This window comes from Falco biarmicus, chromosome 3, assembly GCF_023638135.1.
Source record: "Falco biarmicus isolate bFalBia1 chromosome 3, bFalBia1.pri, whole genome shotgun sequence".
NCBI classification, from domain to species: Eukaryota; Metazoa; Chordata; class Aves; order Falconiformes; family Falconidae; genus Falco; species Falco biarmicus.
The window spans coordinates 101,361,819-101,483,714 of record NC_079290.1 but is presented as its reverse complement, the minus strand read 5'-3'; the positions used below and the strand labels follow the sequence as shown (position 1 = coordinate 101,483,714).

The window sequence follows — 121,896 nt, the reverse complement described above, 5'->3', positions numbered from 1 at the left end:
TCGCTCCCTCGCTTAGGTGCGGTTCCCGCTGCCCCCGTGTGCACGACGCCTCCCCGTGCTCCCTCCCGCAGCCACCGCCCGGTGACTCGGCCGCCTCCGTGCCGGCCCCGCGCACCCTGCCCCTGGCCGGCGGCCCCGGCTCTGGCAGGCCCCCGCCTGGCTGGACACACGCCATGCGGGCCGCTTCCCTGCTGGGTCAGACCTACGTCCATGCAAATTCCCCCCCCGCCCCGGGTTAATGTAATCCGCGTTAACGTCCCAGGCGCCAGGGAGCCGCAGGAGCCGGTTGCCTAGGCGGAGCTGCCAGGGAAGGGCTGCGCGGAGCCGCAAGCCCGGGGGAGGCTGCAGTCCCTCCCCGCGGCGCCGGGCTCCCTCCTCTGCCGGCCGGGAGGTGGGCCCTGCTGCCCGGGCCCCGGCGGGGCCGTGGGTGGGCGCCTCAGCCCCGGCAGGCTGTTGTCAGAGGCTCCTGAGGCAGGAATCCTCCCCGAGCCAAGGTGTGGGCAGCCCAAGCCCAGGAGCCCCGAAGCCCCCCAGCATGACTAACCCCGGCGTGAAGGGGTCGTGGCTCTCGCAGCCGATCGTGAAGAGTGTGCTGGTGTACCGCAACGGGGACCCTTTCTTCCCAGGGCGCCGTATTGTCATCAACGAGAAGAAAGTGTCCAACTTCGAAGTATTCCTGAAAGAGGTGACAGGTGGGGTGAAGGCCCCCTTTGGAGCTGTGCGGAACATCTACACCCCCCGGGGTGGGCATCGTGTCCGGCAGCTGGAGGAGCTTCAGAGCGGAGAGCAGTATGTGGCTGGTGGCAGGGAAGCCTTCAAGAAACTCAAGTGAGTGGCTAAAAAGTGATATAGGTTTTATGTGCAATATCAACATCTGGGGTTCGGCACTGTGGCAATACATCAGAGGACACCCCTCATCCCCTTTTATTAGGTGCTGCAGAAAGAGGACTTAAAGGCTGTGACCTAAGGCAAAGAGAACGGTACTTGTAACAATTAAAACTGCAGAAGAGCTTTAGAGGTGAGCTGTAGAAAGGCTGCTGTTACCATTGGTCACGTAGTGCCATCTCCTTGAGGTGATGGTAGAAAAGGAGAGACGGCCCTTTAGCCCGACATGTGGCAATGGCACGTTGCTGTGATGTGTGTTCCTAACTGAGGGGCAAGTGTCAGTATTCGTGCCCAGTGGTAACAGAGAGAAAGCTGTGGAAAGGTGGAGTGTTGACAGTCCTGCTGTGAAGTTGATGAGCCTGGGAATTTAATTCCCCACACTTTCTTTCTTGGCTATTTTTAAAATATGTTCTATTCAGCTATCCAACTCTCTATCCCTTCTGTTTATTTTGGGTAGCTATATAGCCTTTTTATGACCAGAATAGCTGGGTCCCTCCTGTTTTTTAGAAGATGACTATTTGCTTTCTTTTCCCTGCCTGGACACCAAGAATCAAGCTGACAGTTTCTCTGTAAGTGACTGGGAGAATATTGTGGAGGAGATCGGGGCTTTTAGGTGTGTTTCCTGAGTGGCTCTGCACACGATCAATAACGGTTCTTGATTCTGGCAGTGAATTTCATGGTCTCAATTTACTAATTAAGCGTTTTGTTCAGTCTTTGTGGGCATTTTTCCTACAGCTGAGTTAAAAAAAAATAATTTCAAAATTAACAATCCCTTTCTTGAGGTGGTTGGGAATTTTTGTGATAAACTACCAGCTTTACAGGACCTTGCTCATCTTGGTTTCATAGATTGGAGGACACCACATTTTTCAGGAGAGCTCATTATGTTTCAGGATGAAACTTTGTGCAACTAACAGGATCTGTATCAGCATTCTGTACAATTTTTGTCACTGGCTGCTTCTGAAGACTTATTGAAGCTTCTTGTGCTTCAGTGGCAAAGCTAGAGAGAAAGATGTATGACAGGCTAAATATAAGCCCCTTTCCCTCTGTACTCTCTTCCATGTGAAATACAGTGCTCGGCTCTCAAGAAAGATCCACTGTATCTTTTTGGTATTAAATTATTAATTAACAGTATTAAGTCCTGTGATTCTGTGGATGGTTTAAAGCTGTTGGTTGTCAGCACATCATGTTTCACCTCCCTAAAGGTGTTTTATGTTCAACAGACATGCTAAAATTGTTTAGCATTAGCATGCACTGTGTAGAGAACTGGGCACTCTGGATTCATTTTGGATGGGAAAAAGCATTTATTTTTGTCATTTTGTGTTCTATGGTCAGAATTTTATGGTGTAACTTTTCAGGCTTTTATGGTTGCCACATGTAACAAGATAGGAAGAGAATACTTTAAGAAAAGCTAACCTAAAGGATTTGGTAAAAGTAGGCTGTGTTATATATGCCTTGATAGTATGCCATAGTCCTGTGCCCCTAGGATAAATGGGATGACTTGATATCTTTTCCATTTCTGCATTCGGAGTTGGGAGTTCTTCACTGTTAGTATTTATTGATACAGTGCTGTAAGTGTTGGCAGTGCCTTTACAAGCATTAAGACAGGCTGAAGGGCTAATGTTGGTTTTATCTCTTAACTGTGTTGTAGACATAATGATAATTAGGGAGACACCTTAGCTAGAAAAGTCATAGAGGCAGGGTTAATTGAAAGGGACAGTTTTCTGTTTTGTAGGAATTAAAGAAAAGAGCATATGTTTGTGTATATGTCACAGGCAAAGATAAAGCAGTTGCAAGTTTCTCACTTGTTTTGTCATATACAGGTGTGCTAAGTGAGTACAGGCTTTTTGGTGTATATGCAGTGAGGTGTGCTGGTGTATGGCAGTTGTTGCAGTGGTGAGTAAGAATGCACATTCAGGCCTGCACCCCAGTGGAGTTCTTCCCTGACTCTCAGCTTCCTGAAAGAAAACTGCCTACACTGGAGCAGGTTTAGATTTTTAGCTTTTTTTCCCCCCAGCATGCTGCTCTACCCTCCTCCTTCCTTTGCCCATTTACTTGTATTTGTGCTCATTAATTAATGGTAGATTGTCCTCTCTCTGGCGGTGTCTCTTTAAACAACACTGTAGTTTCATCACTGGCTTGGATAGTCATTGAGTATTTCTGCTTTCTTCGCAAGTGGAAATACTTTTGTATTTTGGTCTGGGACTCTTTTGAGTGCTGTTATTCTAAGAAAAGCCTTTGGTCCTTGTTTAGACTTCTTCAGATTTGTAGACCCCTGAAATTTGACAACTGAATGCCCAGACCTCTGCATAGTGAATTTAAGCCTTTGACTATATTTTGCCTTTCTTAGTTCTCCTCAAAGTAATTCACAGATGCCCAGAAAACAAGAACCACATTCAACAGATGTTTTATAGGCTGGTGGAACTATTTTACTGAGACATTGATTTCTTCTCAGTCTTGCAGGCTTTAAGACTTCTTTTTTTTTGGTCTGAAGAGCACTCCTTCCTGTTTACATAGAGAAGCTTGAAACAGTTGGTTTTGTTTGTTTTTAAACAGGAGGCTTAGATACTTTGTTTTTAAATGTTGCACTACATTGCTACATTTACCTTTTCCAAAGTATTGGCAGGACTTCAAAGGGTTGCCTGGAGGCCTTGCTGTGTCTTACTGTCCCCGCACACTGAAGCCTTGAAATCCTTGTGGTCATTCTGTGGTACATCGATAAGCAATTGGCATTCCTTCATGGAATGAACAATGCTTTTTCTTTGTCTCTCTCTCTGGTTGTGTTTTTTTTGTTTTGTTTTGTGTGTGGTTTTTTTGTTTGTTTTTTTTTTTTTTTTTTTTTCTCCTCCCCCTTCCTTGCTTCTATGCCTACATTCATGTCCCATGAATTCTTAACTTTGGCCAGGCAGGAAAGTTTCCTCTGGCAAACTGTAGTGGGTTTGCATGGCAAGGTTTTGATAATGGGGGGGGATACAGGGGTGGCTTCTGTGCGACGCTGCCAGAAGCTTGCCCCATGTCTGATGAAGCCCATGCCAGCTGGGTCCAAGATGGACCTGCTGCTGGCCAAGGCCCAGCTAATCAGCAATGGTGCTAGCACCTCTGTGATAGCATATTAAGAAGGAAAAAAAATAATATCTCTGCCAGCGAGAGGGGAGTGAGAGTATGTAAGAGCAATAACTCTGCAGACACCCAGGTCAGTGCAGGAGGAGGGCAGGAGGTGCTACAGGTGCCGGAACAGAGATTCCCTAGCAGTCATGGTGAAGACCATGGTGAGGCAGGCTGTCTCTCTCATCTGTGGAGGTCCATGGTAGAGCAGATCTCTACCTGCTGCCTGGGGAGGACCGCACGCTGGAGCAGGTGGATCCCCAAAGGAGGCTGTAATCTGAGGGAAGCCTGCACTGGAGCAGGTGTGCTGGCAGGGCTTGTGACCCTGCAGAGGAGCCAGGCTGGAGCAATCTCTTCCTGAAGGACTGCACCCCGTGGAAGGAACCATGCTGGAGCAGTGTGTGAAGAACTGTCGCCTGTGGGAAGGACTCACATTGGAGAAATTCATGGAGAACTGTCTCCTATGGGAGGGATCAGTCACTGGAGCAGGGGAGGAGTGTGAGGAGGAAGGAGTGGCAGAAGCAAAGTGGAATGAACTGATCATAACCCCCATTCCCCTGTGCTGCTTGGTGGGAGGATGTAGAAAAATTGGGAATTAAGTTAAGCATGGGAAGAAGGGAGGGAAGGGGGAAGGTGTTTTTCTGATCTGAATAAATAATAAACTAATTTTCCCTGAGTCAAGTCTGTTTTGCCTGTGACAGTAACTGCTGAGTGATTTCCCTGTCCTTATCTTGACCCAGGAGCCTTTTGTTATATTTTCTTTCCCCTGTCCACTTGAGCAGGGGAGTGATAGAGCTGTTCTGGTGGGCACCTAGCATTCAGCCATGGTCAAACCACCACGCAAACGAATCTATTTATTTTTTGTCATTAACTAGGGAGCATGACATTACTGGAGGACTGCAGTTGCATTGTGAGCTCTGAGGTCTTTTGGTGACCCTGCACTGGTGCTTGCCATCAGGTATACCTGACATTCTCAGATAGGGTCTTCTAGTCTTAAAAGCCTGGCAAAGCATTTGTGGTTTCCCACTGAAAGTGGGAATAGGGAGAACCTGTAACAAATGCCCATTACCTAATGTTGGGTTAGATGTTCCTGGTGTGAAGTAGATGCCCCAGACATTTTTAGCTCTTGGCAGCAGGTGCTGAAAGGTGCTACTCTACTGAATTATAACTGCCCATGAAGGTATGTCTTCCTATGGTGCTGAGAACCAGAAACACCTTGCAGTACTGGCAGCTGCCGAGAGCTGCGTTCATGAGAAGAACCACTCTCATGGCTCTCAGAGTGCTGACAAGGGAAAGAAGTTAGCATAGCCTGGGTACCTGGACAGTTGCCTGTTTGCCAGTGTATGGGTTACTTATGCTTGAAGGCTTATTTACATCCTTTGCTTTGGAAAGGCAACATACAGCTAATCCATCACTGTGTGTTGTAACTAACACTTCTGTGTTAATGCAATGTTTTTGTGGGAATATGTACTCTGATGGAGAACAGTATTGTTCAAATAGATGTATTGTGTTCTCTTGTTCAGTTAAGGTTGTATTTTGTTTATTCAAAAAACAATTGTGAAGATGCTATTGTTTTGTCATAACCACAAGAAACCAGGATATACAGTGTTCAGATGTGTCCATGCCCTGTTGAAACACAAGTAGATCCTTTTAAACTTTAGCTGATATGCTGGGTTAAACTTGGGTATGGAGAAAAGCTTTAAATCTGTCAGAGACTTGCTGTGAGAAATTAAGAAGCAAGATAATGACTTTGAAAACTCTGGTAAGTTGATATTGTGCTGAGATTTATTGATCCACCTCACAGTAGCATGTGAGCTTCTTCCTGAGAAGGCAGTTGTTGATGGTCTGTTCTAATCACCTTGAAGGTAGGTGGTTGGTTCTCCCCTGTCTTTTGTATTAGCTCAGATGGCTAGCCTGCAGGTTTATATTAACAGTCCTTCATTAAAATCTTGAAGTAGTTATGTTTTATGTTACTTTGAGGCATGATAAATTGTAAAAGCTTCATGTGTGAAAAAACTGTAGAAATATTTATATGGTGTAAGTTAGATGTTTCTGTAAATAATCAAAACTGTTTTCCTTCTGCAGCTATTTGGACATTGGAGAAACAAAGAAAAAACCTGCTGAAGTCAATAATGAGGTAGGATGTCTGAAGTATTTAAGAAATAAACCTGTATTTAATGTTAGTGATGTGCCCGCATTATGCCTTATTTTTTAATATATGTTTGTTATATTTAATAGTAACACAAATATCTACCATTCTGATTTCAGTGATTATTTCAGTAATTATTACTCTGATTGCTCTGAGCATGATGCACTGATTGTCTTCTACTCAGCTTTCTGAAGAGCCACATCCAGTCAAAAACCTTCAATAAAGAAAATCTGTTGTCTTCATTGGATCCGGTCATAAACCTAAGAAACCCTTTTTTCACGCAGAAAAAGATGATGGGAATGACAATTTTGGAAGTCTTAGACCAGCAAATTTTCTTCAAAACTCAGTATTTTCTCTGGAGAAGGGACGTTTTTATATGAAAAGATCACACTTGGTTGAAATGCTTTTCCCAGTCACTGCTGGTATCAGTTGTAAACTTCTGACTAGTTCTAGTCCATAATTCTCCAAGCTGTTGAACAGTTGTTTCTTTCAAACGGTGTTAGGCTATAGCCTGAGGAGATAACTGCAGGCTTCAGAAAACACTGTATGTGGATTTTTGTGAGATGCATGACTCTGCATTATTTTTACTGTTTTAATCTGTATGGAGATAGCAGTGATTCCCAACAAATGCTTGAATTACAGCTTCTGCCTGACAAAAAGCATCAGCTCATTTGTTTTTCAATTTCTTTTGCGTTGTGCTCTCATGCCTCGTTCCCAGGAATTTAGTGGTTTGTGTGGCAGATGTCCTCAGATAGTAGGACACCTTGTACTAGAAGACCCTCAAAACTGAGGCCTTAGTGCCCTACATTTACTGGCATCACAGAATCACAGACTAGTTGGCATTGGAAGGGACCTCTGGAGATCATCCAGTCCAACCCCCTGGTCAAGCAGGGTCACTGGAACAGGTTGCACAGTCACGTCCAGGAGGGTTTGAATGTCTCCAGAGAAGGAGCCTCCACAGCCTCTCTGGGCAGCCTGTCCCAGTGCTCTGGCACCCTCAGGGTAAAGAAGTTCTTCCTCATCTTCAGGTGGAACTTCTTGTTTGTGCCCATTGCCCCTTGTCCTGTCACTGGGCACCACTGGAAAGAGCCCGGCCCCGTCCTCCTGGCACTCGCCCTGAAGATATTTGTAGGCACTGACAGGGTCCCCTCTCAGCCTCCTCTTCTCCAGGCTGAACAGCCCCAGCTCTCCCAGCCTTTCCTCCTCAGGGAGATGCTCCAGCCCCTCATCACCTTCACAACCTCCGCTGGACCCTCCCCAGTAGCTCCCTGTCTCCTGAACTGGGGCGCCCAGCACTGGACCCAGCACTCCAGATGTGCCTCACCAGGGCAGAGCAGAGGGGCAGCATCCCCTCCCTCGACCTGCTGGCCATGCTCCTCCTTACACCCCGCAGGGTCCCACTGGCCCCTTGGCCACCGGGTCATGCTGCTGGCCCAGGGGCAACGTGCTGCCCCCCAGCACTGCCAGGCCCTTCCCTGCAGAGCTGCCCCCCAGCAGGCCAGCCCAGCCCGTGCTGGTGCGTGGGGCTGTCCCTGCCCAGGGGCAGGACCCGACACTGGCCGTGGTTGGACTCCATGGGGCTCCTCTGCCGACCCCCCAGCCTGCCCGGCTCTGGCTGAGCAGCAGCGCAGCCGCTGGGCCACCAGCCGCTCCTTGGTTTGGTACCACCAGCAAACTCTCTGAGGGCACACTGTCCCTTCATCTGCTTCATTGATTCTTGCATACTTCTTATTCAGAGGCGATGAAATACAACACCTGCATTTTATAATTGATCATAACTTTTTTTTTGTTTCAAATGGGCACAATCAACAGGAAGGTCAAGTAGAAGTCACAGATTTGATATGCTACTACAAGTACCATATAAAATTACTCCAAGTTGTATTTTCCTCCCCCCCCCCCCATTTATATATTTATGCAATTGACTCAAACATTGTAGAGATAGTTTTTTGTTTTTGTGTAGCCATTCATTTCTCCCAGTTGTTTGGGTCTTTTTTACAAAGGAAAGAGAACAATTTTTAAAAATAGGAAAAGTTAGTTAAACACTGATGACGCAGTAAGGTTATACTCTGTTACTGATGTGTATATAAAACTGAGCAACACACCTTCATATCTGCACTACCTAAGCTTTCCCATGTCTTTTATTCATAAATTCACTTTTTGACCTCCAGCATTTTCTTATTCCAGTCCTGAGTCTCCTTTGATCAAGTTTTGTAAATCTTGCTGAAACTAGTTACTTGTAGAGAATCAAGTAATTCGTCTCACTTTTAATTGTGATCTAAGTAAGAGATTATAATTTTGTGGGGGGAGGTAAAATTTTGATACAGTAGCAGTATTGCATATCCCTGAACACATAAAACATAGTTCTGAACCAAAAAGCTTTCATTAGCTCCATCTCCTTTTCTTTCCTTCTTTCCTTGCTTCCTTTCTTCCTTCCCTCCCTTCCTTTCCTTCTTCTCTTCCCCCAAACCCCCACATGGTTTTAGAACATGATATAATTCGTCAGGGCTCCCACATTCATGCGCTGGACACCAGCCCATTCTCATGACCTCAGTAGTGCTGTTGTTCTTCAAGCCTGGAGACGGCAAAGACTGTTCTTCAAGCATGCTCCTGGGGATGGCCTCCCACCTTCCTCACCAGGCAGCTGGCCTGGCTCTGAGCTCTGACCTCTGCCCTCAAGGGTGAGCAATCACAGCGATATATGGCCTTGTGCCCAGTACTCCTGAGGGCTGGTGGCGCATTCAGAATTGGTGCAGGATTTTTTGTTGCCCAGTGAAGGAGATGGTCTTGGAGCTCTTAGAGCTGGCCTGTCCTAGACTGAGTTTTGGAAGCACATTGAGACTGGCTTGGTGGTGGTGACAGTTTTTTGGTACCTGCATAGTGCTACTATTATTATCAAGGATAATAGAAAAGTAGCACAGAAATGGAGAAATTTGTGTTCAGTGATTAAGGATGATATCATTATGCTTAGGTACAAGGTTATCAATTCTGGTTGTATGAAGCACATATAATTTGGCATTTCCTACCTGATAAGTGTTTTTCAGTGCAGTTTTTCTCCAATAAAACAATTACAACTATCTATTTCCAATTCTGGTTAGTGAGGAAGGAGGCAAAAGGAAGAAAACTTTATGCATCAGCTGTATGTTGTGTATTTGTATGCAGCTGTAGTGTTTCTTTTGTGTTAGTTAAACTGCTAAATGTTTGACATCTGCTTTTGGGAGTTCTTTAATGTTGTTCTTCAAAGGCAGCATCTCAATTACTTTAAATTTGCATATAACTAGAAAATGTGTGCCAAACCAGAATTAAACAATAAAATTTGTGTTCAAGATATGGTGTAAGTACAGTGATCTGCATTCAGAAAGAACAATAGATGGGAACTATAAAGCACTGATTTCTTACTAAAATCTCTTTTCACTTTTCTCGTGGACTGACAAGACAGAATAAGTAGTCCATCAGAAACAGATTTATCTTCTCTAGTGAAATCTGTGAATCTGATTTTGTAAGGAAGGGGCTTTTCTTTGAGAAAATTAATAATTGTTTTAAAAATAGTTGAAGTATGACAGTAATAATAACGCTTTTAAAATTTTGCAAAATAATTGTAGTCTTGGTCTGTGAGGCCTAACCATCAATCAGAGTTGGGTCTTTTAAAAAATATTATTTAAAAAGCTCTTAGTCATTCTACTACTGATACAAATCAGGTTTGAAGGTGGTCTTCAATGAAATAATCTCATTATCTATAATTTCTTGTATCGATGATAGATTTCTTTAATCCAGTGCCTAGTTTCTTAAAATCTGGCTGTTTACCAGTCTAAGGCCTCCAAACAACTGAAATAAATGGGCCAAATGCTCAGCTGTTGGAAAATAGCTATTTTTTTTCACAAACCTACCCCAGATATGGCCTTGAACTTATAGCCCTGTTCTGGGTGAAGTATGATGTATAGACCAGTGTCAGTATAGGATGATGAATGAGGGAGGGCCTCTCTGACATCTCATTGCAGGAGAATAGAATTTATGATAGAAGAGCATGAAAATTATACTGAATACTCATTAAATGTTTCTAAGCAGCAGGAGTTCCAGTAGTGTCCGTTCATGCGCTGTCTGTATTTGGTGGTCAGTGACTCTGGCAGACTTTCAGCCATGCCCAGGGCCAGGAGGGAGATGGGATCTGCTGGTTAGGCACAAGTACCAGTGGCAGTTGTGATGCTTGTAACAGTCAATGGATTCAAGGATAGTTAGATGCCTCAATACCATTTTTACTTTTGGAAATCTTCCTCAGACTGTTGTACTTCTGCATGCGGTGAAGGGAATAGTTCAAGAGAAGGTTGGTAACTGTGCAGAAGGAAGGAAGTAGGTTATAATGGGAAAGGTCTGCAAGGTCCATTTCACTTCAGAACGTCAATCTGCAATTTGTTTAGTTTCACGTTAACATCCAGTTTCAGTTGGCTGGTTTCTGAGACAATCTTGATGCAGTAGCATTTGAGCAATTATCAAGCACATCCTCACAAAGTTATCCCCAGCTGCATGCTGCTAGAGCTGGTGGGATTTTAAAGCCACATCTCTGTCTTCCCACTTCGCCTGTGCAGTGTATTAAGTGTATTGGGCACTTCCTTGCCTGTTTGTGTTTTGCTGCCCTTAGCAACAGCAGCAGTGCAGTTTAGGAAAAGCTCCTTAGTTCTCACGCTGCTGTAACACCAGGTCCGTGTGCCACTCAGCTGATTTTCACGGTGCTGCAAATTCAACTGACTAGGAGTGTGCATGATGGTCAGAAGGGTGAGCTGTGGGTTATGAAGAGGGAGAAAGAAAGAAAGAAAGAAAAATCAGACCTAAATGCAGTGAGCAACTGTGGCGAAGAGAGAGACTGATTGTATGAGCAAGTTTGTATCTGGCTTAAGCATTTTACTGTCATGGCAATACTCCTTCCCTTCTGTTTTGCTGTTTATCCCAGCAGATAAGAGATGATACATCTCTTGCGCTGCAGCATTGTGGTAGTTGTTTTGCATGGAATGCTAGAGCAAGTTTCCTAGGAAAAGTCTGATTTTTCAATTCCCATTTGACAGCCTTTGCAACAAGCTAATCCCCTAGAATTACCGTATCCCATTTTAGTTTAGACCTTTTGGGGAGAGAGTAGGGGTAAAGAGTAAGTTCAGATTTCTGCCTTCTCCCTCTTTCAACCAGGCACAGCAGTAAGGGGGAAAGAGGACACTTGTTGCAGAAGCACAGGGCAATTGAGTGTCAGTCTCAGCAGATGGCAGCCAGGCTCTTGGCTGTTTTAAATCCTCCGGCAAAGCCCTCATGCTGTAATAATGTGTCTCAAAACTTTTTGCTGTTATGTTACTGGTAGGGAAAGTAGCAAAAAGATTTAATCCTGACCCAAGCTAAAGCTTTGGTACAAATGATTCCTCAGGTGTTTCCACCCACCACTTGCTCTGGCAACTGAACTTCTTGTTTTGCAAGAGAGATCCCTTCTGTACTGAAGGTGATTTGCAAGTACAAATACATTTTAAATGATGTGCTTGAGGAATCTAAAATTAATCTCTTGAGGAAGTATGGGACAACAGAGTTAATATTTGTTTACTGTAAGCTTAATTGTTTGTAAAAGGTACCGAATGTTATTTTCACATTAGAATGTGTTAAGTATGGACATTTATGTTTCTGTAGGCACTAGGTCGTCTCTCCCTGTGCACTCAAAAAGAAGAATTTTACTTGTCATTGGGGCTGGGTAAGCTGCTGAGGAATTAACTGGGCTTTTGTATTTGCAAATCCTATAAGCAACTATTTGTTTTAAATTGTCTTTGCTTCACAAAAATGTGTTCAACCGAAACTTCTTTTCTTCTTTGACTTCTTATGACCAACACTTTTTTGAACAAGCTGAAGTAAATGGGCTTTGCAATGTGTTTTTGTAAAAGCAAAGAACTGCAGGCACCTGAGAAAAGCAGATGTATTTTGGTGTTGCAGAACCATTTTCTTGCAACTGAAAGAAAAAAGGAAGGCCATAGTGTCTCTATGAAACAGCATCTATTACCTTAAAAGTTTATAGGGGGCCCACATTAAGCTGCTTTACTGACCATATAGATAGATTTGCCCTTGGTCAATATCAGACATTTTCTTAGGTAGTAAAAACACTGAGTTTTTTTGTCTACACTTCACTTATTCTCCTGGGCTTCTAGAACAAGGTGATTGTGTGGCAAGGTCTGACATAAGTATTTTTTGTGCTGCCCAAGATTCATTGTTGTTCGTGTTACACTTGGGTTTTTTTTACTGACTTACATTCTAGAAAAGCAGTTTTAAATTAAGAAAACTCTGCTTATATGTCTTACACTACATAAGGCACATCAAAAGTTAACTCTACACTATAAGGAGATAAAGATGATGTAGACTCCTTTCCTTAGGTTTACCACTGTTTTCTATGATGTTTAAGCAATGAAAACACCCTTCTCCACAATTTTATAACATTTGCCTACTTATGGTGTGTTTATAACATTACTACCAGTCGACTGGGAACTGCTGTAAGTATGAAAACAGGCGTAAGAGCTGGCTGGTTGTAGGCCAGGTGTGTGGCCGATTGAGGAAGGGTTGCCTTACCCAGTTCTTTGAGTGGTGGCTTCATTCCGGAGTGCTGCCATTTAGCATTACAAGTGGCTGTGTATGTCCCTTGGACTGTCAGATTCAATGATGCATGTCAGGGGCCCTGGTGCGAGGGATACACTAGGGACTCTGCCTGTCACCCACCAGCTCTTGTCCTACCTTTCCAGCTCGAGGTGCTTCCCACGTTCACCTGGGTACTCTGCAGCAGTTCTGTTGCCTGATGTGTAGTAGTTGTGTTCTGGTCACATTTCTCCAGTGATTCATCACTTTTTTTCCCCCACATAAATGTACTTTATTGTTCCATAACTCTATTTCATTTGCAGCTTTTTCTCCTATCAGGTGGTTTAGGTGTGGTGATATTTGAAGGAGTATTTGCAGAATGGAATAATCAATATTTTTACTTATGATTCTTCAGAGGACTAGTAAAGATTCCTCAAAGCTTTCATATATATATATGACCTGAATATTTGTATTTGCATGCAACTCCAGAACATCTCTAGTGAAAACAGTTGATAATTACAAGGATCTGAATGAGCATTTGAACATTTTGAAACTTTCAAATTTCTTTTTCCAACCCAGAGCTTGTCAGTCCTCACATAGGTCACACACTGGATGGCACAGACATGTGCTAGGACACAGAGTAGAGCACAATCGCTAGCTAGGGGACTTCATAGAGTTTGTCTGTTCCTGTGATGAAACATGAATGCAGAATGAAACTGTGACTGGCAGAACGTGCCTTCTACTGGTGGTCTCCAGCTGCGGCACATCAGTACATGTTAGTACCGCTCCTGCTGTGGGGTCTTGCTGGCCAGGCATAGTTAATGGGCAGGTCACAGCCTAGGTCATTTAGTCACTGTGTTCCTGGTGAGATCCTGGGCCAGGAAAGGTTCCCTAGCTGTCCAGTGCTGGCAGAAGAAGTGGGCACCATGACCTGGGGAGCTAAGGTGGAAAACAGGATGTTTGAGACTTGGAAGATCTGGACCTACCATCAGAATTTTCCAAAAAAGCATCTGAAATGTTGCTATAAAAGTATTTTGAGGAGCTGCCAATTCTGCATTTCCCTCTGTTTCTCTGTATTTTAAACTTAAATTATTTTAGTATCATTTATGGCAATTTTTTCTTCTGCCTCCTTGAAGTGCATCTTTGTTGCTAGACAATGGAGTCACCACTCTTCTGTCAGCAGTGATATGACTGGATTAATCTGTAGAAACTTAATTTTGGAAGTTTATAATGCCTTGATTTCATGAATGATTTTGGTATGTTTATGCTAGGTATACCTTGTCCCTAACATACTTGCATTTTTTCCCCAAGGACATTCTCACGAAGAATCATAGTATTTATAATTATTGTTTATTTTGAACCTAGCATTTATCATATCTGATAAATAATGTACATGTCTAATCATAAGAAAAAACCTAATTTTTCAATGAGTGGACTCTTGGTTCACTTTAACTTTTGTCAATTAGAAATGGTTCATTGATATTTTCTCTGTACAGGAGATAGTTTTGCGAGGGTAAGAAAGTGCGTGAATATATATTAGAAATTATCCCAACATGTGCAAATTACAGCCATTTATGTCAAGTCAGTCTATCCTGACAGGATATTCTTTCCTAATTCTTTGCTAAGAATTAGAAAGAAACAAGCATGGTTTGTGGTACCCAAAATTACTGTGCACAAAATACTTGTATATCTGAAAACGAATTGCCTATAAAGGTCCATTTCATACTCCTGTGCCAATATGCAAAACTAAACCCTCTTGCTTCTCTGTATCTGACCGGTTTGATTTCTTCTGTGCTGGTGTCACAGACTGCGTAAGGAGTTCCTCATTTTCTGATGCTGAATCATAATTAGGAATTCTAGTGTAGGTATAGTTTAGGGAATAAGTCTATCAAAATGCAAAGATTAAAAAACCCCATGATATACATCATTAGTCATCTGAGCAACATCTTTACTAGTTAAATCGTATATGTCATTGTTTGGTATTTAGTATCCTGGTAACATAATTAGCACAAGACATACAAAACAGATACTCTTCCTGACTGTTCATAATCTAATACCAGGCAGAATCAGAGAAGAACTGACCAGACATCCAGTGCAAACTTAAGCTATGTCCTTTTTTCTAATTGGGCCTATGAATTCATAAAACTTATCTTTATATATTTCTGTATACCTGAATTGTGCGATTTGGAGTATTTTAATTAACAGCTTGCTTGCAGATGGATTTAGTGGATTTTGGAGCAACAGAAAGACTTGTAGAGGCTTGGTTCATACCACTGGAGAATTTAATGGTCTGTATTGAATTTGATATGAAACCTGGAAGCTGGCTCTTCTTTGATTAACATCTGCCTTGTTCTGCAGAGTTACTGCTTTTTCTGCTCTGTGAGGAGGCTGGCAAAGGAACACATGCCAGTACTGAAGCTTTTAATGAGACATGTTAGTCTTGTTACAAACTTGTTGATGCATATTAAATTGACTTACTGGAAACATGAAAACCTTTTACTTTTGATTAAAAATGATGAAAAAAAAAAAGATATTTTGGGGGTTGCTTTTTGGTCTTCAGCTGTCACTGTTCACAGGTTCAGGCCCTTCTGATCAGCCGCAAAGGCCAAAGACTTCCTTTTGGTTTAAATGACTCTAAAGAATTTGGGGAAAATACACAAACTGTGAGAGGCACAAATGGTCAGGATTGACAGTATTATGTCTGTCACTGAGTATATGAATCTATTTTGCCTGAATAAATTCTACGTTACTGATGCCATCATTGTGTGTGTTGTAAGCCATGTAGGGTATAGCGTCATGCAACTCCAGAAAGAGACAGGGGCTATTCTTGGGCTTCCAAAGCAACACAGGTATGATCTGTTTTGCAGCACTGCACAAACTAAGTGCCTGGGTACATAAGGCCATACCACTGTTTGGTTTATCCCAGCTGAATCTGGCCCCTAGTCCAATGCCCCAAAACTATGGCAGATCCCAAGTGAAACATTTTTGTTTCCAGGGCTTAGCTAGGTGAGGTGTGACTTACCCCCAGATGCCCAGGGGATGTGAACTCCATTTCACTGGATGGCTGAAAAGGAGGGTGATTTACCTTGGAGGTGAACAGAGTGATTAAACATTTTGGGAATTTTGTAGGAGCTTTGTGGTCTAGAATGATCCCTGACCATTCCTTTGCTCTGGCATAGTTTGTTTCTGGCTCATCTATGCTTTACATGGGTTGAGAAGTTTGTGTACTGCTGTGGCGTTGTGACCTATTTCTGTAAGCCTGGAAATATGCTCGGTTAATAGCACTTTGAGTGGTACTTTGTATCCACACCAGTAGAAAGGCTAGTAGTCTCTTGCTCAAGGCTGTTTTATATTATCCAGTGTACCATCTAGCAAAGCAAAGGAGCCAGGGAAATGCGGATTATCCAGCTTAATTACTGTGTAGGATAACAGAAATGGTTTTGTTCTGACCAAATATCTCCAAGAGTTTAACTCTTCATCTTTCATCAAAGTGCATTAAAATGTCCATTTAACAAAAGTCATGTTTCTATTAAATAGATAAGATGTTCCCTATGCTGTAATAGCTTTAGAAAGCTTATCATTCTAATTTGCTTTTGATCACTGAACCTTGAACATTCCTTTCTTTCACATCACAGGGTGGTGATGGTGTGTATAAATGGGGTTTTGGTTCTTTTGACCCTAGTTCTACCCTAGGGGAATGCAAATATTTGTTCTCAATTTCCTGGGCACATTGATTAACAGGCCGTTGTAAAAAACTGGCAAAGCCATGGCTCATTGCATGAGCTGATAAATTTGGAATGTGACATTGTGTTGAAATATTTAAAACTTCAAAAAGTTAGTTATAAAGTGATGTGAATAATGAGTGAGATGTTCATAGCACCCAAGACTACATTAACAGAGCCATAAGTAAGGCCAGCTCTTAAACCTCTATAAATCAAACCAGCACAGATCATCAGGTTCAGGGAGATTATGGTTTTTGACTGTTATTTTGCTGCCGTAAATATGGCTTTAAAAATAGGTAGAAATCTGTAAATCTTGCAGTTGTTCAGTTGCCCCCTTTGGGGGGCACTTCTGGTAAGAAAAGGAATCAGGTAGTCATGCCATTTCTTGGCTATGGATAACTAGCCTGTGTCCTCATGTCCACTTTCACAGGCTGCCAGACCTCTTAGCATGTCTCTAATTATTTAATATTTAATATGCAATGGAGGAAAAAGAAAAGCTAAGGATGGCACATTTCTATTTGAAATTATTCTCAAGTGCATAAACTCGCCTTTTTAGAAACTAAATATGCAGCATGGTATGTTCAGAGGACAATTTAAATACTATGTAATGAACTGTATACTTTTCTGATATACAAGGACAGACCCTCTGAAGTGTCACAGGCCTCTTGCAGGTCCTGAGTAGCCAACAGGAGGTTGGGTGGTGTGCTGGGTCTCTCCCACTTCCCAGTCTATAGTTGAATAAGAAGCGTGAAAAGTATAACGTAGCATGGATAAAAGCAAAAACTTTATGCATGGGGATCAGCAGGTTCACACCTACCAAAACAAATACACATCATTTTGCTACATCTCCATTTTAGGGATTATGGTTTTTTACCTTTTAATGGTTAACACATTTCTGAAGAAAGAAATGAAGACCATTCTTTTTTATCTGTGTATTTCAAACCAGTGTATGGGTTCCACAGAGTCCTTAGGGGAACAGCCATTCTCAATAGTGATTTCCCTGTAATCCCATATATATAATGTGTATATCTCTCCCCAGTGTAACACTTTTTTGAGTTGGAAGCATTGCATGAGCAAGCCCATCCATACTGTTCCAAAAAGGAGTTTTTAGTTGATCTTCAGTCTTTCATGTCGTCAGCTGAAGAGAAACATGATAGAAATTTTTGTGCGAAAATTATATTAAATTGGTGTATATGTATGCATACCCACGTTGTAAACATGTATACGCATGTGGACATGCACACACTAATTCAAAATGGTTTTTTACAAGATCTGTTTTTCATATTTGTATGTACGATAGTATACCTGAGGTAATGTTTTGTCTGCTGATCATTTTTTTTTTTTTTTTTTTTTTTTTTTTTTGCCAACAGTCAACAGTGGAAGATGTAAGTACCTGGAGTAGATTGTGCAATGTGTTGTTTGTGTTTGCTAAGTGTTTTGTCTGTGTTTGTTAAATTTCTTCATGAATATTTAGCATATTTTTTAGTATAAGGCAAAAATTTATAGAATGTTGTTATAAAGCAGCTGTGAGGATGTGCATTTTTTTTACCATGTTTCAGTTAGATGCTAATCTGCATCTTGGCTTTGTATTTTCGAAGGGATGTTTGGAGGCACTCAGCTGCAGCTAACGTTCAGCAGCACAAATTCAGCCACAGTGAATTATAACTGCAGATGAAAGCTGGGCTCTAAGAGAGTCTCTGTAGAATGTATTCTGAAATTTGAGTGTTTAGAGAGTTCTAAACCACTGCAGACTGATCCCCACTCCCAGAACCTAGCCTGTGTTGAATTTAGCTGCGTTGTTTTTTCCCAGAATCTGCAAGGTGCTTTGCAAAGTTATTTCACAGGCTGTAACTCCTCTCTGAAGCAAGAAAGATCCACACTGCTGTTGGTGTAAGAGGCACTGTGGGAAATAACAAATTCTTTGTAGAATGGGAAGATAAAAATTATGGTGGTTTTGAGTGTCTGTGATCCCATGGTGTGTTTCCAACTGTGTTTAGCTCTTGTTGCCTTGCAGATTCTCATTTTATCGACTGCCTCCAGCTAACTTACAGTTCCCTCTGAGTTTCAACTGATATAATGCTTTCTCCTTCCTCTTCTAAATACTTTGTGTTGCTGATGTATGTTGTCATGTAATACCTCAGATAAGTATCTTGCCACAAATTACGAAATGTTGGTAACTTTTGTTAGTAGGATATGGAAGCTGACCTTGAATGGGTCTTTTCAAACAAACTGAAAATGTACAAAATTTAAAGATAAAATCATAATGGGGCCAGACCATTGATTAATGTAAATCTTCTTACAACTGCTGACGTAAATGGGAAAGTGCTGATTTACATCAGCTGAGAATGTGGTTGGTGAAATTAAAAGAAAATAAAGGGTTTAGGGGGCTAGTGGTGCTGGTCTCTTAATGTAAGCACAGACTTTCACCCAAGACCACATCGTTGTTAATATGTAACCCTGCAGTGCCAAGGAGGTCAGGCTAGTCCAGACACTGCAACGCTGTGGTACCTCCTACAAAACAGGAGCAGAACCAGGTATTCTTTAATTAAATCTTGCATCAGCTCTTCCGCTGGGGTGGTTTGGCATGATGCCATATACTTTAAAGGAACTACATTGATCCAGTGGCTGAGCAATTGGTCATTGTTAATGTATATTGAAATTAAGTGGCTTGCTTTTCATAACCATAAATATGGTCAGACAGAAGTTGTTCTAAACTCTTAGTAACTTGAAGACTGTGCCAACCCCTCCTCCCCCCCCAAAAAATCCACCAAAAAATCAAACCCCAAAACAACAGAGCATCTAGGTTAAGAATAGAAGAACAGAAAATTATATTAGAAGAATAATGTATAAGGTGGAATTTTTATGTTTTTTAATTATTATTATTATTATTACAATTTTTATTTATTTTTTATTTTATCTTTTCTTAAGTCACAGTGCAGTGTAGATCTAGCCAAACTGTTTTTTGAAAAGGTGGCTTTGGAGCAGGCTACAGTAGCTTGTGCTGAGTTTTTGTGCTGTTGTGCTTGGAGAGCTTGATATACTATGCTGTAGCCAGACCACGTATTGGGCATCTATAAGAGTGAGCTGTTGTGTATTGTGGAATACCATGTTATATGATGTAGTTGCTTGCATGCCTGTATGCTTGCCAGCCTCAAAAGTAATGGTGTTGTACACAGCTCATTTGCAGCACTCCTGTGTAGGCACTTCTCTCTGTTGGTTCTTTTTAAACATTTTCTTATAATTTATATGTTTATTTTCTCCTTTCCTCTCTCCTTTGCAGCATCAGAGTGTTCCTGTGTTTACCTTTCTTTTGGCCCCTTAAGCAGATCAGATGTAAAACATGCCTTCAGGAGCAAGCAGACCCAAAGACATTAGTTATCCCTCCTCTTCCAGACAAACAATAGCCTAAACAACTGCATTAACATATTCTTTTCCCCTTTTAATATAGGAAGTACATTTGATTTAAACAAGCTTAACAAAACAATGCAAAATTGTATTTCGTTCTGCTTTAGGCCTTGTTTAGGTAGAAAAGTCCAATATTAAGTCTTTGCCCCAAATGGTCCCATCTTACAGTCCCCTGCAGTTTGCTCGTTTAAGAACAGGGCTGACTTGTTAAGCCACAAAAGGCTGCCAGAAATATCAATGATTCTTTGAGAGCGTAACTCAGAAGACAGACTGGCAAGCTGATGCCACAGTATCTATTATTGGCAGAAATACAATCCATCGAATAATAAATGAGCTCTTAACATCTGTCAGGTTGCTTGTTTTCTAGGGGCCTCGTAACTGTATGCAATAAAATTATGGCCTTCTGAGGAGTCTACACGAAAATTAATGGTTTCATCAGCCTGCAGGAACAACTAAATAATTGGGCACACCTGGGACTATTCTGAAGGGCTCTTTTGTGCTTAGTGAATGCTTTCTAACTAGTTCCAGTCAAACCAGAGTGTTGCAGACTGGATCAGAGAACTTAGTGTGATGGACTGCTTGGAGTGTGTGAGAGCTTGAGCATAGGTATGAACAGCAAATAGAGCATCAGGAATGGGTGAGGAGTCAACTTTTAGAAAAAGTGGTATAAGGCTTTACTAGTATACATTGAATATTTTATGGGGGGCTAGCCTGGCGACCTAGCAGCTATACAGAAAAATGTAAGGGCAGCCAAAGTTAAATCCCTCCTGTTTTGGATGCAACCTGTGTTTGGAGCCTAAATATTAGGATCTGATGCTATGGAAGTAAATCAGTATTGCCTCAGCCTTCAGTAACTTCTTTAGAAAGCTACCTTATTTTTTCTGTATTGTGAAGATCTTTATTAGGTTGCTTACATTGTGCAAATAGCCCTTAAGGGCTGACAGCAGCAATAGAAATGTTTTCAGATGTTGCAGTTTAAGGTGTGTTTTATTTTTCTTCCTAGAGACTCAGTAAATTTTCATCTTAAGTTTTGGTGACATGAACAACCAGTTATGCTCTGAAAAAATGTGCTTTAAATGTTTCTGCAAGAATGGCTGAGCTCCTAGATTATTTGGCAGTCTCTAAAAATTTCTTTGCCTCTCCTAATGAGCTGGATGATAACAACCTCTTACTCCTTTTCCAAGTCTGTGGTAGTAGATGTGAATCTTCCACTTGATTCAGAGCATACTGGAATTAACAGCAAGTCTGTGAGTTGCAATTAGCTTAGGCATTAAAGCATAGCTTATGTACTGTCTTATACAGAACTTCTCATTGTATGAGGCCAAGACGAACATATCTACGAAACAGAATTTAAGGAATAAATACACCGCCTAGTTAATAGCTTGCAGAAAGGAAAGCTCTCCAGCCATTCCAGGAATGTGGACCATTCTAGCCTGGTCCACAAGCACTGTGGCACCATGCGGCAGTAACATCTTTCTTGCTGACTCTCACCTTGCAGAAGTCTCTGGCCAAAATACCCCTTTGCACCGAGCTTCATAGCACCGCTGCCCTACTGCTGCTGATTGCTTCTGCTCAGTCACTTTGCCACGCAGAGCGCTGATGCTTTCCTCCCTCTGTGACCAGCGTAGGCTTTCGCGTCCTCGGAGTCTGTCAGAAAGCAGAAGACTGGGAGGGCTACACTGCTCACGAGGGCCTTTGAGAAAGGCGAGAAGCTGAAGTGAGTTGAACTCAGAACAGATATGCTTCTTTTTTAGCAGACGTTGAGAACAGATTTTGTTCAATAGATTTACCTGTTGCTGTCTTTCACTTGAAGTGATTGTACATCAAGGAATGCTAGTTTTGCTTTTGTTTTGGTGGTTGCTTTTCCTCCTGAGAGAGCTAGCATAACTCCGGAATTTATGTGCTTGGTGCAGAATTTGCTGTGTGAGGTCCTTTGGGATATGTGGGAAGTCAGATTTGATTATTTTAACAATCATTTTTAGCTACTTTGGAATATCTAGTAGGTTGAGCACCTCTCTTGCTTTTTCCAGTATATACCAGAGAAAGATCTGGAAAACAGTCTGGTCAGTACTAAATGGATTTGTGTGAAAATCGAAGCAAAGACTTAAAGCACTGGAGTCCAGAGACTTTTTCCATAAATTAAATGAGAAGTACTGGTTAAGTGAGCACAAAGTGTGATAAAGCTGCAACAGATTGTGTCATTAGACTGCTTTACGTAGTGACTGGAACATTGTCAATTTAAATAAACGTTGTACATCTATTTGAAAGCATGTCTCTGTGCATGCTGTCTGTTTAGTCCTTTAAGCTTTTGTGGTCCTTTTTTAGAAATGTAGCCAACTTGTTCATGCATGTATTATGGCTTTTGAATGTTTTAGGGTTTGACACCTTACTTTGATTTGGTAATTATGGAGAATTAAAAAAAAAATCTTCCTGATGATTTTGGAGTTTGGGTTTATCCTTTTTTTTTTTTTTTTAAATTTGAAAGTGTGTTTATAAATACAATAGGGAATCCTAGCTAGGCAGTATTGCATAACTTTCTGTTTAGTATAATGGTATTAATATTGAGCCACCTAATTGATCTCAATGCAGTGTTTGTTCAAAAGATTACAGGGAATAATGCTGTGAATTAAGTAGCTTATATTTTATCCTGAGAGCTAAAAATCTGCAGTTCACCTCATTTGTGAGTCATTACCCTTAAATGAGCGTAGTGTTTGGGAATTTTATAAATCACTGATGGATTTTGGTATAAAGACCTGTACAAGAGCAGAAGTACTTATTACATAATAGCAGAGAGACCTAGAGATGACACTTACTGTTAAAAAGAGGAGACGGTTTAATTGCCTGGGCAATGGTTATAAGCGATAAAGACTAAGAAAGCAAGAACAATATTTCAAGTGTTGCTTTGGGTCTCTAGGAACAACAGCTGGGAAGTCACCAAAGATGTCCCTACAGTCCTGACCTGTCAGTGCAAACCATACGTTGTGCCGTGCTGCACTGTGGTGTACTATGCTGTGGTTGTTATTCCTGTTGCAGTAATTATGTATGCTTTGTAGAAGGTGAAGCTTGAATGGAATAAAATGCATGTTTTAAAAACAGGAACTTCTTTCTGCAGATATGGTGCCCCTCTTGGTGGTGGTGGTCGGGGCAAACTCTTTTCCAGTGTGAAGGATGAGTAATTTCTCATTTTATTTTATTTTTTTTTGTCCTTTCAGGTCAAGCCTGTTACTCACAGTAGAATCACTGTGTCAGCACGGTTTCGAAAACCACTCCAGGAGCCCTACACTATTTTGTAAGTAGAATATTCAGTTAGTGAACTCCATTCCAGGGTTGGAGGTAGTGTCTTAACTTCAGATGAGTTTTGTCTAAAATGCTCCTCCAAATTATTTTACTTTGCTCTCTTTCAGCCTGATTGCTAACGGAGACCTTATTAGCCCTGTAGTGCGCCTCCTCATTCCCAGGAAGACACTGAATCACTGGGATCATATTCTCGAAATGGTTACAGGGAAAGTTACCCTCAGAAGCGGAGCCGTTCACAGGTACCAGGAAGCTGAATATTTGCAAGATACATTTCATATGCATCGATAAGTTTTTAAAAATGTGTGGGTAGATATAAGGGATCATTCCTGCTTCATGGGAAATTCCACTATAAGAAAATTAAAATACATCAAAAAGCCACAGAACGGAAATACATTGACTCAAAGTAATCTTCAAGTTTCATTTCAACTGCTATCTAAAAAAAGAAAAACCTCAATTTGTTTAAACTGCTATTTCTTGATTAAATATTTAGTTATCAGGCATGTAATAATACAATAATGCAATATATTTAGTACTAATAGTTAAGTTAATGTCAGAATAAAATAAATGAGCACAGTGAAGTTGGTGAAGAGTCTGCAATGTGCAGTAATAGATCTGATCCACGTTACCTTCTAATTTTGATGGTTCTTTAAATACCTTGGGGCAAACAATTTCAAGGAAAATATTATAGGTTCTTTGGTTTTTGAAGACCTGTGCTATGACTAGGATGTGCTTTATAGTCACAGCTCAGCCTCCTTATAAGAGCCAAGGCCAAAGCTGTAGTTGAGAGTTTGCCAGTTCCAGTATCTCAGCTGCTCTGAGCTGTTGTGGTGTCCCAGAAATAGGAGATGACCTCTTGGATAGGTAAGTTTCAGTCCCTTAAGGCTTTTGAAATGTAAAATAAACTCTCTAAAATAGTATATGGTAGTTGCAAGTTTTAGAGCAAAATGGTATATGCAGGTTCCATGAGAAACATTGCAGTGTAAGCGGACTGTCAAGGTGTGTGCAGGCAAATTACTGACATTCCAGTGCTGCCCCATGCAGAGTACATTACAGAAATCCATTCCTCAGATGGGAAAAGGCCTCTTGTGGAAAATCATTCTTCACAGTTTACGCAATGTCTGAGGCTAGCTTTGCAAAATCTTTCTCAAATCAATGAAGATAAGGTAGTCTTTCAGTTTTTCTGATTACTTTCCCAGAGCTGATACAGAAATAAGAGATTAAGGTAGTGCTACCTGTTGATTATTAGTGCTCATTTAACTTTTCCTCTCAGCCCTGCATTTCTTTGCTCCTATTATCTGGTTACTTAGCACTTTTCTACACACGTGTTGCAGCTTTCTGGATCTGATTCTCAGCTAGTGTAACTCAGGAGTGAGCAAAGTAACAGCCCTTTACAACACATCAATTCTTTCTGCTCTCAGGTTGTTTAGCAATTTAAAAACATTTCCTATTTCATTCTCATTACTTGGTGTCACTCCTTGGTGAAACTGAATGATGTACATGAAAGTGTAAGTCATTCTGTACATAGCTAGGATTGCTTTCTCTTCAGTGCTTGGTTTTAATCGTTTAAAAAATAAGATAACATACATGACATTTTGAATTATTTAATGTTTTCCTTTTTCTGGTTTTCTATTAACCCAGTTTTCATTTTCTTTTCCTTAAAATGCTAGGAATACATACTAAAGACATTAGTAAAGTGATTGTTGTTCTTTAATAAGTTACGCATTAATTGCTGGGGTTTACTGAAAGTATGTTAGCATTATGGGAGGTCCTGTAAGACCACTGATGCTGGGAAGATATAATTTCTCATTAAAGAAGGCTAAGTGGAATTATGAGAAACTGCATTATGCATATGGCAGTTTTTCTTTTCCATGTTATTAAAAGACATACAAAGTTGCCAAGTCTTATGCAGTTTCACATGTGGCTTCTTAAAAAAAAATAATAATTGATCATCCCCATCAGAACAGTGATGTAAGTAAGAGATATGTGACCGGAGACTGTGAGAAAGTGGCTTTTCTGCTTGCCACATTGTGCATGGGGATGGGGTACAGCAGCCTGACAGGAAAGTACCTGGTGCATCAGCAAGTGGGAATTTGGGGATGTTGGTTCCACAGGTTATGTCTTTGCCGTCTCCTTTGTCAGCCTGTACACTTGCTTTGTTTTGGCAACCACTTTTTGGCTTGGATTCAGGAAGGAAAAAGGAAGTCCACTGGCATCCCAGAGGGAAAGGACTAGGTCATCTGCCAGTGACCAGAAGAAGTGGTCACAAGGACATATTTGTTGATCACAAGGACATATTTGTTGCATAATACTAGCCTGAGAGTACCCCGCTGGTTTATGAGTGGTTGTGGCCAGGTGGGTAGGTAGAAGGCTTCAGAAGTAAGTGTCACAAAACCTGTGTGATGCTTGTTAAGTCAGTAGTTATTTATTAGTTTGAAGTTCCATTTTTTTAAAATGCATTTTTAAATTCACTTTCATCTTCAGGGATGGATTATGTTTGATTCAGTTATTGTGATTATTATTTTCTAGGTGAAAGATACAAGTAGAGATTGCCAGATAATCCATAACATTTTCAGGGTTATATTAAGCAAACAACTTTTGTGCATTAAATTTAACAGTAAAACACAAGCAAAGTGGAAGATTGTGAACAACCCCCCACAGTCATGTTTGTATGTACCCCTGTATACCTGCAGCACCACACAAATATATAATACAGTTCTTAAATGTGGTATATTGATTTGCTGTTTTTTTCCCCTGAGTTCATCAAAGCAGCATGTAATCTAGATTAATTCAGAAATAGGCTTCTTGCTGATTTATAGATTGCTTCTTTTATTTTCATTGTTTGTGTGAAACTGATGTGTCTGCACGGTAGTGAAAGGTAAGTTGCTCTCTGAATCGCTGGCATACCTGTGAAATGTTTGTACTAAAAAGTAAATATGGGTAATACAAATGGATTGCTTCAGAGTTAGCATACCTCTTCGCAAAGAAGCAGCAATGTGATCAAAGTTTTAAAAAGCTGCAATTTCACTTTTGAGAACTTTTAGTCTTTGCACTTAGAAAACCAAGGTACTGGCAGGAGGCACCTAGAAAATCAAGGTACTTTCATAAGGGGAATATAAGAAGGACATGGACATGCTGGAGCAAGTGGAGCAAAGGGCCCCAGAGATGAAGGGCCTGAAGATACCTGTTATGTGAGGAAGTCTGGGAAAGCTGGGACCCTGCAGCCTGGGGAAGAGAAGGCTCAGGGGGATCCTGTTAATATGTATAAATACCCGGTGGGAACGAGTGAAGAGGATGGAGCCGGGCTCTGTCTCAGTAGTGCCCAGTGAAACGACAAGAGGCAATGGGCATAAACTGAAATACAGGAAATTTCACTTGACCAGAAGGAAAAAAAGATTACTGTAAGAGTCATCGAACACTGGAACAGATTGCCCAGGGAGGCTGTGGAGTGTCCATCCTTGCAGTTATTCAAAACAGACCTAGACACAGCCCCAAGCAACCTACTGTAATTGCTCTTGCTCTGCATGGGGTGATGGGACTAAGTGGTCCCCAGAGATCGTGTCCAACCTTAGCTATTCTGTGATTCCTGGTTCCTATAATCTGCATCTTTTTTTTTTTTTTCTTCTGTGTTTATTCAAGGCTGTGTCACCATGCAGCTTTTTCTCTATTAAGTTAAGAATTTTTGTACTTTTTAAGTCAGGGGTGTTCTCAAGGCTGGCTTTTGATACTCTTCCTAGAAGGTTAATTGTATACATGTATATATAATTTCATATCCCCTTGCATTGTGCTGAAATTTCTGAGTAACACCTGTAGTAGCTCCTGTGGAAGGCTTCTAGAAAGGCAGTTGAGACAGTCATTCAGCATTTCGGAACTTAAGAGTTAAATGCAAAACAGTTAGTGTTGCCTTTTAAATTAGATACAAATATTGTTGAGTTTTGGAATATGCTTTGTGGGAAAGAGGGGAAAGAGCTTATTTGTTATTGAATGTTTCCTTCTTCCTCATTGTTTTGACCATCCTTAAATAAAATCACAAACTTGAAAATGGGAAACATTTCTATAATTTCTAAAATGAAATTATGCTTTACTTAGGAGGTCTTTAATGTCTTTCCTCTGATCCCTTTGAAGAGATCTACTCCATGAGTTCCTGACCTCTCTCATGCCAAGTTCCACCTCCCGTCAGTGCTCTGGGCACTGTGCAGTAACCTGGGAATAACAGGACGTGCATGGCCCCACGACTGAAAAGCCAGGACCTGTCCACTAACACAGACCAAGCGGATAACACTACACTTACACTGTTATATTGCACGGATCAGAGGGGCAGGGAATGGCTGTACCTGGTGGGCTAAGGCTGGGAGTAGCAGCCAATACAGCAACATTCTAACGAGGGGCTATGTATCTTAGGCACCTACAGTACCAATAATCAATGTCTGTTACATCAGATAGATTTTTACAACAATAATTTCTGTTTGTACCCTTTATCGAGAAGGAAGAAATGCATTTGGGACCAGACAGGGGAGTGTCCAACACGTTATTTTTACATTATCCCGTTTTAGTGAGCTTAGATTAATGTAGCTTTCAACACTTTTAATACGCCTACCTGAATGTTAAGGTTTATTATATTAAGCATTTTTTTATTTTTCAGACTGTACACTTTAGATGGAAAACTTGTTCAGAATGGGTCAGACTTGGAGAATGGGCAAATTTATGTTGCAGTGGGCAGAGAAAAGTTTAAGAAGTTGCCGTATGGTGATCTGCTGTTTAGCAAATCTACAGTGAGAAGGCCACAGGGGTAAGTTCTATAGGTGATAGACTTCTCACGTGCTTGTGTGTGTCAACTTGTTTACAAAGTACCACCAGTAAAGCACAAAATCATCATTCCAAGAATGAGGGAGGGAGGGAGGGAGGGAGGGAGGGAGGGATGGATGGATGGATGGATGGATGGATGGATGGATGGATAAAAGCATTAGCATGGATGCAAAACTTCATTGATAACTTCAGAGAAACTTGAGATAAGAAAACCAAAAGAGAAAACAGAAATTCACAAGACATAAACCTGCCATTGATGATGTATCACAAAACTAATGTCAGAAAAAGGATTATTTTGACTAGGCTTAATTTGTTTTTTCCTGGGATACAAATGTGTACAGCTGAATTAGATTAAGTGCAGCTACACCATTCTAGATCTACTCTTGCTTGGTAATGTTTTGTGGAATATGTACTCCCTTAAGAATGCTTTATGTTTGAGTCTATTTTTACAGGCTAGAATTATCACATAATAGAGTCCTAAACTGGGTGTCTGTAGGGAGGAACTTGGGCTTCTAGCATCTTTGCAAACATGAAAGTTGGGAGCCATTTCATTGAAATAAATGGAAAGAAGTGGAAATTTGTCCAACAAATGGTGTAGTTTAGAGAATTTGTCTCATATTCTGCATATAAACCTGGGTGTAATGTAATTTTTTTTTTCAGTAACCAACTGTAGACAATGTGAATAACTGGAAAGTATTTTAGGAAACAGCATTTGCAACAAATGAATTTAAGGACAGTGAAAAGCCATGTTGATCAATTGATGTAAACAGAGTTTTGTGGAAATTGCTGGAACTTTTAATTATAATAGTTGTATGGATCTTTCACACTGAATACTGCTCTGCAGATTTTCAGTGTATAAAGTATGCATTGTGAGGAAATGTAGTGCATTTTTTTTAAGTTAATGGTTATGCATTTAAATATAGTCTAGCAAACAGAAACGAGTGATTCTTAGTAAAAACACACAATGAATGAAACAACTCTGTTGTCATAGCTGACTTGGTTATAGATACGTAGTGTCTATGATAGTGACAGTGTACACATTTCTAAAATATGGTTTATTTCTGCAGTTCCAAAGCCTCTGTACTACCTCCAATTGTGGGATCTCGAAAGTCTAAAGGCAGTGTAAGTAACAAGTGCCATAATAAAGTTTGTTTCTAATTTTGCTTAATTCCAGCAGATGGAAAGTCCCTCTCCTTTGGGTTTTAATTAAATCTGAGGAGAAAAAATCCTCAGCCACCTGGTGGTATGCTTATTAAAACTTGATGAATCTGTAGCTATTTGCAGTCTCAATTAGACAAAAGAAATCTGAGAGAATATTCTTGCAATAATGGCTGCATTATTTTTTATAAAAACCTCCATAGCAAAGATCAACTGCTGCTTTGAGGTCTTTCCCAGAAACCTTGTCAGCTATCTTTGTGTATTTATTTATTGAAATTATACACCTAAAGGAAAAACACAGAACCTTTTAACAAAAATATCTTGCAGAAGATGGTGTTTCTGCATGCTGAGTCTTAATATGGCCCTAAACCCGTTTCCCATCTGGTGTGTTTTGTCCTAGCTAACCATTAAATACAGAGCTTGAGCGTCCACTGCTTTGTATCCTGTATAGCTATTTATTTGTGTACAAAATGAGTCCACTGTGGATTTAAACTAGTGTCAAACCAGAATATACGTATCTGTTGGCATCGATTCTGCACCAGTGCAATTTACTGTACAAGACAGGATAGTCAAACTCACAGTGTGTCATTATAATTGTGGGTGTTGATCATGCACATTCATTGTTTACAAGATGAAAAACCCTGGAGCTGCTAAACAAAAGAAGCAGTAAAATATAAAAGTCTCTGTTCCATTCTGTTGAAAATAAGTAGAAGATAAAACCTCACCAAAGAACCTACTTTCAAGTGGTGTTTGTTTTTAAAATGTGAGCTCTGCAATTCTAGCATTTATAAGAATAACTCATTAGCAGTTTTAACTTCTTGCCTCTTCTAGTATTACTTAACATGTACAGAAAATTATTTGATATTCACTTTTTTTTCCATTTTCATCCTAAATCACAGCACTATAACAGCTACTAGGAAGAAAATTAACTCTATCCCAGACAAAACCATGCCACACACACTGATAACAAGTGTCAAATCTTAAGGAGGCAAGATTATGTACCTCTGCTCTTAAATATATAATGTAACACTTAAACTGGTATAAATCATGCAATTGTTTACTTCAATTTGGTATCTACACTTTTTTACTATTATTGCTTGGGAGTAAACTGTTAGAATTAGAAGAGACGGGAGTATTGCCATGCCGTCATTTTTCTTTACAGAGAAAGTATAAGTGGTAGATTTGATGGTATTGGTAGATAAATGGTAGATTAGATGGCATTTAAGTAAGATATTTTAAACAGAACTGATTTCTAGAAGAAGCACATAAAACTGTAATAATGTATGCCTGATTTTTAATAGAGATGTGGGATTTTGTTTAGGACTTATTCTTCTGAAAGATTTTAACTTTATATAGTATTACCTTTTTAACTTTTGCAGTGAGGTGAAAAGAATTGTCCATGACCATTGCAAAATGAAAGGTCTTTCTGGTGGGCAAATTCTAAAATGGCATGAATAGCTCATGCAGCTACACCAAGTGAAACAATGAAGTAGAATGAAATCTGCTGTGACTCAGCTAAGTTTGTGATAAGGCGAACAGTTCCAGATACTGCTAAGGTTTTCTACCCTATCTGCCTGAGTATTTTGTTGTTATATGGAGTGTTTTGACAGAACTGGATTAGGAAGAAACTACGTGTGCTGTTAGACTGGCCGAGGTAGGAGGATGACAGCCTCTAATGAGAGGCAATGATGAGGGTGTTCAGTTGGTAAAGACTTTACGCAGCCTAGAATGATATAAACAGCACCCTAAAGACCTGTTGTGTACACTTCAGATTTTTATGATGTTGATTGTGAACAGGTTTAGACTGAATCTGTCTATGGCTGGTATGTGTATGTAAGAATGTGTATGGCTGGTACACCCAGCATCATACATACATCGAAGCTGTAAAAATAAGGACCAAGTTTCTGGTTCTGTTTCTAGATATATCACAGAGCCAGCAGAGGAACTGGCTGATGGCCTTGGAGGTGATTCAGAGGTGATGTGTGGGCAGCCCTCTTTCTTAGTGTCCACTTGGCAGTCAGCATTACTGCCACCTGAAGATTGTCATCCTCTTCCAGCTGCTTTTGACACTTAGATTAATGGCCATGTGTCATTTACACAGGCAATGAATTATTCATGTTATATATGTTACATCTTGTGGCTTTCCACACATATGCATAGATGAGATATAGCTGTATATCATATGCATGCATGTATAGATTCACCTAGCCATTCTTTTAATGAAATGAAGCATTATGTCATTGTAATAAATGTGTTACTTTCTTTTGGGAGTTGTTGAGGAGCATTTAATCAGTGGGATCATACAGTAAGTTGATTAGATAGTTACAGTTTTTTGGATCATTTAAGATATCGCTTAACTGTATTGGTTGTAAGTTAATATGCTTTAACACCTGATATGGATCCTTAGTATTAAAAGGTTGAACTAATATTGAAATTAAAAAAAAACATATTGACAAAAACCCAACAACTTAGTCATTTGCATCAGCGATAATTACACACACTTCTTTTCAGGGAAATGATCGGCAATCTAAATCTACTGTTGGATCCAGTGATCAGGGAGAAAACAGTATCTCACCTCAGCTTCCTAAAGGGAAAGATAAAAAAAGCCAGAATCTAGAAGAATTTGTGTCCAGACGACACTCTAACAACTCTACAAAGGTAAAACAGACACTAAGAGCAACAGCTTCCACAGGAGTCCTTCAAGATAATGGTCAGTACTGAGAAAAACACTATTGTAACATAATGGCTTTTGATCTTCAGTTAAAACAGTGAATTAGTTGAATAATATGCTTATATAGTTCTTGAATTGTCCATTTACTCTGGCTAACTGAATTTAGAAAAGTTATTTCTGCTTAGGAAGTGTACCTATGCATAACCACTACATTCCTGGCTTCATACCACGGAAGGCTGTATATGATTTTTAGCATACCTTGGCAGTTAAACTAATACAGTCCTATCTTTATGCTTTTGATAAAAGCATAAAGAAAACATATTTTGACTATTTTCCCACTGTTTTGCCCTGCAAAAAAGTGAAGAAAAGGAGCTGTCTGATCAAAGGACACCTCCCTGTCCCTCAGGATTCCTGGTTAGCTGCCTGGCTCAGTATAACAAAATGACCAGACCGTGGGGGAATGATGCGGACATGAACGGCAGTTAGCTGCCTTGGCTAATCATGCAGCCGAGCTGCTGGAAGCCCTTTCAGAATTTCCCTGCTCCCCACCACCCCCCATGTTGTGGCAGCAATTTAGTCATGAACATACTCTCTGAGAAACTCTTTTTCTTATCTTGTGCTGTGATATTCCCCTTCCCTCCACTTTTTTTCATGGCTGAAAAGCTGGTGCCTCACTATGGATGTTGCTACCATGCTGGGGTGGCTGGTTTTCCTCATTAGTAATAGTTCCAAAAGTCATTAATAGTGGCCAGTTAATATCTGCCAGGAGAAATAAATTATACTTTTCATAGGATTTGACATTTCTTCTCACTGATGTTTACGTGTTAATAATTAAGTGTGCAATAACAAATTGTGGTCTAAAACTGCGGTATACGGCATCCAGCAGCACAGCCATGTACCTTGTCTAGAATCATGAGTTGTAAATTTACTTTGAGTGAGGAACACATTTGTCAATTTGAGTTTTAAAAGACCAATGAAATATAACCATCTGTAATATAATTGTTTTTTCAAGAGTTAGCTTGTTGAATTTCAGGTTTATTTTAGTCTTGATTCAAATACCATTCTATCATTTTGCTGGTAAGTAAGAGACAATTTTAGCCAAAACTTTTTTGATCTTTTTTTCTTTTTTCTTGCTGAAGAATAATGATTATGTTATGATGAAAGTGACAGGAAACATTTGTCCTTTATAACTCATGGAATGACTGAATATATTCTTCTCCTTGAATTCATCATGGTGTATCCCAACTTTTTTCAATTTGAGTGATACATGCTGTTGTCCACTCTGCATATCTTCAATTGTTGATATGTTTTCTGGGGTTTTTTTGTTTGTTTTGGTTTTTTTTTTTGTTTTGTTTTTTATTTGTTTGTTTTCTGAAACAGATGCATTGAATTCTGTTTGGAAATGCCAGTACAGAATTCTTCATACAGATCTCAAAATCCACATGTTCTGGTCTGGTCTCCTGTTCAGAGTACTGAACTGCTCAGAACTTCCGCGTGTGACTAGACAGATCTCAGTCGTCTTACATTAAGAACAGTCAAACCATGTAGTTTTCCTTATAGGTATAGTGCCATTATGGTGATTTTTCTATATGTTATTTTTTCTGGCCTGAGGATTTTTGTAAATAAGTTTTCTGCAGATGACTCCTGGAAGCAAACACACTTCTTTTGCCCAGGGGAGAGAAATTTATTCGATGCCTTTGTCGGCCTTCCATTAGGTTATCAGAGGTTTCTGATAACTTTTTTTGATTTCCCAGTGGAGGGAGGAATACTAGAAGCAGCAATAGTTTCTCTGTCCTTTCAGCAGGCAGCGGCTAAGAGACAAACCTTACTTTGGTAGGTACAGACAAATACAGGGAGGTAGTTACCTCTCTATATTTTAGCGCTGTTGCTGCTCCACCTGCTGACAGAAATGGTTGGAAATCCAGTAAGTTTATTGAAGAAATGACTGCTTGCTTCTCACTTCAGCTTTTCCATGCTTTGTGAGTCTTGTGTAACTAGGAGAAGCTGTTCAAGGCAGCCAGTTCTCTGGTCTGAGCTAAAGTGTATGTTGGGAGAAGTTCTGTTCTTTCTGTGCTCCCCTATTTATCCCCGGTATATGCAGACCTGCTAGCAGAAGTGGGAAGGGGCAGTCTGAGCTTTTCTGCAAGTCTAGGTAGACCTGCCTAGCTGGTCATGCAGGCAGGTACTGAGGGAGATGAAGTCTCTAGGTTAAATTCCGATAACAGTGTGGGGTAAGAAATCCAGAGCCAGGTACCAGGTTTCTGGTGGAGTACAATCCCTGCCCTCAGTGGATCTCTGTTCACGAGGAGATGTATACTGAGTCAGGGAGAACTGTTTTGCCAAGCCCGAAAAGCAAAGTATCTCATGCTCCTCTAAGTCTTTAGGCCAAGCACAGTGACAACTGCCGACTTGTGGACATCTACAGACTTGTCTTTCCCCACTTAAGTTTCCTAATGTTTGTTCATCCAGATCAAGTGGAAAATATTCCAAGAAGCAGTTGCCTTAAGCTTTGCATCACAAGGCTACTATTCAAAGTGATCTTCAGCCCTGCTTCTATTTTAACAAGAGGTGCATCGTTATTATTACGTTATTCTAGTTCAGCTTAAATGTAGTTCTTTGCCACATGATTCAAACTAAATTTAATGGTATTTCATGTATTTAATTATTTATTTTCTCCTTTCCTTTCTGGTATCTTCTGCCCCTCCCCGGTACTTTGCAGTAAGGATGACAAAAAACTTTTCTGTGATCAAGAGCAAAATTAGGATGTCCCATTTCCTGCATTTTGCTTTACAAGCCATCAATAATAGTAGCTAATACCCTGTATTCACCGTTTCATGTGAGAAACCATGTGTAATTGTTCTGAATCTGTTAGTTCCTAGTGGAACATTTTTTTGCTATCATGTTTTTCTAAATAAGTGGTTTGTCATTGCTTGGTAAACATTTGTAGGGTGCACAGAGGACTGTAGAGAGATCCCACTTGTCTGTTTTCTTTCCTTTTAGTCATTTTGGCTGGAAATTTGTAAGGAATTGCTGCAGGTCTCTTAAAATCCACAGAGGCTGTTTTATTTGTTTGCTTTGGACTTTTTCCCCTCTCTGGAAGAGGTACAGCTGTGCTTGTTGCAATAGTTTTTGTCACAGTAGCCAAGCAATATACCTGAACCACATTCTGAAATAGGTGTGTCTCGTAAGAGAGGGTGATTCAGCCTCTGTACCCAGTTTATTTTCTGACTTGTCTCAAGTCTCACAGACTGGTAGAGGTAACAGACCTTTTAAAAAGGTTGCTGTTGGCAAAACTTTTGATGTTTGTTTTGACCCACTGAGGCAAATGGCGTGTGTCACCATTTAAAGAGAAGCAGAAATAGCCTTCTGGGAGTGGGTGGCATGTGAGGTGCAGCGTTGGAGAGGACGCCGAGCAGGACTAAGAAAGAGCACTGACAGCTGTTGCTGCTTCTACTGCAGGAAGCAGGCAAGGCATTCAAATCAAATGATACATTTTTTTCATAATCACCCTGTTAACCCAGCCAAACCCAAAGACTCTACACTGAGTGCCGTTTCTTCTTTGTTTTGTTCTGAAGTATGGTGATTTGAGTAACTTACTCATATAGTGGCAAAATCTAAACATTCATGATGTTTAATCCAGTGATGACTGTATACAAGAACTTTTTAATGTGCTCTTCTTGTGAGCGTGGGACAAAAATGTAGGAAATTATTCCATAGTGAAATAATTAAGGTGCCAAAAAAAGTCATGTATTTCACCATTAACATTAAGCACTAAAATGCACCTGTAAGATCATACCTAACACCACTCAATTACTTTGAAATTGAGTGCTTCAATGTACTTAGTATATCTTTCCCTAGGATGCAATAATGCCTTTCAGAGAGATAGGAAATGTCTAGATTCATAGCTACATTCGTTTAAATTTACTTTTATCTTTGAGAATCTCTGGAGAAAGCATTTCTTTTAAAAAATATTTTTTTTAAATTTATTAGTGTAATGGTAGCTTTACAGCTGGAACTATTCTTGAGCAATATACTAATAGCACACTGTGTGTTACTCAGAACTTCTCTAGGTTTTATACATACAGACAGATAGTCTATTTTGTTTGTTTTCTATTCAAACCTACAAATGTAAAAGAGTAGTTAATACACCATGACATGTTTGGTAACCAAAGTCTATCACTATATGTTCCTTTTCATTGTGCTTTCCCATGTAAATGAACAGCGGGCTTCTCTCTGGAGAGTCACAAGCACTAGGGTGTGGGATTTGTGATGATGTTGGTTTTGTTGCCAAAGGCATATTATTTTGTGATTTGATAGCCTGTCTCACTATCAAGTTTGTTTGTTTATTTCTCATTAGCTGAATATTTTTCACCTGTGGGACTATCTGTTGAGTTAAATATAGCACAAGAGCTTGGTTAAGTATTTCCACCAAATTATCTATCTGCAGGGTGGGAAGTGGAAGTTCTTAGCTGATGGATATACATTATGGAACAGAGGTAGGTGGCAGAATAGTCCCCTTCAAAAGCTTACCCTAGAGTGCCTCACCAGTCAAATCAGCCTTATGAGCCCACTGACTGCTCGGTCAGCGGGGGATCTGAGAAACAAGTATGTGTTGAAGTAAGTGAAGCCTGAAATATTCTGCCCTTATCAGCTTTGGCATCATTTTTATGGTGCATCATAGAGGAGTCACCTGGCTCAGTTTTGACCTGTGCAGCCCTTTCTTGACCAAAAAAATAGCTCGCAGTGGGGAAGTCTCAGTACCGTGTTTCCTTGCTAATGAAAGAAAAAGCTTGTTTGCCTCTTTCAAGCAGACCATGTTGTGGCTGGCTTCTCTGCTTGCTTCTTTTGACATACTAAGGTGACCTTTAGCATACCAATGAAGCATGAAAGAAAGAAATGTTAGAAATATGCAAACACTGCAATTATTTTCATACCCAGATGACTTAATGTATCTGTATCCTACAGCTGGTTGTTCCTGGGTCAGTAAGCTGCTTGGGTTTAACCTGCCTGCCCATCTCTTGCTCCCGTGGAGTACATCTGAATGTACTTGCCTTCTTGAAATAAGAACAGAAAGTGTGAGCATCATCATTTGCAGTGTTCTTTGGTATGTTATCTGAGGGACCAGGTTTGCCAGGTATCCTGCCTGGTGCTATTTCCAACTTTCTGTATGTCAAGCAACAGTGTTGTCATTGTTCTTGTCTGAGTGTTCCCAAATATACTGCTACTGAAGTTGCATTTCAGCCCACTATTAAAAAGTTCATTTCTGCACTTTGCAGAAATCAGTACCCTGAGTGGGCAGGTCTTCAAGCAGATCTGTAAGTTAAGCCCACTGCTTGTATCTGGGTCCTACTGTGGGGAAAGCCTTCTCACCTGAGCCACACTGTCTCTGACAACCTTTGTTCTGATTAACCCCATGCAGAGATCCTAGTAGAGAAGATGATCTGCAGAAGTTCCCAACTCCATTTCTACTTGTCTTTTTTTATCCGTAGAGGACATCTTGTAGGGAGTTACTGCTGCCTGCTATGCTTTCCATACTGTTGAGGTGATGCATCAGGGAGAGGCCGATTTCTTGCTAATAACTGAAACAGGTGACGTTCAAAAGCTTTCTAGTTTATACTGTAGGCTGCTGTGATGCTTTCATTCCTGTGTCATTGCTGATTGCTCATCTATGAAGCTGAAGCTGTTAATAGTGTATGTATAATTCTTTTATCTGTCTTTTTTAAAGAATATTCGTAGTCAATAATTTTTTTTGAGCCTTTCAGATTCTCTTGTTATTGGAGGTTTCATTAAGCATGAGGGGGGAAATAGGTAGAGAGCATCTAACTTCTTTCTAAGGAAATAAACCTATTTCTGAGGAATTTTTTCCTCCTCTTTGCTAGAACTGATTGAATTTGTCTTTTCTTCCTTTTCTCTCCATCCTTCTAGCTCTCTGAAATGAGACTTTTAGTGTCTGCCATATAATAACCTTCTGTTTTCCATATGAATGCAGTGGTAGTCTGGTTTCCCTCAGAAACGTTTTCTTAATGCCTTTTCAGATCTCTGATGTTGTTTTATCCTTACCATAGCTGTTAAGTGTTGTTAAGAATGGTAAAATCATAGGAAATTAATTTAAAGAATTTTGGCGATAAGTAAGGATGACTGACATGAAGTATACCATGAATTCAGTAATGAAGAACACTGGTAAATCAATAGGCTTTTTAAGGCAGATTAGAGATGGGAGGTAGAAAACACTCTTTTTATTACTCTCTTGATTTGTTTCAGGTGTATTATTTAAATATTGTTAGTCTCTGTAATTTTTGCTGAATGCAAAAGTGCTGCTGTCTGAATATATGAATATATATATGAATAAGTTCTATAAAATCTATAAAATTTGGTTAATCTGGGCAAAGATGTGTGTCTATTTATTTATATCATAAGAACACATAGTCTTCTACATTTCCAAATAAGTTGAGTCAATTTCTTCTCCAAGTGTATCTAAAGAGGTGGATGATACTGTGATGTGAGTCAGTGCATTAAGATTACTCCTCTGGCTCACTTTATTTGGCCCGTGTTTTGAATTAATCCCTGAGTCCCACAGCATGGCTTTCTTCTGTTAGGTCACAGCTCAGATAAAGATTTTGTAACTATCATCAGGTCTGAACTCTAAGATCTCAGCGGTGAAGGGCACTGTGTGAAAGGGTCTTGCAAGAAGAGCTGTGGGGTTCTGCAGGAGATGGCATGGAGTCTGAAGATGAATCACTATCAAAATAGCCAAATTCCAGTATGTGCTTAAGCATGTATTTATATTTTTTTCTCACCATGTTATGCTAACACGCATGCTTAAACTTTTTAAGCATGCAATCTAGGTATCATTTCTTTAACTGAGACTTTGGCACCTGCTTGCTTAAAAGTAAAGCAGTATGTTCCTGAAAAGACCCAATTTGTCAGTCACATATCACTTAACTGTGTCTTTGTTAGGCTTAGTCATGCTTAAATTTAAGCATGGACATGTGGATTTGGAAGCTCAAGGCTTTACACATATTTACTCTGATGAAGGAGCTATTATCCTAAACCTAAAATATATAAATCACCACACAAATCATTGGGAAACCATAGGATTTTGTTAAGTGCTATTATTTCATATTTAATGGTAGTTTCCACACACATGGTGTTCTCAGTATCACCATTAAAAAACGTGGAGAAAACAGTTATATTTCATTTGACGCAATTTGTAGTCTCTGTTGCAAAAACAGAGCTAAAAGTTAATGATAAAACCTTAGAGAAGTATATAATTCCTAACGATATTAATTACCAATGGCTGATGTAACTTTCACAGAGATTTTCCAGACCAAAACCGTTATGCAGGATATAAGTGATCACATGAGCGTATCTGCATTGCTATATTAAGTGAAAGCATCTATTAATGCCAGTGATATTGATAAAACATTTTTAAAAAATAATATATAAGCCAAGCCATATAAAAGCCTCTGATCTCTAGTTGTCACGTGTAAACATGTGCCCGTTGCACCTTTAGGTTTTATTCTTGTCTTCATTTATCAAGTGACAATGTTGTTAAGGATGCTTCTGTCCATCGTAAACTGTGCAATTTAAAATATAAAATGTACACACAGCTCAAATGAAATGGCTGCAGAAATATTTGAATATCCTGTCATTTTAATTGGGTGGTGTGAGTGTTCCATTAATACAATAGGAGGCTTATTTCAGTTATTTTTTTTTGTCGTTCCATTAGTTCAATAGGAGCTTATTGCATTTATTTTTTTCTCTTTATGGAAATGTTTTTAAAGGAGTTTTGGTTAAAACATTGGCATTTAAATAGCTCTTAGCTAAGACTGAAGACTCTCAGGCTGAATCAGTCTTAATGGAGAGGATTGAATTAGTCCAGAGGCAGGATCCTGCTTTTTGTGGAAAGAGGAAAAAACATGTAATGTGTGTTAGTATTTAGCAGGACTTGCAGCATACTGCTTAATTAAAGTAAAGAATGTAACCCAGCTAGTATAGGTCAATTTACTCCTTAATGGCACTATCAGTATTTTCTGACTGCAGCAAAATTGTCAGGTGACCCCAAGTTTGCCAACAGCTGGATTTCATACCTGCAGTTTTCTCCGTTCCTGATACTACCGTGGAAGAAAGATTTGTGTGTCTGTGAAACTTGTTTCTGTTTGTCTTAACTCGTCCTGTGGCACCCATGATCGCTGTGGCGAGCTTACCCTAACAACTCCTTCACTGTTTACCAGTCTGGCCTCCCTGCATACTCTCCACCTCCTCTTTGCTCCCTTCCTCTTCCCCTCCCATCCATCCCCACTCTTCGCTATTTCCCCCCCTGCTCTTTTCGCTACTTTCTTTTCCAGTTATTATCTGATGCTTTTTCTTGGGTCCATGTAGCACTTCATTCATTTTATCTGATGTCATCTGTTTACTTTCTATGCCATTTGTGGTCTTTCCTCAGGTAATCCTTCCTGTGCGCTGCTGATTCACCAGGATCTGGAGGTCTGGTTTCGACCCCTTTTCTGTTTCAGTCTTCCTGTTCAGCAATTGCTTGGGCCTAGATACATTCTGCAGTCAGTGAAGTATCTACAGGGAGAGAAATGTGGGTAACAGGAGGCAGTTTAGCCCTCCTAAGCTGTTCCCACCCCTCTGAAACATCCTCCATGTGGCTAAAGGCCATGTCAGGGAGCAGCTGTGGAAACGCTTGGTTTGCCAAGGCTCTTCTGGACTTGCTGCATAGGGTCAGAGGTGGTGAATGGGAAGACAAAAGCTCTCCTAGCTTGCTTCTCCACCTGGTTATCACAAGTCTTTTTCCTTTAATCAGCTTGGGAGCAGGGACAACTTGCTATTCTTGTCTATTTTTCTCCTCATTTTATACTTGGCCATGTGTAGATTTGCACCAAGTGGTGACACATGCTGTGGTTTTGAAGAGCAGACTTGTCAAGAGGCTGCATCAGCTGTATAACAGGCATCTCTATAAAGTAACTTCATAGCTTGAAAAGTTTTCTTTAGACTTTATTCAGGTCATAATTCATGGCATTGTAGCTTTCTTTTGGAGTGCTTTCCAAGTCCTTACATGAGTGTGAAATATAACCTTTCTCTGAGTAATACAAAGTTATTCTTTTGAATGTATCCATTAAATATATGACCTGATGCTTTTTAAAAAGTTCTTGGTGTTCTTTTGATGGTTGATTTATGGGCTATGGCTTTTTAAAGCAAAAGTAGTTTTCTGTGCAATTGCAGTGGACTTTGTATCAAAATAATGGAAATGTGTTGAGAACTCAACAGAGCAAAGATTATTGGTTTCTTGCATTTTAAGTATTCATTGCAAGTTAATGTGAATGCTGTGCTACGACTGTACACAAGAACAAGAATCTTTAATTCAGTTAAAAGGAAAGAGGCAAACTCTCTGGACAAATTTTGTTAAAAACTAGAGAACTGTTTAATTTTTAACAAAAAAAGTCTCATTGAAGTTAATGTTTAAAGATACTGAGCCTCTGGGTTTTAGAATACAAATAAGTGACCACGACTAACACTGACTGGCATGCAGACATGCTGTGTGTGTATTTGTGCTTATACACAGGAAAATAGTAACAATGATTGCTCCCAAGTACTGTTTTGATCAGTATAGCTCCACCATCTACTGTGAAGGCTCATTGCAATTCCTCAGTTGGCTTTGCAGGTTTATTCCAAATAATTTCTTCAAATTCAAAGGCTTTGGATTGAATAAGGGAAGCACTTACCACCATCTTACAATTTTTATTTTTTTTTTCCTGATGGATTGTCTTTTTCACTGGAATTTTAGTTATCTGCATTTGGCTGTCACTGATGTGGGATTAATTTATTTTAATCTGAAACCAATAAACTGCACAGTGAGTTTACACATGCACATTTTGGAGTATACAGAAATAGATAAAAAGAAAATATTCATAGTAGAAAATGTATCCCATATTCTTTGATGTCCTTTTCCCTGCCAATTTAGTAGCTATGTGGAATCTCCTTCTTTTGAGTGCCAGATTGCTTGAAAGTGATTGTTTCCTGGGACTTAACATCTGAAGAATTATGTTCATAATGTCTTTAAAGCTTAACCTAATCTTCCAACAGAGTTTAGTTGGGCTAGCTATGTATTTACTTTGAATGCCTTTTTTAAATACACTGAGATTTTCACCAGCATGCCATCCATATTACAACGGATCCATTTCATAATCCTCTCAAATCAAGATGATTAAAGAATTTTTTAGTGTTGAAAGCTCTTTGCAAGATTTAAATTCACACTTCTTAGAGCAAATCCAGTACACTGTGAGCTGGTGCTAGGTTTTTTGTAACTTATAAGGCATACTATTAATGTTATGCTTGGACTCTCATTGCAGTGGTAGAAACCTAAATAATATTGAATGTATTATATGTAAAAATAATTGCAACTGGAAATGTGAGGTTTAGAGCTTAGACTAGTGCTGCTGGTTCAGCAGAATTTGGGCTTATGAAAGTGACACCAAAGGCACATTTAATGATTCGCATCTTGATTTATGGTTTAAAAAATAACAACAACAAACAAAATCTACTTATTTTTCGGTTTGTACTATATTCTGTAAAGATTATACTGTAGGAAGTTGAACAGGAAAGTAGCAAGCGTGTAGAAGATTCTTGTAAGAAAGCACCCTCACTTTAAAGCCTATTCTATTCAAATACAGTATTTTAATTGTAGTCTCACATCTTGCAAAGTAACCCCCTACCCAAACTATAAAACAAGTTCTAGAGATAATACAATGTGAAGTTTGAGTTCTTGCTGTGATTTGGAGAAGTACTACACTGGAGATGGGCTGAGCCACTCCACATTTTTTCAGATCTAGTTTGGAGTATCATGAGGTCATAGAAGTTTAGCAAGCATTCCAGTTTCCTGGGTTTACCATTGGCTAAAAAAAGGGTGGGTGGGGGGGTGGGGAAAGGCCAACCCTTAGTTAAAAATGCTGCACAGAACATCAGATACAGCAGCTGCTCCTGCTATCATGCTATCATCTCAATTACTTTCAATAAAATGATGGACTTGCCACAGAATATCAGCCTGGACTTCTGAGTATCAGCTGTGCGTTGTGAGCTAAAATAGTTGTCCTTTTTTTTCTGCTAACAACTTTTAGGGTGAAATAACTCTCTGTAGTTAAAGCATAAACACAAAGACCATATCACTGCTGTATGGTCAAAGCAGGCAAAAACTGTGCTGAAGAAATGAGATCATCTCGTTTCTTATTTGCAGAGATTTTACAGGACCTGTAGGTTCATTCCTCACATAACAGAGATAAAATCGCAATCTATAGCAAGAAATGAGAAGCCTTGTTGCTGTTAGTGTGTGTTGTTACAGTGCTGAATTGTGGTAGCAGCACATACTAACATCAGTGGGGAACCAAGGTGATGGTAAACCTTGCAGCCTCTTTCTCTGAGCGCATGGTGAGTTTCTTTGGCTTTGCTTGTAGGAAAATGAATACGTTGCAAAACATACGATGGGCAAATGTACTTGGCAGCAGGAAGGCCAGGTTGCTTAACTCGCTGCAGGATGGAGTGTAGGTGTACTGGTGCTTGCTTTGGAACGACTGGACCAGTGCAGACGTTTCAGGGCTTTTGCATTTGCTTAGTGACAGTTTAGCCCTTAGGACTCAGCTGTAGCCAAGAGAAAGCTGCGTTTTGGAACAGACATGGAATTAAAAAAGATGTGGCTTAACAGGAACTGCTTTATTATTTTCAAAATGCAAATGGTCTTAATGATCTGTCATTTAAATAAATGAATAAATTAGATGCTTAGAAACATGGAGAATAAATGAGGTGAATGACTGAAGCAGGGAGAGGGAAGAAAAAAACCTTGTATTATGACACACAGTCCTTTATTTTTGTAGCTGTTTATATATATAAAGTTGACTGAGCTATCGCAGCTAAGGCAGCTTTTCCTCGGCTCTAGCACTACCGCATTTCCTATCAGTAAAGGATACTGTTCATACAGGGTCAGCCTCTAGAAGCACCGTTTGCAGTTTCTGTTGAGGTAATCAGATGTCAGCAATCTATAACGGTGTGAAATCTTATTAGAAATTCAATATTTTCTGAAGAGAGGAAGTAATTGCTTAGAAACTTGAGGCTGCAATAGTATCAGGTGAAGAAAAATAAGTATTTTTTAAATATTCCCAATGGTTTCATATGTCTATTGCTACCGGTTTATTTTGAATTCCATTACTTTTTGATGACAGGAGCCACAGGCACATACATGTATGCAAACCAAGGCAATGGCTTTTTGCTGGAAATGGGCCTTGTACAACAGTGATATTTTGCAATTAAAAAACCCCAAACAAAACCACCACCACCAACACAACGCAAACAGAAAAGCAAATTATGTTGTAGACAGGCATAAATGCATGTCATCTGTATTCCTCATAAGAATCTATTCAATTTAATGAGCCACAGATTTTTCACATTTTGTTTTTAATTTGACTTAATGTTTTTATGAGGCAGCCTCTGTGTAAGTCACATTAATTTTTTTTTTATAGTCACATTAACTTCCTTGCTTACATACAGAGCTTTCAGTTAGTAAATGCCTCTGATTTCCATAAAATATTCAGGGCAGGCTATTATTACAATGATTTTTTTTTTTATCCCTACTGTTAAACTTCAATCGGTTTAAAATTTCAGCTGCATTAATGACTGTATAATGTTGTAATTTGTGCTGCAATAAATGTTTTACAGTTAATACTGGTTAGAAAAGGAGCTTATATAAAGGCCATTAATTGCTATGCTTAATTATTTAAAATATATAGATTTCTTATGAGTTAGTTCAATGTACAACTCCATTTCTGTTCAATAAAGTCATAGAACTTTCTTGTTTATTAAAGAGCACAAAACAGATTCCAGCTGAAATACTGAATGGTATCAGACAGAAAATGATCTTTGCACTTTAGCCAAGGTTTGCTCAATTATACGTGCACCGATTCATTGCTTCTTTGTGTACATAGTGAACAGTGACTGCACAATACACTGAACACTGGTGTGTTGAACTACCTGTAACGTGTCAGGTGAAATGTCAGAATGATTTGGGCATTTATGAATTTGCTGTTGCTGATAATTAATCTCTTCTCTACCTATCGGGAGATTAGCCAGAATATAAAATACCTAGAACATGCCCCTGAATGGTCAGTGGACTCCCTTTCACACATATGAATTCTCAGGGGCTGCAAAGCCAGCATAGCTGTGATGGGTAAGGGGACAGGACAGAGTAGGGAACTCTGAAGATGAAGATCCTTAGCTATTAAGAGCCATTATGCAAGAAGCATGATTCGCAACAGTCTTAACATTGTCTTAAATTCTATTGGGGTTTTTTTGTCCATTTGCAACAAAGTCACAGAGGAGAAAAAGTACTGTAGGAAAACAGTACCACCACCTTTTCTTGTCTTTGGTGAAACCAGCTGAGGACCGAGCTGCTTGCTTTATGAAATAGACCTTGGGGAAGTGCAAAATCAGAACCCCCACACCCTATTTATCAGTCATCATATTTTCTCAGGTTTTGATTCAAATGTGACCACTCTGCCCTTCTCATACCCATAGCCTTCTGGACCTGATTTCCAAAGAGCTAAGCCTTCTGAGATCATCCTCCCTCATGTAATTTCACCACCCTTTTCTGCTGAAAATGTTCTTTTGTTCTTACTATTTGTGTGGCTCCATTGGTGCTAGCTGTAAGCCAGTGTTTTAACAGCTGTGTCACTTGACTTCGCTTGGGGAGGGCTGGGTGGATTCACAGCTTTTTTGAGACACTAGCTACCTCTCTTCAGCAGAGCTGTTGTCAGGCTCCAAGTGTTCCCTTTCCTGGTAACCCTCACAAGGCTTTGGGGAATTCAGCGCTTGAAGCAGTCAGGGTCCTCTTGATATTTCATCAGCCTTTCCTTCTGGGGGATTACAGAGCTGGGGAAGAGGTGAGATAGAGCATAATTCTTCAAGACGCTCCTTAGGAAAGCACTTGCGATTGCAGTTTCCGTTCATCCTGAAGCCGAAAAGCGCTGTAAGAATTCTTTCCCCAGGCTGTAGGGACACTATACAGAGCCTTACTAAATATTGTTTGTTGTAGGAATAAATAAGAATAAGAAATCAAGAAAAATATTTGCCTGACAACAATGAGCGTTTTTTCATTGTTGCATTTTGCTGCACCTCTGTCACAAGTAAGTATGTGTGGGAACTTCTGAACATAGAAATTCAGTTGCAGATAGGTACCAGTAATACAACATTCCTCTTCTCAGGCTTTCCTGAAGGAATATTCCTTTAAGAAGCCTAAACTGGCATGGGTATCTGCTGGCTTGTTCTGTCCTGCCCTCTCATTCTTCCAAGCTTCTACTCTCCCCCTGTACACAGCCCATTTTTCTGCCTTCCTGCCAGCATGCTGGGCCCCATTTTTTCCCTTAATTTCCACCTGTGTTTCCTCATCTTTCTATTCGCTCTTGTACAGTTCCTCATTCCACACATTCCTTATTACATTACTGTGCCCTTGTCATCTCCTTCTGTGTCCATATCCTCTACCCTCTGCATAGCCCCTCTGTCCAGTTGGCTGCCCCTCATGAATGCCTTTTCCCTCTCGTTCTTCTTTCCCCTTCTTCCCTGGATTACTGAACATGACCCTGCTTTAAAATAATGGGAAATAATGAGAGATGTTTGTTTAGGTTACCTTCCTTCTTTCTGTATACGGTATAAAAAATAGTGGTGATTTTTAGCTCAAGACAGTCTGTTTTCACCCAGTGACTGGCAAAACCTGAAAAATTCCAGTCTTTTCTGGTTGTCTGGACATAGTAGAAAAATATCCTCACAGAAGATCAGGAGACTCCCAATACTATTTCGCTTGGCCTGTTGACAGAAGCAGCACTTACTGTGGCATGGGGAACTGAGAACCTAGCTGAAATCTATCCTCTGATTTATACTTGTCAGCAAAGCCGCAGGGAGACATTTTGGAGCTCAAAGTGCCCTTGAACCCTTTGCTGCCATCAAAGTCTACTCTGCTTGGAGCAAACTGGTAGAGTATGCCAAGGCTGATGGCGAGCCTGTGCTTGCCTGCCTTCCTGGCCCACTCCTAGAGGTCTGCGCCTCAGTGTTGCCATGACCCTGACTGTGGCCAATTCTCCATTAGTTTGAGGCACAGAAAGTCAGAACTGGCTCTTGTATGAGAAGCATGTTTAATCTACAACATTTTATGAACTGTTTTGGGTAGGCATAAATGTTACATCTAATGGAAGTGTCAGGAATTCTCTTTTCAGTAAGGTACAATACTTATTTCTAATTTCAGTGCAGATTGCAATATAAGCACATAACTATAGAATGAAGTTGTGCAAAAATATTTTTTCATGTAATTTATAGCATTTCGTAAAATGCCTTCTTGGTTTTTCCTCCCTCAGAGACGTTAGAAACTACACTAATGATTCTGACTAATGATTCAGGGACAGAGATGTGAAATATTGCATCAATAAGATTATTTTTGCTTTTTTTTCCTAAATAAAAATGATTTCTGAAATGTTTCCTACAAACTATGAGGCAAAATTACCCAGCCTAACACATTTGTTTGGGAGGTGCTGAGTAATTTGCAGCACTGAGAATAGTGATTCATGTGGTCTGCAAACTCCTGCTGACAAGATCCTGACACAGAATCACATAAACAAGTAATATGTTGGACTTTCACTCGGCTGCCCTCCTCCAGATATTTGTAAATACACGAGCAAAAACCATAAATGCCTCTGGCTGAAGCAGAGTAGCAACACTATTGGTGTTTACATTTTAAGCTGTTTTTTTTTTAATGCTCCATTTGGTCATGTTATTTTTGTGTAAATTACTTTACAATTTCTGTATTTCGTTCACTTTTGGTACCAAAAGACAAGAGTAGATGTCCTAATGTAAAGCCAATTTAATTCCTTGTAATTTTCTTTGGAATTTTTAATTTTTGTTCAAGTGTTACAACTTTCCCATTTTTCAGTTAGTGTCACTTTTCTTCACCTGTTTTGGCACATTTCAGACTTCAGCATTTTTCTTCCTTCCCTGACTATTAACAGTACCTGTGTTTTGGACATTTGTCTTCCATACTCTCATGTTTGTGCAGAGGTAGATAATTCATTTCCCTTTTGTGTATTTTTTTTTACTTAAATGTTTTTTCTTTTTCTTTTCTGATAATAAATCTTTTCTGCCATCCCTTCAGAAACCAACTATCGATCTTTTGTGTTGTATGCATTTGAAATATGCTATTCTTTAACTACATGTTTTCATTCTTCAGAGAATAGAGCTGTTCGGAAAATGGGATAATTTCCCATTTTGTTTGAAAACACTGTCCTTGAAGTTTTTTTGGTGAATTCTGTGGTTGCTATTCTTTCCAATTACAGCCTGCTATCTAGTTTTGGCATCTTCCACTCTATGGAAGAGCAGGAATGCTATTTCACTTTAGAGTGCTTTCTGTGTGAGATACACGGTGGTATCCTTGAGAGATGCTTGAATGTTGTGCAGAGCTCTTTTCAATTAATCCTTTTTCATTTATGACCAGCTTTCTGAGCAGACACCTGTTAGAATATGCTAATGTGCTTGGAGGAGATCCCATGGTGGTTTCAGATTTTGCTTATAGAAATCGCCCTGTCACTAGCTTTTTGTGTATGCTGTTTTGAATGGGAAAGGTGGTTGCATGACCTGGGCAGAAACTTACTGTCTCCTTCCCTCCTCCCTCACTCTCTCCTGTTTTCATGATTAAGGTATTTGAAAATACTGCACATCTGTCTCCTTGTTCTGGGTTCTTCCACGTGGCCCCAAAGCTTATCTACTCTTCTAAGGAGAGATCCTTTACAATTGTATCCTCAATTGTTGAGATTAATTTTATGGATTTGGCCTCCAGGGCCAACATATGTTTCTCTCTCTGGTACTTCTTCTTTTGCCCTGCTGGAGGAAAACCTGGTGGGAGTTAACTCTGTACTAAAGTCCTCTAAAGGCCAGAAGAAAAACCATTTTGGTTGAAAGACTTGGGTATCTTGAAGGCAAAGGTCTTATTACAGACGCAGTTCTCTCAGACACTGACTTGACTTTTCAGGTCAATGTTCAGTGAGCCAAGGAATCTAGGACAAGGCTATTTTCTTAGGTACTTAAGGGAGAACCTTGAATTAGGAGAGTCATCATGGTGGCTTTCAAGGAACAAAGTACATTTTCCTCTCAGAATATGGTGGCGATCTATGTCTCAGTTGAGTGTCTATGAAGAGGTAACAATGATAACGTCAGGTAAAAGAAACAGAACTTTCTGTCCCTTACAGAACTCAGAAAAATGGAAAATGTGAAGTGCATTGATTATTTGAATAAGTACAAGTCGTACCCGTTCAGATATATTTTGTTGCTACTCTCTACTGGTCCATGTTTTTATTGCTGGATTTCTCAGAAAAAGCCCTGTCTCAGCAAAGGGGATCTGTAATGAGATATGTACACACAGATTGTCCAAGGTTTGCCGTACTGCCAGTAAATATTTGATGTCCTTAGTTGGTTTCAATGAAACATACTACAACATATGCATTATATTTAATAGTACACACAAAAAAAGGAAATTAATAAAATAAAATTATTATCTCCATGCTAAGTGTGAAGACAAGACCTTTTTCAGGATGTGTGAGATGTTTAGGGTAAGAATCCAGTCAATGATGCTAAGAACTGCATGGTATTTCCAACACTGGTACTTCCAGAGGATGAGTAATACGGATCATTTGGCGGGATGCGGGGCTTCCTGTGGGGCTGATGCTCAGGTACTCAAGCTGCTATGGCCATCAGAAAATCTCTCTCCTAAAATGCAGCCAGCGGTACCATGCTGGAATATCACTGTGATGGTTCATGTGCTTCCTATTCCGGCCTCTTCATTTCAAACTGTGAGAACGGCTTTCCTTTGTGGTGCCCTGGTCGGTGGCCTGTCAGTAGACATCTAAGGCCACCTGGATGAGCTGGCACCTCCCCTCCAGCTAGCCATTTGCAGTGTACCTTTGAATGTTGTTCCCAAGGGAAACTCTTCCCTTGGATTTCATGGTGATGAGAAAGTAACTGGAAAACTAACCTTCATAGTAGTCAGTGCTGACTTTTTATGCAGGTAGACTCCAGATTTCTCTAAGTCTTGGGTTTTAGCCATTATTTTTTCCTCCTCCTCAATGGTTCTGTCAGTGGTTCAGTGCTACGCCAGGGCTGTTTATTTAAGTGTCCAGCAGCGTAGATCAATTTGCATGGTCAGTTGATATTATCAAGTTCACATTGTTTTATGAAGAATGAAGAGGCAGTCCAAAACAGTACAAACATTTTTTCCTCTTATTGTAGTTGCTTATTTTGTTGGATATGAACACATCAGCATAGGGGCATCTGTCCTTTCTAGATAGATGGTGGATAGATAGATAAAGTGGGATGATTTGGAGTAACCTGTGTTTTAATTTCTGGGCTGTTTTCATTCTGGGGGAAAAGGGGGAGAGGAATGTGTGTCACTTGGAAACTGCTTGTTTTCTATATGTACCTGTCTTTACTTTCCTAGTTAGCTGGTACTGAAAGACCTGTCTTAGGAACTTCAAAGACCCCTAGTTATTACTTACACTTGGGGGAAAAAAATGACTAAATGGTGTAATATCTTTGAAAAATTGAGTATCATTGTAACCATTAACCTTGTTAGCTAGGAGTATGTGCTTTTTTAACGTGGATGTGGAGTTTCAGCTATAATTCTACTTGCACATACCCCAGGGTGGGGAGTGGCATTAATCTCAACTGTTTGGGTTAATCTTTCACTCCTGTTGTGGTTCACCACGTTGATTCAAAGCCTGAGATTTTTGCTAGATGTGTGTTAGAATGCTAATTGCTAGAGGGTACTATCATTGACTGTAGAAACAGAAATAATACATTGTTGTTGTAATGTATTAAGTTCAGATTCACTACTGACTTTGCCAGAAGTGAAGGAAATTCAGATACAGGGCTTTGTTCAGTGTCTGTTCCTTTTCCCTTCCCTCTTCCCTTCCCTCTTCCCTTCCCTTTCCTCTTCCCTTTCCCAAACGGTGCAGCATGTAAGTATTTGTTATTAAAAAGGAAAGGAAAGGAAAACAAATTGACAATAATGGGAGACTGAAAACTTCATTAAAAGACCTGTATAGGGAATGGTGGGTCAGCTCAGAAACCTGTTTTCAGCAACCACACTGAATGCAGTTCCGTGGTTGTGCCACACAGTGTCACAGTTGGACTTCACTTCCTTCCGCCTGTGTCTTTCCCATTGTAGGTGAAGATATTTACAAAGCCAGAGAAGAGGAGTCTGAAATGTGGGGGGCAGCTGAAGTGCAGGAAGATGAAGATACTCGTGTAGAAGTTCCACTGGACCAGGTATTGATCAAGCTTGAAGTAAACGTTTTTTCTTTAGGATCACAGGTTGTGTGTTGTTTTTCTTTCCCGGGTTTCTTTCAAGTGTATAGCATGATTCTGTGGGGATGACGTTAACAGCTCTATGATATGGCTTCTTTTATGGGAGCTTTAGCAGATCTTCCTTTCTCTGTTACAGTGTAAAATACCAGTTACCTTTTCATCAGCTTCAGATCTGCTCTGAGAGCCCTTATAGGGCCGTAGAGACTCAGGATTCCCTGTCACAACCTACCAAATAAATCCACTGGGATTGCAGTCCCTTTATACTGGTGGAACAGTGTAAAAGGACTATGCACAGAATCAAGGTCAGGATCCCTGCAGTCCTCAACCACAAACAGGTGTGGATTTATCTGATTTTTAGTAAAGCTGCCAGCACTTTCTTCTGTTGGAACAACATGATACTTAGTTGGCCAGATTTTAATTGTAGGCGTTATGTACAATAAATGGGTCTTGATAACCAAAGATAAGATTATATCCCTTTGTTTTACTTTTGGTTTGTTTTAAAAAGAAACTCCTGTGAACTGAAATAATATAAGAAAGAGGTAAGCTGAAGTTTATTCCAATGGAGAATAGAACTGCTTAAATTATTTTCTGAAAAATTACCTTTTTTTTTTTCCCTTCCTGCTTGTGAATTGTTCACAAGACAGTCCTCTTTTTCAGCTTACGTCTTTGTAGAATTTTCCAACTTGTTTGACTTTGTGTCCAGTCCACAAGACATTGCATTGTGCTTTTGTTGTCTGCTGATAATGGCTCGGGGAGAGCCACCTAGGCCACAAGATACTGTTTCTGATTCATGCTGCAGTGTAAGGAATCACAGTTTACCAGACAGATTTCTCAGGCTAAAAATCATCCAAACAACATAAGAGATTCTTGATTCTTGGGCATTTTTCTGACCTCCTGGTCGTTGTCTCAGTGCTGAGAAACAGTTGTTAATACAAGATTGTAAACAAGTGGGAGAGAGGGAGTTAAAAACTGTTGTTTGTAAATAGACTTTAATTAGCCAGGGCAACATGATGGAGCACAAACAATCCAGGAGATTTCTGGAGTGTGTTGGAGACAAATTTTTCATGTAGGTAGTGGGAAACATGATTAGGAGAAGCATTCTGCTGGATTTGCTACTCATGAATTAAGAGGAGCTGGCTGGGGATGTGATAGTGGCAGCCTTAGCTGCAGACAATAGGGTTCAAGACCCTGAAGAAAGTGGGGATGGAAAATAACAAAATAAAAATCCTGGAATTCAGGGGAGTGGACTTTAGGTTGTTTGAGAAACTGGCAGGCAGGAGGGTCTTGTGTGAGGCTGCCCTGAAGTGCAGAGGAACACAGGAGATGTGGCTGATCTCCAAGGGCATCTTCATCAAAGCACAAGAACTATCCCCATGCACAAGAAGACAAGCAGGCACAGCAAGAGGCTGGTTTGAGCAGACGACTCCTGACCTCACACTAGAAGAGGCAGAAGAGGGGATGGACTGCTAAGGAGCAGTATAGAGACATTGCCTGGGCGTGCAGGGGTGGAGTTGGGCAATCCAAAGCTTGGTGAGAAATGGAAACTGATGCATGTGATTTGGAATAACCAACATGGATTTACTACGGGCAAATCCTACTTAACCAGCCTCTTTGCCTCTGTGATGAAGTAACTGGCTCTGTGGATGAAGGGACAGCAGTTATTGTCATTGATCTTGCTTTTAGTGTAGACTTCCATTTTTGTAGGAGAAATTCGAAGAATGGTAGATATAGGGATGTAGATATTTTTAAAGAAGGTAGGGACTGGATTTGTGGGCTACAAGGTAGATGAAAAACAACCTGGTTGGGTGAAATTAAAAGGTCAATTGTCTGAAATTTAACTGGCACCTATTTATGGATGGTGGTCCTTAGAGTTTGATAGTGAGTCTGATACTTTTTAATATGTTCATCAGTGACATGGATAATGGCATGGGATGCAGCCTTATCGAGGGCCAGTAGTAAAGCCAAACTCATTTATCAGCTGATATGCAAGGGCTGCCTTCCAAAGCAATCTCAAGAGCTTGAAGGAACAGGCTGATTTGAGCCCCATGAAGCTCAACAAAGAGAAATTTGAAGCTGGACGCCTGGAACACAGTAACTGTGTCTTGGTATGGTCTTGGCTAATGTAGGCTAGGGAGCAACTGCAGAAAGGGCCATGTGGCTCCTGTGGCTAGCAAGCTGGCAACGAGTCGGCACTGTGCCCGTTTGGTGATGAGGTGGACAGTGCAGGCTGGGCTGGTAAAAGCACAGCCAGCACATCAAGGGAACTGGTTATCTTCCAGCCAGCACATCAAGGGAACTGGTTATCTTCCTTGGCACCTCTGGGACTGCATCTAGGATATGTTGTCCAGTTTTGAGTCCTTCCCAGTACAAGAGAGAGATTTACAAACAGGACAGAGTCCAGCACAGCAACATACTAAAAAGTTTTGGGGTCTAGAGCTGATGACACAAGGAGAAGCTTGGGGAACTGCATCTATTTTATCTTGACAGCTGAGCACGCGAAGGCAGATCATACTGCTCTCCAGCTGCAGAGGCAGCAACAGAGAAGGCAGAGCCAGGCTTCCCTCTGTGGTGCACAGAAAAAGGATGAGACAATGGTCAAAAGTTGCAGCAAGGAAAATTCTAATCAGACATAAGAAAAATATTTTCAACAGTGAGAACTATAAGCACTTTCCTGTCCAGAAAGGGTGGGGAATCTTTGTCTTTGGTGATATTTAAAACTAAACCAGAAAGGGCCTCAAAAAACTCACTTTTACTTTGAAGTCAGTGCAGCAGAGCGCTGCCCTAGATGATCTCTGGAGCAATAGTCTTCAAAGTGGAGTGTGCCCAGCCCAGGCTGTGCAAGACTATCCATTGGGATGCAGGAAAAAAAATTAGAACTTCAGTAGCACATGTATATAATGTATAAATAAATAAATAATCATATACTGGAGATTCATGATCAAAAAGTTTTCACTGATAAAGCTGTGCAATCAAAACAGTTTGGAGACCACTGCTCTTGAGGTCTCTTGTAGCATAATTTTTCATTTTTGTCCATCTTTGATTATTTCAGTCCTATAGTCAACTTTTTTTAGTAACCTTTGGGGTTTTGTGCTAACTACTGCGTTGATGTTTTTTTTCACTTTATTTGTATTGGGTAAAAGAATACTAGACATCTTTACGTTTTGCTTGTGTTCTGCTTTTAAAAAATGTCTGAGGGGGAAGTAGAAGAATTATGACCTTATACTTTCTATATCAATTTCTGCCGCCTGTGTTACTAATCTGTATGTTAACAAAAGCCACATACAAACCTGCTGCTTAGCCATTTTGAAGAATGGCACCATACCATCTGAAAAAAATCTGGATCTCTCCATTTCATTTTAGGCTGCTGTTTCTCAGAAGGATCATTCTCAGTGATTTATTCACTTTAATGGGAAGGAGTGTTGCTCAGCTATTTTATAGACATTGTTCTTGAAGACAAGTGAATCAGGTGATTGAAAGAGGCAAGAGCATGACTGTCCTGGTCCCTGATGTAAGGAATGCTACAGCTGTATCTTTTCACAGCAAATACCTGCCCCAGCCTCAGAGACTTCTGTGCTAAACCCTGTTGGGCTCGTCAGCCCTGTTAATTGCAGTTGTCCTCATGAGGTGTTGTGGTAATTAGGATGTGTTGGGTTGTACTGATAGTACTGACATTGGGGAAGAACATGCCACCTGTCATCTTCATATTTGTTTCTTATGACATCCTGAAGTATATTCTGCCCTGGTCTTGACAGTGTACTAATCAAATTAAGAAATGATTAGCCTGTTTATTGGCCTCTGAAGGTGTGTAAAGAATTCCGCTGGGGCGCATAAAGTATTTGACAGTGTAAATTGGGTTGTCAGGTCTTATTTTTTAGGTTGACTGCAATTCATATGAAATCCAAGTACCCTGGAGATGGCTGCCTGATTTCTCCATGAGATCCCACAGTGCAGGCAACAGCTCTGCCCATTCTGCCCTGTGTCTCACCAGTTTGCCTCAGCCAGAGGATGATGGCCACCCCTAGGGAGGCGATAACAGTTAACGCTCCACTACCACTTCTGCACTTGGCAGCGGTAGCTGCAGTTGCTGATACAGTTGCCCGTGAGCATCAGTTGTGCTGGCAAATTTGCAACGCTAGGAACTTGCTTGATGCCTCTAAGCTCATGTACCAAGGCCCATTCATCGTCCTCAAATGGAAATATTTTTCAGTTCAGTTGTTACCAACTGATTTTTCAGTTGCTACCAACCTGGACAAGGAACTGGAAGCAAGTGTGTTTGAGCGGGGAAGAAAAAAATTAAAAATCAGTGATGCGCGATATTAATAATCTGATGTTCATATTTTCAGAAAAGCAAGACAAACCCCCAACATTTATTGCAACACAAGCCATGGTTTATTTATCATTTTAAGACTTCATGTATAGTTTCCTAGGTAATCTGGCAAGAAGCCAGGTCCTTCTGAGTACCACTGAGTACTTTTTATTCCCAGATAACTGAGCTTGTTCAGACCTTGGAAGCATTTATTTAGCATTTTACACGTTCAGGTTCTTATTAATGACCATTTTAAATAGTTTTAAATTCTGTGATGTAAAGCTTTATAGCTTTTTCTTATCTGAACTGCAGTTTCTGTTTTTTCTAGAAATATGGAAAAGGACAGCCAGCCAGGGCTTGACAATCTTGCATAATGCATAAATATTTACATGCCAGCTTTCACTAGAATGCTGACACTTCTGATATGCTATCATTTCCATCAGGCACATAAATGAGGTGGTGAAGATAGAGCTTAGTCTTTCTTCTTTTTATGCACCTTCTCTGTCTTGCCATTTGAAGTACATGGTTGAACAAATGCCAGATTAGCCATTAACTAAGTGTACTGGCTAGACACCCGCTTATGTCCTGTTCTGTAAAACGCTGTCTGCCAGCTGAGAACACATTAAAAGAAGAGGATTTGCTTTACTCCAGACTAGCTGACAGTTGTACTTGAACATCAAGAAGGAAAAATCAGTGTTTTGCCTAAAACCAAACCAGATCCTTCTGTTCTATATTCTGTACTAAGACTGCAGCTTCCAAATGCGAAATGGGTAATTCTTCTTTTGACATGCAGACTTCAGGTTGGTTGTTTACATCACGCTGCCAGCATCCATGGGAACTGGTGACAGACTATGAAAACAATTGTGCAAATAGCAAGGGAACAAAGTGGGTTTAGTGCAGTTCTCAGTTTCACTGAGGCAGCAAAACAAAAGGGTTTTTTAATTTGAGATTATAATTAAGTGTGTTACTTTGAGTTCATTTGTGATAATACAAATCTATTCAAAGTAACTTTCTGAGAGAGAAAATTTTCTAACTTGTAAAGCTTTCAGAACAAACTATTACATTTCCTTTAATTTTATGTAAGTTGTGAAATACAAAAGCGGCAGGTGGTAGTAATAGTATTGAAATAACACTGCAAGGTTGCGTTGGTTTATCCATTTCCATAAACACGTTTGTTCATCTCCCATATGAAGCCTTTGGGAGGTGGGGTAAGTATGAGAGTTATGAGATAAGAAGTTGTCCATTGCATGACCCCTACAAGGATTTCAGATGTTGTTGTGCCAGCCTGCTTCGCCATGGGGTGTATGATACTGGCTATTAAAGATTTTAGTGTATATAAAGAGTGGTGTAGAATTAATCTAGTGGGTTTTTTTTATTCCCCCTCCAGATTCATCATCCCCATCTCCCTCTCTCTTTCCGTGTTTATTTGTAAAAATCATTGGATGATAAATTTGTCTAACAGGCACTGATTTGGAGTTTTTTTTGTAGATGTTGACACTCTTGGTTCTTTCACTAGCCATTTGCTTTCCATTATTACAGACATGTCCACTGATTAATGTAGTCCTGCTGCCACTCATTATTCCCCATTTCCTGGGCTGTAATGTGATGTGAGGTCATGTAGCTCCCCTAGGTGCTCTCTCTGTAGCTGGAGTGTATCATCAGTAGCAGAAAATTTGCACCTTTCATTTGCAGTTTTCATTATGGTGTATACATTTTGCCTTAGAGACCCAAGATTCACCTCAGTGAACAGAATAAAATGTTTATCTTCCCTATTGCTAAAGGCAAGTTGTTAAAGTGTGCATTGATTCAACATTAAAACAGGCTGACTGCTCGAAGAGATATTCCTTGATTAAAAAGGCTAGAACTTTTCATGAGGAAACATTTTGTACTACATCAATAAAGATTTCAAAATGGCATTTGGAAAGAATACATGCAGAACTTTTTATGTTCATTTTTTGCTATAAATGGTACAGCTGTAATTTAAGCCTTCTGGATTTTGAGTGCTGCCAAGCCAGCGGATAAGGTTTTTTCCTTGCGTGTTCTTCTTTCAGCTCCACTGATAGACACTGAATTTTTTTCATTGCCTGCGTGAGATAGGGAAACTTGCTCTGGTTGGTTCCTTGTGGCTCAGAATGAGAAGACAGATCTTCCCTCAGTTTCTTCGTTGGATGACTGTGAATTCCGAAGCTATGGCAGCAAGGTCTGACCTTTCCTTTAGCAGCCTGCATGGCCAGCCGTCGGAGGGCTTTGCTCGTCCCGAGCAAAGCCTGCCGGCGCGCTTCTGTTGTAAAACTAGTGTTGTACTGCATCGAAAACAGCTTCCTCTCTGTGTGCCTGTCTTGAAAAAATATAGCAATCCTAGAGCAGACAATTTCTTAGTTTGCTTAACTTTTAGGGCATTCTTCATTCATCATAGAAGAGTCCATTTTTTTGTATATTTTTGTATATTTTTGGAAAAAAAAGGTCTGGTTTTTTGCAGCCTCAGTAGGGCTTTTAAAATGCTTCTCATTGTCTACAAGGATGCTCAACAGACCGTACTGGATTGGAGGGTGTGAAGTTTAAGCAAATTTTACTGTACGCATGGAAAATATTACGGAAAAACTAGGCATGATTGTCAGTGAAATAGATGTAGAAAAATATTGTTGACTTAGGTGCATCTCAGAGAAGTAAACATCTGATCAGATGTTTTCTTCTCTGCCATGGCCATGCTTCCAGTTAGCACACAATGAGACTGAGGAATGGCCTTTGAAAAGCTGTTTTTCTATGCTTCAAGTTACATGGTTTCCATTCCTTCCAGTTAGACTTCTGGGTGCTATGATCTTATGAAAAATTAGACTCTGTGGACTCAGGTGCTGCATTTGTTGTAAAAAAATTGAATAATTACCAGCAAAGCATCCAACTCATAAAATGGTTGGATCATTAAATGTTGTGGTGATAAAGAGTTTTTTGCCTTCAGGAACAACAGCACATTTACTATGTGGGAAGTGCAAGACTGATGAACCCTTAACCCATTTACTTGCTTTTTAAGAGCCTGAGTTTTGTAAATGATGTGGAAGGGAAGAGGGCTGCTGTCACTTAGCAACCCTATCTTGTTTGGGAACAAAATGTTTTGCTGTTGGAATCCGTGCAGTGCTGCTACAAAGCATTCCTGCCTGGTAGGAGCCGGGGCAGCTCTGTTCTGGAGAGGTTTGGTGCAATACAAGTTGAGTGTTCCTGACGCTGCATTTGTGAGATGTATTCATGCCAGTGTTTGTGACAACTGAGATTTTTGTTGTCTACCTCATTGTTTGTCTGTTGTGACCATTAGCCAAGTAAACATTTCCAAATGGCTTCAATAAAGCAAAATTATGTTTTATGTTAATGGCACAAAATAATTTCCGCCCGCCTTAAATGATGTGTGATACTGCACTTTTCAATATTCTAGTATCAGTCATGTAAAAACCTTCTGAGAGGTTACATTAGCATCCCTAGAGGAAAAGAAACCAAATGCTTCCATGTCGGAAGATTTCCTGACTTATTGCTTTTGAATGATGATGGCATTTGGTAATGTAGCTTTTAATGAATGATAGCGTGATGAGTGTAATTAGAATACATCTTTCTTTTTTAAACACTCTGTTTTTGCTGAGATTAAAAATACCATCAAGAAATCATACTTCTTGAATGCAAAATGAAATTCACTCTGTTCCTCATCAACCTGCTAGTGTGTCAGGAAGTTTCCAGAAGGCAAGCTGGGTCCATGTTTCCAGCATGAAGTTGGGAATGACTTCGGTTGTTCTGCATAGAATCCTGGAATGGTTTGGGTTGGAAGGGACCTTTGAGACCATCTAGTCCCAACCCCCCTGCCATGGGCAGGGACACCTTCCACTAGACCTGGTTGCTCCAAGCCCCATCCAGCCTGGCCTTGAACATGCCTTTGGTTGAACATGCCTTTCCATATACATATACAAGTCTTTTGTCAGTAAGTCTTTTTATTGCTAGTCTGCGACAAGCGGAGAATTATGCTGACATTCATGGTTTGAAAACTGGCTATTTTAACCACTGTACATTCAACTGGGAAACTGCAAAAGCATCATCTTCATGTCAAATAGGCAGCCAGTAACACAAGAAAGAAGGTTACTTACTATTTTCTTGCAACCATACAAAAGGCCAAAATGACAAACCATATTACGAGTAGTTCTGATGACAGGAGTAATGAGGATAATCCATCACAGTCACCAGGAAAGTCCCCTGTCCTAGAAGCTGCTAACTTGTCTGTGAAAATTACTTCAAGCAATAAGAATAAAATCACCTGATGCTTCTCCAGTCCTGAATTTATTGCTGTCAGGTTCAAGTGGTGCTGTTGGTTTTTGTGATGTGGACACAGGACTAAAGTAACACAGGAACACTTATTCTGTAGTTCATTACAGTATACGTGTTTAATTACCCTGGGCTACAACTGGCTGGGTGCTTCCAACATGAATTTTGGAAGTGCCCCTTGTTCTCTGTTACGATCCTGGAATCTCTCACATTGACATGCCGATATTGGCCTTTGATGCTCATGTCCATTCAGGTCTGTTACAAAGTGGTGACAGACCTGTCGCTCAGGGCTGGAGATACAGCTGGTTCTTTGGATTTGAGACACCCTGAGCTTTTCCAGGATTCCCAAATGTAGTGTACCTGTACGACTTGCTGTGAGCCAGCATGCTGGCTGAAAGCTGAACTGACTTCTTGGGTGCAGAGGGGAGCAGCAGAGTCCCACCTCTGTCCTGGCTATCAGCCCATGCGTTCTACATTGGGAGCTCTTACCAGGGATATTCTGGCTATTTAAAAGATGAGTGACGAAAGGCTAAACACTAAGATGTGAAATGTCACTGCCTTTCCTGAAGTACACAAGATTATTTCTGACCTCTAGAGATGAGTCTGATAATTTCTGCAAGGACATGTAGGTCTGAATCAGCGCACACCTGTTTTGCTTTCCATACACCCATTCTGATTTATTCTGACTGAGAGAAGACAGCTTGCAGGAACTTTGGTGTATACATTTTGTACAGTTGTAGGTGGGGGGATGGCTGGTGTGTATCAAATTCAATGGAAAGGTTCCCATTGACTCCAGGGAGCTTTAAATTATGCCCTGACCCCACAAGCACTTTGATGTAGGCTTTAGCTCACTGGTTCAAGTTCACTGAAATCACTGGAACTGTTCAAGAAGGTGAAGTTAAGCATGTACAACATCTACAGGCTTTGGACCGTAAAAAACTCTGGTTTTCTCCTTTTTTCTGTTTTCCTCCCTGCATGTACATATACACATAGATGTTCTTCCCTCGACGTGAAAAACCTAACTTTTGCTGAGTATATGTCTTTCTCGGTGAAGAAGGTGTAGTTAAAATAGAGGATGCTAATTTATGCATAGCTAGTAGATCAATTAGATCTCAGCAGAAAGCATCACACTCTCTGTGTAAGGAGCAGTGTGTGATGTGCTGGGTGGTTTTGGTGTTCAGTCCCCTCCCCGCAGCGCAGCCCACAGGGTCTGCTGTGCCCCGTGAAACGTGCCGGCCGTTCCGCAGCCCATGGCCCCGCCAGTTGTCGGGACCGTCCACATTCCAGGTGCCTTTGGAAGGTCTTTTCCTCTGGATCAGTGTTGGGTTTAACTTGTTTAAAATGTCCATTCTAATGTAGTGCAGCTTGAAAACAGATTAAATGAAGAAGACATTTTGCTTTCCAATTATTAGGTGTAAACATGACTTTTTATTTTTGTCTGTAGTAATAGCTGTTGTTGTAATATGCTCAACTATCTTGAAATTTTCAGTTACTATAAAAAAATTACACTTGCACTGATGGGGTTTGTTTTACTGATCTGGTTTTGTACTATTATTTTTCAGGCAATTTAGCTTGACTGGTCCACTTAAATTAGTTGAAATTTGAATGTTATTTCATGCCAGTTCCCTGTGAGCTTCCATTGAGTTTCTGGGTACGGTTCAGTAACACTGTGTTTATTTTCTGTGTTACTCAGCTTTAACTCTTAAAAAATTTGCATCCACAACCCATTTTAGACAGATAAGGGCTAATGAGTCTAGCTACTAGCACCTTAAGAAATTACCGCCTCTCAAACATCCACTGTTTCTGTGCCAAAGACTGCTTCCACAGCAATGACACCAATAGAAGCATATGCATTATGATACATAGGTTTACACCACGGAGTAAAGTCTACATACCTTCTTCTGCAGTCCAAAATGAGCCACCCCACTAAAGCAGTTCAGGCAAGGGCAGATAGTTCCCTTCTGATCCTACCCACCATCAGGCAGTTGTTACAAAAAGCAGGAAAAAATAATATTTTGGATGGCTGCAAGAGTTAACTGAGAAAGCCTGGTTTGCTTTTCTTCTGCTCCTCCCCTCTCTTCATTTGGTGGTGTAATGTTGTGTCAAGCAGGTGTCATTAAGCAACAGCAAAACAGCTCGCTGTTAGTGAGGTGTCTGGTGCGTTTAATTTGTCTCACCCTCCCCTGTTTCTGGTCAGAATCCAGAGCTGCTAATTTCCTTAGATGACTGAAAACAAATTAGTAGGTGACATGCGTAAGACTAGCAGGCAACTTCTGAGAATTTATGGATTTTTGCTATCTTTGCATGCTGGAGGTTACCGAAGCTGTCTCAGGTTTGCTTTGGATGGTGCCGTCTTTGAAGGTGCCTGTAAAGACTTGGCTTGTTTAATTTTTATTTTAGTGGTAATAAGGCTGGTTTGATGTTACTAGATGAAAGTCAGTCAGGAAAACTTGAATAAAAACCAAATAGAGGCTACTAAAAAAATTACTTATGGAGCCATCTGGTCAGGTAACCATGTAATATTTCTAGTTATTTGTCATTCTATGGATTATTACAACACAGTCACTTGTCCTTTTTGAAGCTGTGTCAATGCAGTATTGTGCACTGGCGTAATAAAGTTGTCTTATCTTGCTACTTAAATATCAAAACAAAAGCGAGGTGTTTCATCAGGAGGCTTCAGTTATTGACATTGCTGGTGTTGAAGGCTTTTACTGGTGTTGAAGGTGATGAGAGAATTCTTTTGAAACGTTAGTATTAGTGAGGGAGACATACAGGTCTGTAGCATATAGCTGCACATAAAGGAGCTGCTAATGATAGTAAGATTGCAAATACTTTTGATACAGAGAGAAACTGTTGCTCTCAGCTTGTTTGCATTAGATTTAGAGTCTGATGAGCTTGTGTGGGAGGCATACATCCTGTCACTCCCGTGGGCTTTTTTTTTTTCTCTTTATTTTCATTCAGACCTTAGCACAAGTATACAAGTCATCTTGGCAGGGGGGGCATTGGTCCACTGAATAGTCAGGTGGATCTTCAAAGGGAAACTGGAAGACAAATGACAAAGCTTAGAGAGCATGTGCATCGGTCTTCCAGGGTGTCATGAAAGGATGCTGCTAGCAGCTATAACTACAGTGAGTTTTGCTTACTCCTCTCCAATGTGGGACAAGATCCTTTTCCTCCTGTCTGCTGGTCTGCCTCTGTGTAGGAAAAATTAATTGCTAAATGTCAAACAAATCCTAATTGTGCCACCTTACACAGGGGTCTTTGGGAAGGGGGATGATGTTATGGAAGTGACCAGTAGGTCTACCTCATCTTTCTTGCTGCTTTTCTGTGGATGCAAAGGCAGCTGCACAGCAGGACCAACTGGCATGGCATGGCTGGTCCATAGGTAAAATGCTTCTTGGGGAACAGTTTGTGGGTTGGTGATGTATGGTATTTTGTTGGGACAGGATTTTATAGACAAGTACATACTAAATGTTAGAATGTCGGAGAACCTGGAACTGCTGCAACAGTATAGCTGTTGCTGTATTAATTACATCTAGCTCATTCCGGTTGTTTTGGGTATGGTCAAATGAATTAACCCAGTGTAATACATTCAAATCTCACCAACATATTTTTAATGTAGAATAAAAGTGCATTACGGGGTATTAGTACAAGAGGAGTGTTTTCTGTCCGTGTAGACAAACCTCAAATTGGCATACTTACTGCCCAGTGATGATGTAATTGTGATTTTGATGTCTGTCACGTTTCAGAATTGCGTGGAGCATTCTGATTAAAAATGCCTCATAATGCTCCTGCTTTTCCTTTCACCAGAGGCCAGCAGAAACCGTAGATGAAGAAGAAAATGCAGAAGAGGAAAACGACAGGGGAGAGGAGGCATATAAAGGAGAGGAAGAATATCCAGTAGTGAATGGAAAGGAAAGTGGGGAAACTGTTACAGGAAGAAGTGAAGTAGAAAACAAGAAGAAACTGAATGAGAGTTATGAAGATGAAGCAGAAGAAACAGAGAATGTTGATGAAGCAGAGGAAGAAGAACTTATCCATTTAAATGGCAAGAAAAACGAAGAAAATGGTGAGGGAATGGAGCACCTCAACTACCAAGGTGATCTTCAGCCTGAAGCAGAAATAAAAGAAGAGGATTCTAACAGTCGGAAACAGGTGAGTGTTCATTCTTTCAGTTTGTTGTTCTTAAGCTATAGTTCCTCATTCATCTCAGCCTTACGCTTCTCAGCTAGTCCCTAAGTAGCTCACTCCTGATAAGGTCCCGAGAGCATTTACAAGAACGTCAGTTTGTGGAAAAGCTGTTTTCCATCTGTACAGATCAGTTAGATCAGTAATTACACTATGCCCTCCAACTGAGAAAGCAGCTGTTTCTCGCTATTTGATGGATCTGCATTTCCTGCTTTCCTGAGTATCATAGAATCATGGGATGGTTTGCGTTGGAAGGGACCTTAAAGATCATCTATTTATGAACCCCCTGCCCTGGGCAGGACACCTTCCACCAGACCAGCCTGCTCCAAGCCCCATCCCACCTGGCCTGGGACACTGCCAGGGTTGGGGCATCCACAGCTGCTCTGGGCAGCCTGTGCAGGTGCCTCACCACCCTGTAGTAAAGAATTCCTTCCTTGTGTCTAACCTAAACCTGCCCTCTTTCAGTTTGAAGTCTTTCTCCCTTGTCCTATCACTACAGGCCCTTGCAAAAGGTCCCTCTCCGGCTTTCATTTCATTATGCTGAATTTCATTTCCGTATGCTGAATTTTGAAAAAAAAATAAAATACAAAAAATTCTTGCAATTTCCAGAAAAGCATAATCATTGTATATTTTTGCATTACCTTGTCCTTTAGGACAAAGCAAAAGGGTGTGTTCATGAAACCACAGTGCCTCACTATTTTGATGCGTTGACTTTCATGGAAGTTGCATTTCACAAAGGGCTCTTGCCATGGCTTTGTGGGACTTTCATCTCCTTTTCTTAGAAATTGGAAAAGACAGTGGAAATGGATAAGATCCCCAAAGCACGGTGCTTAAATTAACCAGTTTAAAAGCAAATATCCTATTAATTTAGGAGACATGGTAACATGCTGTTAGCTTAGTTGGAGGCATGCAGGCCAGAAAGATAAAGGGGACCATGCTGACTGTTCAGGTGAACTGACCAGAGAACAGAATGTGGGAAACAAAATGTTTGTTTAATGGGGAGAATCCAGATCTCGGAAGAGTGGGGCTCTTAAGCGTCAGAGGTAGGACACCTTGCTGCGTGTTCCCTGCCTGCAGGCTGCTGGAGAACAGTCTCTGTTCTGTTTCCACTGATGCTGGGAATGGTTTCTTGCATCTTACAACTTGGCTTTCTCCTCTTTCTGTATGACACACGAGAACATTTTTTCAGTTAAGAGAGCTGAGTAATGTGACGTTTTCTTGGGCCCTGAATTTATTCTATGCTGGATATATTGATTTTTAAAATTTATTTTTAGAAAAGCTGAAGTTATTTATGGAAGCGGAGAAAGTGAGTGAGCGTTCACTTTAAATGAATGTGGGTTGTGGGTGGGTGGATGTTTGATGAAAGAACTGGGGGGAACCTCTGATCTGTGTACTTTGTCCTCTGGAAGGTATATAAGTATAAGGTAAATAACAATGTTAATGTGATCACTCACAGAAAACATTTTTTCATGTGAAGAATACCTTGTGGAAGTTTTAGTATGAAGTGCTAACATTGTATTGAATTGAAGTGAAATCTTTGTTACCCAAACCAGTCAACAGTACCTGTCCTTTTTCTCTAGGTGGATTCCCGTCCTGAAAAAACATCCACAAATCCAAGGGTGACTATCACCAGCCCACAGGAAAGTGAAAAAAATGATCAGAGTAGTGACTATGCTGCAGTCGCATAGATAGAACAAATGTAGTGAGCAGAAAATGAAAGATTATAATACTTTAAATATAAAGCGTGTTATTTTTTGTGATTGATAATTTACAATGGGAAGGTAGGTTCAGTACCCCCATACTGAGTCTTGAGGTGATAATGGCATATGGACTGATATAGAAAAGAAACATTAATAGTTTTCAGAGGAACAGAGAATTATTTTTACAAGGTAAGATTTTACAAAGTAATATTTTCCAGTAGAATTTGAGGGGGGAAATACAAGAGTACTGTATAATAGCACTAGAAATGAACGAGCTATTCTGTGGTATAAGGTGGTTAGCAGAATAACCACAAAAATTACATTATTCCAGAAAAAGGTAAAAAAACCCCACCCAAATTCAATGTCAGAACTTCTTTGCAGCTTTGTTCAGAAAAGAAAAAATGTTTTACTTTTAATGAGGATATATGCAATTTTTCCTTTAATATTCCACATGATATATATGATTTCCAGACATAACATTAAGATATAATTAAAATATGTTCCTCACTTAATGGACTTATGCCCACAAAAAATGGTGCACTATAATGAGGTGTCACTCTTAATGTTACTAAATAGTGGATTTTCAATATATTAATTAGAATGGTTAGTTTGTGCATTCACAAGTAGCACTTACCGGGCACTATGAAGGTGTGTAGGCAGCCTGCAATCCTGCAGCTTGGTCCCATTTCCAGCAGGGAGCTGTGCTGATTGTCCTGCACCGATTCCCCAAGCAGTGGATTGTTATCAGAGTGGAGAAAAGATAATGGAAGATTATGCAGCAGATGAGTTTCAAAAGTTGACTTTGGATAGATTTGTGGTTCAGTCTATGTGAAATCTAATTTATTAATGAAAAAAAGTGAATAGGCCTAGATTCAGACTGAAATTGCCATGAAACCATTGCTGTCAATGGAGCCATTTTAATAAGAAACACATTAGGATGAGCCTACCAGTTTTCTGTAAAAGTCAGCAACAAATGCTGCATTTATGAACCCTTTGCGTAGCCGTAATGGCTGGAAGTGTCACCATCTCTTTGAGCAAGCTGGCTCCTAGTAGGCTGTGCATTGGTATATAAGGCATTGATCCACAGTGTTAGTTCTCTTAATGACACCAACTCCATTGTTATATATCCCTGTTAGTAAAGCGAATAATTTGTTGTTCATAGTAATACATCCCTGAGCATCATGTCTTTAATTATACAAAAGAAATAGTGTGTTTCTTTATCATTAATGCTGGAAAGTTATTACTATGAGAAACTAAATGTCATTTTCATTGATTTCATGCCATTAAGACAAAAATTACATTTATGAACAAATTGAACTTGAAAGACTGTTTGAGGAATGTGAAGAACCACTTGTCATGACTGAAACTCATGCAAACATCTTCACTTTTTCTACTATTAAATACATTTTCCAATGGAGTAGCAATACATAGAGATCCTTCAGCGTGTTTCTGAGCATTGGCAATGTAAGTATAAACCCCAGAATGTTAAAAGCTGTATGAACAGGATTAGAACAGTTTGCCCTGCAGCATCTCTGAATTGCCTGAGTTGTGTCCTCTGTGGGACTGTCTGACAAAGAGCTGAGGGATTATTACATTTGTGATCTGTTCAAAATAAGCTCCTAACTTAGCCAAGCTCTTTAGCAAGTATGTGTGCTTCCTTTATTTGATACAGCAATTAAGCCTATGCTCAAATATCTTTGTTTTAAGCCCATGCTCAAATATCTTTGATTTCACTGAGATTTAAGAAAATATTTAAAGTTAAGCAGAAGTAAAAAAAAAAGCCAACCAGCCCTCCACCCCAGCCCACAAAAACCCCCACAGCAGAATGAATAAAATAACTACGTGCTGGTGAGGAAGACCAGCACACAGAAATCCTCTAGGTACTTTTAGAGTTAATCCTGCACTGGAATAATACCTGCAGCAGCATCAAAAGCCCTCAAACAATGCTTAACCAGCCAGAGGAGGCAGCTCTGTCTCCTGGGGCACTCAGGGGAATTTACCTGCAGACCCCGCTGTGCAAAGCTGGCCAAGGGAAATGCTAAGGCTGCGTCTCTGCTCCCCCAAAGCTGGGTAGCTCGTACACTCACCGGTAAGGGTGGGTTTAAACACCTTGCTGGATCAAAACAAATTATGCTAATCTGGCGTCGACATTACTGGGAGTGGGCTCTTCACTGAAAGGTGATAGAGTACCAACGAGAGGGCTCTGCCTGCCGGCATCTTAGTGCAGATTAAGACTGAACAACCTCTGAGATGTCCTTCGTCCTCAAAAGTGTGAGGTTGAATCGACATCCAAAAATATCTGATGGAGATAGTTAATGTGGAGAACCTCTGCCTCAAAACATTGTACCTAGAAATGAAATTTAGAAGAAAATGAAGGATTTGTGCCGTGATACTTTTCTCCTTTTGGTTTCTATTTATATAGCTTCTGTCCACCAACGGTTTCTGTTGTTTCTTCCCTTTTCCCCAAACGTTCGGTGTCTTCCATGCTTAAAAGACTTACAGGTATCAATAAGAGTACTTTAAAAGTTTAAACTAAATTCTAGGGAAGTTTAATATGATCATTTTCTTTCATGGGAACATGAAACCCGTCTGAGTGCTATTCAGTTTTTAAAATGCTCTGTTTTCTTGTAAGAAAGACAGGATATGTTTCTTCAGAATGGCAAATCAGCCTTTTTGGAAATAGAGATATAACCATTTTATCATTCACCTTACAACATGGACAGCATGGCTTTTGTGTCAGGTTCTTTTATATAGAGAAATTAGTTTATGCGTAACAAATAATTCTGATGTTAAAGTAGAAATTAAACAAGAAACATACAGGTGGTCTCACTAATAGTTTTTCTGTCTGGGTTTGCTGTGTGTGATGGCTTAACTCTGTTTTATATGAGAAATACATTATTTCCTTAAGCTTATGTAATGTTATTTTATTAAGCTTATACGCAACAGTTCTGAGGCTTTTATTAAGACTTGTTTGCTTGTTTTGGTTTTGTTTTTAAAAACAATTTGCTATTAAAGTAAACTATCATACAGGTATCCCTGTGTTTTGTCTCTTATCAAGGCCTGTTTGATGTTAAGTCTACTTTTGGGTGACTGGCTTTATAAACCTGGTGATTTTGCAGCTGATAGGTTTCTCCCATAACTAGGACTTAAAAAAAAAAAATTGTATTTTTTTCCTCTGACAATTTAGCTGTTACATAGTTATAAACCATAAGAATAACAGCACAGTTAAACTGGCCACTGGTTTTCACTGTCATCATTCAGGTTAGGGCTGGGTTATCGGTGTGCATGTACTGTTCAACTGATACTCAGCAAACAACGTGAGTTTTATCTGTTCACTTGCAATACTTGAGAAAACTCCCCAAACTTCTAGATGTCTCCCTGCTGAAATTCCTTATTTCAGCAAAGCATTAAAGCATATGCTTAAATCCCATAGGACTGCAGTTTTCATTAAATTTTGTCTAATGCTTTGATGCTTGGACATATCAGAGCCAAAATAAAGTTAGTTTCCAGAAATAAATGGGTGAAAATAAGGTAAATATAATCCCTGCTCCCTCCCATCTAAAGTAAAGCAAAATAAACCTGCTTGCAGAAGAAAATCATAGGAAGTATTCCGATTACTTGAAAATACAGGGAAAGGATTGTTGCTTGGATATTTTGACTGATTATCCCAAAGGTACATTAAATAACCATGAGACATTAAATATGAGTGCAAAATGAAGTATCTTGAGGAAGGGGGAATTTGTTAAGTAGAAGCAGTCAGAATGATTTAATGGGATGCAGCTCAAGGATGTGTTGTTTTGGGTGGCTGATAGCCTTCCATCTAAGTTTTAAACAAAAGAAGAGCTTTTGACGTGGCGATAGACAGTAAAGCCATCTGCTGTCTTTATGTTATTGTGCATGTGCATATTTGTGGTGTTAACGTACGGGCACGTGTGTGAGCGCTGTAACTGAATGCCTTTGCTGTGTGTTCACACATACTGCATATGTAAATAATGTGCATTTATAATAATGTTAGTGATGGTAAAAGATAGTATTGATTGTAGCTGAAATTTGCTATAATTATATAAGAAAATAGAGCTAAATCTAGTAATAACTAACCCCATAAAAACAGTGACGCATCTTTTTAAGTTACGTGTGTACTTTGGTGCTTCGCTGGGCCAAGCCCAGAACACTTGAAGCCCCAAGGTAAAATGGAAATAGCAGCTTCAAACCGATGGGGAGCTACACGGGTCACAGGGATGCGGACAGGATTTGGAAAATTCAAGAAAGTACAAGTCTTTCCTGCAACATGTGACACCAAAACTTTCAAAGGCCTTTAGTACTGGCTACAGTGCAGGGAACATCAGATATAAGCAGAGGCGTGTTTTGAAAAAGTAGGCAGGCTTCCAACAACCTGTGTGGCTGCTAGGAATGCCTTTAAACGTTGATATTTTTTCTGCAGTCACCTACAGCTGTGATGATACTTAGCGCTAATATTTGTGATTTTATAAATGAATCCCTAATTCAGTGGTGCTTTTCCTTGTCCTTCCACTGTCCTCAGTGGGACCAAAATGTAATTCAAAATATGAGTTCTATTAGTTGAGACATCTACTCTCTAATCTAAAAATGTTTCAAAAATCTCATTTGGTATAAACTAGAAGGAATCTAATGCTCTATAAAATGATTCACGGTTCTGTGTGTCAAGAACATGTAGATTGATAATTATGGTTAATTGATTTTCAAAGGCATGGGGTTCATGCATACTGTTTATACTGTGGACTCTCTGATCAGCATCCATGCGTTTCAGTGTAAACTCAGGCTCAGGTCTCTCTTCTGTAAGAACTGTTTGCCCCGACCCCAGCCCTCGTGCTGGCACCCACACGTGGGTGCAGCAGGTAAAGTCAAGCTCCTAATCCATGCTCCCTCTGTAGAATCATTTTGGAATTTGCTTTTTCCATACTCTAAAATAAAACATGAAAAACTTTTGTCCAAGGCTAAATCCCAATCCTGAGCACCCAAGTTACAGCCTCAACACTGGTGACTTCCAGGAGAGGGGTCCTGCCCTGCTCCAGGCTTCCAGGTGTGCAAGGAAGCTCCAGCCAGGTCCCCAAACCACTGCGCTCGGCACGTTTGGCCTTGGCGTTGTACCGGCTCCGGTCCTTAGGGTCTTCAGGTTGGGACTGGTGAAAAACTGCCCTCCAGAGGGTGGTACCACGGATCTGAGGTCCCGGCTGAGTCACCCTTAGTGAAAGGCAGCTTAAGAATGAGCCTGAAATGGGATGATGTGGAAGGATAATGTCCATTTGGCATCCGCTTCAAAATCCTCCCCCTTCCTCCCCTTCTCCTCCTCGGGAGCTGACTTTCACAGGTGGGAGGGACGTTGGCTGGCACTTGCAGAAGGCAGTAATAGCACGCCATGAAGCATTAACATAGTACCAAAGCACTGCTGACCCTGTAACAACTCCCGTGGCGTGAGATGAGTGGTGGGCTGTGTCCTCCCTCTTCAGCACCCCCAGACTTCCCCGTCTGGTCAGAGGAGAAGAAAAGGAATGCGGTGAGTTATTCTGTAGCTGCCCTTGCCACAAGGTTAAGCATTTTTTATTTTTTTTTTAAACAACCATGAAATGAACTATAGCTTGCAGAGGTGGTATGTAGATTGAGCCCCGTACCACGAAGTGGCGGATGCTTTCGGTAACATCAGGCAGGTGTCTGTGCGGAGCCGTGTGCTCTTCTGCACTGTGGCGCCTGGGGCTGGGCCTTGTCCTCTCCTTCCTCCTGTCCCCAGAGGAACGGCGGGTGCGTGCGGGCTCCTGCGGGCCGCAGGGGAGAGTTTGGCACAGAAGGGGAGGAAAGTGGATAAAGGGAAAGGTGCTGACACACCGAGGAGGGCCCCAGCACCACCAGCACAAACTTTTCTACAGCCACTGCCTTGGCCTTCGGCTGTCGGGGCTGTGGTGGCAGGAGAGGCATCCCTGGCTGCGCGCAGGGCGCTCAGCACTGGCATTACAGGTAACCTGGTGCTTGCGTGGACAGCTGGCAATCAGAGCAGCTTTTGCCTGGAAAACTAAACTGCTCCAAGCCTTACCATTTGGAGGAAAAAAATCACATTTTCCCCGTAGTGGGAGACTGTGTGGAGATGTTGAACAGAAGGTTTATAAGAGGAGTCTAAGGGCAACTACAGTTCCTAAGACTCGCTGCATTGCTTTCCAGCCCTGCCAGTTTAGGGCATTCCTTCCCTCTTCTTTCTCATCCTAGCTGTATCAGAAATGAACAAAAACCAGTCTGGATTTCAGCTTTCAAATGCACAAACATTCAAGTTTCCTCCTCCTTCAAAAACTGTTCAACCCTGCCCAAGGAAAAAGCATTGCTAGGAGCGCATATTGCAAATCCGATGCATCGTCTGATAGGAAAGATCCTGTCAAGATGCTGGAAAAACCCAAGATTATATAATTTATTTTTAAGCAATTTTTTTTTTTAAAGAGATCATTAAAGAAATTAGTCATTAAGAAAACTGCTCCTGACCCCTTTTCTCCTGTAGCTGAGCAGGACCTGCTGGCACTGTGACTGCATACTGGTGACCAACCCAGCTGCTTCCCAGGTGGATGGGATGCGGAGACTCCGGCTCCCGGGGCCAGGGGGTCAGGTTTGGCTCTGGCAGTGTGGCCAGTACCACTGGCTGCAGCCCACCCAGCTTCTCCCCCTTCCCTTCAGGGAGAAGCAGCCTCCTGCACCCTGCAGAACTCAGCCACAGCCCCCACACAGCTGCACCAGCTGGTTGTGCCCCTTACCCCCACCTCGGTCACCTCCCCCGCACAGCTGAACTGTGTGAGTGATGCTCAGCACCCCCTTTGTCACAGCTGCAGCCTGGGAACAGGCTGGTGGGAGTGTGGGGCTCCTGCTTGAGGGGCTATGCACAGCCAGCTCTGGCAGGGGAAGTACCCCAGCCTTCAGCTGAAACAGTTTCATGGAAGAACCAGCTGAATGTCATAAAAGCAATGATCTGGGAACCGGGAGACCCCGAAGTCAGTGTTAGAGGTAGAAGGGAACAACTATTTAATTAGCGAGTGCTTGGGGGGTGGGTGCTGCGCCTTTGCACTTGGATGGGTGATTAGATGCTCCTGCTTTTCAGGGAAGAAAATACCTTCAGACCTCAGTGACATGTAGATCTTTTGGCTTGTCTTGGTTGGGAAAGCCTTCTGGTTTGACTAGAGATTGGAGTGGTTGGAACCCCTCTGCCTCGGTGATGAAGCAGTGGTGTCAGAGGTGAGTAGCTGTGCTGCTGCTGCGTGTCACACACCTGGCTTGGTGTCCTCATGCAGACGCTGCCCTTGTTTCCTCTGCTGCCATGGGTCACAGTTTCACTGCTGCACATCATCTCTGCAGCCTCCTGTTTCCCTGCTGCATTTGCCTCTTCCAGTTCGCTTGTGGGAAAAGACATTTCTAGAAAGAATGCCTGTGCTCTGTGTTATTTCCCCCTTGGAAGTCGTTGGTGCAAGGCTGGGGTCCTCAGAGGAGGCCTGGGCGTTACACCTTCCCCTGCCACTCTCACTGCTCCCACTGCTGCCTCAGGGCTAGCACCAAGCAGGAATTAACTCGGTAAGCTGAAGGCTAAGATTTTAAATCCACTGTCTAAAAGCAGTCTCCTTCTGCAGAGGGGAGGATGAAGGCTCTTCCTCCTTTTCATGCAACACAAGGCCTAGGTCAAGATGACCAAAGGGTGCATCTTGCGCAGCTCTCTGACTGCCTGTGCCTGTGGTTTATCCTGGGATGAGGAAGGTGGGGCCACCAAACCTCCTGGGTTCTTCTGGCTGGGGATCTCACCCTCAGGCACAGTGATGCTTACAGATGGCCCGTCTGTGTGACAGCGGGCAGCCGTCTGCTGCGGCGGCATCGTGCCCGCTGCGGGGATTAGAGCCTTTCCCTGGCAGAGCCTTCTCAAGTGCAAGTTCCTGTGGGCCAACTGAAACAGAGGGGTTTTGCATAAAAGGAGCAGTTTTGGTTTGGTGGTTTTTTTCTTTTTTGGAGGGAGGGGTGCATAACTCATCCCAAAGACCTTGACACTGGTGTCGGGCTTGCTTTATTTACTAACACCTGCCTGCTGCAGCTCCGCAGGGAGAGCCATGCTGCGGAGGGCCCTTGGGCTTTGCGGCAGGGGGTGGGCAGGAGCCTGGCTGGTGCACAAGGGGAGGTTGCAGTGTGCTGGCTGACCCGGCAGTGTTTGTCCCTGCTCACAAGTACCTGCTTCTCTGGAAGCCTGTTGCTTCCACCAGTGAGTGAAAAGGAGCTGAAAGGAGCGATGCACGTGTTGGGTGCTCAGCAGCCTGTGTATCTCTGGGTACCCTGCTCCAGCCACCCGCAGCTCGTTTCCCCAGTGCTCCCAGCAGCTCTGCCCCCTTCACAGCTTGCCCCTGCTTACAAGCAACGGGCATATATATAGCATAAATATTTTTATATTTGTTACATAAATATATATATTTACATAATATATATTATAATATTTTTATATAGAGCAAATATAGTATAAAAATGCTACATTAATTCCCCTGCATGTGGGGTGCGGGTTGCAGTCTGACACCTCTGCTATGCGCTTTGCTGCACGTGTGCCTGAGCTCGGGTGTGCCACGAGCAGGAGACACGGCCAGTGGCCTCCCAGCGGAGCAGGGCTGGGGGAGCTTTGGTACCCACTTTGGGGTTCTTCTACAGCCACATCTGGGTGCTCCCCAGCTGGGTGTTTCAGAGGTGAGGATTCGGTGGACTGGTCTACGCCACTCTTGCGGAGTGGTTTGGGAAGTGCCTCCTGCACGCCTGCTTGCTGGAGGCTGCTGGCAACCCCTGGGACAGGAGCTGGCAGTGTGCTAGGGAGGGGGCAGAGCCTTCCCAACAGGGATGCTGTGGGTGCGTCTGCAGAGAGAAAATAACCTGGCTGTCTGCTCTGGAGCCACTTCTGAGCTGAGCCCTTTGGCTTGGGCCGTTGGTTCAGGCAGGTGAGCTTCTGCGTGATGTGAAGGACGCTTTCATGACCTACCTGGGGTAAGCGTGTGTGGCACCCAGAGAAAGAGCAGCTTGGGTCAGAGGGCAGTGCTGGGGCAACCCCTGCTGCTGGAGGGACGTGGCAGGGCAGAGGACCCTCAGAATGTTCCAGGTCAGGGCAAAGATTCGACGCCAGCTTGTGTAGACATATGGTTAAATGCAAAACATGTTTAAAGCAACTGCCTCAACCTATTGCTTTCCACAGTTGCCTGGGGGCCAGCTCAGGCCAGCTGCAGTCTGTTCTCTGTTGGGATTTTGAGCTGGTTACATGCAATTGTTGCCAAAATATCGGTCAGAGAAACTTCCTAAGACTTGTGAAATTTAGAAGGCAGGCAGCTTTTATTATGGAGCTGGGAGCACGGGGGATATCTCCTCTTAATGTGTACACCTTGTCCTTGAATACATATCCCTTATATTCTGTATAATCATACATATGCATTGCATTTCCCCCAAATCCCACACATATTCCATTCTCTTCCTGGAATTCATTTACATGAGTCCCTCCTCCTTTTGTACATGCATCATTTCTTCTGAATTGAGTCGAAGGGCTGCCTTTGTGACCACCGACCCAAATTAATTTCTAAATACTTCATGACCTGGTCATCTTAGTCCTTTTTATAATGTTTTCTTGGCAAAACCTGCTAGGTTTCCATGAGGTTCAATCACTTCTTTCCTTTCATCCTAGAAGTTCCTTTCAAGATAGATCATAAATCTTGTCCATACAATACCAGGTTTTCTCGATCACAATCTTAATAATTATACTAATGCAAGGACTTCTCAATTACAATCTAATAATTATGCTAAGGTTATACATTAAACTTCTGGTATCTATCACAGTCATCTCTCAATGGGTGTTTGTCCCAAGGGCCCCAGCTCCTACCACAGCCCAAGTCACAAGTGCCCCAGGAGATGGTGGTGTCTGATGCTGGGAAATCAGAGACCTCCGCTCGGGGCATGTGGAGGAAGTTCATGGGTTTGAAAAATGCTGGAGCTGCCCCTGCCCTCAAAGCTGAGCTATGGCAGAGAGCTAAAAGAAGCTGGCACTGGCTCCTGTGGCTGTCCTGGGTCTCAGTGGTGGCCCCTGCTTTGCCGCGGTGGAGTGCCTGGCCCATCAGCTCGGTCCCCGCGGTGTTGCAAGGGCAGGCGCTGGTGAGCCCCCCTGGCTGTGGCTGCAGCGAGCCCGGGAGCCGGCCAGCCTGGGGGTGGCGAGGAGCAGGGGGCTCGGGTGCACGCTCCTCGGAGGCAGTGGCAGTGCTCGGCAGCCTTCGGAGTGAGGGGGTTTGTCTTGGCACACACTCGCTCCAGTTTCAAGAGAAATGCCTCTGCAAGGGGTCAGCTGAGAGCTGAACCCAGCCTGAGCAACAGCTATCGGAAAATATTTCATCATCGTAGTATAATATAGGAAAAAATGCATCCTCTCACTGGAGACAATGCACTGGACCAACAATAAGGTCCTTGTGCTTGTCTAGCCATCTCTGGTGGACAGAATACTGATGCTAAAAGTTGATTTCTGTTGGTTTGTTGGTTTTTTTTAAATGTCTGCTTCCATAAAGATTTTAGCCACTATTTGTGTTGTTCTGGCCACAGGTTTTAGACCCACAGCCAGTTTTTCTGTACTTTCAATTTCCACTGACCGTCTCTTCTAACGTTCAATGACAGATGGCCGGTACTGATGCTTGAAATGCTGCGTTTCACCCTGGGGATTCCTTCCCACTCACCTTCTCGCCTCATCCATCCCCCTCCTGCCTGTGCTGCAGTCCTCCCTCCCTGGGTGGGAGGCATATTTTGCATCCCTCGAGGCGCCTCGGGCAGGGGTCCCTCTTGCCTCTCTCATCCCTGCTGCCCTCCCGAAAATAGGCACGGAGGCTTGGGAAGGAAACGTCAGGGCTCCACGTTCCTGAAGGAGACGGGGAGAGAAAGGGCAGCAGGTGCTCAAGTCATTAGGTAGAGCAGGCACAGGGAAATGAGGATATTCCAGAAAGTTCTCTCACAGATGCATCCTCTCAGCCTCAGCCTGGGGGTGCCTTTGTGAGCAGTGTTTAAAAATGATCTATTTGCAAAAGCCCATGAATGGCAAGTTGTGGAATAAGTGGGCTTTTGAAAAACAGCTGCAAATGATTAGACAAAACAATAAAAGAAGTTACTTGATGCTGTCTCTTCCATCGGCAGGGCTGTTAGAAGTATTTGCCTGACCTACCGTTAATCCACAGAGATTATTTTCATACCAATCCCTCCGTAAATTATCCGACAGCAGAACTGAGCTTTGCCCCACTCCACGTACACAGGCGAAGTGACGCAGGAGAGGTGCCCAGTGTGATCCCCCACGCGACCAGATAAGAGCTGAAAAAAAATCGGGGTGTGGATGGATTGTTTGCCCAGAGATGAGATGGCTCCAGAAGGAAATAGATATTGGAAATAGGAGGAGACTACAGGGGTCTCCCCATTTGCAACGATGTTCCTCAGGGGCAAAGTGTGCCATGGGGGTGACCTGGCCGAACTGAGCTGTTGTTTCTGTAGGAGGTGTGTGGGCATTAACCCCCAGCGCCGGCTGGAAGGGAATGCTCCCTAGGGATGCTGCTCTCTCCGCTGTGGGAGCGGCAGGATGAGGAGGGAGCAAGGCTGTGCCCCCAAAGGCTGCTCGGGGAGCATCACGCTGTCTCGCTGCGCTGACGTGTGGAGCTGAGGGCAGCCTGCTGCGTGATGGCAGGGGGATGGTCAGCACGGAGGGAGCCGAAGCGCTAATTCCTTTATTTAACCAAAATTTTTCTATTAGCCCTTCGATGGAAAGCTGCTGGTAAAGTGCCTCCAACGAAGGTCCTTGCAGTCTTTTGCTGTCTCCCTTGGATTTCACGCCCTCGAGGGCTAACAGCCTCCCCGGTGCGCAGGTTCTGCTGCTGCTCCCCCCACCCAAGCCCCTCTCTGCTGGTCGCTGCTGGGGGTGCCGCAGTGCCTCCCCTCTGCTGTCACCACTCTCATGGAGGGCGGTTTGCTTGTGCTTGCACATGATTTAAAAAAAAATAATCTTGTACTTGGAAGCGGCAGGCTGGGGCTGTAGTAGAGGCTGGAATTAAATCTGCCTACAGGCAGCCCGGGAGGAGGGGACGTTTCCGTGTCTCTGCCTTCGCTTGCGGTTCCCTGTGCACTGGGGACAAATGGGGAATGAAGGGCTCAAGGCAGCCGGGAGCGGGGAGGAGAGAACAGATGCTGAAGAGAAAAGCATTTTCTGCGCAGTGCGGTAGGGGAAGCAGACCTAAGCTTCAGGAGAACATGTATTAATGAAAATGAAGTCAGTGATTACTACTCAGACTGAAAAATGTGACTTCTTTCACCACAACTGCAGAGAAAACGGTGTTGGGCTAAGAGGGGTTGTATTGTAATTTTAAGCCAAATGAGGCTAGGAGAGGAACAAGAAATCAGGTACCGTGGAGAAACTGAAAGAAGCTTCTTCACCTAGGAGGACAGAGGGTTGGAAAAAGAAGAGCTCGGCTGCTTAAGCCATATTTTATTTGCATTAGGGTGTCCATTAAAGTGCCCTTTGGAAAGGCGATGGCAGCCAGTGCTGGGAGGGGAAGCCCCAGGCAGTGCCGCTGTGGAGCCTGTGCTGCAATTTGGTGAAGATGGGAAAAGGGAAAATGATATATGGTGGGCAAACAGTATGTGCAGGGACAGAGCACCCCCAGCCTCACTGGGAAGTTCCCTAGGAGCTTGGCTGCCCCTCACTGCTCTCCAGCTGGAGGCCATACCCTAGGCGTTTTCCATGAAGGCAGCAAAAAACCCATCTCTGCTGCTGCTGCTTCAGTTCCTGCACCGAAGGACAGAGGTGTTAAAACATTACAAGGAGATGGATCTTGAGAATGTTTCTGGCATGTCATAACCTTTCCAGTATGTGGCTTCTTAATAGTAACAGAGTAATTTTCTGCTTAGTATTTCTACAAAAGCCCTGTGTGGCACTGATTCTCTGCTGTGAAGGATTGCAGCCTCCCGAGGTCTCAATTCTGGAAAAGCTCTAAGCAACTGCAACACGGGTTTAATGAGATGAAATGTGTGTGGCAACGCTAGCCGTGACAGCGTTACCGGCTTTGCTGCTGCTGATAAATCCCAAATGCATTTCTGAGCCCAGCAAGCTTCAGTAAGATCCTTGAGGGTTTTTCTTTTTCCCTGACACCTGGGTAATGCCATGCATGACTCATCCTCTCTCATACTGTCAAAGCACGTTCAGTTCTGCAGGAGTGATGCGCAACGTGACCAAGCACCTGGTGCTGGGGTCAGCTGTCCTCTGGACAAAAATTTAGCAACTCTTATTTGCATGTGTGTCCCACGTGAGGTGTGTTTTAAGGAGAACTGTACACCTGTATAGCTACTTCAGGTAAACAAGCCTGACCTCTGTGTGCTTTTCCAGCTGGAATTCCAGTCAAACTTCTAGTACGGCGTTCACAAAAGGTATGTGGAGAGAAGGGACTTGGTAATCGCTACAAGAACCCTCGCTCTCATCTCCTTTGGTGAACTTCACTGTAAAACTTAAAATGTCTTATTTCCTCCATGCACAATTTTTTAATTAAAACTCTCCATCGAAAAGGTCAGGAGAGCTTGACTCTCTGCTGCCCACATGCCGATAGCCTGACAGCAGTGAAAGCTAATGGCAGTAAATAAAATTCCTCCCAACCTGAAAAGAAAGCGCTGAGGACCCTCTCCAGGTGGAATAACTAACGAAAGGTTAGCTCCCATGTCCCAGTCCTGCCACGTGCCCTGTGAGTAATCTCTACCCATCACCCCTGTTCTTGCTGGTTTTCTTTATAAATAAGACACAGCTCCTCTTCTTTTCCTCTTCTTTTCCTGCGTTGTGTGCTCCTCCCCTAAGATTACAATCTTTTTTTTAAGCACTGGGTGCAACGTGCTTTTGCACTTCTAATATATATCTGGGTGCCAGTGAACCATCACACACACCAAAACCTGCTTCATTTCATGCTCTGTAATCGCGGGCATGCAATGAGCTCTTGACTGTCCACCTTTCCAGCGCTGATGTTTGGATGCTGCAATTGCATTGCTAAGATAGGCACTTCCTTTGCAGAAGAAAATTTTACGCCTGATGTTCTTGCCAGCTACGATAATTATTGTGGATTCAGCTGAAACTTCCAAATGTGTATGTTCTGGTTTATTTAAGTTGTGGCAGTATGAACCAAGTCACAGACAACAAAATGTCTTATCAGTGAGGGAAGGAGCACAGCTGTTGATATGTGCCTGTTGTTAGTGTGCTGGAATCTATTTGATTCAGCACCAAAGTGACTTCCCCACCTATGGGAGCTACAAAAACAGGCTGCATTAAAAGACCAGTGAGTTTCAACTGCCCATTTTCCTTTCAAACTGAAATATTACATGTATAGATAAGCCTGCTTGACTAGAAATAGACTTTTCACAAAATCCATGGTTGGCTCACGCCTAGAATTTTATTCAATCCATTCAAAAAATAGACAGAACTATAAGGTGGCACATATTGTCAGAGAGTACAAATGTCACGTCTTTCTTTATACATTTTAATTTAAATCCATAGATTAAGACAGTGAAATAATTGCCCTGGGTGGGAAAATAATTAAGGGTCTTCCATGAAAGGACAAGTCTTCAGGTAAGCATTTACACAAATGTATCTGGTTAAGCATAACTTTTTCTATCCTCTATAAAAATATAAACAGCATTTCAAAATGTCTTTAGATAAGTATGTTAAGGTCATCTAACATGGCATTAATGTCCTGACAGAATACGGGTCCTGGGCACGTCAAACCACACTTAGTAATCTGTACCCAGCCAAAACCAAAACATTTTGTATGAGCTACAAACATAATGCAATATAATGAAAGAAAAACAATATCAAACCAAAGATACACAAGTATGACGTTCCTCCTCCCAGATGAATTCCTTATCTTTATTTTGTATTTTTTGTTAATATGGCAATGACTAAGACAAAAGTGGCAGTTCTACACAGGTTAATTGTAACTCGGGACCAAGTATAACTTGCTTTTCCCAGAAACTAACATCGCTGGGAAGTGACCTGTGCCAGGACTGGATTAAGGGCACTCACTGTCATGTATGTCTCACCTGTGCAGTATTACTTTGATACAGACCACAGCACATGACAGGAGGACAAATGCAAATTACAAGGGCAGAATCTTGGCTTCCCAGACAGCAGAACCAGGCTGTAAAAGTGAAACTAAACAATATTTTGAAGGCAAGAAGAAAATTAAACAAAAAGCCAACTAATCTAAACTTTAAACAGTGGGATGTAGGGTGGTCCTGGTACAGCTGTCATAAACGCACCCTATGTTTTCCAGGGATGCAATCTGATAAGCTAAACACCTAATCATTGTTGCAAGGACTTACTGGTTCAACACTGATTAAAATGTTTGAATACACTGAATATATTGGTCACAGGTCTAATCACATACTTTCCCTTTTCCCAATCCTAAATTTGTATCGGAGCAGCTTCCTCATCAGCTGTGTGTTTGTATAGCAGAGCACTCGATGTTGTAATTGACTAGCACGTACGCCAACAACGGCTGGTATTTTCCAGTTAAAGTGATCTACAAGTGAGAAACAAAACCTAAGGATAAGGGTCAGGTTTCAGATAAAGGTTGGACATTTTGAACTTTGGACAAAGTAACAGGTATCTTTGATTCTCCTGGTGCTGGCGCTTTTGTGACTGGGTTTGCATGGGCTTTTATATCAGCTATTCTCTCTTTAAATCTTTGCTGGAGGTACTTTTCTTCTTTGGAGTAACTTTTGGCAAAAGCAGACATCAGCAGACATGCTGCCATGGTGGACCCTCCAACACAAAACAAGATTGCTCCTGCCAGCTTGCATATATCAAGGGACCCATTAAACTGAACAGCACGGGTATCCACCACAACAAAATCATCTTTCCCAAGGGCTTCGATTTTCGGTGGCACAAGAAAACCCACTACAAGAACCGTTAAACCTATCAGCATAAAAGCCGTCCCAGAGATGAGTCCGACCTGGAAAACAAAGAAAGAAACAAACCCCCCAATTAATATGCCTTTCCAGTTTTCAGTTGGTAAGTGGCCCTAGGAGGCGTTTAGCTTTCATTGTCTCGCAGGGACAGTTCTCTCTTTTAGGAGAGGGCTGATACTTTTTTTTTTTTATTTAGGTCATATGTGGCCCTGCTAGAACTAGAATATGCAGAGAAACTGTCTTTTTACAATTCATATTTATATAATTCAGAACCGACATTTCTGAAACAATGGAATATGCATCTACACATTGAAATAGCATTTTGTGTCCGAAGGCCCCACGACAGAGGACTGCAGTTTGACCTCAGTGCCCTGTGACTGATTATTGCTTTAGCTTTAGGTGGTGGTGAGCACCAGCAGTTCAGTCCCTGCACAGGGTCTGTCATATCCACCCCTTGCTTTTACTCCACAAAATGCTGTTCCTTTACAGGGATTAGAAGAAGTTACCATTGCTGGGAACAGGTCACAGAATATTTCTAGCACCTTTCAAGTGTGAGAGCACACTTTGGTTCACACAGATCAGCCCTACCATCAAAGCAGAGGCTGGATTAGATGGTCTCACAGGCCCCTTCCAGCCTGTGGTCTTCTCCAGTTCTGTCAGGTTCTCTGGCCTTAATGCGGACCTTGTGGGTTTCCTGATCCCTAGGTCACACAGTCCTGGGGTTACTGCTGTTAACCTACCACTCCTGTTCCCAGTAATCTGGCAGGACTACTGTGGGTGCAGGGCAGAGGTAAGCTACTTTGAAGCTATGGGTGGGGTTTCCTGCGCAAGACTTTGATGGTTCAGTGACATGGCTCTTTGTGACAGAGAAACTATAGGATCCAAAGACCCCAGAATGCCCTTGGAAGCTCCTGTATTTCAGTAAGAGCACCCTGCTTTCAGACAGATGGTTATTGAGTCATCTCAAGGAAAACTGAGCAACAGAAGGCCTTTCTGGATTGAGACCTAAACCCATTAGTTACATGTGAAAGTCCTGAAATGGGAGTTTCTCCCTCTCTAGTAAACAGCAAGAGGCAGTACCTTCCAGAATGCAGAGCTCCACCTGCTAGGCGATCTCTGGATCTGAAAATCATCCTCATACTCCCAAATTGAAGCTGTGCAGTCCTCATAAAACTGATGCAGGTAGGACCGAACTCCATAGCGTTGGTACCCTCCCTCGGTGCTGCCCTGTGCATGCTTGGACCCACAGATGTCAGCATAGGAGCTCATCCTTCCCACCTGCAATGAAAGGTTTCACACAAAGGAGATCATTATTAATGTGGTGGGAGAGAAAAGCTGGCTACAGACTCTCCAGATGACACGAAAAAAAGCAGCCCAGGAGAGACCTTTCCTTCACTTTTTTCCAAACCAACAAACGAGCCTGACAGAGTTGCATGCGGTGACTCAGCTTGAGCGAACCCAAGGCACTCAGCATCTTGGCACAGCCCAGCCTGAAGTTGCTACTGGGAACATTCCCTCCCATATGCAGGGTGCCGTCTCCCCATCTTTCACACTAACATGCTACTGCGTTTCCGTGGAGATTGGAAAAAGCAGAATATATCAGGTAACAAAAGCCAGCATCCCTCAAGGGCTCATGCTGCCTCTCATCCAGACTGTTTCTATCAGTCAACCAGTTTGCAACCTCAGGAACTTCCAAAACTGCTGTCCTAGGTGTATTTTTTAATGTTTTTGCTGAAGCTTTTGAAGTGCAGGACTAAGCATTGATATAACCATATTGATAGCCATAAGGAACAGAGGCAAGGTAGTACTAGACTGATTGAAACTGTATATATCCTGTCATATATATGAGACATATGTCATATATATCCTATAACTTAAATATGGATAATTAAAACCAAAAAAGATGGAATGCCATAACAGCACCAGTCTCTCACTGAGGAGAGTGAAATGGAAATACTAAACTTGTGGCCAACCACTTCTCCCTTGGAGAAATCAATGCCCAGGTTCCTGCTGACTTTAATAAAACCAGAATTTTGCCTGCTATGAAAACTACCACCAATGCTCCCTACTCTTTCTTTCTATTTCATGGAAGTTCTCCTAATGCACAGTATTTGTATTTAACTATGCAGGTCCCAGGCCTGAACTTGCTTGCACAGACGTGACGCTACCAAATTCATTGAAGCAACGTTAGACCCTAAAACACCTTGAGCAACAGGTCAATGCTACTTAAGCTGACTGACTTCTCTTTAAAGAAGTTCAAAAAGCCTTAGTCCAAAGGGAACTGTTAATCAGTATGTGCATCTGAATGTCACAGCTCAATTTGTATCAGCTTCAAGCAGTTCATCTGATTGCCACAGTAATTTTACTTAGAGGGAAGGAAGAGAGGTTTGACATGCTCATGGCAGCTAGAACCTCCCAGTTTTGCAGCTCTACCAGTCCTTTGCCCTTCAGGACTGGGTGATCTTGCTGGGAGCAAAATACCAGAGTATGCAAGAAAAACAAATGCCACTGCATTTAAACAAAGCAGAAGCCAGAAAGTATCGATGGGGAATGGCAACAGCCTGAATGAAGTTTTCGGTTGGCTCCAAAATCGCTGCTGGTGTAACAGTGATCTTCCAGCCTTTTGGAATATGCTTGTGTTCTTGGCTCAGGGATAAAGAGGGGCTTGCTTTTTCTTCTTTATAAACCCCAGTAATCTTGGTTTTTATTTATTTTCTATATCTAATATGTATTTAGTTCAGTATTTCATGATCTCAGCATCTTATAATTGCAAATCTCCCTCTGTAACTCGTGATGAGGTTTCAAGGCTCTCAGCAGTCATGACGGATGCTGGGGGCCCTAGCAAGGGCCAGAGCTCCCGTCAGGCGAGGAGGGCACAGTGCCGGTGGCTGAGCTTTGCCGAACAGCAGGGGTGGCAGCAGGCACAGCTTCTGGCAGGAGCTCCTTCTTTGAACCCAGAACTGCTTTTGCATCCCCTGCAGGTTTCCCTTTTCTGCCTCAGCCACAGTAAAGTGTTAGGAAATCAGAGAAGTGCTCTCTGACTCTGCGGATGAGCCTGCTCTCTGGTGATGGTACAGCATCAGTGCCCTCCAGAGTGCTCAAGGTGCTGGCCTTCCCAGGCAAAGCAGAAAAACAGGCAGGGTAGACAGAGACCTTGAGACAGCAGGAAACTCCTGGGCAGCGCCAGCTGCTCACCCTGTGAGCAGAGAGAGCCTGGCACCTGGGCCACCTCCTGTCAAGTTGTATGTTGCTAATACTGATGTTTCCCCACTACAGTTAATATATTGAAAAAAATCTGTTGTGCTCTTTTAAAATGCTATGAATCTCTGAACACTTAGAGGTACAAAAAAAAAAAAAAGTAGTATGGATACATGTATATAATCTGAACTCTTGTGGGGGAATGTTGGAAGTTATTCTACTTTTGGAGCCTGTTTGCTCTTTTGCAAAGAGCTCTTTTTGTTTCCCTTGAGAGTCCCTCCTTCTGCTCTTTATTCCCTACTTGAAAAGAGAGGAAAAGTAGTCCTCTTTCCTCACTGCCACCGTTTCTTCAACAGCTAGCTACCCTCTTTCACAGGACAAGCACTGAATAGTTCTCATCAAATCAGAGTTCTGTCCATGTCATAAAAATACCTTAGGGTGAAAGCAGAGGATGAAGCAATGGTGTAGTTTACCGCAGGTGCCCCAGCTCTCACGCGCAGGATCACACAGCCTATACCTCAAGGTTCGGGACAGTTTCTGTCTATATCCCTCAACATACCTTCTGGTTATGAGTAAGCAGGTGCTTTATCTCCCACATCAGAAAGAGAAAAAAAGTATGGAGGCTAACAAAAGCTCTGCGGAGACTCATTCTCTTGGGTCCATACTTAGATCTTTATTCTCACATCAACCCTACCTCCTTAAGTAAATTATAAATTAAATTAAGTAAGTTAAAAAACCTCCTTGAACAACTTAAGTCATTCAGGTAAGCATATTCAGCATCGCATAATGAGCAGAGAGAGAGGTGTTTTCCCCAGGTGTAAGTGACTCCCTAAGGTCAACAAAAGGAAGGACCAGATCTAACATGACCAGATAATGTGGTTTGCCAAAGCTCACTTGCATCACTCCATCTGCCACCCAGGAGAGAATCTGAGTTGCTCTGGCTTCTCCAGAATTCAGAAAGCAGGTGAAGCAGATTGCTGAACCAACAACTGTATTTATTGCAATGAATTTAAGGAAACTCAACGTAACGTGACAGAAAGCCGTATAAACACTGTCTTGCATTCACTGCACTGTCAGTAGGTTTAGTCAAGAGAGAGAAATGAGAGTGTAGCGTTTCTAACAGCTTGATGAAGAACTGCCTGTAAGAACCACACAGCCTGAATCACTTACATTACATGCAGACTCTTTTTCTTTAGCAGTCTAAAATGCTAATAGGTGGGTTTGGTCAGGCATATGAGCAAATGATAAATAACAGCTGGGAGGTGGAATAGAAAACACAAGAATGTTCTTTTCCTTGAAAGAGTTGCAATAGCATCAGGTAGCATGACCTTTTAAAATGGAAGAAAAAAAAAAAAAAAAAAAGAAACTGCCAGCATCATTAATTCTTTTCAAGCACTGCCTAATATTAGTCCTACTGAACATTTTCTTTATGCTCAGACTCTTCCACTTCTAAGTAATGCCCTGTCTTTTGCTATCTCATTCCTTAGAGAAAAGAGAAGGCTTCCCAGCCCTACATGACTCATTGAAGCAGCCTGGTAATTTGGCCTAAGATGGTCTCTATTCTCAGCTACAATGTAAACATCATGTTTTTCTTGCTACTTAACAGTTGGGGCAGAGGAACTGGAACAGTCAGAGTAGGGTGGGAGAAAACGGCTCTCCATAAATAAGGAAACGTGTGTCACAGCATCAGTTTACATTGGATGAATAAATCCTGCAGTAGCTATGATCTCCTGAGTGTTGCGCATTTGCATGTCTCACCTTCATGGCCGAGAAACTAAATGCTGAAATGTTGGGAAACTTTTGCTAAAAAGAGAATCACTGCTGCCCAAATCAGTGTTACACACAAGCTTAGAACATGCATCCAGGCCGCAGGAAGCAGTTTAATCATTAAAAGTTTTTCAGTGCCTAAACCCGAGGTGCCTAGGAACACGTGGGATGTATGATCACAGCTTCGGAGCACACCACTGCGTAGTAGCAATCCATCCCCTAGCAACTTTTGTTTCCATGGCAAAAGCCGTCCTGTTTACTTTGAGCTTTACTATTCTCCACTGATCCGGGGAGATGTGACTGGATTGGTGAACAGGCAGATTAAAAGATGAGCAAACTCCAAGAAAAATCACCCAATCATTTTTTTTTCAACTATTTTGCTTTCATACTGAAGGGTCGGACATATTTGGCCCCTGAAAGGCAGGACAAAGCAAGTAAGGCCATGCCAGTGCTCCGCCGCCGCGCCCAGCCGCCAGCGTGCGGCACAGGCACGGCGGGTGGCGCCGGCGGGTCCCCCGCTCCCTTCTCCGCGCTCACACGCCCCGACCCTTCCCTTCGGAGGCGCGTGTTTGCAGCCCCTGCCCACAGAAGCAAGAGCCCTGTGGGAGCGTGAATCCTGGAATCAATAACCCGGCTCCGGCGGCAGCGCTGCGCTGGGCTCCGGATGCCTCGGCTCCCTGCCGGCCCCACCGCCACGGCCAGGCACCCCGCGGCCGGGACCCCGCGCAGCGGGACGGGGGCTGCCCCCGGGGCCCTCAAGCTACTGCCCCCGGGGCCCTCCGGGGTGCCGGGCTGCTCTCGGGGCGCCTCTGCCCCCCGCCGGCTGTGCGCAGGGCCTTCCCCGGGGCGGGGGGCAAGGCCGGGGGGGGCTGCAGCGCGGCCTCCCCGCCCGCCAGGTGGCGGCCCCGCAGGCGGGCGATGGCCAGGCCGGAGCGGGCCACCCCGCCCGCCGGGCAGGACGCGCTTTCCAGCGCCCCTTTCCCCAGCGAAGGGGACGATCCCCCCGCCCCCAGCCCGGCAGCCCCGAGGCCAGAGCACGGCCCGGGCTCCCGCAGCGCGCGGCAGCGGCCTCCCCCCGGGGCGCGCCGCTGTGCCCCCCCCCGCCGCCACCCCCCGCGGGAACCTCCGCGCCCCTCCGAGCGCACCGACGGTCCCAGGCGCTTCCCCCCGGCTCCCCGCGCCGCCAGTGCGCCCGAGGCGGCGGCGTTACCTGCCGCTCCCGCCGCTCCCCTCCGCCGGTCGAGCAGCCGCGGCGGCGCTAGCTGCGGCCCTCCCGCCCCGCGCCCATCGCCGCGCCGCGCCGGCCCCAGACACCACGTATGAGGTACGGCCCGGGGCGCCGCGCGCTCCCGCTCCGTGCCTGCGCACTGAGCGCCCTGCGCCGAGCGGGGCCGGGCCCCCCGCCCCTCGGGCCCCCCGCCCCTCGGGCCCCCCGCCCCTCGGGCCCCCCGCCCCTCGGGCCCCCCGCCCCTCGGGCCCCCCGCTGCGGGAGCGGGGTCCCTGCGGCTGCCGCACCGCCGGGGCCGGGGGGCGCGCTGGTCCGGGGCGCCGCCCCCCGGGTGCCCACCGCAGCCGTGGCCATGGCGGGGTCGTGCCAGGCGGCGGCGGCAGGAGGGGGCTCGGCCACTGTGGTGGGAAAGGCGGTGTCAGAAGTACTTGGTGGGTCGTACGGGTGCTGGGTGTAGGGCACCGGTAAGGTAACGTCTGGGGAATCGGTTCTGGCTGTAGACTCTGCCCTTGCAGCTCAAGCGACCCGACGCGTGAACACTCCCTTCATGGGCTCCGCCACATCCCACTGGCACCCTGTGTCCTGCACCCCGCATCACACTGGCACCAGCACCCCGTGCCCCCTCGGCTGCCCTGCCGCCTTCTCCTGCTGCCCGGCACTTGCAGTGGCTCCAGCCGGGTGGCTGAGGGGTGGCAAGCAGCGGTGGCCGAGGCACAGAGCAAGGTGCTGGGAGCACGGGAGTGTAAACCAGCCCCAGCCCCAGCCCCAGCTGGGCTGAAGGGGCGCAGCGATGCCGAGCGCCGGGCACCGGTGCTGGGCCTGCCCTGCCGGCTGCGGGTCGGCTGTTCAGCGGAAACGGGCTTCAGTGAGGCGGCCTGAGGAGTTACTGAAGCGAGCGAGGGAAAGGCATGGCAAGGCGCTACCGGCTGGAGATGCTAACATGTACTGCGCGAAGTAATTCCTCTGAAAAAATAACCAGATAACCAGACCCTGAAGGGCGAGAATGCTGAAGGGTCCTTGTAGTGCTCACACGAAGACATAGATTGTGGTTGCATGTGGGAGAGGAGGATGGAGAATGTCTGAAGAGAGATGTATGAGAGGAGGATGGAGAATATCTGATCTGACAGGAGATTAGAGAACAACTGATTGTTATGAAGGAAAGTAAGAAAGATAAACAAGGTTATCTAGCCAAAAGGTGTCTGCGTGCTTGTAGTGATATGTAGCTATGTAACTGCAGGAACAGTTTCTGCCCTGAGCCTGGTGGTACCTGCAGCTGGAATTTGTATCCGGGCTCAGAGGTATAAATATGAGCTTCTCTGTACAATGAAGTGTCTCTGGTTGCACCACAACCAGAGTCCGTACCTTCACACGCCACAGTTGCATGCAGAAAAACCGAAGTGCATTAAAGCCAAATGGGGTAAGTATCAGCCAACGGCAAAACAAAGTCTTTTTAAAGTGCTTAAATCACTATAGTGCATGAAGAAGAAGATGCGATTGATGGTGGTTTCGTTAATAGCAATGCCCAAGCTCCTTTGAAAAAACCTTGCACTTGATGACAACAGTAAGTTTGGTCAATTGCAAACTAGGAATCATAAAAATAGCTATTAAAATGAGCATGTAAGGGAGTACGTTTGGAGGAAGAAGTGCTGATTTCAGTGGATTTCACCCTGTTCTTCCAAAGCTGTGGTGCCTTTCCCGTTTCAAGTAACAAGTGATGCCAACAGTGGTTCCCCTGACCTGGGCAGAGGTACTTCCACAGCAGTGTTCTATTCGGTGAGTAGCGTGGGCATACCCCAGCCCGAGGCAACTGACATGGTTATAAGCTGACAATTGATTGTGAAAAAACAGGAAAATACACTGCAGTGATAAATGAGTGAAAAGCAGGATGGAGTATCAGTCTTCAAAGGGATTTCCTGATTGATTGCCCTGTAAGGCTAACACCAGATTTACATGGAGTATCACAGCTAGGACTGAATGCTGCTTTATCCCAAATCAGGAAGATGTCTTCTCTAGAAAAAGCAATTAATCTACACAAGCTGCCCTTTATTCCCAAAGCTAGCTTCTTTTCATTACTTACCTACTGACAAAGGGAATAAATAAAAGGAGTGTGAAATACCTGTATCGGCCCAGTACAGTTTTGTTTCCTCATATGGACATGATATGCTCAGCAAACCAAGACAGATTTGCACTGTAGCAATGGGCACATTTAAAGGAATGCTAAAAATGATCTGTGAACTCCAAATAACAACCCTGAAGGCTAACCACTGATAATCTCAGAAGTTGCTTTTAGGGTACTTTCAGTGCATTAGGAAAACTGTGAACTCAGTCTGAGATCAGAGCTCTTCTTGAAGCAGAGCTGAGCTTGGTTGTGAGAGGTATCAAACAGAAGAGTGTAAATGTCCTGTTTAGCCTTGAATTCAGTAATATCAATGCAATGATGTTTTAGAATATCAGAGTCTATAGGTCACAGTGTGACTCAGGACGTGAGCTGTTGTTATATGGCGGAATTTCTAAATTTAATTTTTTTCTCAGTTCTTAGTTTTTGCAGAATTTAGGCTGTGTTTATCCTGAAGGCTTCAGCAGGGAGTGGCATGGAGAGCAAGTCTAATACTCTACCTCAAGCCACAGATGTTGTTCACTTGATTTTATTCTCTTTTGTGGAGACAGAACCCAAGCCTAGTGCTTTCCTTATCTTCCACCTGCTGTGCTATAGGCTTCTGATGGACGGTAGTGAGCATGCCAAGGAAAACAATCCTGTATGTCAGCAACTTCTGTAGGTGGTGGTGTTGGTCACCCTAGAGTTTACGGGCTTCTTTCTCTCTTACTGAGAAGTGAAGTGATTATATCAGCTAGTTTGGTGAATGCAGCTGAGTTAGTTTCTGGGAGTCTGTGCTGAGTAGGAAAAATTACAGCTTCTGGAAAACGCATTTCTCTGGTAGCAAAATACAGCAATTGGTATGAGACTCATGTTCGCTGAGTTGCAGGTGTCTCTCCCTATTTGCTTGACAGCGATGGCAAGCTTCCAGAAGCTCTGCTTCTGTTTCATGTGTTGTGGAAAGCCGTGGCCTGGATAGTTCTGCTGTAGTGACATGACTGACATGGTTGCCTGTCCTTCTCTTCTTAGTGCCTGGCTCACCTTCGCCGGGGAGCTTCCTCTTCCTGGAAAATCTTCAGTTGCCACAAACCCACAAGGAGCAGCTCGGCCATCTAAAGGTGATCCCACCCACCTTCCACACTATAAAGGGCAGCAGAAGAGTGGTGGGAGAGTTCCTTCCACTGCAGGAGTGCCTGAAGAGGGCTGTGAGGAGCAGCAGCTAATAGCTGTCCTCTGCCATGCCCCTCGCACTGAGTGTGCTCCAGGAACTGTTGCTGCCATTCAGGTGGTGCCTTCCAGTAGGCAGGAATACTGGGGAGGAATGGGGCAAAAAGGCAGAGGCCAGTTCAGGTTGGTGGTACTTTTCTGGTGCTCATTCTGCTGCCACTGTGGCAGTTCAAAATGACTAGAGGAGGCTGAGGGGAAAGGTGGCAGTTCCTCATCCCCTCCCCTCATTCGGAACAGATGCTCCTGTTAGGATGCCTGGGATCCACACTGTTTTCTGATAGCAGAACCTGGAGGACAAATCCGTAGCTGTCAGAAGCGCAGATTCAATGTCCTGGCTTAAAAGACATGGATGCCTTTACGAACATATTGGGTACTTGCCTGCCTTTCTGCTGCTAGAAATGAGATTGATGTCCTCTTCCAGCTACTTTTGGAGAGCGATCTGGTGAGACAGGCCGGTGCTGGGGGAGTCAGCTGTTGCCATTCGCTCTGCAGACTGGCTTGAATCGAGTAGACACAGAGGGTATTTTATAACGAGTATCTTATTTTTCAAAACTTCTGATTCAGAGCATGGTCTATGAATGGAAGGAGTGGGTTTTTTTCAGCATCTGGACACATACTGCCAGCTGCTCTGTTCTTGTTTAATCTGAAGTGGTTTGCTTGTTGATACTGTCCAGAAATCTGTACTTGGCTACTTGTTTTTCAAATACTGGTGTATCTCCTAGTGCTTTCTTCAGAATGTTCTAGCTAGAAAAAATGATTAATTGCGATAATTTGTCATATTCTGCCATCACCATCTTTCTATATAGATTTGTCTTTGTCCCCTGAGCCAGAAATACAGAAGGTGCTTTCTTGACAATCCAAATCATAAATCTAGGTGCTATTTTTCTACCTTACCCTGAAAGTATATGGGCTAGGAATTGTTAATTCTATTTTTCATTCTTGTTGTATTTGTATTTGTAAAATGTACACATTGCTGGTGTATTTGAATAGTGTGATAGCAGGGAATATTTGCGAGCTGTCTAAACCCAAACACATACAGACAAGTGATTGAAGATATGGCAACAACAGGGAGTTTGTATGTAGGAGCAAACATTTGCCCGTGAGGGAATGCTGGGCAAAGAGGGATAGGCAGGAGGAATTAGAGGTGTTCCAGTGACTGATCTTCACTCCGCCTATCATGTTTGTGTTTCCAGAGTTCTGTAAGAAATTTGCTTGCACTTAGGCCTGGTTGTTTCCAAATAAGCTTTGCAGATTCAAGGTTTAGAGGCAAAAAACCTTAATATAGATCCACACGAAATGGCACAATGTCAAACCCACCTTTTTCTAGAAGTGTCAAGCGTTGGACAGCAAACATGTGCCACAGTAAGTATTTTATTTGCAACAGCTACTACTACCGCTAGACGGCTGTGTTGTTTTAAAATACACTGCCTATGAAGATTGGTGGCTAGGAGCTTGGGTTAATTTGTGAAATTTGGATTCTCAAGGGAAGCGTAATTCAACGTCAAGGGCAGGTGGGGGAAAACTATTCAGAATCATTCTAAGAAATTCAGTGTCTCAAGAGGACATGTGGTGTAAAGTACGTTCAAGTGTTGAGCATCCCTGTCAAGAACAGACCTGCCAGTGTGCTCAGCTCCCAGCGGGACAGCCAGCCAGGGGCCGAGTTTCTGGCTGTGCTGAGCTGTGGCTGCCACGTGTGTGACTTACTGTGCTTGAGTGGGTTTGGCCATATCGGATGAGTTTCTCTCTGTGCTGTATTCCTTCCTCCTGTGCCTGTGAGGAAAAATGTGTGAACCAAAGTGTCTTTCGGTAACTCTTACATGCCTGTGCTTTCTGTCCCCATAGGTGAGGTTGCTAAAGATGCCCGAGTTCTTCTGCGTTTTGGTGCCTGCATGGAAATGAAGCATCTGAAAACTTGACCGCTACTGTGAATGCTGAAGGTCATGAGGGTAACATTAGTGACTGCTCTCAAAATACCGTAGAGTCTTAACATTCTGGATGATTGCTATCCCAGAAGTCATTATACTGCTTCCTATCAGCTTTTGATAAACTGGATGGCTTTTATAAAGCAGCCTTTGAAAGTTAATAACACATTTACTCTGTGGTTGGTCTCTCATATACCTTTATGTATAATCCAAATGTTGACAACATGGCAGAGTGAAGATGGTACACAAATACAGTGTAGTCAATGTTAATGGAGTTTGAAAAGGCATATTGTGATTGTGAGGCCAACGATGGGAAGGATGACACTGTGAAGTTGTTACTGTCCTTGCATACTGGCAGTGCCTGCGAGTGGCTGTTATCAGGCAGGAGCTGCGTTGTCTAGAAGACACTGTACAAACCTCTGTGCAAAGGCATCTTCTGCTTCAAGAAGTTGTTTTTGTTGTCTGAAACAGTGTAATCACGCTGTATTTGTAATGTAATTAGACACCGTATCAAGTGCCAATTGCCAGGCTGTCATTGATTGTCTGTTAATCTGCATTCCTCATTCAGAAAACACTGCTGGATTTTGGTGATGAAAGTCTCTCTCCAAACAATTACTTCTCTGAGGGTCGTGAGAAGGATTAGATGCTTTTGCAACCAACTATATATTTACTTTCAAGAGAACCTGTATGCAGCTGCAACCCAAAGACAGCACCTCTGTTGCTATGAGGCTCTACTGGAGTTTTAACCTCTTTTTGGAAGGAAAAACCCCAAACAGGAGAGCTCACACTGGTTGTTCACAGGATTTATAGATGTTATGACAAAATAAATGTGTCAAATCTGTACAAGGTGTTTGAATAAAGACATGAGGGAAATGTTTTCAGCCAGTCCAGTAAAAATTTGGTTCCGCATTTGACCCTAATGCACTTTCAGGACTGGTAGGATTACAGGCAGGTACCCTTAAGAGAGCAGAACACTACTATTTCTGAACTAAAAAAATAATTGAAGTTCTCTAGTGACATTGCCCACCTTAATTTACTGATGATGTTCAAAAGTAAATAGGCAACAACCATAGGCAGACAGGTTCCACTCTCATGGGCACCTGTGAGTGAGAAGAATTACCCTGTGCTGTTTGATGTATAACCCAGCCAGGTTCCAGTGTGAATATCGTCCTTTTGACATTATCCTCAAACCTGCACGCGGGACATTTAAAACATTGCTGCCCCTGTGAAGATGTCACAAGGATAAATTGGTTGATGTAAGTCTTCTGCTTGTGCCTACAGAGTTTTAAAATCCTTTTGATTTCTATAAGCATATTTCACTGGGAGTGCGGTGCGCTTGGTAAAGCTAATTCAGCAGAGGACCTTTCCTAAAGTTGTTTTTTGCATTGACACCCAAAAATTTCATTGCTTTTTGCTGCTCCCCAGGGATGAATTACCTGCACTTACCTTGACTAATATTGTTTCTCTTACAAAGAGAGTGTGATAATCACTTATTTGGACAGAGTAGAATAACAGTTGCGTGCAGACTTCATGAGGAAATAGCACATGTGTTCCCTAATAAAATCTGTTTCACTGTCTGCTTCCTGCTGTCTGCTTGCTTGGTGTGATATGCTGTTATATGCTAGCTGCGTAAGGCTTGAAAGAGGAGTAATTCCTTGGAAGTCAGGGATCAGTTAGGAGTACTGGGCAGTCCTGTGTCCCTCTGTGTCCCCACCTGCGTCTGATGGTGGACAGCTGCAGGTGCTTGTGGAAAGATTATAAAAATGGGGCAATCACATGGGGTTCTCTAAGTTCTTAGCTTCTGACAGCATGCAGCCTAGGGACTTATGTGCTAGAGGAAATCATAGCCAACCTCTTAATGTTTAATAGCCGTTAATGAACCTTCCCTCATGGGTTTAGGAGTCCCACTGCTTTTTGAATCCTCTTTTGCTTTTGGAAACTGCTGAAATGGGTTGTGGCCTTAATTCACTGTGAAAAGGAATAGCGTTCCAGGTATCTCTGCAGAACAAATTTTTTAACTGGGAAGTCAGGTGCTTTTTCATTCTATGCCCTTTTTTAATAACATGCTCAGGATAGCCGTTTGCTCCAAGTGTTCTGTGCAGAAAAGATTGAAGACTAAGGCCCAGATATTAATACCTGCTTTGGGATCTACTTATTCTGGCAATGGTATCACATCAAAGAGAGCTAAGCACTTTGAAACCAAGGAGATGTAATTGTCTAAATAATATATTTGATTGCTGCTTTTTTTGTTTTAATCTGAGGAATTAGTACGTTATTTTTTTTACCACTTCACGCTCTACAGTGCATTAATGTCCCAATAATTTTTTGCTTGGTGATAAGATGACCACAACATCACTGACATGGTTTGGTGGGTACTGACAAAGCTTGGAACTTTCAGTGGGTCACCAGTTATGTCTTTTTAGTTACCTGGCTTTAGGGGGTTTGGATGCAATCTGAATGCTTCACAGCTAGAAGTGGAAAAGCTAGTATTTTACATTCATGATTGATATACCTGGCATTCAAAGAAAATTTTCTTTGCTTATGTTATCAATTTTAAGGCTGAAAGATACCATTATGCTTTGCTTCTCAACATCTCTCTTAACCAAGGGCAATAATACTGTTCTCCAACTTCCAAAATTATTTTTAACTATTACATAAATGAACACATCATTTTATTTTGACAGATTGTAAATTCATTTAAAAAAAAAGTTTCTGGAGGGTTGGGAAAAGGAATTGTTTTTTATTTGGTTCAGTGAAGAAAGCAAAAAATGGAAGTAGGAAGTAAGGATTTTGGAAAAACATTTTGATAAAGCACTATTCAAAATGAAATATTTCAAGTGACATTTGACATGTTAAAATATTTCTATTTTGAAATGTAATCCTTTGACTCCTCCGTTTAAAATAGTGGTTTGGTTTTGTTTAATAAATGACCAAGATAGAGAGAAAAAAAGTGAGAAAAAGAAATGGAATAGTCCCAAAATGAAACAAAACTTCTCATTTCATGTCTGTCCAAAATAAATGTTTGTGTTTTGCAACCAAACCAACCAGCCCTTTGTTTCTCTGGCTATAGTGGGGGTAATTACTTTGTTACTTATTCGGGTGGTTAGATGGTCTTGCTGTTGTAAAGGTGCATCTTGGTCATAATCTGTTTAATGACATTGGACTAGACTGTGGCTCTTTAGTTGATTTATAGCATTTTCATTGCTGTAATCAACACTGCGGCTATTGTAGTAGAGGTGATTTCTGGTACTTAATGACTATAACCTAAGAGAATATATGGTATGGTGATAAAGGTGTTCAAAACTAATGCAGTGCTAATGCAGGCTGGAAATGAGGAACGTTATTCTAACTGAAAGGCTAACTAATTGTTTCAATAATTTGACTAGGAGTTTGATAGATTCTCATCTGTTCTATTTCTTAATCAGGACTGGCAGTCCTTTTGGAAGATGCCTCAGTCCACAAGAAATAACTTCATTCAGAAGTTTTCTGAGATCGTATAGCCTGAATTATGCAGAAGATGAGAAGACACTTTTGTGCTTTTCAATATTACCTTAAAAGAGAGTAACACTTCTTATTACCTACTGGGCAATAGTGTAGCTCCATTGAAGTCCATGGCAAAATTCCCCGAAATGTCAATGGAGTTTGCATTTCAGCACTGACTCAGCAGTAATTGCTTCCTCATTTTGGATGGCTGTGTGGAATAAAACCTGCGGCTGCCTCTGTCTGACCCTTAATTGTATGGATGGGGGTGATAAAAGTGTTTTGCCAAGATGTTTGTCTTCCTGCCTGACTGTTGTAGCAGTGGCTTCCAAATGCAATTTCAATGCAGTTACATGGAAAAATAGCCTCATAGCACTCCTTAGTCTCAGATTTCCTTCAAGCCTTAGGCCAGGGACATTTCCAGATGCCTCTAGTATCTGATCTACCGAGGCAGCTCACCACATAGTGTTCAGAATTACTACACAAAGATCAAGTGGTATCAAAGACTTTCCTTGGCAGGATGGTTAGGTAGTTTCTTCAGACCTTTGCGCTATCCAGAGTAGGGGTTTGCTGGTTTTCTTTTTTTTTTTTTTTTTTTCAATTAGACTTATGCTAGGTAATGAGTTAGCATTTCAAAATAAGACTATTTTGTTTTTTCATGATAAATCACAAAGGAGGAATTGCCTCAGCAGACAACCCAATTAAAACCTGCTGCCATGATGGCTCAAGGGCCTCCTGAATACATGATTAACACTCTTATGCCCTTTGACTCCCAGTTAATAGGTATTTAATCTATTACCCTATTTAAACCCAGCTTCAGGAGTGCATTATAACGAGGGTCACACATGTGTTGCCTGGGCTATAAGGGAATGAGCAACTCAACTTCTTTCTTGGTAAAGTCATTAGAAGGGCTGTGGACCTGCAAGATAGTGGATAGGAGATAGCTGGTACCAGCCCTTTCCATTCCTTGGTATGTGTAATGGCTGCTAATTAGTTTCTCAAGCCTTGGCTTTTTTTTGCATGTTGCTTTTGAGAACAAGTTTTGTCCCTGGGCTTGCTGGATGGAAGGAAGCCCATCGACTAGTTGTGTGAGTTGGATACAATTGCATGTACTTCTACACTGAGGTTGTACACTCGACAACAGCGCCCCTTGTAAGTTGACTATTATGTACATATGCTTAACTCTGAGTAAATATTTCTTTGGAAAAGACAGAGGAGAGAACTAGGTCTTGCCAGCATCTTTAATGTTTACTGCTGCCTCCATCTGCTGCTGCTGCTATGTTTTCATCTCTTGAGATCCAGTTTGTTATAACTCTTATTCCCCTTGTATGTTAATTACATTCATGCTGTGCTCTTATTGATGAGGAAAAAGTTGATATAGAAAGGCCAGCAAGGAACTTGCTCCTTGTTCTGTGTATCTGTTTGCTTTGGTAAAGTGTGGCCATTCTTCTATTATACTTTTTTGCATGCTTCTCTGTGATCTGGTCTTGGAAGCTATAAGGTAAATTAGGAAAAAACTGTACTGAAAATCATTACTGCAACAAAAAACAAATTGGGTTTTGCTATCAGTTATTGTTTAATTGCACCAGATATTTTATAGACTTCTGGTGTCTTCTGTCTCCAAAATATGTTACCTGTTGGTTTGTGTCTTTTACTTAACAGGCCTTAAATGCATTTTGCGAGAGATATTGGGTGCAGTGCTCCGTAACTGTGGGGGGGGAAAAGAACCTGTTGTTCTTGGCTTTCGGTCTGATGACTGGATCACTTTATTTATTAAGGGCATGTTTTTGAGGTAGCAGGTTCTCATACCCACTGTTCTTTCACCTGAGAACATCCTGAACCCTGGGTGGCACTAAGGCAATTAATGTACTTTCTGAGAAGGAAGATGTCATGCCAACAACACGTTCATACCTCACCATAGACAATTAGCCCAACATATAGCTACAGGTAATGTATGCGGTGACTTGGGAATGCAAACCGGATTAAAAATGCAGCTGTGAGGTCTTATTTCTTAGTCTTTTGGGTAGCTTAGCACACATTCTTCAAAAATCGATTCCACCCTTCTGCAGCACAATCGTTTGGCATATAGATATGTTCAATGTCTGGTATCTTTTGAGTGAGGTAAGGCTGGAAATGAATAGAGGCAGTGATGGAAATAGGGTAAGTGGTTTGATACCCATGGATTTGGAGACCTATAATTTACTAAGTTATCTGGTTGTTTGCCTTTGTATACTACAGTGACTTCTCATTACATATTAGCAACTGTACAGCTTTATGGAAAGGCATAAATTTGATCCTGAAGGCATGAGGAAAAAAATGGCCAAATTTGAAGGCTCAAATGCTTCTGAAATTCATGGAAATACATCAAGATTTTTATGTTCTTGGACCAGGCAATGAATTAGGAAGTGGAATGTGGCTGACAGCTTCATCAAGGTTATCTGAGGAGGAGGTGTAGATGGCTTGATTTATGTTCAGCATTATGTAGGCTTATTAAATTCTGTTCCTAAAATCTAGCTCTTTTCTGCTAAATACAAACCCTGAATGTTACAGGAAACTTTGGTAAACCACACTTCTACTCAAACCTGTTGCTGTATTCCAGTGAGACACAGCAGTTTATGAAATTGGGGTGAACTTAGAAATGAGGTTCACTTTACACTATGACTTACACAATTTATCTCATATTTGTGTTCAAAAATCAGTTCTACAATGTGTGCTTTAGAGCCTGGTGGTTGCATTTTTGTACTCATAAAAATATTCCCTTTCCTGGTATGCAGACATCTTGTGAAAGAGGAAACTGCCTATACATTGTCAGTATAATTTGCAAACACTTTGTATAATTTGTTACACAAAAATTACTCTCGGGTATTAGTGAGATATAATGACATCTTTGTGTTTTTAAGGAGAAACATGTAAGAATATCAAACAAGTTACAAAGATAATGATGTCTCAAAAACTCTGTAAGATATGATTTCTGGGCAAATGAAAGAAAATTTGATCCCAGAGTCTTTGTAGGTAATTCTTACAAATGCCATAAGCTTTTTTTCATGGACACTTCAAGGAGGAGTCCAGAAACCTAATTCACATTATATCCCTCTGTGGGGTAAATTGATACAGCTCTGTCTGAAGCTGGTAGAACTGTGATGAATTTTGTCTTCTGGGACCTGTGGCCATAAAGCCAGAAATACTCTGAAATTTGAATTACATTGCAATACTCTTAATCTTGCAGAAAGGTTAGGGTTTCATGACTGGGTTTTCTGAGTATTTCTTCAGAAGAAGGTGGCAAGCCAGGGATTGGCCGTTGGACGGCTATGGGATTCTTACATCTCACAGCACTGAAATGCAGCCAACAGTTAGGGCAGACCTGTAGTGTCACAAAATTTGTAGCACATGGTGTTGATGCTGAGCAGGATATATAATAAGTGTCTTGTCTGGAGTGTCTGTCCAGGAAGCCTTTTCCGGAGAAATATCAAAATGATCCAGAGAAGATGCTTTTAGTAAGAGACCTGCCTAAAATTGGGTAGGGTGTGACAATGCAGATAGCTACCTGCTTGGTCACTGTTTGTTCTTGTTCCAGCTGGGTACCCCAAATAGTTTTAACTGTGTCAGGAAGTTTCCCAGCTGCCTGTTGTGGAAGTAATCTCCTCATCTAAAGCAAAATACTGCTTTCTTTTGCTCACTGTTGGAATGCTTCAGGGACCTTTTAAGGACGGGTTGGCGATGGGCAATGCTGTTTGGATGACGGGGCTCATCACAAGCAATGTCTTGCTGTGATGTATGTGAGGGAGGAGGCTTGATCAAATTTTCTTCTCGCTGTGTCCTCTGGCGTAAGGTGCTATATTTGGGAACTGCCTTTCCTATCTGCTGACTCATCTATGTCAAAAATAAAAAGAATGTTAGGCTTTTTTTAGACCAAGGAAACTGGTGTAATTTTTATAGTACTTGGCATCTCTTGGAAGCAATTGTCTCTGCAGTTCCCAGTACTTCTATAAGGTATGTGCCTGTCAGTAAATTAGACAGGCCAGGTCCTTCACTGTGGTCCTGAGGGCAACTTGGCCTGGCCTGGCTTCTGTCAGCAGGGCTACGTGCGCGTCTGTCCCCACTTTTGCCTGCCCTCCATACTGCACACGAGAAGCATGCTTTGTGACAGTGCCCTTGCCTTGTCTGGGTGACGATGGGGTCAGGCAGCGTGACAAGCAGTGTCACGAGGCAGTGCTCATACCTGTGCCGTGGCTGGCTCACTAGGATAGGCATGGTCATGGGGGATGGTAAAGAAATTCCAGGTTCATGCTTAAGAGTCATTTGTACAGTGACATCCCCCTTCCTCTGCTCCCTTGTCCACATCCAGATCTTTTGTCTGAATCTGAAGGAACTTGGTTTTCAGTTCTGAGCTTGGAAGAGATTATCAGTCAGCTGTGGCTGGAGGAAATGGCTCTCCTGATCAGGATGTACTGGAAGAAGCCTGGAAGGGCTCCAGACCCATCTTGGTTTGATGGTTCATTGGCTGTATGTAGCCAGAGAATGATTTGTCACCTGAGGCCTTTGGATGTCTGACTTTAGCGGGTATACAGAGGGGGTCACCTTTCCCTCCTTGACACAGACACAAAGGATTCCTCTCTGACTCAGTAAAGCTGAGCACAACTCACTACATAAATTAATAAAATAATTAACTCTTTAATTGACCCACTTCTCGAAAGCCTATGCTTTCATATTTTCTTCCATGTCACCTGTGCTAGTTAAATTCATTGCTAATCAAGAAATAAATTGCTTAATTGCACCAAGATTCTGCCTGAATCCTGAAAGTGTTGAAGTTGTAAATTATCTGGTCCAGGCTGCTATGAAGTTATAATTGCATTTCAAGAGACAACTGGATTACCACAGTGATGTCTTCTGTTGGGCATTAACACCTTCCTCGGGTGGTAAGGGCACAGTGTGCCGTTTCTCGTTGCCTTCCTCTGCCTTTGGTCTCTGTTCTTAGATTTTGTGTGCTTTAATTTTCAGTGATGTGGGCAAATACATTTACAGGCATACCCATTTATAAATCTTATAATGACATGCAATAAATGCGCAGTTCTTGTGAAAACACATATACTGTGTTAACTTTTTTCTCCCCTAGACACGTGAGAGGAGAATATATAAACACTGTGGACTAGTGCCCCTCCTCTTCATGGTTTGTGGTGTTCAGATATTGAGATCTCACTGGGGCTAACATGGGAAATCCCGTTTGCAATGGTTCAGAAGGTATCTGCTGGAGAATCTGGGAGCTAGACATTGTTGTGTTTGTACAGCAGGAGAAATGTGTTGCCGTGGTCACTTTGCACCTAGTTTCAGAGCCACGAAGCAGGTGCCAATGAGCTTTGGTAAGAACATGGAAACTGAGCCAGATAACCATGGTTAAGTCTGGCTTAAGCACATCTCTATGAGTTGCAATCGCATCTTGGAAATGCAGTGGGGCATCTACCATTAAATAACTCTAAGCAGGGTATTTTTTAAATAAGTGTGCTTTTTCTAAAGGCTAAAATAAAGTTCCTTCAGACATGTTTGTTCTGAGGTGGTGAAAGACTGGACCAAAGCAGGTTTGGTACCATTAGCAGTCACCTCATAAGGACTATTAGAGGATGGGTGTCACCTTGGAGAACAGGGAAAAGGTAAATGTGAGGCCTAATTTTTAAAATGGTTGAAGAAAGCTGAATGGGAAATAGAAGTAGAGGGCATGGAAAAGAGCTAACAGAGGCTACAAACATAACTGATCATCAACATGATGCTCTTGCAGTGAGGAGATACCATTCCACAGCTCCTGAACAGGACAGTTCTGTACAAGGTAATGTTCCTCTCAACAGCATTGAGGCATTGCTGAATTCTTGTGTTTAATCCTGAAATGTCCAGAAAGAGTGTGTTGGAGATTCAGAGGTAGTAAAACTAAAGCTTTCAGAAGTATGCTCGTCAAAGGAAGTACGCAGGAATTGTGCTCTTGTTAAAAAAAGTAGCTGAAGTTGGGGCATAAGATTTTAAGACTGCTACAAAAATGGGGATAATCAGCTGCCCACTAACACCGCAGGGAGTGGGACATACTGCGCAGCAGGAGTTTGTCTGCGATAGTAAGGACTGTTTTTCTAACTGTGAATTCAGCTATACAGTTAAATATAGTTGTTCTTAAAATTGTTACTCCAAAGATATTCCTTAAGATAGACCACCTCTGTCAGGTTTTAGTCTATAATTAGTCCTGTCCTACTTTTTTTTTTTATGACTAACTCCCACAGGAGCCAATGGGAGAGAGACATGTTTGAACATCCCCTGCAGTACATGCTGAGGGCTGATCTGTGGAAGCCCCTATGCGATAATGGGATTTAAATACCTGAAATACCCCTGAGAAGTATGAGTATGAGGCCTTCCAAGGTTTTAAAACAGTGACTGAAGAGCCCTGAATTTGAGCCTATGTTTTCTGAAAATGAAACTAATGAAGTGTTGAATATCTCAACAGGCTGCTCCAGCCTCTTGAGAAGCGCCTTCTCAGACACTGTCTTTTCTGTGGTACGAGTGCCTAAATGTCTCTGATCTGAGGTTCTCAGTCCCGTGTACTAGCATCAACTGATGCATGAACCATGCCATGTATAAAAGCTAACATCCATTGATTCTTACACCTCGTAGGTGTCTTCTGAAAATATTTTCTCATGTGCTTCCCACAGTAGATGTTAGCAGATCTGTCAAGAACACTACAGCTCCTGGTCACACTGGGCTGGTTTTGAAAATACCTGGTTTGCTATAAAATGATCATCCTGCTCTGCCGGTTAGTCAGCTTTTAGAAACATCTGTCCTGCAATGAGATCATTTCACTGCTCTTTGCAAAGATTTTCTTGAGTTGATTGATATTCAAGCATGTTGATATTTAAGGATTGTGACCTTTGCTTCTCTTGTTTTTTTCCATTGCCTCATTAACAGCTATAATTAACATCATCAATGTCCTTCTAATACCACATATCCTTTGCATTTAAGCACATGCATACAACTTGCTCAGCGCTTCTGTGTAAATCTTGCCAACACTCCCAGCCCCTCTGCATCAGAAGATTACTGATTTCCAATACGGAGTGAATGGTTCCCAGTTCTGCAGACTGCTTGCTGTGGGGCGAGGGCTTGGGAGGAATCTGAAGCTAGCTAGCAAGGCTTCTGTCCTTTTGCTTAGATCTTCACATGTGACAGGTTGAACTCAATTCCTTCCTTGTACTGATTTCTTACAAGTGCATATTCTATTTGGGGGAAGGATTTCTTCCAAATGTCTCTGCTCTTCCCCTGCCTCATCCCCCAGTGTCTGTCTTTGTGTATCTCCTGCCAGTGAGGTTGGGTTGGCTTTGTGATGCAGGAATGAAACTGAAAAATCCATAGGCTTCTGATTTTGAGCTCAGAAACCTCTAGTGTAAGAAATGAAGTTGCATGCAGCTTCACTGTGTATGAGGCTTTTGGTGGACCTGGAGAAGGACGGATATGTTCTGAGGGTGCCCTGTGACCTGTTGTGCTCTGAGCCCCTGTGAAGCAGAGTTGTACCTTGCTTTGGTCCTTATCTGTGAGATAGCTAGAACAACAGACATGAACTTTGGAAGCAGTCCTTGAACAAATCTACTGACAGAAGGCTGTATTCCACCAGTCTCAAAAGCCATGCTTATTCTCCTGCTTTATATGCCATAAGCAGCTGGATTCCCACTCCTCAGAGGACAGAGGAAGGACAGAAATTTTAGTGCAAGTAAATACGGAGCTATAATTTTTTTAAATGTAAGATTGGCACCAGAATCTGGCAGTGCACTGTCTTGATCAACATGAAGACAAGCTTTAAAAGCGAAGTGAGAATGTAACTTTTCCCAGCAAAGGAGATGTAAGACACTGCTTTTTGTAGGCTTGCAGGTGGTTCTGCGGCTAGGATGCCTTTGGGATAAAAGATGCCAAAAATAAAGTGGTGGGCGTTGCAGTAAGGGTGCATGCTAGGGGCACTTCAGGTTGGAATGCTGTTCCAAAGGCCATGGAAATAGTAGCCACTTAGTCTGGTTCACCTTAGTCACTCAGTCTGTTCAGTTCAGCTTAGTCTGAACTGCTTTGGGGCTGGATTCAAGTTTTGTCTCCTACAGCTGTACTCTGACTTTCTGTAGCAAAACCCATGCTGTCTCCGTCCCCGGCAGTTTGCAGTACAGCTCAACTGCACTGTAAGAAGTGTGCACATCCTCCATCAAAGCCAGTTGTGCCAGTAGCCTCGGTGCTCTGCGTGATTAATCTGTCCTATGTGTACCTGAGTCAGCATCACCCCCTGACTGTTTCCATCAAAGATGCTTGTAATGGAAAAGGCGTTAACAGGGAAGGGCAGAAACAGGAAAGTTGTTAACTTGGAATTTTATATTTTGAAAGTCAAAGGGGCATGTGCTCCTGCTGTATTCACTGGAAAGAAAGTTAAGAAAGTAACCAAAATCAATTATCCGTGTGATAGCTGCTCTTTGGGTTCAAGGTTAAGTGGACAAATTTCTAAAATTAAACCAAATGCATGCAGCCTAAACTTGATGAAAGGGCAGGTTGCAGGCTATACACATACATCAAGAACTCGTAAGTTACTTGGTTTACATAAACTAACACATAAAATTCAAGTCTAGATGTTTAAGAAGTGCTATCTAATTTATGTTTGCCTCTTTATATTGGGGCGTGTATGTATATATATGAAAAAAAAATATTATTTTTGGGAGTGTATTGAATTCCCAACTGCTTTTGAGAAGGAATATCAAGGAGGAATCTTCCATAAGCACTGAGGCTCATTCCAAGGATGCTGTTTGGATGCCCAGAGAGATCAGAGCTTTTTCTATACCTTTTTAAAGATGTTTAAATCATTAGGGTAATTTTCAATTCCATTGCTAGTTTTGAAAAATATAATTATAAAGCCTTTTCCCTCAAGGTCTACGATGACATTCTCAGTTTCCTTTTATTGCTACTTTCAGTTCTTGGGGATGGTAGTGTACAGAAATAATTTCTTGTCTTGATATTCCAGCTTTGTTACTTAGTAAATATCTCTCTCGTGTGCCTGACTAGGTTTTGTTCTTCAAAATCCCGAGAGACTAGCTTCTTAGAAAAGCATGAAAGTGAGATCTTAATTATATCCTTTAAATTGTACTTGGATGTTAACCCCCCTTTAACTCCCACAGAAATATCATGTTCTTTGGGTCTTTAGGCTACATCAGGCAAATTGCTGCAGTAACACCAAGCTGTGTGAAAAGGTTCAGCTCCATTACCCAGGCAGTAATTAGTGAAGTGCAAGAAACTACAGACATACCACTGCTTTGCAGTTCACTTGCTATTACTGCTTCTACAACTGTTTCTAGGATGGTGGTGCCTAACTCATTGGGCATTTAGAGGAAACCAGTGTGGTTTATGCTAAGCTTGCAAGCTGAGGGGTGGTATGGTTAGGACCCCTGTGCTCGGGCTCTGCTGGCTTTACTCCCATAGATGGAGTGAAGGTGGATGAAGTAGAAGTTCGTTTAGTCCTCAGTGAGTCAGTCTAATATTCTCAGGTATTTCTCCCCCCCGCCCCCCCCCTCTTTGCCCAAGTCATTCCTAAGAATATTGAATTGCTGACCAAGCACAAGAGTCCTGTGATCTTACAGGAGTATGAAGGCAGGCTGACTGTCACAGGACTAATAACATGGGTGAAAATGCTGTTCTGCTGTTGCAGTCTTCTCTGTCAGATAGCTTGCATGCTAAGCTCTGCTGGTACGTGGTCTGGAAAGGAGCAGGCCACCTTTCTGAGGTGCTGTGTTAGAGTTTCTCATGCTCAAACTAGAAGTTACATGTGTTGGGGAAAAAAACCCAACCAAACCACAGCAAGAGACTGAGTTTATCTTTTGATGTGAGACAAGATACTGTGGATTGGCTAAATGGTGGCACCTGGCATCTCACTGTTGTGATAGAAGTCCCCTGATTCCTGCTGCAGCCTGAGCAGGGACTTGTTGCTTCTCATAACATCTCTTTAGAGACTGTGATCCCCACCTTTGCGTCTTCATTCAATTCTGCCTATGGTTCTTTTTTCTTGGCCCCATGAACCCGAGGGAGGGGTCTGGAGGCTGACCTGACAAAGTGCTGGCAGCACTACACCAGCTTAGACAGGCTGAGCCTAAAAGCCTCTTCACTGGATAGGTGAGAGAAGGAACAGGCAGCTTCAGGAGTCCAGAGTGGGACTTGGAAATAATATTAGTTTGAGATGCTGGAAGTGAAGGGTTGAATCTTCCTCTAAAAGAAGTACTGCTCCTTGTTGTATGGCTGTAACTATATAGGTGTGGGTAGATCCATGCAACCCTATGTGAGGATGCTCTGATGGGAATGTGTTGGCTTAGATGTGTATGCATGTGCGCAGCTGTTAAACTGTCATAGTATACCAGCATAAATACATACCTTGGGCTATACAGAACACATTAAATCTTGCACATTGTGGGGACCTGAAAATAAAGCCCCATAATTATCAATGATATTATGGTAATCATCTCCCTGTTCTGGTAAGCAGTCCTGCATACAGAAATGCTAAAATATAGCCATTAGCAAGTCCTCCAGGTTAAAAACTTTTGTGTGAGGCTTGGTGCATCCACAGGCTTATGTCTTGTAAATTGACAGCGATTTGGAAAGGAGAAGCAGTTTTACAGGTGACCAAGCATTCCAAGTAATAGTGGAAGGCATTCAGGTGAAAATATGTAACCTAGAGGCAAGGGCTGTTAAACAGCAGCTGAGGATCTGAACTTGATTATTAAATAAGGGATGTGAACCTCTGCTCTGGGACATAACCCATCTTAAATTGATTGAAGGAGAGGAAAAACTGAGTAGCTGAGCACCACACGGCAGCCAGGCATGGACTTTCTTGTGCCTTTCTTTAAAGTGCATATAGACCTGGACTTGATTCTCATGCAGTCTAGACGAATCACTTCTCTGCTGCACTCTGAAAGTTTCTCTGTCCCTGTGTGCAGACTCCTAACAGCATGCCTGTGTTTTATTGCATTCAACATCTTCCAGTCTAAATATAGTTTGATTGCTTTCCAAATAGGCCTGGGTCTGCTACTCATTCTGATTCACCACTGCAAACTGTTCTCAGTAAACAGACACTCTGGGAGGCAACTGGTGATTATTTTAAAAGAAATCACTGCAGGATTCCAGGCTATCATCATTCATTCTTCAGGGTACGATCGTGTCACCCTGCCATCAAATTCTCATAGGAAAAGTTAAAAAGAAATCCAGACACCCCCCATACCCAAACCCCATATCCCTAATTGCTGCAAATTTTAAATATTCAGTGTGCATTTTAAAAATTTTCCAATATAAAACAGTTTTGCTGTTTCTTTCAGCATGAGACAGACTGTGTGGTACATCTTTATCACAATAGCATCTTTGATAGCATGGTGACTCAAGTATTATTCAATGGCTAATGCAAAGGTATCTATTTAGTTGAATGTATAGTCCTAGAATCTTTGAACATGCCATTAAAGTGCATCCATATGGTTATAAATGTAAAAAGGCCAGATGGGCAGTTCACCACGTTCACAAATTGCTCTGGCTACCACAACATGTCAAGAATGTGCAAGAGAGTATAAGAAGTGCCGTTATGCTTTTTGCTTCTGTGGCACGTCTTATTATATTTGTGATAAACGTTGGCAGGTTTCCATGGTTAGGGAGCTGTTCATGGCCTCTGTCTAGTCTGCTGTGATTTCTATGGATGTTACCATGGGCACTGATGGAAGGAAATTCGTATCGAATGGAAAACAATCATGGAAAAAAGGCAGGAGGCAGAAAAGGCAGGACAGCGATAATTGCATTGGGGTCAGGATGGTCTTGTAACTATAGAAGAGCTGTGAAGCTGTGATGGTGTTGTATAGTACAGAAATACTCAGTGTATGTTTGCTGCAAATATGGAGGGTGGGAGGAAATAATGCTGCCAGCCCAAGAGCAAATCTATGGCTGTCATCCTAATCATCTAGGAGCATCACTCTTGAGCTCGCAGTGCTAGAATAAAAAAAAAACCCCTAGTTCTCTATAGACAATACAGTGTGACTTTGTATCCCTAATTCGCTCCTTTAGGAGCATGCTGCCTATCTATATAATCACATTTGTGTGTCATCTTGGAAGTACTATACATATACTATCCATATAACAACCAGGCACCTTCAGTGACGTGAACAGCTGTCTTGGCTGAGACAAGGACAGCACGTTTAAGGAAGAAGACTAAAAAAACCCAAAGGCACATACGCACATACCCACCCCACCCCCAACAACAACAGCAAACCCCAATACCAAAACACCACCAAACAAAATACCTAAACAAAACAAAACACCCAAGATTCATGCATATTCCTTTGCTGGTGCTCCTGTGCAGTGTTGATTTCCCAATATAATTTAAATCCCACATAGTTCTGCTAGTGTTTACGATATAAGATGTAGAAATCTATGGCCGTGGACACTGGTGATTCCCTTAGGCACAAGTGATCCTCATGAGGTTGGGTGTATTGAGAGGATGAGGGCCACTGACTGGGATTTCTGATGTTCTCATTTTCAAGAGTAGAAGTAATGTTACCAAACTTCAGTTTCCAAACGGCCCATCTTTCATAGCCAGCATCTCTTCTACCTGCAGCTTTCCCGCTGCTGTCATCTTTGCTTCCTGACACAAAAGCAAGCCGCTCTTCTGTGGCGTGCCAGGAATGGGGGCTGCAGGCAACGTTTCATTCTCGTGGGGCTTTGAGTTAAGTTGCTGTGAAGAACATGAGCATCCAGTGGAGAGCGGGAGCTGTCGGGTGGAGAATGCTGGATGCACCTGGCAGCATGGGAGGTGTACATGAGGAAAAGCTGGGATGGGATTCAGACCCTGTATATCGGGAGGATTTAGAAAAGTATGTTGTGTGAGGGAGAGGTGGCAGGTGACAATCCTTCGCTCTCCTTGTACATTTTCATTCTTCAGCCGCCGGCCTTTTGTTCACAGTGAAGAAAAGGGAGTGGTGTCCTGACTCCTGTTGTCCTCCTAAGCAGCTTAGAAACCCCACGGTGTGAGCACAGTGGACCTTGTCTCTGGTGGCTGCTTGAGCACTTGACTCTGTCTCTTGGCTTTTCGTGAGTGGCAGTTGACCTGCTGCCAAAGGCTTGATGAAATTTTTTTTGGAAAAATGATTAAATGATGCGTAGTCATCTAAAAAGTAATCTTGTAAGATTTGGAGTTGTAGTTTTCCAAGCTCTTTCTGGATATATCAAAAATATTTCCCTATATTATCAGTACTTTTTCCCCAGAAAAGGAAGCACAGAAATTTGAAAGTAAGAAAACAACTTGTCTTTGAATATCAAGAAAAAGTCTGTGTATATGAAGAAAAGACTTTTGTTTTGTGTTCAGTATTCCCATCTTTAAACTAAGTCTTACGCAAACCACAAGCATGAGCTTCTTTCTTCCCCGTTCTCCTTCCTAAATCCAGCTTTCTTGTGCCTGTGGTAGAGGATCCCAAATCTGTTCATCATGCCACTTATGCCCTTCCTGATTCCTTGTGGTTTCCATGCAAATCCATGTAAGATTTTTATAATGAAGTTTTACATCAGTCTTGCACTTCTGTAACTTAATAAAGAAGCCCCAGGGCAACGGTGAATTGATTTCAGAAGCTTTAATAACGATGCAGCATTTCTGGTTTAAGAAATATTGTTTTAATCTGTACGTTTAAGGTTTTAATGTGAAATCTCAGAACAACTTTTGTACCCTTCAGTGTAGCACCTTTTTGGTGGTAATTTTTTTTCCTCACTTGACAAGAAGTATTTCTGACATACTACCCCTTCTTATTAAAATTTCCAGTATCAGGAGCTAGTCAGTGTGGACAAGTGCAATGCTTTTCTGATGAAATCATGTCAGTTCTTCCTTTCACAGCTTTTCCTCTAATTTATTTTGAGGAAAGTGAGGGGGAGAGAAGATTGCTCTTCTAGTTGGCAACTTTATAGTGGCATCTTAATAGGCCAAAGGAGATCAAACTATCATTCATGTTTACTTTTCTTGTCTGGGTTTTTGCAAGAAAAAGTAAGATTTAGTGCTCCTTTCTGTTAAACAGGTAAGTGTAGTTCTGTCTGCACGTTGGGCAAAGAATGCATTTTTTGCTACATTTCAGTCTAAGGGAAATTGGGGAAAGTGAACAATTTTCCCTTGAAAGTTATGAAGTGCCGCTGTAGCAAGCTTCATACTTGCTGCTGTAAAATGGGGTAGTTGCTGTCAAGATTATTTTCAGGAGACCTAAAGACTTCTCCTGTTAAGTGTTTCTCTTTGGTTTACTGCTTTTACATCACTTTGTCTTGCTTTATTGCTTCTGTTTTTCCTGTTACGTGTTTTTCCTCTTACATCATCCCTTGTATTAAAATGAATCTGGAGATCAAGTTGCAGTCCTCAATGGTCATAAACATGTGTGGAAAGAGAAAAGAGCCCAGGCGTGTCTGAATGCATGTGTGAGGAGTGACAACGTGACATTTTTATGATTCCTTTTCAGACCAAGAGACTCTTATACCTGCAGCTCTAAGAGCTGGGGCACTAAATCTTTCCCTTCAACCTGTGAAACCATCAGATGGAAGATGGAGGCCTGGTGCTCCATGCAGGCAAAGTCACTGGGAGTTCATGACCCCTTTTCCCCTGTGGTGGTTGCTCACCGTAGAAACCATGCTGTAGAAGGAGGGTGTGGTAGGGCAGGAAAACACAAGTGAAACTGGAGGGAGATAAACCCCCGCAGCTGAGAGAAATGAGTGGGGAGCGAGAAGGACTGGAGTCTGCATTGGGCAGGTCGCTTATGATCATGCAATGGGAGGAAAACTCCCCCAGGGACAGCAGCAGGAGAAGAGAGAGGCTAGCTGCTAGTCTTTCTTTGCTGGCTGGGTCTCTCCGAATACATCTCTAGTTTTTAAGGAGTTAAGCAGCACCTCCAAAAGATACTCCCGGAGAGGGAGACTCCTTCAGTGGACAAGATGAAGGGACATTTGCCACGGCTGGAGGGAAGGTGATGGCAACTGATGGCCAGATAGATGGTCCTCCTTTCTGTGGGGAACCTGAGGTCATTCCCACTGTGGCTGCCAGATCAGGAAAGAGAGAAGATAGCAGCAGGTGCCAGCGATGCCCCTCGTCCCAAAGGGCTGAGTAAGATGGGGAATCCTTTGATGTTTGCACCCATATAGCTCCTCTGTGTATTTTACATGATTTGAACTGACTGCGCTACTTTATCACTCTTTTATTTTGAGCGCTTCCATGGGCTAGATGGTTATCAGCTGATCTGTGGTGTGTGGAGCAATCCCAGCCTCTTGGCCCCTAGGCTGTGGACATCTGGGAACCCTCTGTGATACTTTTTCTCTGCTCCATCACTTCTAGCCGTTCACCCCATTTCCATGTTAAGGTTGGAGTTCAGTCCTGGGGATTTGCAACTTATTATGGAAGCAATAACAGTAAACCTATGATATCCACTAAATTATGTGTTTTCAAAAGAAGTAGGCTCCCTGGAGAAGGGCTGCTCTGTCTTTGATGGGCACTTTCCCCTCTGCTGGGGTGAGGCTCTGCAACTTGCAGTGAATGGAAGGACTTGCTAGGATGACTTTGGGGGTGGGCAAAATTTTATTGTATAAGCATATTTCTTCCTATGCAGCTTTCAGAAACACTTTTTAATAGTAAGGGCCGCTGACAAGAAGGAAATGAAGAAGAACCTTCTCAAAGGATATGGTTTTAAGCTAATTTAGCTTCCCCTTGGCTTGGCTGTTGAGAGGGAGGTGCACCATGCCCTGGTGTGTCTCCCCATTCGGCAGATCCAAAGCCCTTTGGCCACGTGCCGCGGCTCTCTCCTTGTCACGTGGAGGAGCAGGGGGCACCTGTGCTTCCCCCTGATCCCTGGATTTTGGGCAGTGTCCTGGGAAACAGTTGTCTGGAGTCTGCATGGTCTGATTCTTGATTTCCCTATCCAAGCAAAATTGCAGAGTTTTGAAAACTATACTTCCCAAACGTAACCCTGACCACAGCTGCTTTGAAAGTGCTTTTTTGCCCTCATTTATTTACTTGTTCGAATGAGGCTTAAACTTTAATAACAACAGGTAGGACTCACTGACCCAAGGTGTAGTTTCCAGAACTGTCTTGCTAAAGATGTTAAATCTTTTCTGTGTTTTTTCTTGGTTTGTTTTTGAGACAAAAATGCGCTGGAGTGTTTCTGAATCTTTGCATCATTTTTGGATAATGAAACAACTCTTGGTGCCATAATCACTGTAGTTATTAGCTAGAAACCTATATTCTGAAATATCCTTTTTTTTTCTAATTGGATTTATAATGGCCATAGTTATTTTAACTAGTACTGATTCACTGATTCATATGTGGTCTGTCTCTGGGTCTGAGATTTCATCGGGTTCAATGTCAGAGTGAACTATACCTATAAAAGATGCTGCCTGTGCCTCTAGGAGAGGTGGTAAATGCCTAGAAAATGTGTAGAGGTGTTCTTTTAGCAGTGGAAATACAAGCAAACATGTTTTCTTTTGTGTTGTTTTTTTTTAATCCCTTAACTGATTCTGTAAGTGTAAAGCCATATGTTATCCGTTTTCTGCCTCTTCTGAATTAATTAGAGCATGACAGTGTTTCCTGACTAATGAGGCACACACTCTCATTTAGGTTCATATGTGGAAAGGTTTCTATCCCTGTACAGATTTTTACACAGCAGCAATAGCAGTTGCTGCAGTGTGATCGACAGAAGAAGCTGCATTAAGATCAACAATTATGCAGGGTGATAAACAGACCTAATTGAGTATTAGAGGTTTATGTAAACACAGACCCACTTAGCTGGTGGTGCATTTCTGTTGTTACTGGAATGAGATTAGTTTATTTATTTTATAAGAGATCTTGATGTGTGTTTTTACTACTTTGTGTCTAGGATCTTCTAAATACAGATGCTCCTCAGAGCAACCCTGATGTACAGACAGACTTAACACCTGCTGGATTCAGAATGTGGGTTAAAATGGTTTGCAGAAGTATTCACTTTACTACCTGCCTCTCCAGCGATCTTGAGCATCTTAGGAAGGGATGCTTTCTTCTTGCTTCATGGTCTGGGGTCAGTTGCAGCAGCCCTAGAGCTGGCAGCACACGGCTGTTCTTAATTATAATAGACTAATGCTATTTGGTTTGCAAAGGCCACACTGCAGAAACTCTGCTTTGTGTTATGCTTAAGGGAGGCAGAAACATGTGCTGCATTTTCACCGGTAGGACCTGTGGTGGTTTAGTTCCGCCCCAGTACTGCCCAGGACAGTATCATACCTGAGGGGCAATGCAGTGGTGGTTTCTGTGTTGTGGGCCAGGAGAGGGGCTAACAGCTTCCAGTCCTGAAGCATACTGTTGCATGAGCATCAGTTTGTACCCGTGTTAATAATCCTTACCTATCAGGCTGTGTTTGCTCAGCTTCCTGGCCCTTCTGGCTCAAAGTATGACCAGAGCTGTGAAGGCATGCAACGTGAAGAACAAAGTATAAGTATTAAAAGATTGATTTTTCTGGGACAGGTTTTCAAGATATCACTATTTATTCTAATTAACTTACATTATTATGTACTCCTGGTTGCATGCATTTGTCCTGCTCCTGGCAGAATTTGTACCCAAGGAAAGCCTAGCAGAGTTTTCCCCTTGTAGCAAAGGGTCTGGAGTGCTCACAGATGGACCAGGGATGGGTGGAAAAGAGGAATGCCGAAACAACTGCAGAGTTAACAAAAACTGGGAAAATGGGGCACTCCATCTGCGAGCCCAGTTTGTGGCACCATGGCCCCAGGATTAAAATGACCACAGTGCAGGCAAACCCCTCGGGGAACAGGCACGGTGGCTGTGGGATTTCTAGGGCTGTGTTGGCATGGTCGCCTCTGCAGGATGTGTGCTGCTGGGGCTGCATTGCTCTGACCTGTGGGAATTTGTGTGAGTGACATTGGATATTGGTGTTGGGAAGCAGATGTCTATACTACGTGTAGTATGTATCAACACTGTCATCTTGATTTAATCATGAAAGTGTTGGCAGGCACTATTGCTTGTATTTTTCTTTACCCTTCTGTATGTCTCTTGGTGCATGTTTGTGTGTTGTTGCTCTAAATACTTCATGTTTCTTTTCTGCTTGGTGTCCCCCCCCACCCCCCCACCTCAGTGGGTAATCTCTCACCCTGGGTGGTTATTGCTGGCGTGTCTGTGATGGGGTGGCACAGAGCAGTTGTCTCAGTGCATAGCTCAGATTAAATAGGTGAGAAGGTAGGTTACAGGCACAGACAGCAGGACTGTACAGATATGCATGTCTGTATGCCATGAGGGGCCTCTCTAAGGTCGTTTCATACCCGAGGAACAAGTCTCATACGTGAGTTGTCAAGCTGATCGTTTGAGCTTTGGTAGTCGAAGAAGAACATTAGCTCATTGCCTCTTGTGCAGTAGAAGAAACCCAGAGACAAAGCAGAAAGCGAAGCTTGCAGTTGGACAAAATAATAGGGCACGAGGCTTGTGGCTTGCCGGGAGCTGCGGTTACTTGCAGCTGAATGAATGAATATGCAGGAGAGTGCCTGCAGCATCCCTGGGCGTGGGGCAAAGCGTGTCAGCATGACTTCCTCCGCACTGCCCTTGGAAACAAAGATTTGAACCTCATACTGGTCTTCCCTGGCAGTAGGATATTGGATTGGCTGTTTTCTTTCAGAATCCTAAAAAGAAACCCTCAAAAACCTAAACAAAACAGAACACCTGCCCCCCTCCAACCCCCACCCCCCCACCCCCCCAAAACCAAAGCAGCAAAGAAAAGGTGTTGGTGAGGAGTGTCGTCCATACACACCCAAAGCAGTGTAACAAGCCATGCTGTGGCACAGGACCGTTCTGCCGTTTCTGTGCTAAGCACCTTCCCAGGGAGCTGAGACACTTCACATTTCATACCTGCCATCACCCATCAGGACACGCTGTTACATCCTAGAGCAGTGACTGTGTCTTACACGCTGACTTGGCCTGCTCCCATAGCCGGGGGGGTGGGGTGGGGGGGGGTGGGGGGGCTCAGCTGGCTGGGTTTTTGCGGTGTCAGGTAGTACCCCTGCTAGCCTTGTCCAGCTTGGGATGGTCACTTTTGACATCCATCTTTCAACAAAGGCAAGGCGCTCTTTGTATGTTCTGTTTCCCCCCCGCCTCTTGGTTTGTTTTCTTCGCTGTCTCTCACTATTTCAGGGGTCTCTTTTCTATCTGCTATTTAGCTGTTCTTTTCAGCTACCCTCCTAATGTGTTAAAAGGGAATAAACCCATCCATGTTTCAGAAAGAAAAGTTAAATGTAATATTGCTGACAGATGTGCTTGTGCTGGCTTTCTCCACCAGCCCACCTCACCTGGCACCACCAAGCACCGTTGCATGACGCTGTTTCCTAGGACAGACCCTGACCACGTTCCCTGAAAGCTTTGGGTAGAAAAAGGATAATCCATGGAGCAGTGGGAAGGGTACTCCTGTGGTCTAGGAGCTCGGTGCTGTGTTTCCAGCTGTGCTGACGCAGAGCTGCTTTACAGACTGAGGTGTGGGTCGGGGGGCTGTTGGCTGCCTGACCCCCTTGGCACCTGGCAGCAGCGAGCAGTGGGGGGGCTCCGAGGTGCCCTCGGGCTCCAGTACGGCCTGTGAGGGTGTCTGCACTCCCTCCACTGCGGAAACGGGGAGCAGCTTCCGCAGAGGTCTCGTCCTTCCCTGCACCCCTTGGGAGATTAGGGTTGTCAAATTGAACAGAAGACTCATAAACTAGTGGAGAATATGGTTAATTGGGAAGATTTATAGGCTTGTTAGCAGGAATATTTCTTAATTTAAAATGTTGGTGTATTCCCTGAAGGGAGACATTACTTCTTGTGAAGCCTTAATTGGAGTGGGCTAATTTTCAGTGCTGGGACTAAAAATAATAATAATAAAAATAATCCTTCAATCTCAACCAGGAAGAGATCTATTTAAATTTCACAAGCTGTAGAAATGTCAGGAACACTGGCTTTAGCTTTCTCTCCTGCGGCCACAGAGGAGACTGAAAGGTGAACAGCAGCACTGGCCAGTAGTGGGAAGGTGTTTTTTTTTTCAAATATTTTGCCTAGAGCTGACTTGGAAATGTCATAACTTCCCCGCCCCCCCCCCCCCCCCCCCCCCCCTTAAACTGTGATGCTAATGGTCTCGTGCTGAAATTGCTTCACATATGTGAATCTTGATAGGTTGCAGTTCCAGTGCTCACAGGCAGGGTAAAATTGAGATATCTTTCTGGAAATGGAATTGTGTATTTGTACAGAGAATAATCATTAGGATTATTCAATTATTTTTTTTAATGTTTTGAAATATCACCAAGGGTCCATGTAACCAGGTCAAGCCAATGGAAGTGCTCTATATGTGATTTTAATGTGCTGTATCTGTTTGAATGGTATAATGGATTCTTGTCCCATATTTCTTCCAACAAGCTTGCTGAATCTTATTTTTTCTAACTTATTTTAGGCCCTTGTTCCTGTCTGCTGTATTAGGAAAGAGCAATATCTTTCAGGCATAAATAGACATATGATTCTGGAGTAGAAAGTATAAAGTAGAGGCACTGGTGCAACAGGAAAAAAAAATATTATTTTCCATTATGCAGAGATTTGTAACTGCAGAGACAATGCAAAAGCCATGTTAAGTCCTTCTCATGTTTTGGACTGGGATAATATGTGGGAAGCACTTAGCCAGCCAGCAATAATGGTGTATAGAATAGCTGTCCTGGTAGCACGCACTGCTAGTCTGCTCCATGCTACTTGATCTTGAGTGGTGGCAACATTGCTGGTGCAGAACTTCCTTGTGAGCATGCTTGGGCTCTGCAGGCTGCAGCCACCCATGCAGGTTGAAACAATTCTCCAAGGTTCCCAGTATCAGGAAAATGGGAATCTGAAAACCATCCCTTCTATTGAGTTAATGTGGGCCCACTTCTCAAGTGAACCTCATGAGGTTAGACAAGGTCAAGTGCAAGGACCTGCACCTAGGTCAGCGCACTCCCAGGTATCAGTACCGGCTGGGGATGAAGGGATGGACAGCAGCCCTGGGGAGAAGGACCTGGGGATTAACAGCTGGACGTGAGCCAGCAATGCATGCCTGCAGTGCAGAGCGCTGTCCCTGTCCTGGCATGCATAGAAAGAAGCGTGGCCAACAGGCTGAGGGAGGTGGTTCTGTCCTGGTTTCAGCTGGGATGGAGCTGATTTTCTCCTCAGTAGCTGGTGCGGTGCTGTGCTTTGGATTTGGGGTGACAATAAGGCTGGTAACCCACTGATGGTTTTGGCGGTTGCTGGGTGATGTTTATACCAAGTCAAGGACTTTTCCATTTCTTGGGCTCTGCCAGTGAGAGGGCTGGAGGGGCACGGGACATGGGGAGGGGACACAGCCAGGACAGCTGACCCCAACTGGCCAGAGGGATATTCCATACCATGGAATGTCATACTGAGTGTATAAACTGGGGGGAGCTGGCTGGGGGCTGCTGGGTGCTGCTCAGGGGGACTGGTTGGGCATCGGTCAGTGGGTGGTGAGCAACTGTGCATCACTTGTGGGGTTCTTTTCTCCCCTTCCCTTTCGATTTTATTCCTCTCCCCTTCTCTCTCCTTTTCATTACAGTTGTTATTTTTATTTTATTTCAGTTATTAAATTGTTCTTATCTCAACTCTCATTTTAATTTTTCCCCAGTTCTCCTCCCCATTCCACTGGGGGGCAGGCAGTGAGCGAGCAGCTGTGTGGTACTCAGATGCCAGCTGGCGTTAAACCACAGCTCTGCCCCTCTGCTCCACTCCGGTGAGACCCACCTGGAGCGCAGGAAAGGTGGGACCCGTTGGAGTGGGTCCAGAGGAGACCACAAAGATGCTCAGGGGATTGGAGCAACTCTCCTATGGAGACAGGCTGAGAGAGTTGGGGTTCTTCAGCCTGGAGGAGAGAAGGCTCCAGGGAGACCTTATTGTGGCCTTTCAGTACCTAAAAGGGGCTTATAAGAAAGATGGGAACAGGCTCTTTAGTAGGGGCTGTAGTGCTAGACAAGGGGCAATGGTTTTAAGCTAAAAGAGGGTTAGATTGAGACTAGATGTGGGGAAGAAAGCTTTTTGATGTTGAGGGTGGTGCAACACTGGAATAGGTTGCCCAGAGGGGTGGTAGACGCCCCTTCCCTGGAAACATTCAAGCTCAAGTTGGACAGGCTCTGAGCAACCTGATCTAGTAGAAAATGTCCCTGGTCATTGCAGGTGGGTTGGACTAGATGATCTTTAAAGGTCCCTTCAAACTCAAACCATGCTGGGGCCCTTCCTTCCTTCTGCTGGGGCCCTTCCTTCCTTCTGCTGGGGCCCTTCCTTCCTTCTGCTGGGGCCCTTCCTTCCTTCTGCTGGGGCCCTTCCTTCCTTCTGCTGGGGCCCTTCCTTCCTTCTGCTGGGGCCCTTCCTTCCTTCTGCTGGGGCCCTTCCTTCCTTCTGCTGGGGCCCTTCTCTATTAGGAAAAGGTTCTTCACTGAGAGGGTGGTTGGTCGCTGGAACAGGTTTCCCAGGGAAGTGTTCACAGTGTGAAGCCTGTCAGAATTCAAGGAGCATCGGGATGATGCTCTTACATGGTTTAGTTTTAGGTTGCTCTGCAGGGAGCTGGACTCTATCTATGATCCTTACGGGTCCCTACCACCTTGAGAGACAGTGATTCTGTGTGCTCAGGTGGAATGTGTGCTTCTCTGCCTTTTTCAACTTTTTTCTTTTTAGTTGGTGTGGTTTTGTTTCTGTGTGGGTTTTTTTTTTTTTTTTGTTGCTGTTGTGGTTGGTTTTGTTCTGGGTGCCTTATGAGCTCTGTCACTGAATTGCCTCTGTGAGCAACTCTCCCTTGAGAATGAGCAACCATAGGATTTTCTCCCTCTTTCCCCTGGGAACAAATTCCTGTTAATTGGCCAGAATTGGCTAAATTCTTGTTAATTCCTAATGTCTCATCCACCCCCATATCTGGCACAGAGGGGTACTAGTTTCTGTAATTACTTCTGTCTAACATTAAGCAATAAGACACAACTTTGGAGACCTCTGTATGCATAAGAATACGAGGTGGCAGAAGACTTTCAGTCAAGTAACATAAGCCCGAAGATTTGCTTTCTGGGTGTTCCTGTAAGTGGCAGTGCCAGGCAGGGTGGGATGTGCCCCAGTCCTGCCAGCCTGGATGAGAGGCCGTGGGAGCTGTGGCACGCGGGGATCACAAGGGATGCAAGGGAGGATCTTGGATGGGAGCAAGGCAGAGGGTGGTGGTGTGAGATTTCCATGGCAACAAGGTGTCTGACTATGGGTCATCTGTGACTCCAGTGCAGAAATTATTCCTCAAGCCTGCTGTAAATAAATATGTGCCTGGAGCTTGATCCTTCACTGCTATAAGTTCAGACTTGTGTGGTTGCTTTTGATAGATGACTCATGCTGTGAACGTATAGCTTGTGGAAAAGGAAAAAATAATTTACAGTTCCCTGATGCTTGCTTCTGTTTTCAGGAAATCTGTCTCTCTTTAAATGAGGAAATATTTTTCTTTAATACAAGCATAGGTTTCTGAAAATATAATAATTTCTAAGATGTAGGTTTGGTTTATGAGGTCTGCCACATCTGTTATGGAAATCTTCCATAGGTTACAGTTCATGAGAGCAAAGGTGGAAGAATCTTAAATCTTTATCGGTGACTTAAAAATTCTAACTTCTGGAAAGCATTTCCAAGGTAAAATCCTATTTTGCATCATGTGTGATTCTTTTAAAAAGGCCTAGACTCCACTGCTTAGAATTAGAATGACTCTTTGAGTTAACTTCTCTGTTTGGAAATAAAGCTAGAAAAATGACTACAAAGTGATACTGACAGTCAAACCAGTTGGAGTGCATAAAGCTGTAAGTGTCTGACAAAAAAAAAAAAAATCAGAGGGAAGAAAAAATCCCATCTAGTTCTCTTTTCTGTGCTAAGAGTCAAGGTAGCTTTTAACTAACTTGTGACACGATGCTTTTCATGTCAAACAATATTATTTTCTAAGATTTTCACTGTCATAAATAGTATCCATTAGCATCATCCCTTTTGGTTTCCTTGGCAACAGAGGCAATCAATTCAATGACAGTTTCAACAGCATGGAAAAGCACCAGCTTCCAGAGTTATGGACAGAAGTACAAAAAGCAGGTAGGCTGGAATCTATTTGTCTGCAGACCAGCTTTATTTCCTTCTCTAGTCCTTTCTATTTTATGAGTTCCAAGGTGTGTGATTAAGCACAAATCTCTTCAAACTGTGCTGTGCTTGTGCATCAGTGATGCTCGAAGCTGACCGTAAAGGATCCTCAGATCCACTCAGCCCAGCTGTGAGGAGATTGATATTTAAGCTTTATAGCCTGGAAACCTTCTTTGTTTTCATCTTTTGCATTGGATGTGTATATAGAACTTTCTTTATCAAAGTATTAATTAGAAACTTGCAATGTCAAGGTCATGCCTTGACTTGTTCCAGTGGGCAGAGGAAAGGGGCCAGTTGCTGCTGCTTCCTGCGTTCCTTCCCAGTGCAAAGGGACAACGTGTGCTTCGGGGTTTCTGTTGCTCACACCTGCCTGAAGCAGACATTCAGCAAGTGGCAAATGCCCGTAACTTGTCCCGCAGCCTCCACTTGTGAAGGAGATGTGAGATGTATTCCTTTCGAATGTCTATTAGACATATACTTTTATACAATTTTATTTTTATTATTTTCTAGAGGACTTCTTTAGAGTCCTGATGAAGCTTCAGTCCAACTCTGTAACTATATCTCTGTCTGCAGAAAGGCTTACTTCTCTTAGTTTGCACTGCCTTGTCAGTGCCAAAATACCAATAAGGAGGGCAGTAGTGATACTGTGGTGAGTTACTGGAAAAACTCTATACTGTTTACAGGAAAAGGTTGGTTTTCTTCATTTCTTCAAAGTCTGATGACTCAATGTACTCTGAAGAAATACAGCATGTAAGATGAAAACGTGACTGTGTCAACTGCTACTCCCGAAGCACAGACAGAACCATTGTTTTGATGCTTATGTTCATTTAGATCATTAAAAAATAATAATTAAGGACCTTACAACAAGCATCTTGAAGTGGGTGCAGAAGGTCTCTTAGGTTCCTGTGGGCTTTGACCCAGGCTAACCAGAGAAAGAACACGAAAATTCATTAAACAATAAATGCATTGCATGCCTCACTTGGTTCTGATGACCACTGCAGCTGAACTTCAACAGTTTCTCTATCATTTCTACCAATCTCTAAGCCTACGTGCATTGCAACCATGAGTAAGTTTTCTTGCAGGTTTCTAAGTTCAGAGTTGGAAAAAATAGGGTTGACGAGTCAGGCTTGCTCACTGTCATGAGTGCTGGTGGTGGTACTCACCCCCCGAGGC

At 42.4% G+C, this 121,896-nt stretch overlaps 2 protein-coding genes and 1 long non-coding RNA gene across 4 annotated transcripts; 2 read left to right on the top strand and 1 right to left on the bottom strand.

The window, feature by feature from the left end:
• The first annotated feature begins 285 nt into the window (after window positions 1-285).
• Window positions 286-68,683, top strand: DCDC2 (doublecortin domain containing 2). Of its 2 annotated transcripts, XM_056333321.1 has the most exons (11): window positions 286-828; window positions 6,073-6,124; window positions 17,811-17,825; window positions 23,058-23,134; window positions 23,250-23,381; window positions 27,782-27,928; window positions 29,013-29,067; window positions 31,615-31,813; window positions 51,021-51,121; window positions 63,573-63,917; window positions 65,531-68,683. In XM_056333321.1, the coding sequence occupies exons 1-11, from the start codon at window positions 536-538 to the stop codon at window positions 65,636-65,638; spliced, it is 1,524 nt and encodes a 507-aa protein (XP_056189296.1). In that variant the 5' UTR covers window positions 286-535; the 3' UTR covers window positions 65,639-68,683. The 2 variants fall into 2 exon arrangements, with proteins under 2 accessions (XP_056189296.1, XP_056189297.1); XM_056333322.1 differs by lacking the exon at window positions 17,811-17,825 and having other exon boundaries at window positions 287-828.
• An 11,394-nt stretch (window positions 68,684-80,077) lies between these two features.
• On the bottom strand, window positions 80,078-87,987 carry NRSN1 (neurensin 1). The gene is made up of 3 exons (XM_056333325.1): window positions 87,795-87,987; window positions 82,700-82,897; window positions 80,078-81,663 (listed from the first exon to the last, which is right to left on the bottom strand). Exons 2-3 carry the CDS (start codon window positions 82,886-82,888, stop codon window positions 81,265-81,267), a joined length of 588 nt encoding a protein of 195 aa, XP_056189300.1. The 5' UTR covers window positions 82,889-82,897; window positions 87,795-87,987; the 3' UTR covers window positions 80,078-81,264.
• Window positions 87,988-90,923: 2,936 nt separating this feature from the next.
• On the top strand, window positions 90,924-94,595 carry LOC130146808 (uncharacterized). The gene is made up of 3 exons (XR_008821022.1): window positions 90,924-91,025; window positions 92,977-93,080; window positions 93,625-94,595. It is a non-coding gene; the product is annotated as an uncharacterized LOC130146808 (long non-coding RNA).
• The last annotated feature ends 27,301 nt before the right edge of the window (window positions 94,596-121,896 follow it).

Bases quoted from the DNA above. Each gene is read 5' to 3' on its own strand.
- DCDC2 (XM_056333321.1), top strand. From the start codon at position 536: ATGACTAACCCCGGCGTGAAGGGGTCGTGGCTCTCGCAGCCGATCGTG. The intron at 829-6,072 runs GTGAGTGGCTAA...TTCCTTCTGCAG, and splicing joins GAAGCCTTCAAGAAACTCAA to CTATTTGGACATTGGAGAAA. The intron at 63,918-65,530 runs GTGAGTGTTCAT...CTTTTTCTCTAG, and splicing joins ATTCTAACAGTCGGAAACAG to GTGGATTCCCGTCCTGAAAA.
- NRSN1 (XM_056333325.1), bottom strand. From the start codon at position 82,888: ATGAGCTCCTATGCTGACATCTGTGGGTCCAAGCATGCACAGGGCAGC. The intron at 81,664-82,699 runs GTACTGCCTCTT...TTTGTTTTCCAG, and splicing joins GGAGCTCTGCATTCTGGAAG to GTCGGACTCATCTCTGGGAC.